Here is a 144,179-nt window from a genome sequence, read left to right on the forward strand (position 1 = left end):
AAAAGTATAATCTGGCTGCTTAGGCTGGAACATCATGCTATAAGATAAAGAGTTTTGCTTGCAATGCCTGTGGTTTGGCTTTTCCTTCATTAATATAAGCTGTTTTCACATTGCCAATTTTTCATATATATATAATTTTTTTTTTTTTTTTTTTTTTTTTTTTTTTTTTAGACTGAGTCTCACTCTGTCACCCAGGCTAGAGTGCAGTGGCGCTATCTCCACTTATTGCAACCTCCGCCTCCCAGGTTCAAGTGGTTCTCCTGCCTCAAGTCTCCTGAGAGTAGCTGGGATTAGAGGTGCACGCTACCACACCTGGTTAATTTTTGTATTTTTAGTAGAGATGGGGTTTTGCCACATTGGCCAGGCTGGTCTCTAACTCCTGACTTCAGGTGATCCACCCACCTCGGCCTCCCAAAGCAATTTGTTTTATAAGTTAATAGAATGACCTGAAAATTTCGTTGCCTCCTATCTGGGTTACTTGTCTTTTTTTTTTTTTTTTTTTTTTTTTGAGAAAAGGTCCTACTATGTGGCCCAGGCTGGCCTTAGACTCCTGGGATCAAGGGATCCTACTGCCTCAAGTCTCCCAAGTTGCTGGGACTATAGGCATTCACCACTACACCAGGCTTTGCCAATTTTAATCTATAGGAGTTTATGGGCCAAATTTTAACCAAATTCTTCACTGCAGTGTTAAAAATGTAAACACTTATTCCCATCCATTTCTAATATAATTTAATAAATACCAGTCAAGTGAAACAGCAGGAGGGGAGAAGGAACAAAGAAATCTGTAACTGGCTGTGATCAATTCGTTTTAAATACCACTGTACTTACTTAGACCAGCTCATTTTTAATTTAAAAATGTGATTTGATCATATATTTATATACTTGACTTTCTCAACCATTTATGAAAACTTAGAAGGGTGGGTGTTCTTTATCAAAACTGAGTTTTTTGAGGTAGAGAGAATAAAATGGTTTGTTGGGAGTTGAGGACAATATTTAGTTTCCTGTGTTGCAGACACTTCTGCTGAGTGAGATGTCAACTTTGTTTCTTGTCTAGCAGGGGGTCCTGGGAGAGATCAGAAATTCTGGGATATGTCATCTGCTTAGGCAAGTCATTCACAATTCTGAGCATGCATACATCTTAGCTGCTTTTGAGTCTCCTACAGAACGACGGTGTGGTAAGTATGGAGCAGAGCTCTTAACACTACCCTTCTAAGACTGGTGATGCTAGTCACTTCTTAACTTCCAGTTTGGAGAACAAAGTGAGAAGGGAGGTTTTTTTTTCTGTTTGTTTTGTTTTGTTTTGTTTTTTTTAAAGGCACTGTTGGCCGGGCGCGGTGGCTCACGCCTGTAATTCCAGCACTTTGGGAGGCCAAGGCGGGCGGATCACGAGGTCAGGAGAACGAAACCATCCTGGCTAACACGGTGAAATCCCGTCTCTACTAAAAATGCAAAACATTAGCCAGGCCTGGCGGCGGGCGCCTGTAGTCCCAGCTACTTGGGAGGCTGAGGCAGGAGAATGGCATGAACCCGGGAGGCGGAGCTTGCAGTGAGTCGAGATCGCGCCCTGCACTCCTGGGCGACTAAGCGAGAGACTCCGTCTCAAAAAAAAAAAAAAAAAAAAGGCACTGTTGTATTACAAACCAAAATCAAAAACAGATTTCCATACTAACTACTCCTCCAAAGGTAACGCATTAGCTATACCATTAATCTGGCAAAGTAGGGAGGAAAATGAAGGAGTGCATTTGTTTCATTAGAGGCATTTCGTTTTGAGAGGTGGACAGGAGAGCTATATACAAGACTCAAGTTTCTTGATACAGTAAGTACATCAAGAATATAAACGTGTTTGATAAAATGAACATTTTAAAAACATGGCACCAGGCTATGATTCTTCTTCCTGCACACCTTCATGCCTAACTTTTTGAAAGGACTTGAGACATATAAATCACAATTTTAAAAAATTATAGTTTCCATGCCTTCGTGGTGGATCAATTTCCGTAGAAGTCTACCAAAATGACTTATTTTCATCCCTGGGAACCAACTGCAAGAGAGAAAATGAAAGGAATATCATATTCTTTCTATGTAGGCAGAGTGGACTTGAGTGCGGGTCAGAAACACTGATTTCAGTTTGTGCACTACAACTTGATGACTTGGGTGATGTTTGGCTTCTCAGAACTTTGGGAGATGAATTTGAAAAACAGATAATACCACACTATATAATTCAGAGGATTACCTCAGCTTACAAACAGCAAATGAGATGCAAATGTGAGACATAATTCATATTTCTAAGCAGTTGGAGCCCTGATATAGCACTGGGGTTATAGAGAAGTTGGGGAAAATGTCAACCCAGTGATGTCATACTCCTAGGCCAGGCCCTAAGATTTTTTGGAACCTGGCAGGCTGAGCACAATAGGGAAAGCCTCAGCACCCTGACTTGGCACAATGGCACCCTGAAGGCTCTTTGCTCACTCAATTCTTAGTAGCTCTCCTAAAGCACAGGGGTGTTTTCTTCCAGTTCTCTGCGTAGACTTTGCTATGCCTCTCCGCCCACTGCCTCATCCAGAGAAACACTCGTATCCACCACCGCTCCTCACTTTCCCTCACGCACGGATCTAGAAAGACGAGGAGAAGGCGCGGCGTAGGCTTTATATACTTTGCCAGCCAATGACCGCGCCGTCTCCTTTCCGGTCGGCGATCCGACCAATCCAAGAAGGCTGGTGCAATCTTCGGCTCTACTCGGCTCTTTTCGCTGATGCGGGCAGCTTGGGGGCCGCGGCAGCTAGAGAGACGCTTTCCTTTTTAATTTTTTTTCCATGTGTTCACTTCCGGGTCCGGCGTCGATCCGGATGCCCGAGGCAGAAGGATGTTTGACCTCCGGATAAGCGAGGCGCCGCTGTGCATTCATTCCCAGCTGCATCGGTGGCGACAGCAGAGGCTCGGGCGGCGACTCTCCGGCCAGCGGCGGCGGTAGGAGACACCAGCGGCAGTGCAAGGACCGAATCCGAGCAGCGCTGCGTTACCTCGCTCGCTCCTTCCCCCCTACCTCGCTCGCTCGCTCCCTGCGTGCTCGCTTTCCTCCTCCGGCCGCCGGCGGGTGTGATGTGCCGCCGTCGCTGCCCCCGCCGGCGCTGACTGACTGACTGGGGGCGCCGCCCGCGCCCGGGACCGACCCCGCTGCTCGCGGCCGCGCCTCTGAGGTAAAGCCCCCTGCGCGTTGGTGCTCGGCCGCCAGCCCCGGCCCGGTGGCTGCCTCGGCGCGGCCGCGGCGTCCTCCCTCCCGGATGGGGCTGGGGTCTCGGGCGGGGTGGGGTGGGGTGCGGCGGGGGCGGCGCCGCCGGCGCGGGTGTCGGGGGAGGGGTGGGCGAAGACCCGGGCGGGCGGCCAGGAGGCGTGGGCCGGAGGGGGCCGCGGTCGGAGGCTGAGGGCGCGGAGGGCTAGGGGGCAGCGGGGGCCGCGGGTGGCGGGCCGGGCTGGGTGCAAAAGTTGCCGGAGTGGTGCGGCGCGACTGGGACGGCGAGGGAGGTGGGCCAGCTGGCCCGGCGGGGGCTTCCTTAGAAGAGATTGGGAGGTGGGGAGTGTCGCCCACGGTGCTCCTTGACTGTGTCCCGACAATTCCCTTTGGAGTAGGGGCTTTGGGCAGGAAGGAGGCATGTATCGGCTGGGAGGAGGCGACAGGGGCCAGCGTTCAGTTCAGGGATAAACTTCCCGTTGGAGTGTTTAAGGGGTTGGGTGGGGGGACACAGGGATTTACCTGTTTCTTAGAGCTTTGACTCAGCTCAAAACTTAACTAAGACATTAGTCAAAGGTTAACATAATTACTCGGATGGTTACTCTCATGGTGCCGGTTTGTTTGTTTATCCCACAAGCAGGGGAAGTGACTCTGAGAGGCGTCGGGTCTCTTGGTCCATAGCCTCCACATTTCTTTTCAGCAGGACGAGGAGGGAGATGTGTGTCTGTTCGTGGGGTGGGAGTAGTTAGGCCTGTGTCATGGTCATTCCCCTTCTCCCACCTCATGTTTCAGGGAGGAAAAGTTCAGATGGGGGAGAGAGAGAGTGTGCCTGTGTGTGTGGGAGACAGCTACTGTTGATACACTGTGTGAATTACTTTTAACTCTTTTGTGGTAATCACCCAGGCTGCTCAGTGGCCCCTTTTAAATCTTCTGCTAAAATATCTACTTTAAATTAGAGGATTATATAAGTACTTATTTTTAATGAATTAAGAAAGTAAGTCATTATTTTAACTTTTGTAATTCTTCCGATTCAAATGACATTTGCCCACAGATATAAGAGATAGCAAACTATATCTAAGATGGGATATAAAATTAAAACTGTATACATTTTAAAGATGTTTCTTTTTAAAGATGTTTCTTCGAGGAGTATTGGCTTTCCCCATACATTTAGAAGAAAAACATTACAGGAATTGTGAGAATAATGTGGAATTAGAAAGATGTGAAACTAGAAATCATTTTTCGTCAAAAAAATCAGATCTGGTGTGTGACATTCTTAATAGCTTTCTTTTTTTTTTTTTGGAGATGTACTTAGTGTATTTTGTAATTATTTACAAACTTTGCTCCAGTTGTATCTTAAGATAAAATTATCTTATTTTGTATAGTTAACCTTTATAGTTGCACAGAAGATAAAAGATAAAAATTACATTTATGGGCATTGGAAGAAAGATGTTATCAAATACATTGTATGGCTTTGAGATACATTCTTAGCAGAATGTACAGACACTTCTGCTTTATGTGAACTTGCATTTCTGAATATGTATTAAGTAGAAGTAATTATTAGAATGGGGGACAGAAAGGTTAATTTTAATGTTATGAATGACATTTTTTGGGGGATCTTGAGAAACGATTATCTTTACTGATGATTTATTGTAGTCATCCACCCCTTCTGCCATTCATCAGCTTAAACATTAGTGCATTATGTAATTATTGACATTTTCATCATTAGATTTTGCAAGCATTTACAATATATTGACAAAATCTTCTGTACGTGAAAGGCATTTATTACTTCCTTGAAAATAAAGGACTGGGATTAGTGGAATCAAGGAATTAATTCAACCAGGACCACCTTTACTGTGTGGCAAGGATGGAACAGTGGGTAGAATATGAAGATGAATGAGACTCAGTACTGCCTTCAAGGGAGAAGCAGACATACACAGAGGTAATTCACAGATTCCTGTGGGTTTTGTTGGAGGTGTATTGGACGCATGGGGTGTGTGTGAGACACTAATTTTTGACTGGGAAATTTTGAATGAATGTAGAGCTGGTAACACTCCATCTGGGCCTTAACATAGTTTAATAGGCAAAATGGGGGCGGAGGGAGTGACGGTGGGGGTAGTTTCCTGGGTGAAGGGAACAGCCTGAGCAAAGGCATGTGATTGTGTTACAGGGCTTGTTGAACTGGACATAAGGCTGTTTTGCCAGGAGGTCTTTGTGGGAGAAGCTATGAAAGTAGCTGGAGATCAGGCCATGGAAGTCCAACTTGTATTTAAAGATGAGTCAGTTGGAGGCATGAAGGTCCAAATGTACGGAACCTGTGCTACAGTAGATAGGCAAGTAAGGATAGTAAGTTTAAGGAAACAAGTTATAACAAAATAGTCAATTTTCTATCATTGGCACTACTGAAGGAAAGCAGAAAAGTATATAATCCAAAACAATCTATACATAGTTTCGTTATATTTATTTATTTGCATTTTAATATGAGTGTGTATGGTAATCTAGTAATTGGTTATACATGAAATCAATCCAGACTGTAAAAATGTGACTCAAGAAGAGAAGCTCTCCAGTTACTTCTCTGTGTCTCCTCTGATCCATCCTGTAATCCCTCTATGCTGGGAGTAGACTTATTCTGGTATAGTTTATTGGTTCAGATGTTTTTCAGAATGGAAGAAGTGGTGGTTTTGTTCCAAAGGGCTTCCCAAAAGGATGTATCAAACTAAATAGAAGGAATGCTGAAGTATTAAATAACAAAATATAGGTCATTGAATAGTTACATTATTGTTAATAGTGAGATTTACTGTGGATGAAGTGAAATGTAAAGAGTGTATGTTTTCACAGAAAGTGGTTTTAATGAAGTAATAATAAAGGAATCTGTACGTGAAGAAAATTGACAGTAACAGAGGGATGATAATATGAGACACTTTCACAGTTCCGGATAAATGTGTGTGAAGTTTTTAAGTCATCTTAAATATTAGATGACCCTAAAATAATGTAACCCCACACTTAATCATTATCAAAGGAGTGCTTAGAAAAAAAAGTCAGTTTATAAGTGCATGTAGAATCATGTTACAGGGAAAATTGAAGGTTTTTTTCCTCCTAAATATTTCCCTCTTAGCTTCCTTAATTATTCCCCTCTTAGTATTCAAAAAGGACTTATAACTGAATTTGTGTTCCCTTCAACCTCCCAGTAACAACAATACCTCCTATAATTTATTAAGTGCATACTTTGATAAAGGCCATAAATGATACTATTAAGACAACTCTATGAGTTAGGTGGTGTAACCTCATTTTTGAAAGCAGGAAACAGTCTTCTGGAGTTTAAATGATGTGTTGAAGATATATCTTGGAAGTAGCAGAGTGAATGTTTGAATCAGTTTTTTTTTTTTCTGACTTCAAAGTCTTAATCCACCAGTGATCTATTTTTTCTTATTTTCCGTCTTCATCCTTTTTCTGATCTTTTCTCAAGCAGTTGGCAATTAGTGGTATTAATTGATAGTATGTGTCTGAGTGTTGGTTCTTTATGATGTAATTTCTTCAGAAGTGGCAGTTTTGAGGTATCTGTCTTTAATTGTGGGATTCTGTAGGTGCAGACAGTATGGTTCCGGTAATTTAAGGTACCTCAGAGCATCACCTTTTGCTGATCTGCAGGACAGAACTATGCTTGGATTCTTAATGTATAGAAATCAAGTGTGCATTCTCAATTAATGTGAAATGATTTTCAGGAGCATCTGAACTGCTCAGGAAATATGGAAGGAGAGATAAATGTAGAAATGTATAATTTTTAGTGACATAGTGGAGGCTGCTGTTAGACATTTTTTGTTTCTTTTTTTTAAGCTCTCTCTGAAAGCTGAGATTTAGCAACTATAAATGTTTGGGCTTCCCTTTGAAACCTAAGGAAAATATGTATTGATTTGTTCTTAGACCATAGTGATTGGTTATACTCTCTCCTGCCACTTAGTGCTTATCATCTTAGTTATAAGAAATCATTTTTAACAATGAATTGAAGTATTGGGGAGATAAGACATACTTTTTTGGTTGCTTTGTTTACTAATGATATGTTACATAGTTATAATTTATTGAAAATTTATGAGTATGTCCACATGGCTAAATCATGTCCACATTTTTCATAACTTTTCAACGGAATGAGATAAGATCTGATGATACTCTTTTTCTTAAATGCAAAGTTTAATGTTTTTTTCTCTAGGGTAGTAATGTGAGGTTGAAGTTGTATTCAAATTTATTACATTTATTTAGATCACTTTGTGTTACCTGGAAGTACTTTCTTTAGCTGATAGCTACATTTGGAAAAAAAGGGAAGAGAGTTTACCCTGTTACTCCGCCATTGTGTTCTTCATCAAAATGGAGGAAATTCATATAAAGTGCCAAGGACTATGTGATGCCTGCCACATAGTAGGCACTGTGTAAATCTTCTGTCCTTCATTTCAGAAGTTGCTGATAAGAATTTTAGAGGGTGGATTGGTGGGTAGATAAGCAAAGACTCTCAGGAACACCCTGTTACAGGAAAATGTCTCTTACCTGACCTCTGCTTAAGCCACTCGTGAGATTAAATGATAGTTTTCATTCTCTCTGTAGAATTTGCTGACTGATGCTTATGCTACATTGAGTGTAGCCTATTCTTTAGTTTGATCTTGGACTTTTATTCCCCCCAATTACTGTATACTTACCAAGAGACATGTGTGTTTGTACCCAACACACTGTTATGGCACTTGATGATGTAATCGCATAGTTTAATGAATTATTATTCAGTGAACTCCAAAGATAAAAAGGTGTTTGTATGAGAACCAGTTGGCTGCTTTGAAATCAAGTGAGTAGCCAAAATCAATTATGGTTGAAATAGATCAGGGTGAAATAATTTTAAATGATCAGGGAAAAAAAAACCCTAATAATCTAAAAAAATCTGCAATAATATTAGTTTTCACATGTTTGTAAAATGTCTTTCTGTGTTTAAGAAACAGAAACTGGAAATCACAGGTGTTGTTTTATGGGGAGTGGTTTTTGCAAGAAAAATGAAATAGAACTCTCATCAATAGACCCACACTTGAAGAAAAGGCCATACCTCTGTATTATAAGATTGTCTTGTGAATGGACATTTTTGTTTTAGTTGTAATAAAATGTATAGAGTTTGTAGATGTTGAGAAATGATTTCCTTTTTAGGCTAACTTCAGAACCGTTGATTAATTGTAATGTATTAAAGAAGTTGTCTGCTTCTAAAACATCATCTTTCCTAGTTTACGCTACTGCTTAGAGATTTATTTAATAGCATCCTCTTTAAGGAAAAAAAAAAAAAAAAAAAGATGATTCTGGTTTTCCCAGAGGTTCATTCCTTAGAGTGAATTGTTTAATTGTCTAGTCAGGTGATCAATCTATGGTTCTCACATATTTCCCAATATGGTCCCTAATCTGATTTCATAAGCTACCTTTCAACTTTTATGTACGTCAGGGTTGGAGGGGTAAGCCTTCTTATAGTTCCAACATCTCCTCCATCCAAGTAGGAATGCGGAGGTAGAGGAGATTGTTCTTTGGAAGAGGAAATGTGTCACCCTTGATATATACGGGAGCACTTGAGCCTCCTGTCTCACCTAGCTCAGTCCAAGTGGAAAGGAGAACTTTCAGTTGAAGGAGCAGGAAGTCCAGGTTGGAGAAGGAGCGATATATGTGGTATGCTATGTATTTTGGTGTAACCACATTGCTTGCTGAATTACAGTAGATGCTGAAATGGCACATTGAAGTATGAAGGTAGGGTGGGTGGCTCCAAGCTAGTACTTGAGGGCTCTGGCCTTCCTCTCTGTGATATTCTTGGCTCTCTGTCTTCTGTGTGTTGGAGTCATCCTAAGGCCAGCAGCAAGATCACATCTAGACAGGCATTGGCCCGAGGAAGGAATGGATCTCTCTCTCTCTTTTTCTGTCTCTGTCTCTGGAAAAGCAAATAAATCTTTTGCATAAGCCTACCAACATACTTTTCTCTTCATATCTTATTGACCAGAATTAGGTCACATGTATGTCCTAACTAGTTATCTCAAGGAAAGTAAAGTTATCATGGTTGGTTTCTACTAATCAGGAGATACCTTCTGCAATTGGTGTTGGGATCACATTTTTCTGAGTTAGATGGAAGAGGGAGGATATTTTTAAAAAATTGTGGGAAGGAAGAATTTGGGGGATATGGATGTAAGAGAGATGATCAATAGTGACCGCTATATCTACCTGTTTTGAAGCGATTCTCATGCTTCAGTGTCCCAAGTAGCTGGGATTACAGGCGCATGCCACCGCACCCAGCTAATTTTTGTATTTTTAGTATAGATGGGGTTTCTCCATGCTGGCCAGTCTGGTCTCGAACTCCTGGCCTCAAGTGATCTGCCTGCCTTGGCCTCCCAATGTGCTGGGCTTATAGGCGTGAGTCACCGTGGCTGGCCAGTTACTTTTTTTTGTTGTTGTTGAGATGGAGTTTTACTCTTGTCTCCCGGGCTGGCATGCAATGGTGTGATCTCGGCTCATTGCAACCTCTGCCTCTTGGGTTCAAGTGATTCTCCTGCCTTAGCCTCCTGAGTAGCTGGGATTACAGGCACTCACCACCTTTCCTGGCTAATTGCTGTATTTTTAGTAGAGATGGGGTTTCACCATGTTGGCCAGGCTGGTCTTGAGCTCCTGACCTCAGGTGATCCTCCTGCCTCCGTCTCCCAAAGTGCTGGATTACAGGTGTGAGCCACCGCGCCTGGCTGGGTCTGAATATTTTAGGAGCTAAAAACCCTACTTTATTTTTTCATTGGCTAACTTTGAGTCAATAAAATAGGTGGTTAAGTTGAAAGATTATATTTTTTTCCATGAAACTCATGAAGCTATTTAATTTTAAATTAAAAATGTGTTCCTATAAACTCATTTAAAATTTTCTTCTGCATTGTTGCTTTCCTTCCTCACCATAAAGTTGCCCATAGCTTTGATTTCATTGATTACTTTGCTTGTCATGTCTGGGGAGAATAAGTGAATTGAGGAAATGGGAGTTTCTTGGTCAGAAGGATTTATTTTGAATCCTGGAATACCAGTGAGATTGGAGGAAAGGATGGTTTTTACGTATTTCGAGAGCAGCAAAGTTGGTGAGGGAGTGGGGAGAAGGAAAGAACCATAGAATTTTAGAATTAAAGTGAATCATAGGAAGATTGAAATGCTCAAGTCACACTCCTGGTTAGTAGAACTCTTATCCTAATTACTAGTGTAATACTGTTTCTAAGTAAGAATTAGGAGGCCATAATAATCTTGTCTGCTTTGCAGTTTTGCTCAGGACTATGGGCTACCACTGTAAATCAGTCAGCTAATCACCTTTAGTACAGATACCTGTGTTCTTAGGCTTTGGAAAAATTTAACCAGAAGTTTTCTTTCTTTTTTCCAGTAAAAGAAGTAAATAGACAAAGTTTTTCAGTTTGCCTCAAGCAGTCAACAACAATGACACCATCACACAGAAAGACAGACAGACAGACACACACCCACACACACCCACACACACACAATAATCTTAAACCTAGCCTGCTTAAATGAAAATACAAAAGCAGACTATTTGGGACAATTTATTATTTTATTTTCAAGAAAATGATCTTAAACATTTCTTTACTGTCAATATATGTAAATGAAAGGAATATATATGTGCATATATGCTATACATATATACATATGTACCTATATGTATGGGTTGTAAGTATGTGGAGTAAACCCATCCATCTTCTGGAAGAATATTTATGTTAATGACAGTTGCTTATATATGGTGAGATTTAGGATGATTTTTATTTTTATACTTCATATACTTCTCTATATTGTTTGGGTTTTCAGCTATCACTGTGCATTATTTCTACCATCAGAAAAAACAGTAATTTTTTTTTTTTTTTTTGAGGAGAGTAGAATCTTGGGGTGGGATGTGTTTACTACCAGTTTAGATTTTAAGATGTAACTTTGCTTTCCTTGTATATTACCATGAATAAAGTGTGCCTCAAATGTATTGATACTTTGCAGTTTTATGTTTAAAATTGGATTTATTAAAATTACTTATCTTAAAGTTTTAAGTTGAAATTGGCCATATAATATCTTCTGGTACAAATATATGTTATAAAATTAGTGGACTTCTGAATATTTTGAAATTATTGTGTTATCTATTTTTTAAATTTGTTTGGTTTGACTTCAGGTGGTATACTAGGCCGTGTATTAGACTGTGATTTATTAGAGTTAAAATTATATTCAGAATTTCCTTTAGTAAAAAGGGAAGTGAAAATGTTTTTTTTTCTTTACACCCAGTCTGTGTCATGTTTATTTTCTATTTCTGTAAAATACTTATTTTATATTCTAGCAATGAATACTTTCAAGTGGCAGGCAAATATATTAGGTAATCAGGACAGAAGAGAGAAAATTTCTGGTATTCTGTAAGTCTTAGTGTGTGCAAATTTATGACTATAGGACCTTTTAATAAAATTCTAATTTGGAGTACAACAATAGTCTAGTATCGTTTTGGAGATGAAACTAGTAGGTGTCAGTTGTAGATGACATTGAAAAAAAGTGTTTATAGATGCATAATTTTTACAAAACATTATTTTCTTTTCTACATTTATTTTAGGGAATCTGACAACAGTCCGACTTTCCCTACTTCAAAAATGTAAATCTTTAAGTCTTAAAGATGTGAAATCTTGTGATGCCAGTTTTTATTTAAAAAAAAGGATCTTTACTGAGCACTTTTTCTGTCATATGAGTATCAGGATATGTTGTAGCTGATGTGTCTTTATATAATTGAGATTCTGCAAATGTTTGTAGTTAATAAAGTATTGAAATATAATCAACTCCTTAAGATAATTGTTTTGAGTATTTTCTGATATCTGTTGAAAGTTGATAAGTAGAATAATGCATATTGTATATTTGCTTATTATTGTATGCTTTGCTGTTTACCTTAATACCCTGCTAATGAAGGTGGTTTTTTGAAGACTGAAAAGAAATCCTGAACATTTGGGAATGAGAATATCCAATAAGCTAAAATTAATTTTACTCTACACACTTGTTTACAAATTTCCAGTTGAAAATTAGTAATTTTTCTTCTGTGATAGAGTAAATGAAAGAAGTAAAATGGGCAATTTTAAAGAGAGTTCCTGCAGTCCTTGCTATGGGGCTGGGAATGCTAACATTTAACTAAATAGATGAGAGGAGGGAAGGGTTTGTGGAGAAAGTTTTTACTAGTGGTTCTTGGCCCGACTTCATATTACAGTTTTCTTGGCAGCTTAAAAAAAAAGACAGATGTTGGGATCCTACCCATGCTAATTTATATTCCATAAATAATCAGTAGGGCCCGGAAAGGGCTAGGGCATTGATATATTTTAGGATTTCTACAGACGATTCCAGTGTGTTGCAGGGTTGAAAAAAAACTAATTTCTCCTTCGTTTTACACTCTCCTCTTAGCCCTTTAAAAAAATGACTTCCTTTTATTTTCCCACTGTCTTTTTAAAATTTGGAAGGAGATATGAAGATGACACAGAAGAAAATGCAAAGAAAATATTAGCAAGAGAATCAAGTTAAAGTAGCTTCATACAGTTAGTTGTTCCTCAGTAATTGGTTCCAGGACCCCTCACGGCTACCAAAATCCAAGGATGAGCTGGGCGCTGTGGCTCACCCCAGCACTTTGGGAGGCAGAGGCAGGCGGATCACGAGGTCGTGATATTGAGACCATCTGGCTAACATGGTGAAACCTTTTCTCTACTAAAAGTATAGAAAATTAGCCGGGTGTAGTGGCACATGCCTGTAGTCCCAGCTACTTGGGAGGCTGAGGCAGGAGAATCGCTTGAACCTGGGAGGTAGAGGTTGCAGTGAGGCGAGATCGCACCATTGTACTCCAGCCTAGGTGACAGAGCAAGACTCTGTCTCAAAAACAAAACAAAACAAAAAATTTCCAAGGATGTGGTCAAGTACCTATATAAAATGGCACAGTATTTGCCTGTAACCTTTGACACTTTCCCCTGTACTTTAGGTTATTCCTAGATTACTTGTAATACCTAATACAATGTAAATGCTGTGTAAATAGTTGTTATGAAGTATTGTTTAGGGAATAATGGTTAAAAAAAAAGTCTGTACATGTTTAGTACAGATGCTTTTTTTTTCCTGAATATCTCAATCTGAGGTTGGTTGAATCCAAGGATGCATAGATAACAAGGGTCAATTGTACTTAGCATCCTTAGTAAGGCCCCTATATTCATTGCTCATTAGCAGTCTTTGATAAGTATAATGCCAAAGTTAGATAATTTCTAAAGCTTGGAAAGTTTGTTACGGGGAAATTTATCAAAAATAAATTAAGGCATCAATTCAGTTGTTTCTGGAAATCTTAGGAGACCTAAGTGATATCTTTAAAGTTATTACAAATTATAAGAGGGCAAGAAGTGTTACTAATAAAGTTATTCATTTTAGGTTATATTTACTATATTTACAATGTCATTGAGTTGTATTTTTTATGGAACATCAGGATAGAAGGGACTTCAAAGATTATTTAGTATAACTGTACTTCTACTGCTTTATTCTTTTTTATACCGCTGTTGATGAGGAACGGTCTCTGTTTTTTCCTGTTCAGTGAAAATATTTTACCTTAGTTATAGTATATTGTGTTTATTGCATATAGATTATATTGTTTATATTGCATATAGTTTGGAAATATATACACGTAAATACACTGTGATAATAGGGTTTTATAGGGTTATTGCATCTCGATATCTGGGACAAAATTAGGGTCCTTTCAGTGACTGACTTGATACTGCTTCCTGGGTCAGGAACACCCTCAGCAGTTACAGTGTTTTTTCTGTGACAAAATGAGAGCAAGCCATTTTAGGATGAGTTCAATATATTCAATTCAATGAACATTTTTTGTGTGGTGGCAAAATTGGATTTGGCAGTTCTATAAATTGCAAGGGTTAGATTTCTAAAAACTGCCCTGATAGGAAGGGGAATGTGGTACAGAAATTTAGCACTGGGTAGGGTTTAGAGGACATGTTGTGTGAACCAGTAGGAGACTTTTGGAATTATTCTGGATTCACCAAAATACCACAATAAAATTGGTACATGATAAAGAGTAATGAGTACCGTTCTATAGGACCATAATTCCTTTTCAACAGTTTTAACATCCACAGCATTCTGAAAACCAAAACTTTTTCTGTTTGGCACAAATTGATTTTTTCACAAAATCTGTTCGGAACTGTTCTCTTTATTTCATATATTTAAAGGTTTCATTGTGGAAATAGCAAATGTTTGATTATAGTGTGCTGTCCCAGGCTTCTCTGTACTATCCCAGCCTTCTCTAGAGGTGTTGTTAAATATATAGTGTATACCCACTGTATCACCTGTCAAAAATCTCCAGACATTCTGAATTCTAAGACATGTTTGACTGCCAGAATGTTGGAAAACGAGCTATGGACCTGCATCAGCCCCTTAATAGAAACTACTCCATATCTTACTTCTCTGAGGTGGAGTTTCAGTAAGATGCTAGTAAATTTCTTCTGCCTTTTTTCTTGTAAATATATAAATGCAAAATGGCATTTTATTTGAATCTGTGTTAGTTTCTTTAACAGTTGTTGAAAGCTCTCCTGGGTTTTTGACACTAAGTTATTAACTCTGGTCACTGTAGTCCCAGAAGCGTTGTGTAATTAGGATGCTTGAGATGGAAAATGTTTTGGGTAACTTTGGCATAACTGAGTATTCATCAAACACTCTTTTTAGTCCTTGGGGTTACATAATTTTACCTTTGCACATGATAACTTCATGCCAAAGCGCCTACAGGCAGCCCTCTCTTTTACATATCTTGGCTTCCTTTTTTAATAATAGAAAGAAGCAGGGGTGTGGTTGCAATGCCTCTGTTTTAGTTTCCTTAAACTTCCTTAATTTGTTTTTAAGACTTCATTTCAAATATATTTATATCTGCTTTGGCTTATTCTTATTTTTTGCCTCCAGTTCCTTTTCTCATACTTTCTGGTTCTTCTCGGTTCTTTTCCTCTTTCTCCTCCTCCCCCACTGTAATATAATATTCCTCAAGAAGAAAAACTTACAGTTATGGTATTCTGTATCAGAAAAATTTTCTGCCTCCCAGAAAGGTGACAAATAAATCTGCATATTTTAGTATTATAGTTCCCTAAAGAGGACTTTTGTTTTAAGGGAATGGTTATTGTACCTCTTGTGCAGAGGTAGTGTTCTGTGTACGTGGTCTCTTTGCTTTCTTTCCATCCTTAAACACTGAAGGATAATGGGAGGGGGAGCACTAGCGTTGTATGCATTTTAAGCTATGTTTTCAAGTTCAACAAGATAACAGGCACTCTCTAGATCCTAATGGGAGCATGTGAAACTTATAGGTAGCCATTCTTCTCCACCTCAAGAATAAGGTTTAAAATTTACACAGTTAGGTTATATGCACTGGCTTTGTGCTCGGAAAGCACTATAATTCTATTGTCGTTTGTATCATATTTCCTTTTGTTGCTTGCTTAAACTATGTGATGTCAGGTGGGTTGTCTTGTTTGCCATTTGTATTTCCTGCCTTTAGTACATAATAGGTCTTTAATGATCACTTATTTGTTGAATGGATTGTTTCTTTTTTTTTTTTTTTAAAATCAGGGAGAATGTTAACATGGGAGAACCTTGATTAAATGCCTTGCAAGGTACCAAGCTTATCCTACAGCAGTTGTTTGCATTTTTTTTTTTTTTTGAGACGAAGTCTTACTCTGTCACCCGGGTTGGAGTGCAGTGGTGCAATCTCGGCTCACTACGGCCTCGTCTCTGGGTTCAAGCACTTCTCCTGCCTCAGCCTCCCAAGTATCCGGGATTATAGGCTTGTTCCACCATGCCCAGCTAGTTTTTGTATTTTCACCATATTGACCAGGCTTGGTCTTAACTTCATGACCTGAAGCGATCTGCCCACCTCAGCCTCCCAAAGTGTTGGGATTACAGGCGTGAGCCGCCACGCCTGGCAGTTTGCATTGTTACAGTTGTATGAGACAATCTCAAACACATAAACTGTTTCCAATTTAAATAAAATAAACACAAGCATCTGACTTAGCTGCTCAAGCTTAAAAGTAGAAATACTGGCCGGGCGCGGTGGCTCACGCCTGTAATCCCAGCACTTTGGAAGGCTGAGGCGGGTGGATCATGAGGTCAGGAGATCGAGACCTCCTGGCTAACATGGTGAAACTCAGTCTCTACTAATAATACAAAAAAAAAATTAGTCGGGCGTGGTGGCGGGCGCCTGTAGTCCCAGCTACTCGGGAGGCTGAGGCAGGAGAATGGCGTGAACCCGGGAGTCGGAGCTTGCGGTGATCCAAGATCGTGCCACTGCACTATAGCCTGGGCGACAGAGCAAGACTCCGTCTCAAAAAAAAAAAAAAATGTAGAAATACTTTACAGAAATATTTTTAAATTTATTTTTAGAGATAGGGTCTCACTCCATTGCCAAGGCTGGAGTGCAGTGGGATAATCATGGCTCACTGCAGCCTCAAACTCCTGGGCTCAGGTGATACTCCCACCTCAGCCCCCAAAGTTGCCAGGACTACAAGCATACGCCACCATGCCTGACAATATTTTATTTATTTATTATTATTTTTTTGTAGACACAGGTTCTTGGTATATTGCCCAGGCTGGTCTTGAACTGGCCTCATGTGATCCTCCCACTCTGGCCTCCCAAGGTATTGGGATGACAGCCATGAGCCACCAGCCTAGAAATACATTTTTTTTTTTTTTAAATGGCAGAAGTTAAAATTAAATGTATTATTGGGTGGCCAGAACGTTTGGTTAGAGGAAATATTCTTTTTTTTTTTTTTTTTTTTTTTTTAGCATTTCAATTACTTATGATTTTAAGATATTTTTATATTAGTTTTTCTCTCTAAAATTCACTCTGCCAATATTCAAAACACAGAACAGTTCTATCACCCCTTAAAATTCCCCTTGCAGTCAACTTCTCCCACTCCTAGCAGCCACTGATTTGTTTTCTCTTTCTATGATTTTGCTTTTTCTAGAATATCATATAACTTGAATCATGTGTTATATAACCTTTTGATTCTGGCTTCTTTCACTTTGCAGAATGCATTTGAGAATCATCTATATTGTAGTGAGTGTCAGTGGTTTCTTTTTACTGCTGAGCAATATTCCATTGTATGGATATACCTCACCTCGTTTATCTATTTGCCCATTAAGAAATGTTTCATTCATGTACAGGATTGTGTGTGTGTGTGTCTATGAACATAATTTTTTTTTTCCTTGAGTAAGATGCTAAAGTTGGGATTGTTGGGTCATATGGCAAGTGTGTGTTTAACTTTATAAGAAACTGCCAAACTATTTTTCAAAGTGGCAGTACCATTTTCATTCCCACTGGTGATATAGAAGAGTTCTAGTAGTAAGCAGTTCTAAAATTTAAGTTGGCTGTATTGAATCACTTTGGTTTGTTAGCTTGATTGCACACCAGCAATACTGGTATAGTAATATCCTGAATGTGATATTTTTATTGCTGTAGATCTGTCATTTAGAAATACTGATTTACGGGAGCCTCATTTTTGAATGAATGCAATCTTCATTGTGTTCTGGAACTATTGTTTCTTGTTCAAGTAATATAGTCCTGATCTCTATAAGAAAAACTAGGCTTTTAAAGCCTTGTGTTCATATTGGGGTTTAAGGTACCTTTGGGTCAATTCTCTGTCTCTGTCTTAAGGCTTTCATAGTTTGGGGGAAGAAGTCTCTTGATTTAGCTGGGCAGAAGGAAATCCTGTCTTCAGAGAAGTAGTAGTACTTTCAGCTTGTTTCTATCATCTGTTGCACGTTTCATTCTAGAATTTTGAAGTTAACTTATTTATAATTTACAATCAGTTATACTAAGTCTGTTCTGTGAGGAGAGTTGACATATACTTACCCAAACATCATTACCCTTAAATGAGCCTTTTAAATTTGTAGCCTTTGCATATACTAGGCTGTGTATTAGTAGTTATATATTTTTATACTTTGGAAAATTATCACTGTAGTTGAGAAGAATGAATATAACTTTGTTATGAGAACCATGTGTGATACAACCACTGACTTTTCTGGATGTACTTTCTCATTTAGTTAGCATTATAGGGAATGATCTGATAGATAAATAGCATAGCCTTTTACCAAAATACATTTTATTTTAGTTTTTTTTTTTTTTTTTTTTTTAATGGCAAACTTTACAAAGTAGTACTGTTTTCTCTGTGTTTTCTGAACATATTCAAATCTTGTTAGTTTAGGGCTCTCATTCTGAACCTCAGCTATAAAGTGCTGTTTTGAAGAGATATCTATAAACCTATTGATGAGGATAAAGTTGGTTGTCTACCTTGTTCTCAGTCATAATTTTACTAGTCACTTCAGTTTTCTGTTTTAATTTGTATTCTATTATAAACTTATTAGAGTTACTTAAAAATGAAAGTATCTGACTCAAGTGGAATTTAGAGGCTTTTATTGTTTAATGAAGAGAATACGCATTTGTGACCTCCTTTAGTGAATTTCTTTTTCTTCTGGCTCATGGCTTTGTTTTGAAGAGTTGAAATTCCCGTGTAAATGACCTTTGATTTGTGGAGAGTTATTCCACCTGTAATATCTCTTAGAGCTATAAATTGCCTGCCTGCCCATAGCTTTCTCTTTCCTCCTTTATTTGAAAAAGTGATGATCGTATAAATTAACATTCTTAAATTTCTAAGAGGTTGTTCAGTCATTTATTCATTTATTCACTTATTTATTTAAGAAACTTTTAATCGGTGTTGACTAGTATGTGTTATAATAGATATTAGGGAGACAGAATTGAATAAAATGACTCTTTTCCTTGAGGACATCAGATTAACAAATGGAGTATCTTAATGTTAAAGAGTGAAAACGTCCCATATCTTTCCTCTAAATTGGTAGTGAGATGCGGAGGTTTGATCAGATTCAGTTTCAATTGTTTTTTCTTCCATTGGGAAGATCAAAGGTTGTCATTCTTTTTGGAACGTTAGCAGTCATTGATGATTCTTGCCTAGTCCATTAATTTACTAAGAGTTGTGTAATGGTTATAATTTAGTTGTCATTTCTTATTCATTTATTAGCTAGAGTACTTTTAAAGAGAAAATCCCCCTCACCAATTAGAATTTATTCTCATTATTCAGAGATTCCATATTTGTAAATTTACTTGCTTTAACCCTAAACTCAGTAGTCCCAGTCATTCACGGACATGTGCATACCCAGAGTGGCAAAAATTTTAAGTCACCCAATGCGCATGTTCCCAGTTGAGGTTGAATAAGGTGATTCTCCGCTTTCTGATGAAAAGCTTGCTTTTTGCAAGCTATTTATTACCTTTTTCCTGGTGATTTCACTGTTTAAAATGGCCCCCAAGCGTAGGGCTGATGTGCTGCTGCCTAGTGGTCCTAAGTGCAAGAGAGATGTGATAAGCCTTATGGAAAAAATTCCTGTGTTAAATAAGCTGAGTTCAGGCATGAGTATAATGCTGTTGGCTGTTAGTGCAATGTTAATGAATCAGAGATGTATATTAAATAAGGTGTCTTGAAAGAGAAACATACAAAAAACAAAACTATATATTGATTGGTTGATGAAAGTCTTGTGACCAGAGGCTGGCAGAACATAACTCTGTATTTATCTTGGAAGCAGTGGTTCAGTATTTGAAGTGACTTTATAAAACATAACTGCTGAAAAATCAGCTGTTTTTTGGTTTTCCTGAGATAAAAAAAATTCTTTTAAATCAGTATTAAAACTGTACTATAGAAAGTTATGGGTAATGGAATTAGATAGATGATTAAGAGTCCTGATGAGATCTTTTTGAGGGCAAGTTCATCACTGTATTTCTAGCACCTAGACCTGTACCTATGCTGTACCTATGTCTGGTACATGGTAAATACTCAGTAAATATTTATTGAATGAAAATAAGCATCCCAAAATTTCCTTAATGGCTTGCAGTTTAAATTTGATAGCATTGTTAGGATTAGGGTTTGCAGTGAAATTTCTGATTGTAGATAGTGCGATGACCTGCCCACAGAGGTTGGTGTGGTGAATATTTCGGTATTATAAATTTAGCATGACCTTGGCTTGATTTTTGATTCTTGTCATTCTTAAAGATGAAGGTGCTCTTTGCTTTTCTGGACTTATGTATAATAAATACTTAGGAGACCGTGTATTTTCAAATTAGATATTTCTGCTGGGTGCGGTAGCTCATACTTATATGAGCACATTGGGAGACGAAGGCAGGTGGATTGCATGAGCTCAGAAGTTTGAAACCAGCCTGGGCAACATGGCAAAACCCTGTCTCTACAAAAAATACAAAAATTAGCCTGGTGTGTGGCATGCACCTGTAGTCCCAGCTATTTTGAGATGTGTTCGAGCCACTTCACTCCAGCCTGGGTGACAAAGTGAGACCGTGTCTCAAAAAAAGAATAAATAAATAATAATTATAAATAATAATTATAAATAAATAAAAATTAAATATTTCCTCCCCTTCCAACTCTTGAGACATATGGGCTATGATAAAGGGTATTACAAATGGGAGTGTAAATTCACTTGTGAAATTGAGAATAGAAGGCATAAAAGACATTTTGAGGATCTATGAAATGGTCATATTGTAGTTACTGGAGAACAGTGAGATCTGAATAGACTATTAATTAGACTTCCAGTAATATTTATACCTAGGACACTTAAATTTTAATAAGGTTTCTCATTTAATAATTGACTTAATGGTAACTGATTATAATATAGTATGTTTTGATGATACTCCTGTGCCGTAATAACAGTAGCTTTTAAACTGTAGAAATACTTTTTGATTACTGACCCAATGATACATGTACATTCATTTAAAGCTTACAAATCTTGTTAAACACGACTTATCCTTATTACATATGTGCACTCCATTTTCTTTCCTCTTTGGTACTATTTTATTAAAAAAAACTGTTGTCTGAGACTCATTGTATTGATTAAGTGGCCCACTAATGGGCCCTGATCCACAGTTTGGAGAACATTGTTCAAACAAAACTAGGTGATAATTTTTGAAAGCTAGAAATTCCTGGGTCTTAATAGGAATGTACAAAGACATCACTGAAATCAAGTTTCAAAAATATAAAGTGTTGTAGATGATAGTTACTAAATCTTTCTGGGATAAAAAAAGTCTCTGTAGTATGTAATTATAGAAAGTGGTCTCCATTTTTGACATTACAGTTAATGATTTAGCTTTTAAAAATAAGTGTTTTTTCTTTTCTTAGACAACCACAGTTGAGCTAATGCCAGAAACCAGTAACTGGGACACTTGCTGCTAATAGAAGCATGTGATGTAACGGCTAGCCATCACATCACAAATATCTTTACTGATTTAAATTTTGGAGAAGGCTGAAGACATGTATTGTAATATAATTTTTATAAAGACTGAATAAAGCATTTGAAACACTGAGTCATTTCATATACTAAATTTGGAGTTTTTCATTTGAGATAACAAAGCTGTGGGAAATCAATGCTATGACAAGTAACATTTGACTATAAAATTTGATTTTTAAATTTCCATTTGTTGTAAATTTATACTTGTAAACAATATTGAATAACATGCTAAACATGAAAAGATACCTATAGGAACTTTCAGTGCTTCATATTGATATGTTCTTAGACTACTTTCTCTGTTTTATCTAGTTTGCAGTCTTAAGGAGGTCATTTGGCTTTGTCAAGTCCTAAATTATTGGGGCATGCGGATAAGAGAATCTGATTTTCTGTTCTATGTTTTGTAGATTCATCAGTGGTTATCAAATTAGAAGTATTCCAGCAACCTACATTTCTATTCATATAATCAGATTATGTCTAATGTTTTCTGTATTTAGCAGCTCATTTTTATCTTTGTTAGTAGATATTACTATATCAAAATTATAATTGTTTGTGAAAGCAAATAAATTATATTCATTTATGCTCAAAAATAATTTTAAAAAGCATTATTTTGAAGAATTCCTGTCTTTTTAATATAGATATTTAAATAAGTTAGTAAACTGAGAATAATTACAGTCTTGAATAGAAGCCATAAATATTTTATTACCATTTATTCACACATGTGGCTTTATGCTACATTAAATCTTTGTTATTTTTAGTAGTAGATGGATTAAGGTTTCAGTTAACGAGGCAAAATCTCTTGTAAAAATTAAAATATAAAGCAGTATAAGTAACTATGTTACAAAAAATTGTAAGCTGGATATTTCTGTGAATCTTCTCTCAGTAGTTTATATTTTAATGGGTGACTAATTTTTAAGTTTTCAAGATGCATTTTTCCATTCTCTTCCTTGTAATTTTTAAATCTAAAGCTTCTGTGAGGGAAATTTTCAGTTTTTGCCATTGACTGCATCTGCAGGTATAATACAATACTAAGATTATTCGTAGATCTTTTTAGTAACTGGTATAATTTTAATGTATGCTCTGAATTTTGTAGCTAATTCTATTTCTAATCATATTTTTGTTTTTGCCCGACTACTAGAAAGTGCAAAAAATACATTTGCTTTGAATGGGTAATGAAACTCATGGTATATTATTAGTATTATATAGTTTTATTTCTAAGATTTTACTTCTCTGCTGATTTCTTTATGTAAATCTTTTCTTCATCCTTTTTGTAGTGCATATATTACAAACTGCCCTAAATAAATTTTTATAACAAAGTTGGCTTTTAAATAAAGTGCCGATATTACTTAAGTTTTTAGGATAGATTGCTTCTAAGAATATATTTATAAAGCAATTCAGTGGGAAAATAACAGTATTCTCTTCAGTGGTTCTTAACTTTTTTTTTAAAGATCATATAATCTTTTGATATCAAATCTGTTGAAAACTATGGATTTTCTCTTTAGAAAATTCTCAGGAAGTCTATGGAATTCAGGTTAAGAACTCCGCAGCTGTCTCCACTATTATTGATGGAGTCTGTTTTCATTAAAAGTAAGCAAGCAAAACCAAAACTGATTTGTAGAGGCACTTAATACTTTGCACTGTTAATTTTTTTGAAATATTCTTTTCAAATTTGACAGTGCTTTTTAGCTATCTTTAGGATGCAAGTTACTCATTTGTTGATAGTAGAATTGATAGATTAAATTAATGCCCGTATATGGAAAAGAAATATAAGCAGTAGTCTCTTGCCTCTTATTTCTAGTCTTTGAATTTTTCAGTAGATAGAACCACTTTTAGTTATTTCAGTTTTAAATGCTTCAGGTGGTTACTTTTATGAATTTTAAATAATAAGCATATACTTTTCTCTTTCATACTATGGCAAATTTTTGTATTTTAATTCTCCACTAAGAATGAAATTTTAGCTCACATACTCCCACTTTCTCTTGTGTCTTTAAATGTTTGGGTAGTTATTAAGTTTACTTCATCTGTTACTTACCATTGATACTTGAAATAATGTTCTTACATCTCTATTTCTTGTTCTAGTAAATTTTTAGGTTATCTCTTAACTCCATACTTTGCAGGATGCGGACATTCTTGCCCTCTCCTTCCTTTTACCTTACCTGTTCCCCTTTAACAGCTGAGCTTCTGTCAGTTTCAATTGTAGCATTATTTAACACTGTCAAAGTTGGTTAAATTTATATTTTTATATGACTTTTATCTTGCATTTTTTCTTTTTGCTAAGGTTGAATTTAAAAGCTGAAAATCAGTTATCTATCTTGCAGTATTATGACAAGCTTTTGAATCAAGTAGTATGATAGAGTTGCTTTGCTTTCCTTTTTAACATTCTGCAGCCCCTTTTGGCCCCAGCTCAGGAAAATTTTCTTTTATGATTTCTTTTTTAAAATTTTCTCTGTCCTCCTTGTTAATTTTTATTATAAGTTGGAAGTTGGAGATATTGGATTGTTTCCATCTTTTTTTCTTTATTTTTTAATGTCTTTATATTTTTGTTTTAAATATTAGGATTATTCCCCCACTTTGTTCTTGTTTATTCCATTTAATGCAGCATTATTTTCTTATTATATTTGTGAGTTAATTGTACTTCTCAAAAGCTCTTAGGGGCTAATTGTTTCAATTTTTGCTGCTGTTTTTAAAGTTCTCCTCTGTTCTTCAAATGATCTGCTTCCCCAAGAGGTATTTTTCTTTTTTTTTTAATTTGTTTTTTTTTTTTTTTTTTTTTTTTTTTTGGAAAGCGTGTTTTTTGTACTGTTAGCTTTCCTGATGTATCTAGTGGTACTTGATTGTCAGTTTATATTTGTGATTGAGGGACTAGGCCAGTATTTCTGGGTAAATGGTTTAGGTTTCTTTTGCTGTTCTGTTTGCTCTGCTGTTTTTTTTCTTCATAAATTTCTTGGGATCCTGTACACGGATGGGACTTATTGACCAGAAATGTTTAGAGATAGAAAGAACTCATTTATTCATTTACAATATGAATTAACTGTCCTAGGTGCCAGGCAGTGTGCTAGGTTCAGGGATCATGAAGTTACATATACTAGAGCCCTTGTCATCAAATAACAACAGGCAATTATAAAACTGCATATAATATAAGAATATCCTTAGAAATTTCCAAGTCTAATCCTTCTATTTTATAATTATTAAAATGAGCTTAGACAGATTTAAGTGTCTTGCTCAATGCTATACAACTAAATAGGAGCTAAATGGGATTCTAGGAGTACTTTTGTTGAATTCTGTGCTCTTTATAATAGTACTTAGTCTAGCAAGCAGCATTAAAGAGGTCTGGAAGCAGCTATCAAGGATCCCAAGACTTGGGAGAATTGGTGTGTTGGAGCAGGATACAAAGCTTGGGACTTAGGTATAAGAGAAGGTTATGTATGCTACCTTATATAATACTCAATCTTAGAAAATCAGAGCTAGAGATTTTTCTTGAGGGCTTGAAGAAATAAGCAGCCATTTTGGAGAAGCCCACATGGCAAACTATAGGCAGCTTCTAGAAACTGTAGGTAACCTCTAGAAACTGAGGGTGGCCTCCATCTGACAGCCAGCAAAAAGCTGGGGGCTCTCAGTTATACACTGCAAGCATATGAATTCTGCCCACAGTCTGAAGGAGCTTGGAAGAGGATTTTTTCCCCACTTGAACCTCCAGATGAGAAAGTATCCTAGCCAATACCTTGAATACAGCCTGAGCAGATCACTTAGCTAAGCTGTGCCCAGGCTTTGATCCACAGAGACTGCAAGATAATAAGTTTGTGTTGTTTTAAACCTCTAAGTTTTTAATAAGTTGTAACACAGTAATAGAAAACTAATAAACTTGGTCATGTCCAAGTGTGTTGTGTTGTTCAGCATAGTACCATTATATAATAAACACAATGCTTTCTCATCTAATTTGAGAACAAATAACACTCCATTGTGCATTAAAAGCGCGACAGTGAAAGTCCACTTTCTCTATTGGTTTTGACATGATCCATATGCATTGGTAATAAAAAAAATAAGTACGATGTAGTGGTAGGTTATGTGTGTGGCACTACTGTCAAGTTATAACTATGCCACTGCTATCATTCTCTGAGCAGCAGTGCGAAGTGATAAGAGCACCACATTATAGTCTCTGTCACAACTATTCAGCTCTGCTCTTGTAGCACAAAAGCATCCATAACATGTAAAAAAATTAGCATGGATTCCTATACCATTTTATTTATGAAGACTAAACTTGGATTTCTTATCATTATCGCATGTTATAAAATATTATTCTTCTTATAATCCCCCCCACAACTATGTAAAAATGTAAAGACTATTCTTAGGTCCAAGGTTCTATAAAAATAGGGAAATAGCTTGCAGGCTGTAGTTTCATGACTCCTGGTATAGACAAACATGGAGGCAATTCTAATACTGCTTGAGGGGTGCTATCATAGGGAAAATACTATAACATACTAAGACTCTTACTAAGAAAATATTTTAATTAAAATTCTAATTTGTTAAAAGTATATTTGAAAAGTAAAAAAAATACGTTATTACAAGTTTATGAACACTTACCTGAATGTACTAAACTAGATGGAATAAAATAGGAAATGGCTTAGTTTCTCCCTAACCACTATTGTCATCTATATATTTTGATTATTTTCGCTTCCCGACTCATGAATGATATCCTAGTCCGTTTTCACTGATTTCTTGTTATGTATCTTTATAAGAATAGTTCTGTTTTCTCAATGGATTACTTTTCAGATATCAAAATGACCTGTTCAAATTTTGATGTTCAATTTTAAGCTAACTCATCACTCTGTCTGCCTCTCCCTTCCTCCTAGTTTCAGACTTGGCACTTGACTCTGGATCCTCTATCGAGGAAGGGAAGTAGGTGTTATTTCTTCATTCTTCTTTCTTCCATTCTCCTATTCATTAGCTGCCCCTTGCTCCTCTAAGGTTCTTGTAGGGTGAAGGAATAGGAAAGGGAAAAGGCAAAAGTCCTTTATGTGCTTTTAAATGCTTCTATTGTGGAACAGTTTTGGTTCTCCAGAGTCTTCATATGGACCTCTTATGTAAAATGAACCAACCCACCTACACATATTTCTATACATAAGTATTTATATGCATGCACAAGCATTAAAAGCTTTGGAGCATACACATTGAATGAAAAGTAATGATTCTCTCTGACAAGGGGAGGTGGGATGGAGGACAAGGGGTATGGATATCCCAAGGGATATTTTTACTTCATTGTAATATTGGAATTCTTATTACATGTAGCATGCATTTTTTTGGTATTTGATTAATTGAACATAAATGAAAAGCTTTATATTGAAAATAACATGAAAATTTGCCAAAAGAAAATTACTTCCTTCTAAATTGAAAAAGTACAGAAGGGATTGTTTTAAAAAAAACTTCTTAAAGCTAGATAGGAGGAATTAGTTCTAGTTTTCCGTTCCACTATAGGGTGACTATAGTTAACGGTAATGCGTAGTTTCAAATAGTTAGAAGGAGTATATTGAATGTTCCCAACACAAAGAAATCATAAATGTTTGAGATGATGCCTATGCTAATTACTCTGATGTGATCACTTTATAGTATGTGTATTGAAACATCACCATGTACCCCATAAATATGTACCATTATATGTCAAAACTTCTAAAATAAAATATTAAGTTCATCATCTATTTAAAAAGTGGCATAAAAAAAGAAATAATGGGCAAAGGACATGAATAGACATTTTTCAAAAGAAAATATACTTATGGCCAACGGCATATGAAAAAATATTCAGCATCACAAATCATCAGGGAAATGCAAATTAAAACCACAATGAGGTATCATCTTACTTCAGTTATAATGACTGTTACTAAAAAGACAAAAAAATCACAGATGTTGGTGAGGATGCAGAGAAAAGGGAATTCCTATACACTGTTGGTGGGAATGTAAATTAGTGCAACCTATGTGGAAAACAGTATGGAGACTTCTCAAATAACTGAAAATAGAACTACCACTGGATCCAGCAATCTCACTACTGGGTATCTACCCAAAGGAAGAGAAATCAACATATCAAAAAGATACTTGCACTCCTACATTTATGGCAACACTGTTCACAATAGCGAAGATATAGAATGAACCTAAGTGCCCATCAAAGGATGAATGTGTAAAGAAAATGTAGTGTATATATATAATAGAATACTATTCAGCCATAAAAAAGAATGAATCATGTCTTTTGCAGCAACATGGTTAGAACTGGAGGTCATTATCTTAAACAAGCTAGGAACAGAAAGTCAAATATCACGTGTTCTCACTTATAAGTGGGTACTAAAAATGTTTATACATGGACTTAGAGAGTGGAATGACACACAGTGGAGACTTGGAAGGGTGAGGGGATGGGAGGGAGTGGGATGATGAGAAACTAATTAGTGGGTACAATGTACATGTTTTGGATGATGGTAAAAGCCCTGAGGTTGACCATATGCAATCTGTGTTTGCAACAAAATTGTACATGTACCCCATAGATTTGTACAAAAACAAAAGCAGTATTTTAATGTAAGTTTTACAGTAATGGTATACTGGGGAAAACATACATGTTGAGATGAAACATGCAATTTTTTGTGTGTGTATGGGAGCAGTTTTTAAAAATCATGTTTTGAGATGCAATTTACATACAATGCATAGATTTTAAATACAGTTTGATGAGTTTTGGCAAATGTATATATCCATGTAATTTCCTTCCAATTAAGATGTAGAACATTTCTTTCCTCCAGAAAGTTTCCTCATGACATTGTACAGTCAAATTTCCCACCACCCTACTTAACCGCTGATAGGGTTTCTATCACCACAGCTTAGTTTTGCTGATTCTAGAGCTAAATATAACTAGAATCATATAATAGGTAATTGTTTATGCCTGACTTCTTTTACTCAGTCTAATATCTGAGAAATTCACCATATTGTTGCATGTATCAGCAGTTTGTTCCTTTTTAATGCTGAGTAGTCATCTATTATATGACTGTACCAATTTGTTGATTCCTCTGTTAATGCACATTTGGATTGTTTCCAGTTTTTGACTATTACTATAAGTGAGGCTGCTGTAAACATTAGTGTACAAGTCTTTTTCTAAACATGCATTTTTATTTCCGTGTGTAAACATCTAAGAGTGGCATTGCTAGATCATAGGATAGGTGTATATTTTACTTTGTCGGAAACTGTCAATCTTTTTTCCAAAGTCATACTATTTTTTACTCCCACCAGCACTTTTTTGAGAGTTCTAGTTCTTCATTCTTACCAACACTTGATATTGTCAGTCTTTTAAATGTTAGCTATTGTAATGGCTGTGAAATGATATTTCATTATGGTTTTAATTTATATTTGCATGACAAGTAATGATTTGAGCACTGCTTCATATGCTTTGTGGCAATTTGTATATATTCTTTGTGAAAAGAGTCTGCTCAAATGATTTCTGTATTTTAAAAAATGGAGTTGTTCAATGAGAACACATGGACACAGGGAGGGGAATATCACACACAGGTGCCTGTCAGGGAGTGGGGGGCTAGGAGAGGAATAGCATTAGGAGAAATGCCTAATGTAGATGACGGTTTGATGGGTGCAGCAAACCACCATGGCACATGTACCTATGTAACAAACCTGCATGTTCTGCACATGTATCCTAGAACTTAAAGTTTAATAATTTTTTTAAAAAGTTGTTTTTCTTATTCAGTTGCAGCGTATTTATACACACTCATATAAAATAATTTAGCCCATTGTGAAGTGTTTCTATTTGTTTTTTTAAAGCTGTCGTTTGATGAGAAATGATTGATTTTGATGACTCTGTAAGATTTTTAATGATTAGTGATTTTAGCACCTTCTAAGAAATTTTTACTTACCTTAAGATAGCAGAGATACCTCTCTGTGGTTCTGGTATTTGTATTTAGGTCTATGATCCATTTCAAATTACTATTTTTTAAAAATACATTTTTGTAGAAACAGGGTTTTGCTTTGTTTCTCAGCCTGGCCTGGCCTCAAGCAATCCTGCAGCCTTGGCCTTCCAAAATGCAGGAGTTATAGACATGAGCCACCACGCCTGGTTGTGGGTTGAATTTTGTCAAACATAATCTCTTGTCTGTAGAAATTATCCCATTGGGCTGTAATGCCAGCACTTTGAGAGGCTGAGGCGGGTATATTGCTTGAGCCTAAGGGTTTGAGACCAGCCTGGGCAATGTGGCAAAACCTTGTCTGTACAAAAAACAGAAGTAATTAGCTGAATGTGGTGGTGTGCGCCTGTGGTCTCAACTACTTGGGAAGCTGGGGTAGTAATATCACCAGAGCCTGAGCAAGTCAAAGCTGCAGTGAGCTGTGATTGTGTCACTGCACTCCAGCACTCAGCCTGGGTGACAGAGCAGGTAAAAAAAAAAAAAAAAAAGGTCCCTGTGGGTTTCTTTTTTCTGTTAGTTTGATGGTGCGTTGATTTCAAATGTTAAGTCAATCCTGCATTTCTAGTATTAAACCCTGTTTGCTTATTATTTGTTAAACTTTCTACATATTTGCTTATGTTGTGAAGAATTTTTGTATCTATGCTCATGAGAAATGCAGGTTTAATTTTCTTTGCTTGAATTGTTTTTGTCAGGCTTTTGTATTAGGAATGTGCTGATCTCACAAAGTAAATTGATAATTCTTGTGTCCTGAAAGAGCTTTAGAATAGTATTACTTTTTCCTAATATTTGATAAAATTCACCAGTGAAATCATCTTTATGGGAATACTTTTTTTTAATAGATTAAGTTTTAAAAATAGATATGGAACTTTTGATATTTTGTTTCACCTTGTATCCCTATATTACATTTTTCAAAGAATTTGTCCATTTCATCAGTATTAAATTTATTGACCTAAAGTTACTCATAGTCCTTTGTCCTCCAGTATTTATAGGATCATTTTGATATCCCTTCTTTCATTGTTCTTATTGGTAATTTGTATATTCTCTTTTGTTCTTGATCATTTTTGCTAAGAGGTAGAAATTTCGTTGACCTTTTTCAAAGAAACAGTTTTTGTCTTTACTTTTTCTACTGTGGTCTATTTTCTGTTTTGTTGATTTTCCTATCTGGATAATTTCTTTGGAAATTATTGACACTTTCTTCTGCTTTATCCAGTTTGCCATTGAGTGTATCTAGTGAAGTTTTTCATTTCAGATATGACAGTTTTTATTCGAGGTTCTCTTTTTTTTTTCTCTTTGTTTTGGTATTTTTCTGTTTATCAGCTGAGAATTCCTGTTTTTGCTCATTAAGACTATATTTTCCTATAAGTCTATGTTAGTAGTAACTCTACTGAAGTACTTCCTCAACTCTTGTCTGATTTGCTCTTTTCTTTAGCTGTTTTAAGAAGGAAGTCCAGATAACCAATTAAAAACTTCTTTTCTAATATAGGCATTTAAAGCTTCTAGTTTTCTGCTAAGTATTAGAATTACAAATTAGATTTTTTTCTAATTTCTGTTGTGATTTTTTATCAACTCATGAATTTAAATGTGCGTTTAATTTTCAAATTTTGGGACTTTTGTAGCTGCTATACAGCTATTGATTTCTAATTTAATTATTATTTTTTAAAATTTTTTTGAGATAGTATCTCGCTCTGTTGCCCAGGCTGGAGTGCAGTGACATGATCTTTGCTCACTGCAACCTCCACCTCCCAGGTTCAAGTGATTTTCCTGCCTTAGCCTCCTGAGCAGCTGGGGCTACAGACATGCGCCACCATGTCTGGCTAATTTTTGTATTTTTGTAGAGATGGGGTTTAACCATGTTGGCCAGACTGGTCTCGAACTCTTGACCTCAAGTGATATACCCACCTTGGCCTCCCAAAGTGCTGGGATTATAGACATGAGCCACCAAGTCTGGTGATTTCTAATTTAATTCTATTTTGACCAAATATACTCTGTAATATTTTAGTTACTTGAGATTTAAATTATAGCACAGCGTATGATTTTTCTTGGTGAGCATCGAAAGGGAATTTTATTTTGCGGTATTTTATGAATGTTAGTTAGCTCAAGGTAGTTGATGGTATTATCTAGATCTACCATATACATACTGATCTTTTGTCTTATACCTTGTTGTCTTATACCTTGTTGATTATTGAAAGCATGGTATTAAAATTTTTTTAACAATGATTGCCTTTTTTCTTTTTAGTTTTGTTTTGCCTCATTTTGCTCATATATATTTATGGTTTTTATGTCTTTCTGTTGAATTGATATTTTTATCATTATGAAATGCACCTCTGTAAATTTGGAGATAATCCTTTGTTTTGATGTCCAGTTTGTATGATAATATTATAGCCTCACAAGCTTCGTATATGTGCTATTTACACAGTATATCTTTTTCTATTATTTAACTTTCAGTCTATCTTATATTTGTATTTGTTTGTTTATTTTGAGACAGGGTCTCACTCTGCTGCCCAGGCTGGAGTGCAGTGACTCAATCTCAGCTTTCTACAACCTCTGCCTCACAACTTCAAGCCGTTCTCCCACCTCAGCCCCCCAAGTAGCTGGGACTACAGGTGTGCACCACCACTCCTGGCTTTTTATTTTTGTATTTTTAGTAGAGACAGGCTCTCACCATGTTGCCCAGGCTGGTCTTGAACTCCTGAGCTCAAGAGAATCATCTACCTCTGCCTCCCAAAGTGCTGGGATTACAGTTGTGAGCCACTGCTTGTCTTTGTATTTAAAATAGTTTCTTGTAAACAGTTTGTAGTTGAGTCTTGCTTTTTTATATAGTCTGACAATTTTTGCCTTTTTGGGGGAAAATCTGGTCTATTTCATTTTATGTATGTTTTAAAGTCCACTGTCTTGCTATTTGTTTTATTTTATCTCGTATGTCTTTTGTTTCTCTTCTGTTGTTTCAACCAAGTAGTGTTTAATCTTCCATTTTATTTCTTGTCCTGGCGTTTTAGCTATTCCTATTGTAACTAATTTTTTATTGTTTGAACTAGGTATTAAAATGTGCGTTTTAACTTATCATTGGCTACCTGGAATTAATATGGAACCACATAATTCTTCACAAATATAATATTTTCCCCATCTGTTTTATTTTTAATTTGTATATTTAACAAAAGTTATATATATATTTATTGTGTAGAACATGATATTTTGAAATAAGTATACATTGTGGAATAGCTAAATAGAGCTAATTAACATATACATTACCTCACATTTTTTTGTGTGTGGTGAGAAGACTTAAAATCTTCTCTCAATAATTTTCAAGAAGGAATCTTAAAACAGTGTAATTCCATTTACAACTCCCCCTCATTGCCATTTATGTTGTCATATATTTTACTTTTACCTGTTGTATATGATACTAAGAAATTGTGTATGCTTTAAATAGTAATTTATCTTTAAAGGAAAAGAATAACCATGCATTTCCTAGTTTCAGTGCTCTTGATTTCTTCTTAAAGTTTCAAATTTCTGTCTGGTATTATGTGATTTACTTCAGCTTAAAGGACTATTTTAAAAGCATTTCTGTTGTGCAGGTCTGCTGGCAACTAATTCTCAGCTTCCCTTCATCTAAAAATGGCTTTTTTTCCTCCTTGTTTTAAAGAATAATATTACTGGATGTAGAATTCTGAATTCATCAACACCTGTGGCAAAAAGAGGGGAAAAATAATTCTAGGTTGAAAGTTTTTATTCCCCCTTTCATTGCTTTGAAAATATCCTTCCATTTTCTTTTGGGCCTCCGTTGTTTTTGATAAGAAGTTAGTTCCCCTGTATGTCACGTGTATTTTTTTCTCTCTTGGCTTTCAAGATTTTTAAAATTTTTGGATTTTAGTAGCTTGACTGTGGTATGCCTAGATTTAGTATTTTTGTTTGTTTGTTTTACCAAATTTGGGGAGTTTTTAGCTGTTTATTTGATTTCTTCTTTTTCTCCAGTTAAATAGGATTCTAACAGCTATTTATTAGTGTTAAAGTCGTGTCTTCTAATTCAAACATCATGGTCATCTTGGGGTCTGTCTCCTTTGACAACTTTGTTTCTTGGCCATGGGTTACATTTGATGCTGCTTTACATGTTTGGTAATTTTTAGTTGTGTCATGGACATTGGAAATTCAGTATTGTTGGGAGTCTGGCTTTTTGTCTTTTTGAGACTTGAGTTTTGTTCTGGAATGCAGTTAATGTGCTCAGAGCTACTCTGAATCCTATCTAGGTTTATTTTTAGACTTTAGTTGGGACAGTCTAGAGTAGGCCTTATGTTGGGTATGGTCCTTACTTTTAAGAGTTTTTATGGCGTCTGAGCTGAATGCCTCAGTTCAGCTGGGATATTAGTGAGTTTCTTCTACTATGACTGAGTAGGAACTTTAAGGTCTCTCAGTTCTGTGCAGCTTCCAGTGTCTCCATTCTTCATTTAACACTGTAGTAACTATTTTCTGCTACGTTTTTTAAGACTATTCCCTTGCACACATGTAGCGTAGCCTTCTGCCCTGCCGCCACCTTACCTCACCACACCACTGCAAAACTCCTTCATTTTTGATACTGTGTACTGCGAATTTCATTTACTTCAACAGCTGCAAATTCTGATCTGTGATCACTGGTGTGTTGCCTGAGCCTCACCTCCTTGTGCTGTGGTCAGGAAATTGCTCCTAGCCAGAGAGCTTGGATGAAGGTGAGACTCACCTTTTGTGTTTTTTTCTCAGGGATCACAGTCTGTACTGCCTATTATTTGATGCTTAAAAACAGGTGCTTCATATGTTTTGTCCAGCTTTGTACTTGTTTACAACAAGCAGAGATGTTCAGTATAGTTACTCTGTCATGGCTGGAAGCAGAGTGAACAGGAGCTCACAGTTTCATCTGCAAATAAGAGTATGGCAAATAAAACAAGAAACCTCATAAATAGACTGGATGTTAGGACTGATTGTGGAATCCTAATTAGGGAAAAGGAGTCAGGCTGGTGGGAGCAGGGGAGCGTAAAAAGAAAAAGCAGATAAGCTGTAAGTCCGCCTTTCTTCATAGTCCAGGACACGTAGCCCTCCTGCCCAAAAAACTCACCGTCTTCCTGTGCCCAACTTAACACCAGATCTTCTGCTGATAGAAAAATGCAGGTTAGCTCACTGCAACCTTGGCATTATCAGTGCTGCACATAGCCCTCTCCAGCACAAGAACGATCCTATAAAATCCCCACCAAGCCTTGGTGTCTTTTCAGTCAGCTCCTCTCTCGCTAATCTGCCCATTGCTTTCTTGCAAAGTGTTTTCCTACTTTTTCTAATAAGTCTGCCTTTCTTTACCATCTGTCTTGGTAAATTCCCTTATTGCCTACACCACAGGCCCCAGTTAGTCACTACTTGTAACAGTAATTGCATATTTGGGGAGTTGCTGAAAATTACCAGAAAATACTATTTGTTTCAACACTTGTTGTGGTTGCATTATATAATTAGAAAATTTCTGTAATAGGAATAACTATTTGATATCAATCCTTGTTTCTTCATTAGTGACTGTATTTTGAAGTTACAGCTTCTTTAACAGCAAAGAATGAGAACCCACTCAAATTGTTCAAACAAAAGTAGGGAAATCCTATAAGGGTGCAGAATTACCACAGAATTGAGGTACATTTGATCACTGCAATTTCCAGAGAATATGAATGGGGCAGACTCTTCCAAAAGCCTTGAAAAATATTTTGAGCTTTAATGTTGTTATCTGTGTGTTAGAAATTTAATACCTAATTTCTGCATCTGATAAGGTTGATGCCTGTCAACATTTCATAGTCTTGCAAAATTACATTTATGTTTTTAAGGCCCAGGTTAAATGTTATATAAGAATTAATTGTTTTCCTTGAGGGATAGGAAGAATGTTCTTGATGTTGTCAGTTCTGTGCTCCAATCCCATGTTTAATTATAGGGTAATATTTGAATAAATGAAAATCATATGAGAATATATATTTAAAAAAGACTGAAAATTATTAAGTAGATGAACATGGGGAATATATATTTTTATTAAGGTATTTTATTTTTATAATTCATTCTCTTTCTGCTTCTAAATTGAAAATCTTATATTGACTTACTGGAATTTTTTGAGTACTTTTTGTCTAATTGAGGTAATTTTAAGTTGGGAGGTTTATATTAGTGAATGTATGTTGATTTATGAAACAATATAATTTTGTTCTTTAATTTTTAAGAAGTAATTGAATCCCTGATATCTTTGTTTCATATCTTTGGTATTAAGGTATATAAATAAAAAAGTGTACTGTGGTTTGATTTCAATGGGCATCAATAGATAGCAGTAATTCTTGCCTAAACTTATGTTATCTAATTTCCCAGACACGTATTTTAAAATTCTTAGTTGACTAATTTCATTTTCTTAATATTCTAGCTCTCTATCAATATCAGCTCACATCATTGAAAAGATAATTTTGAAGACATGTTTTGCTGAAAAGACAACTGAGAAAAATTTTACGAATGGGATGAGCATGCTGCAGTTAATTGACTACCTACTGCAATTTGAATGTTAACATTACCCATCTGGTACAGTTACCTAGTGATGTACCTATTTTCACAATACCCTATTTCAGTGTGCTTGTCTTGATTAAAGAATTCAAAGTGGAGTACCGCAAACTTGATATGGAAAATAAAAAGAAAGACAAGGACAAATCAGATGATAGAATGGCACGACCTAGTGGTCGATCAGGACACAACACTCGAGGAACTGGGTCTTCATCGTCTGGAGTTTTAATGGTTGGACCTAACTTTAGAGTTGGAAAAAAAATTGGATGTGGCAATTTTGGAGAATTACGATTAGGTAAGACTATTTTTTTTTATTCCATTATGTTATAAACATTTTAAAAATTGGAAGATACTTTCTAATGAAAATGATTTAGTTATTTAATTGTTTAGTTGTTTAATGGTTGTGGTAATTTTAAAGAATACGTATGTTGGAAATTTCTTTTGTACTTGTATTTTCATGTGTAAGAAATTCCCTAGTACAGGAATGTCTACTTTAACCACCCGGAGATTGACCATCCAGATTATGAGAAAACAATTAAATTAAAATAGCCCAGTAGGCTGAAATAGCTGCCAGTAAAGCCTTTGCAGTGTTCTTTAGGAATGATCTGTAGGCTACTTTTTCAGATTCAAAAATGATTAGTAACTGATAACTTTTGGGGCATAGGGATGGCTTAAAGTCAAGTTAATATACTGAAACTGCATAGAATTAATGAAATTTACATCACTGTAATTTAATTTTTTCTTTTCTACCCTTCCTTCTGCCCCAAGTATGTCTGGGGTGGAGCTCAGGAGTCTATATTCTTAACAAGGGGCTCAGAGTATTGATTCAGGTTATTATAATTAGGCAAGTTTGGGAAACACTGGACTAATTAAGCTTCCTAACTCTATATTCAAGGCAACTGGAACTCAGTGAGGGAAAGTTAATTGTCAGATGTTCACAACAATTGAATAACAAGCTCAGGATCAAAATCTAGGTGTTTTAACTTCTAATACAGTAGTGATGTAGCTTTTCCATTGCAGAAAACTAAGAAGGAGGGTGGTATGGTTTTATAGAAGTCAGTATTTAGGTACCCTGAGGGCTCTGGTCAGTGGACCACCAGTAGTGAACTTTAGATGTAAAAAGAAAATTTGACTTCACAGTTTCTTTTCGATTCAGTCCTGCTGCTAGAAATAAATCCAATTTTATGTTTACCTATTCAACTACTTCTCCTTTTCGTCTTGTAAAGTACCCTAATTTGTAGTGACTCCTTCATCTTACTAGTTTTGTGTAGTTGATACACGTTAAATATTTGAATGAAGCAAGCCAATAAAAGGCAGTAATATAGTTTATACATAGTTGTTACATGTTGTGGCTGGCAGGCTCACATTTAGTAGGGACTCAAATATTTGAAAGGGTGAATGTTTTATGTTTTATTATTTGAAGGATATTGAATTAGATACTTTGACATTCTTAAATTGTTTCAGACTTTGGAGTTAGAGAAAACATTATTTATGTGTTTATAATCTGTTGTTATTGTATATAATTCTCAGGAACATCCATCCAGTACTTATTACATATTTATCATGTACCAGGCATGATTAGTCATTGATAATATGCTGGAAAAATATAAAAATAGTGCCTTATGGAGCAGATAAGTCATTTAACCACTCAGGGCCTCACATTTTTTTTTTATATCAGGATTATTTCCACTTCCTAGGTTATTGTTATAGTATTAAATTTAGATGATAATGTAAAAAGACCAACACTATACTTGCATATACTTTGGCCATTTTTATTCAGAATCTGATTCATATAATTTATTTCAAAATAACTACACATACACATATATGTATTTGTGTGAATACACACATATATACACACACATGGCACATGTATATAGGGGTGTGTGTGTGTGTGTGTGTGTGTATTCACACAAAGCTAGTTGACCATTTTAACAAGGGCAATATGAGAAGTATGAGAAACTATATGTACCATATACTGAGGCTATATATGTCATGTACTGAAAAAGAAGTAAAACACCCCTTTCTTTTGTAGTCTGTGAATAGGCAGGAATAGGAGTATGATGGCTTCTTATTACATCTATCTGTCTATTCTATCTATCTGATTTATGTATGGGTCTTTGATATGTGTGTGTGTGTGTATATATATATCTGTATATTTATGTAAATTTATTTAAATGTATTATCTCTATATCTCTGTGTTTTATGTATACTTTTAATATGTACATGTAGAGCTAGTTTAATCATTTATTCTTCCTTTTTCATAGACTTCTAAAAGGGTATTTTACTGCTTTTTCAAAAAGCCTCAGATGGTTTCTTTGTTAAGAAAACGTTATTACAAGCATTAGTCTTTCTATACCTGGATAAACACTAATGTTAAAAGCTGGTTTATATTCTTAAAGTACTTTCTTTAAAACCTCATTAATAGATACATCTTTAACATTTGATTACTGGTACTGAAATTTTATATGGTTAGTATTGGGTAAGAAAGACTATAAGGTATACTATAGGTAAGTGATTTTCAAAAAGGTGCTGTTGGTATTTGGGCCTGGGCAGTTCTTTTTTGGGGTAGAAGACTGTCCCAGACATTGCAGGGCATTTAAAAGTTGAGACCTGTGGTGCTTGGCATGGTGGCTCACATCTATCATCCCAGAACTTTGGGAGACCAAGGCAGGAGGGTGGCTTGAGGCCAGGAGTTCAAGACCAGCCTCTGCAACATAGCGAGAGTCTATCTCTACAGAAAATAAAAAATTAGCCAGGTATGATGGTTTATGCCTATAGTCCTAGCTATTCAGGAGCCTGAGGCAGAAAGATCACTTGAGCTGAGGAGTTTAAGGTTGCAGTGAGCTATGATTGTGCCACTGCATTCTAGCCTGGGTGACAGAGTGAGACTCTGTTTCAAAAAAAAAAAAAAAGTCCATGAGATTAAAAAAAATAAGTAAACATTTAAAATAATAATTTTAAATTATATTTATTTGCTTTTAAATTTAAATATGTGTTTATCATTTTTATCTGGATTCTGTTTTTATTTTAAAATGAACAGTCAAGTGTGGTGGGGCATATCTGTAGTTCCAGTTACTGGAGTGGAGTGGCTGAGCTAGGAGGATCACTTGATTCTAGGAGGTTGAGTCTAGCATGGACAGTATAGTGAGATCCTGTCTCTAAAAAAAATAAAAATAAATAAGGATGGTGATTTGGTGTGCAGATGCTCCTTAACTTAAGATGGGTTTACATCCTGATAAACCCATCTTAAGTTGAAATATCATAAGTTGAAAACGGGCGTTTTATAGACATAATGACATTGGAAACCCCAAAACACAATATCCAGAAAATGCTGGCCACGCAGTACGGTGTAGAATATTGGTTGTTTACCCTCGTGGTTGTGTGGCTGACTGAGAGCGGCAGCTCACTGCATCTGCCCAGCATAGTGAGATAGTATCCTGCTTCATATTGCTAGTTCAGGAAAAGATCAAAATTCAAAGTATGGTTTCTATTGAATACGTGTTGTTTTTACATCATTATATAAAGTTGAAATATCTCAAATTGAACCATCATAGTTGAGAACCATCTGTGTTTGTAGTTGTCTTTTATGTGTTGGTAGTAAGGTTTGCATTCTGCATTGGTAGATGTATCTAGTTCAGGCAGTCAAACTCCTAGGAATGTTTTTGACAGGCACTGAATAAGACCAAACATAGCTAGCTAAAATATAGGGTCGTATTATATATGTATTTTTATTTTTCTGTATATTATGATGTTTTGACTTCTTAAAAAACCTTTCTGGCTGGGAAGAGATTGCCCCTCCAGAGGTTAGCCAATTCTTAGAAGTAGCCAAAAACTGAGCTGGGAGCATGCCTATGATATGCGCACTAACCAATCCCCACCCTTTTTCTATCTGGCCCATACACCTAGGAGGCAATATCCTCTACCTTATCATCCCCAGGGCCAGGTACCTGGAAGCTAGAGACCCATTCTTATAGCCCAGAAGTCACTGGAATTATTCAAACTAAGTAATCCTTAACTATTTACCCTGCCCTGCCTTGCCTTTCCCTGGGAAACCCCAGTAAATGCTTTGGCCTAGGCATTTCCCTTGCTCGTTTTTCTGACACCTAACCAAAACCTAGCGTTTCCCCTGTGATCCTGTGTGGCATGTGATGTGACTTCCTGTCCAGAATTTGTAAGTATAATAACCTTTGTTTTCATGAGGGACTTCCCTTTGTACTCTGTGGCCACATCTGTCTATCATATAAAAGAGCACAGAAGAGAATATTATGTATTGCTTTATGAATAACCATGTCTGAAATAAGACATTGTAACTTTTGACATAATTAAGTATGCCACAGGAGCTTCCATAACATCTCTTATTTTTGTTCTTTTCTTATTCCTACATAGCTAGTAACTCCTTATTTTATTGTTTATATTTGATAATTGCTTTGTTGAAAATTCTGCAGGCCTTACAATATATTATCAAATGAATATATAGATTTGAATGGGTTCATCATTTTCATGTTTATTGATTTTTCTGCTGTTTCTAACCAAAGCTACCATAAAACTTACCTGAAAAATATAATAACTAAGGAATAGACTGTAAGACAGTAACAAAAAAATTCAGTATATAGTGGTTCCAAGCAAATGGTTTATTTTCATTTCACACCACACAGACCAGAGGGAGAAACCTCAAGGCTGTCAGGGTACCTCTGCATCCTTAATATGTGACTTCAGTCTCTGTGCACAAATTGCTTTAGCTGTTTCCATCTCCCAGCCAGCAAGAATACAGAAAAAAAGGGGCAGGAGCATATACATTCCTTTCTGGAAGTGAGGAGGAACATACTTAATGTCCATTGATATTTAGAACTTAAGTCACATGGCCACACTAAGCTGAAAGAGAGGCGGGCAGTGTAGTCTTTAGCTGGGCAGCCATTTTCAAGCTTGGGCATTCTGTAGGGGGAGAATGGCTATTGGTGGGTAAATAGTTGTTTCTGCTGTAAACATATATAGTTTTTGAAGAAAATAGTTTTTGATAATTACCACCCCAAAGCCACAAAATTGGTAAAACTATATTTTCAAGTTTAATATGGCACAATGCTTTACTGGAAATGTCTTTTAAAATTGGATTAAAACATCACTTAACTGGCACCAGTTTACTTGGATTTTTCTTTTGATGGGATTCTCACTACATGCACATTCCTTCCCTTTTATTCACACCTTACTCACACCATCCATAAACACATACTTTGCATCATTTGTTTGTTTACGTGTATAACAAATACTGTTTAAAAGTGAGGCTGTGGCTATGCTAGGTGACAAAAATGCACTTGTGTTATTGTTTAATCTTTGTTCATCATTGTGACTTCAAGTTTCAGCAAAATCTCTAGTATTCAAAAAAAGATGATCCTTTTAGGATTTAGTGCTTTCTGCTGTGACCTCAAAGGTAGACATTGGAGTACAAAAATAGTACTTTTAGAGGCATTTGGTGTATTTTGATTCTTTGAGATCTGTAGTTAACCTAACTTCTTGTCCTGTGAAGTTTTTTCCTTGTGTACTTATGAATAAACATCATATACAAAATAGTTATGAAAAGATGATAATATGTTTGGGAAATACAAATTCTGTCTTGGAACTCAAAACCAGAATTGTCTTTTGTTAATGTTCTTTGACATTAAGTTCTTCATTGTGAATATCATTAAATTATTTACTGCCAAGTTTAATAGAGGAAACCTAACTTTTCATACATAATGCATTTTTGAAAATATATATGAAGGTATATCTAAATGTTGAACTAATTGACTAAAAATATGAAAATATTCTGTAATTTTTGAAAATATGTATATAAGTTCAATGAGTATATGAAAAGAGCTTAAAGTTGACCACTTTTGGAACTTCTGTTGCGTTCCATCCTTTTTGCCAACTGTATTGAGTTTATGACACCTATGTTACTTAGTGTTAATATGAATACTTCTTTTTGTCCTTTATTTTCACTCAATTTTGTACAATAAGGACAAAATTCAGAAAAGTATTATAATATTTGTATAAATAAACACTACTGTACAAAGGTGGCAACACAACTAAAGCTAAAATTTTGCCTAGAAGTTTTACTACTGTTCATCAGCTGCTGTATGGAAGGAGGTTCAGGCTATTATGCTGGAAAATCACATGTGTCAAAGTTGTTGATTGTTGCTTCTGTGTTCAGTAGCCAATGTGACCAGGGCCAGTTACTCTCACTGTTAAAAAAAAAAAACAAACCAAAAAACTGTTATTGTTCTATTTTCCTCACTATGAAAGTAATATATGCTAATTGAAAAAATACTGGAAATTCAGAAATCATGTACTGTTTTTTAATTCTTTTTAATGTTCTTACACGTTAATCAAATTATTTTCATATACTTAGTGCTTCCAAAATTCTCCATAGTACTCTACTTTGACTACAGATGCTGACCAGTTGGAATTTTCTAGATTATTTTTGATTTGCCAGTGCTAAAGATTACTGTAATTCATTTGAATTCTTTACATGTTAGTGATATTAAATCTCTAGTGATATTAAATATTTTAAATATTTTATGTAATCAAATTTGTATAAAACATTATGATCCTAATTTTTATTTTTTAATTTTTTTGATGGAGTCTCGCTCTGTTGCCCAGGCTGGAGTGCAGTGGTGCGATCTTGGCTCACTGCAACCTCCGCCTCCTGGGTTCAAGCAATTCTCCTGCCTCAACCTCCTGAGTAGCTGGGATTACAGGTGTGCGCCACCATGCCTGGCTAATTTTTGTATTTTTAGTAGAGACAGGATTTCACCATGTTGGTCAGTCTGGTCTTGAACTCCTGACTTCGTGATCCGCCTGCCTCGGCCTCCCAACGTGTTGGGATTACAGATGTGAGCCACTGCGCCAGCCATGATCTTCTTATGCTCAGAAAATCCTTAATGTATGGATGTGATAAATATTCTTGTTTTTAGCTTGTATTTAACTCTTAAGAATTTTGGAATTAATTTGGTTGTAAGGTGAGGTGCCAGTAACTATTTTTCTCCTCAAAGTGGTTAGTTTATCACAGCCAATTATCGAATGTTTTAAAATTTTATTTCAGATATTTTAAGTTTATTTAATATATTTACTGGATTAAATATGAGTCCTAGTAAGATTACATCTCATAATAGCGATGGATTTAAAATGAAATGGTGGTTGGGAGAGGAATTTGGTATTCTTATATAGGAGTTCTGGTTTTGAAATTTTTTAAGCATGCATTTGACTATTGATTACTTTTAAATTGTATACAATATTCCAACAAAGTCAGAATTTTTCCGTTTTTATAAGTGGGCTATTAGTATCTGTAGTGTTTGTATCACTTTCTAGTCTGAATCTAGGTGAAATACTAAATACATCATTGAGTTGATAATAAGTTTAAATATTTCCTTGTTAAGTTTTTTTGCCAAGTAGAAGCAAAAACCTATGCTTTAATTAAATGTATTATGTGTTTTTTTTTCAGAGTACAGTTTTATATAATGTATCTTTAAAATCAGTTACTTGCAGAATCTGATTTTTTTTTCTTTTTCAAGGGAAAAATTTATACACAAATGAATATGTGGCAATTAAGTTGGTAAGTTCCTGTTTCTTAATTTTTCTTAATTATTTCTTTGTTACTTTTTAAGTGATTAACTTACATATTTTAATTACTTTTTGTTTGCATGTCATTTGTAATTTGGATGTTTATTTGACAGTTATATGCATAGCTAATCTTTTGTTGTTAAGCTCCTAACATCATCCTGCTCTTAAAGTATATGGTAATGTGTAGGACATTTTTGTTTGTCTGTGCCACAAAAACTCAATCCCTTTACTTTGGCAGCATTATAGAACTGAATTTCTGGATCATGGCCCTATTTTTAATTTAGGGAAGGATTTTTAATTAGATAAAAATTAACAAGATTTTGCCTTCTGATTCAAACATTTTGATAAAACAAAAGTGTTCTTAGTATTCAGGATTATATTCTCTGACAACATACTTCCAGGTAGCTTCTGAAGTTTCTTTTTAAATTGTTACTTCATATATATGGCAAAGCTGGATATTGCTTGACTTTCAGGGATCCAGAAATGCTTGATGTGGTAGGTGATAGATAACAGGGAAAGCAAACTCCCGTGAAATTATTCTGAAGTCTTCAATATGCCCAGTATTACAGCTGCAAAGCAGAGAGAGATCTCTTTTGGAAAAATTGGGATCTAGGAATTATTTTTATACAACATACTTTTTCTGGTACAACTTTTCTGTCTGGTTTGCCAGCCAGGTTTCCCTGAAGTTTAGCATGGCTTGGTTTTCTCTGCCTTTCTCAACCTTGTCTGTCAATATAACCTCTGTTATTAGGATAATGTGAAATGAATATATAAAAGAGAGACTATTAGGAGAAGAGGCAAATGGGAGGAAATAGAAAAACTCTAATATTTAATATTAAGTATCTTTTGAGTATAGATCAAGTTTTAGTGTAACAAATGTTTATTTTCACTCAAAATAAAGATGTACAGTAGGGTTGCAGTGCCATGAAGGAGACTGGTTGGCTGACATGTGGCTTTAGACTGGGTTTTAGCTAGATGAGTCCATCTTGGTAGTAAGATCTGGTCCGTGGCTTATGAAACAAAACCTGATAAGGTTATCTCACCAATTGTCAGCGTTTCTTAGAGGTGGATTCACAGTAATCAATTCACACTATCAAGCTCTCAGATTCAGGAAAGAGTGAATTTCTAACTAATAATGAGGTATTTTACAGGTCTAGAAAGCCCAAATTTCTTTCTATAGGCCAATGTACATAGAAAGCCAAGTTAAAATTATAGGATCCCCTCATGAGCATAAAATCAGAACAAGAGGTTGGTGAATATTAATCACAGTGGGGAGGCCTACTGTGGGATCCGCTTGCCTCGGCCTCCGAAAGTGCTGGGATTACAGGCTTGAGCCACTGTGCCCAGCCTGGACATTGTTTGAACAGGCATTGCCGACTTTCATTTCTTTGAAATTCTTCCTTTTCTCATGTTGTAGGCCAGTGGTCCTGAACCTACAACAATTCTTGTGGTGTGCAAGGATAAAAGTGTGGCAGTATTTACAGTCTGTGCTATTGATGCAACAGCCTGTAGAGAGCAACTCTACTCACGGGAGCGTGTTTTGTTTGTGAATGATATTTATCTGATATGTTAAGGCAGATAAACCATCGTGTCAAAGCGGAAACCCCTGCTCTAGACTGACTTTTCGTTATCTGTTACATTCATTAAGTGGTGATCCTTAGGTCCTATTATTTATAGATTTGGAACTTGTTCAGACCATTGATGCCTTACTAAACATTTATTATGTCATCTTTCAGCCTTCTTACATACATACCCATATATCACTTTTTAAAGTTTATTTTTGTGCTGTATCTCTGTCCTCTTAATTACTTTTCTCCCCTTTTTTAGAGAGAAAAAGCACAATGATCAGCTTTAAATGATCGTTTAAAGCACAATGATCAGCATTACATGTAATAATTATGGTTATTCATTGTTCTTTGGGGGAACTAGGAATGGTTTTGGATCTATGTTTCTAGTATTTTGAGGTTGTAGAGTGGTATCTAGTCATGTTCACCTCACGTTCATCCAAAATATTGGAAGGACAGAAAACTTCTCACATATACCATTAAACGATAGTTTGTTACTTAGTTCGTGATTTCTTTATATGTTTTTTCATTTGTATCTGTTATATCTATTTGTGCCAGATAACGTGATTTTGTTTAGACCTGCCATAAAAGTAATCACTTGAAAATCTTATGTCTGTATACCTCAGTGCTATCTGGCTTTTATACTTTGCTTGGTACAAATAAAGGCATAATTTGATAACCTGAGTTCGGAGAGCAGATTTCTGTGACTGCTTTCAGCTTCGTCATCTCTTATGAAGATTTTTTTCGTTTGTCTAATATTACCCTAGTTCAGATCAAAAGTTTGTTTCAAGATAATTTGTTAATATTACCTCAGCTACCATCCTTATATCTTGTTGTACATGAATAATGAAAATATCATCCTGGGGAAGGTGACTTTTATTATATAGTGTTAAGACTTTGCTACTTAAGTACTGGAATCTAGTTGAAATGACTCAACTAAGTGAGATTTGGGTCTCTATTTTTATCTAAGGGGTATTAGTGATTGAATAAGTTATGTATTTAATTTCATTTGTGATTGTTTACATGGACACCTTTTTATTGCATCTTAAGGTTATGTACTTCTAGGTAGTTAACTGAATAATTATAGGTAATATAGTGCTTATGTATAGAAGGCACCGTTTTAAGTACTTTATAGAAAGGTTAAGTTTTAACCCAATTTTACAGATGAGGGAACTGGAAAGTACAGAAAAGTTAAATAATTTGCTGAAAGTTACACAGTTAGAAGTAGAGGATTTAGGATTCAAACCTAGTACAATTTAGTTTCAGTGTCTATGCTCTTAACTACTGTACTATCCTGCCTCTCAAGAACTAAGCTGATTGTTTTTCTCCTGTAATAAAATTTCTAAATTTTGCAGTGGGATATTAATGTTGTTTATGTGAATTCTTTTGTTGTTGCTCATAGTTTCGTTATGATGTGTTGGTATAAAATTCTTTTTAGTTACCCTGTTTGGGATTCACATTCCTCTTGAATTGGTGGTTTGTTATCCTCATGAATTCTTGAATATTCATAGCAATAATTTATCCAGTTGTTGCCTCTGCTGACTTTTCTGTCTCCTTTCCTCCTGGTACTCTTATCAAATCCATACTAAACCTCACTGGATTGTCCAGGTCTCTAATCTTTTCTTCTGTTTTCCAGTATTTCTTCCTTCATGATACATTCTGTATAGTTTTTCTGTCTGCCTTACAGTTTCCAAATTCTCTCTTCTGTTATGCTAATCTGCTGGCAAAATGAGTTTTAAATTTAGTTATTGTATTCTCTTATTTTTCAAAGTTCTATTGATTCTTTTTGAAATTTTCTCTTACCTTTATACTTTTCTGTTGGTTCTTTTTAAAATTTCCTGTTACCCTGATACAGTTTTCTGCTTCTTGTATTTTCATATTTAATATTATTTCTAATGTCTAAAACCTATGTTTCCTCTGTACATGTTGTGTGTGTGTGTACGTGGTGTGTGTGTGTGTGTGTGTGTGTGTGTGTATGAATCTCAAAAACATTTTATGTCGAATGATAAAAGCTGGACACAACAGAAAGCATACACTGTATATCATTTAGGTGAAATCCAGCAACAGGCAAAACTAATCCAAAGGTGGTAAGTAAAAAAGGGATGATGGAAATGCTCTATAGATTGGTGTGGTGGTTATAGGGATACATGGAGTCGATATGGATTTAACACTTATGAACTGTGTGTTTTATTGCATATGAGTTATACCTTAGGGAAAAAAATTTAAGACATTGTTGCTACTATCAACATTTCCATATTCCCATTTTTGTTCTTTCTTACTATCCTATGGCTTAACTTTAATCTAGAACCTTTATGGAAGAAATATACAGTTCAGAGGTGAATTTGGGGAACCGGAGAAATAGTAAAAGGGCCATCATTTCTCTAGAGATGAATGTTCAGAACATATTTTTCTCAGGGTCAGAGTCAAACTTAAGGGATTTTTCTGCTGCCTGATCTAATGGCTACTTAGTTTATGTACATTTGTAGCATCATTTTATTTTACATTGAACAGAAAGTTGATTTTTATATGAATCTAATCTTAGACAAAGATGCCTAGTAGACTATTACGTAATATATGGCATTGACACCAAAATTTGTAACATTTGTGTTGGGGCCTAGTGCCCTTTTAATAACTTAAATGTCTTTTTTTGTTTTTCAATTAGGAGCCCATGAAATCAAGAGCACCACAGCTACATTTGGAATACAGATTCTATAAGCAGTTAGGATCTGGAGGTAAAGTCTTGTATTAATTTTTAAATTTGAAATAAAGTGGATTGTCATGACTTTTTAGTTTCAAGGAATGTTTTTTTAAGTTTGGTTAAGAAAATCACTTCATACGGCTATGTTTATTATACGTTTTCTTACTGTTGTCTTAGGATCCCTTTTTAATTTTATGACAAATTTGGAGCTTTTTATGTTTCTGCTGATACAAGTAGAGAACATTGTGAAAAAATTTAATTTGGGTATATAAAATGCATACTTCTTCCATATTCTTAGTCTTTTTGGCACTATTATAGCTGTTGAAGTGGCTTATAATATAGTGGTAGGCTGAAAAATGGCCACATAGAAGATATCCGTATCATAATCCCTAGAACCTCTACATGTTACTGTATGAGAAAGACTTTGCAGGTATAATAAATTAAGGATTTTGAGATGGAGAGATTATTCTGGATTATCTAGTGGGCATTAAATGCAATTACAAGTCTTTGTAAGAGAGGCAGAGGGACATTTACGCATGCAGAAAAGGAGTAGGCATTGTGACTGGAGCAGAGCAGCCATAAGAATCTGGGAGAGGCTTCTAGTACTTTTGCCTAGAGTCTCTAGAGGGAGTGTGGCCTTGCAAACACCTTGATTTTTTGGCCCAGCGAAACTGATTTCAGACTCTCACCTCTATAACTGAAAAAATAAATTTCTGTTGTTTTAAGCCACCAAATTTGTAGTAATTTGTTACAGCAACCCTAGGCAACTAATGTGGGTATTTTTTTATATAAACTCTAAATTTAAGTGAGATTATTTCATGCCACTAGAGATAATTCATGGAAAAACTTTCTATTGTATGTTACATTTTCTTTATGTTAAAAAGGTTCTCACAGCACTTTTCTGTATACTTCTATTCAATAAAGGATTTTACTTGTATAGCTTCTTGTATGATACAGGTAGGGGAATTTTGTTTCTCCAGATTTGATGAAATGGAATTTCTTCATGTATCTTTTCGTAAGCATGTTTACATTCTAGTGGATAGAGCTGTCCATTTAATACTGATACCAAATTTACATTCTGTTTTTCTAAGAGCACACTTTGCAAATGAATAGTCATTGCAGGGACAATAAGTTTTAAATTTTGTAGTAATGTGTTCATCACTATAGACTTCTTATAATACGTATTTAAGTCTGATACAGACAGGCCTCAGGGAGTTATCAGAATTATCACTGACAACTGGGATTTAAAGGCTATTGGGATAAAACTAATTATGTGTGAAACTATACATAATAGTTAAGACTAGCAAATAAGAAGTTAAGTGGGAATAAAATGAATTTATTGACTCATGTACTTGGAAATTCAAGGAAATGACTTGATATATAAGACATTGTTCTATCCAGTGCTTCAAATACTGTCATCAGCATCTCAAGTCTCTGTGATACGCCTTTTGAGTATGTGTAGGCTTCACTCTCTGGTTGGCCCTTCTTAAGAGATGCTGGAGGTGGCCACCAATAACCTAGGCTTAGCAATTATGAAAACATCTCTTTCCTAAAACTTTCAGCAAAAGTTGTAGGACTAAATCTTACTGCCTTATGTCATGCTTATCCCTGATTTAATTACTATGAATTTGATTGCCTCAAGTTAGATCAAATGCTTATCCGAACTTTAGGGAAATCGAGGTGTTATATAAGGGGGATTGGATGCCAGGGTGATTAAAAAAAAAACAACACACATCTATCTAGTACAGTAGTAAAACTGTCATTTGAAGGAATAGGATTGAGTGGTTTAATTAGAAATGAGTAAGTCAGTTTAGAGTTTAGCAAGTCATTGAATTGAATAACAAATGTGTACTTTTATTATTTTAACTTTTTTCTGTTTTATATTTAAAAACTATGTCAGAAATAGACTAAAAAAGAAACATCTTTTAGGACCTGAATGCCATAGGACTGCAGTGTTGCACAACTGCAGGGACCACCATTTACAGGGTAGTCTCTATTTACTAAGGGTGCTATGCTCCTCTGTGCTCTATGGGTGTCATTTACATAGATTGAAATACAAATGGTCTTACTGAAGGTGTGCATCATGTGGCTCTGAGCTCTGACATGTGTGGGTATTTTAGAGTATTTTGTACGAGTCGTGAATTTGAGCGTGTTTTTTGTGGTTTTTTTCGGTCATTCGTGAATTTTATGAAAGCATTTTTAAGTACCTTTGTGAGCTTTGTAGAACATCAAGAGTGCTTAATTGTTTTGGAAGAACTGATGACTTTTAAACAGTTTGATTTTGGAATTCATATCTGAAAAGATTATATTTTCAGACTGCTCTTAATTATAAACGGGCTATTTAGAGTAACTCAGCCTGTAATTTTCCTATGGTTTGCTGAATTTCATTTATATAGCAATTTGTTTGTTAATATTCTCTTTAAAAATAGATTTAAGTAACATCTAGCATATATAAAGAACTTCTAAAACTCACCAACAAAAATAGACAAATAAAGGACAAATAAATTCCGCTTACATGAGGCACCTAGAATAGTCTAATTCATAGAGGCAGAAAGTAGAATTGTGTTTTCTGGGGGCTTGGGGAGAGGGCAGAAATGGGGAATTATTGTTCACTGGGTAAGAGTTTCAATATGGGATGATGAACACATTTTGGAGATGGATGGATAGTGGTGATGGTTGTATAATAATGTAAATGTACTTAATACCACTGAACTGTACACTTAAAGATGGTTTAAATGATAAGTTCTATGTGTATTTTACCACAAAGAAATTGAAAATGGATTTATTTAGAATTATTTAGTGAGGTATCTGTGAAAAAATACACAATTTGGTTTTGCCTGTTTAGGTTTTGGTCCTCCTGTAAATCCATGCTTTCTTTCTTTCTCTTTATGTAGCTTCTCTGATAATATCTCTCTTTACATTATTTAGCTTTGCATAGGATTAGAATATTGTTTTATACCATTATCACTCTCTGTGATAGCAAAAATTTAATGTATTGAATAGTCTTGTTTTGTCACATCTACTCAGTATTCATTGAGTCAAATGAAGACCTAGATTTGGGAGTCATCAGCACATAGATGGTTTTTAAAGCTAAAGAAATGGATGAGATCTCCCTGAGGAGAGTATAGAGGTTGACAAGAAAAGAATAGCAAGAACAAAGTTGTGTGGACCACTCCGTTGGTTATAAATAGATTTGACTCTTAATAACAAAAATTGTGGCTGCCGTAGCTTAAACAAGTAAAGGTATGTAATGTGAGACAAATGAGTTCAGAGGTGGGCAATTGTAGGGTTGGTACAGCTGCTCAAAAGTAAGGAACCAGGCTCCTAACCTTAGTGTGTGGCTTCATCCTGCAATCCTGGATTTTTTGTAACAGTAGGGAAGGAGGAAGAAATGAAGTTACTATTTGTGTAAAGGTAGCTTCCAGTTCTTTATCTCCTGCTTCCATTCTTTAAGTCTAGCTGTATATGAATATCCCTACTGAAATCAGAAATTCATATAGCTGGAATGAGTTCCCTACCTTCTTTTGCCCTTATTTTCTCAACAATTCTCTCTCTCTCAAAAGACCTTCCTGCTTGGTCTTTTGGATTACCTGGTTCCATTAGTTCCACATCTGTTCAAGCTGAAATGTTAGTCTCCTCTGATTTTGGTGTATTGGTGTAGTAAAGTTCTGTCAATTTTGTCTCTTAAAATCTCTCTCGACTTCATTCTCTTCCAGTCCCCATTGTCACTTTTCTTCGAATTGGGCTTCCTCTTGAATATCTCAACACCCTTTTTACCTCTACCTGCACATAGGGGCACATCATTTGGTATAAAGTCCGAATTTCTTTCTCTTTCTACTGACCTACTTTTCAGTTGCACTACACTTACTATTCCTTGAGTAGATCTTACTATTTTCACATGTCTGTATTCTTTCTGGAATATCTTTCTTTTCTAATTAATTGCTTTTTTCTTTAAGCCTTAGCTAAATGTCACCTGCTTAGCAATGCGTTTTCTGACATCTTTTCCTCTCCAGAAAAGCGTCTTATTTGATCTGATATTATTTTGAATATGAAAACCTTTGAAACCTTTATTTTTCTTTTATCATATGGTAATTATTATTTGTCTATGTCTTCTCCACTGAGTTTTGAACTCTTTGAGGGCAGTGATAATGATATGTTCATCTTTTTCTTCTTGGTAGCAGAATGATTGGCAGTTGTAGGTTCTTGGTAAATGGTTGAAAGAATAAATTCTTAAATAACAATAATAGACTGTTTTCTTTCATTAGATGTGAAGTTGGGATATATAATCTTCAAATTTCCTATAGTTTTCTAACTTCTGTGATCCTGTGATATTTTAATATTACACAAAATCATTGTATTATTAATTTTGAGTTTATTTTATTTCTGGACAAATAATACAATTTCAAATTTTTAAATTTTTAAAATTAATTTCATTTGTGTTATCCTATGATTAGGTAAATTTATTTTCTCATTTTAGACAACTAGAGATCAAAGGAAAAAATTATTGATGAGAATTTTCTAATTAATGGAAGTGGTAACCAAGGAGATATGCAGAAATTTTTATATTAAAACTTACTGAACTGTACAACTCAGCCATCTAAAATTAATCACTTTCTTGAGAAGGGTGGGCTTTAATTATTAGAATTAACTCAGTTTCTTCATTTACTTGAAAATAAAGTATATTTGAATTGTTGATATTTCATGAAAATGCATAGAACATATTTGAAATTTATGGGAAAATTGTTTTTGAAGATCTGTGATTCTGGTAACACTTCTTAATTTTTTTTGACATTAGTTTAAATAGGCTACATTAGGAGAAACTGCAATTAATGTATTCCTTGGAACATCTTAATTAGCTGATATTTTTAATCATAGGAAATAAAACCTTTTTTCTGTCATAAATTACTACTTATCAGGGGAAGTTAATGAACTTTTTCTCTGTCATAAATTACTATTCTTGGCAAATTTCTAACTATGGAAATGATATTAAAAATACTGTTTTGACACCATGCATATGTTAAATCATCATTTCTCAAGTGGCTTGACTTGTTGAGATTCCTTGTACTATGTAGTTTTAAGCAATAATTTGATGGTAGGCACAGGTGCTGTTACTAAAATTATAACTCTTTATAAAAATGTTGCCTTTTGAAAGGTGTTTGAAAAGCCCCCTCGTTCTTCTTTATGCTGATCCTTCTGCCTTCTTGATTTGTGCCTTGTTATAAAGTCTGGATTTATGTACTCCCTACATTTTTTACTCTGGTTTATAGATACCTACATTTTCACTTTCAAGACAATTTAGTTCCATCTGCTGGTTAAATGAACGTTGGTGATTTTGTAATGCATGGAAATTTTATTGTACTGTTCACTTTTGAGAAGTATTATGGGTAATAGTATAAACTTTGTTAAAAGTTGTGGGTGTAAACCATTCAGTAGTATCTAAAACTGATTTAATTCACAGTCACCAGATCAAGTTTCTCAGACCATGTTTTAGGTAAGACATTCAAAAAATTCTGCTCTATGTATATTATAAGCTGTTGTTTGGTAAAATTGAAAAGAAGTACTGTAAAAAGCATGAAAGTTCAGTGAATAAATACTTAGAATATTACTGTATTTTGATATTAACAAAAGTAATGAAAATATGATATGAGTGGGTTAGTAGTGTAAACTTAATCTCAGCCCAGATAACCAATAGTTTATGTAGCATATTCTTAGAATTCCTTTTTCTATCATAGCTAAATTGCTTTTAGAAGAAGTCTTTAAAAATATGTCATACTTCTGATTCTTTAAAGAGGTCTCTCTGTATGGAAATTTCTACAGGTTTTGCATTGCTAAACATTTATTTATATGTGAATATATACTTACATTGGTACTACTATCATAGTAGATGGACGTGTACATTTTTTTTCTGTTAAAGTTGTAGTTTATGGAGAATGGGTACATTTGAAGAATGTTATGCATTATCAGTAAGAAAGAGGTGTTACCTGATAGTGGTTTTAGTTTGGTTTATATGGTGCAGGTGTTGGTGTGGTTGTGTGTGGTGTGAATACTATAGTATTTTCAGTGATTAAGCACATAGGAATCTTAAACAAAAAGCAAACCATACTTTTGAATAGGGTATTACTAAATATACATAATTTTTGTAATTCCTCCTGCAGTAGTAAAAAGATAGAAAGTATAAAACCATGAAAAATTATGAAAATTTCATATTTAGTTTTGCTTTAAGTGTTATATAACGCATTGTAAGAATAAAAGATTTGTAAGCTTGTAGCTTAGGGACTGGTGGGGGGAAGAATCATAGAGTCCATTTTTTCCTTAAATTTTATAGGCCCAAATTGGATAACAACTTAAATTCTTTTCAGTTTTTGCAACGGATAAATTTTTGTTTGTCGCTGATGTTATTTTTTTAATGTTGTTTGAATGTTAGAATATTTTCTACATGTGTAAATTAAATCATCACAGAAAGGACTGTTGCTCTTTTTTACAGTGGGCTAACTTGATTCCTTTTATTTGGGGTTAACTGATAGAATTTTACTACTACAGGCAGATATTGTGGTCTTTTAACGGAAGGACTGTTACCAAGTCTATAACTCAGTACACCTGTTGGTTCATAGTAGCGCTTACTATTCAGCTAAGACAGCACTTCTTAAACTTCTGGGTCTTGGGATTCTTTTATGCTCTTACCCTTTTTGAGTATGTCAGAGCACTTTTGTTGTTGTGGGTCTTAGCTATTGATATTTACCATATTAGAAATTAACACAGAAATATAAAAATGTTGCTATATTTGTTTAAAATAAAAATAATAATTGAGACATTTTAAAATCAAGGCAATTTTGTTGATATACTTTCCAAAATAAAAACAGTGAGAAAAGTAACATCGTTTTACAGATTTTGCAAATCTCTTTTAATGTCTGGCTTAATAGTAAACAGCTAGATTCCCATATCTTCTGCATTTAGTATATTGTGATAACACAAGTCCCATAGTCTCTGGAATGAGAGTGAAAAAAAATATTTGTGTTATTACAAAATAATTCTGATATTTCTGACTTCCTGCAAGGGTCTCACGGACCACCCCTGTCCTCAGGAGCTTCAGGCCACATGTTGAAAACTGTTGACCTAGGAGTATAAGCATTTGTGCTAAAGGTTAAGAATGCCTTAATGCAAAATTACCTTAAAAAAAGATAGGGTAATACTGTGTGATAATTCTGTACTTAGCATTTCTAGCCACGATTTAGGTTTTCTTAATCAGAGCTGTTTAAATTAAATCAGGAAGTTTAAATTTCCTAGTAAGTTTGTTAGTACTTTTGTTCTAATTCTTCCTATTTGTGTTAGGCTGTTCTTGTGTTGCTATAAAGAAATGCTGGAGTCTGGGTAATTTATAAGAAAAGAGGTTTAATTGGCTTATGGTTCTGTAGGCTGTATAGGAAGCATGGTGCCAGGCATCTGTTCAGGTAAGGCCTCAGGAAGCTTACAGTCATGGCAGAAGGCAAAGGGGAAGCCAGCTTATCACGTGGAGAGAGTGGGAGCAAGAGAGAGAGAGAGAAAGTGAGGGGGAGGTACCACACACTTTTAAACCAAATCTCATAAGAACTCACAATCATGAGAACAGCACAAACCCATGAGGGATCTGCCCCACTAACCCAGTTAACTCCCATCAGGCCGCACCTTTAACTCTGAGGGTTATAACTCAACGTAAGATTTAGAGGGTACAACATCCAAACTGTATCAGTATTTTACATTTTACATGAAGAATTCTAGACCTGAAAATGGATCATGATACTACTGTGAAATGGATCATATTATTTCCTTTAATGGTCTACTTAACTTACCTGTTAGGAGCTGAAGTATTTAAAAACTTGACACAAAGTACCAAGCAGTCTTTAATAGTTCCTATGTATTACTGTTGTGTGACTTAATTTTGTTTTGTCACTTAAAAGGAACACTAACATATTAAATGAGATATTTAATGAAGTGAATTTTTGGGGAGTGAAGGTGAGATTATATTTTCAGATATGTGAATTTTGTATTCATACTCCTTGAGCTTTTGGGAAAAATAAACTTCTCTTGAAAAGTAAAGATACTGGAAATTATCAGACCTAACTTTCATGAATTCACAGCAGATAGCTTTTTATATTAGTCTGAAATAAAAATAATTTTAGAACCACTGGAATGGGTGGAGTAAGATTTTATAATTGAAAATTCGCTAGGTATAAGAACAAACCTTCTTTCTGAGCCTCTCGTGCCCTCTTTTTCCTTACCTCTCTCATTTCTAAAAAATCTCTACCTTGTGATACAACCTACCATTTACGTTGCCGTGGTGGTTTTGGTTTATTTTTGCTTAGGGTGTACCCTGCCTCAACCTCTATTTGTTAGTTGCAGTTCTTCTTAACTCTTAAAAATTTAAGTTGTTTGCTCAGTGTTTTAAAAAAAAAAAAAAAAAAAAACTGTCCAGACTTGTTCTGGGAAATAAAATTATAGTTTGATGTAAATATCATTTTAAGTCTTTCTTTGTGGTCCTAGAAAAAAGAAAGCATTTTTTTTTTCCTGATTGCAAAAATAGCATACATTCATAATAAAAATTAGGAAAACTTTTTTTTAAAAAAAGTGAAAGTAGAAATCACCAGTGCTTCCAGTAATCTGTTAGCTTTCTGCTTTTTTCTTGTATTATGTTTTCTATTCATATGTATGTTTAATGACTGTATTAGTACGTTTTCTTGCTGCTGATAAAGACATACCCAAGATGGGGCAATTTACAAAAGAAAGAGGTTTATTAGACTTACAGTTCCATGTGGCTGGGGAGGCCTCACAATCATGGCGGAAGGTGAAAGGCACATCTCACTGGCAGACAAGAGCTTGTGCAGGTAAACTCCCGTTTTTAAAGCCTTCAGATCTTGTGAGACTCATTTACTATTACAAGACCGGTACAGGAAAGACCCAATCCCATAATTCAGTCACCTCCCACTGGGTTCCCACAACATGTGGAATTGTGGGAGTTACGATTCCAGATGAGACTTGGGTGGGGTCACAGCCAACCATATCAATGACTCATTAGAAATATTTTAAGGCCAGGCATGGTGATTCACGCCTGTAATCCCAGCACTTTGGGAGGCCGAGGTGGGTGGATCACTTGAGGTTTGGAGTTTGAGACCATCCTGGCCAACATAGGGAAACCCTGTCTCTACTAAAAATACAGTAAAAATGTTAGCTGGGCGTGGTGGCAGGTGCTTACAATCCCAGCTATTTTTGGGAGGCTGAGGCAGGAGAATCCCTTGAACTCGGAAGCGGAGGTTGTGGTGAGCTGAGATTGCACCACTGTATTCCAGTCTGGGCAATACAGTGAGACTCCATTTAAAAAAAAATTTTTTTTAAAGTAATACATGGTTTGAAACAACAAAAATTTTAATCAGTATTATAAGAAGTAATAAAAGTTTGTCTTTTACAGTTATCTCCAAAGATAGTTGAAGGCTGTATTATATTCCATAGAATGGGTATGACATATTAGGTTGGTGCAAACATAATTGCAGTTTCGGGCTAAGAATTTTAAGTCATTATGACTGGTCTCAAGCACATCTTTATTAATCAAAATAGGAACCATTACAGTCAACACATTTTTTTGCCAACAAGAAATAAGTTTGTTTGTTCATGTAGCGTAAAAATTGGTGCTTTGGGATTTGATGAACTCTTAGAAAGCATTTTTACTGCATCTTGCTGGTTGTGGAAATGTTTTCCCTGCAAAAAGTTGTCAAGATGCTTGAAGAAGTAGTAGTTGGTTGGCGAGAGGTCAGGTGAATATGGCAGTTGAGGCAAAACTTCATAGCCCATTGAAGCATTTGTTGTGCAGTATGTGGTTGGTGTTGTGATGGAGAAGAATTGCGTCCTTTCTGTTGTCCAATGCCAGCTGCAGGCATTGCAGTTTTCGGTGCATCTCATTGATTTGCTGAGCATACTTCTCAGATGTAATGGTTTCGCTGGGATTCAGAAAGCTGTAGTGGATCAGTCCAGCAGCCGACCACCAAACGCGACTATGACCTTTTTTCGGTGCAAGTTTGGCTCTGGGAAGTGCTTTGGAGCTTCTTCTCGGTCCATCCACTGGGCTGGTTGTCACTGGTTGTCATATAAAATCCATTCTTTGTCTCACGTCACAATACGATTGAGAAATGGTTCATTGTTGTGTGAAGTAAGAGAAGATGACACTTCAAAACGATGTTTTCAAAAAAAATTCTTGCTCAGCTCATGAGGCACCCACTAATTCAGCTTTTTCACCTTTCCAACTTGCTTCAAATGCTGAACAACCATAGAAAGGTCGACGATGAGTTCTTTGGCAACTTCTTATATAGTTGTAAGAGGATCAGCTTTGATGATTGCCCTCAGTTGGTCATTGTCAGCTTCTGATGGCCAACCACTATGCTCCTCATCTTCAAGGCTCTTGTCTCCTTTGTAAAACTTCTTGAACCATCACTATACTGTATGTTTGTTAGCAGTTCGTGGGGCAAATGCATTGTTGATGTTGCATGTTGTTTCCACTGCCTTACGACCCATTTTTGAACTCAAATAAGAAAATCACTCAAATTTGCTTTTTGTCTAACATTTCCATAGTCTAAAATAAATTTTAAGCAAACAACAAGTAATGTCATTAGCAAAAATAATAAAATGAGAAACACACATTAAAATGATGTATAACATGACCACATTTAATAATGTATTTCAATATCAAACGGCAAATTCCAACAATGTAAAAACTGCAATTACATTTGCACCAAGCTAATACTTTGTTTAATTAGCATAGAATTGGTGGATTTTTAGGTAGCTGCCAATTCTTTTTGTAACTGTAACAAACAGTGAAGCTTGAACATCATTATATGCATACTTATGCTTACTTTGAAAAGGATAGGGTAATTTTCCGCCAAAAGCAAAAGGATAGGGTAATTTACCTCCAAAAATGTACTACTTTCTCTTCTCATCAATGTTTTAACCCACAGCTGTCAGTCTTGACTAATTAATTTTTAAATTATGAATATGCCTTTGAAACTAAACCAAAATTTGACAAGTAGTCATTTCTTAAAGGTCAGTTACAACGTAGAGTATAGAAATCATACCAAAAAACCTTTTCTGCTCTCATTCATTAAAATCCATTGTAGTTTGAATGAACCATTTACCCATGTGTGATTTTGTAACTACATGCATTATCTTTTGGAGGACACTAGTTCATTGAGTTATGCATGTATTTCAAATACTAACACATTTCACTACCCAACATTAAATCATAATAGCTAATATCACCATAGTTCTATCAGAACAAGTTTTTAAGTATTGGAAAACTGTCAAGTTCATCATAGCATATAAAAATTTTTACAAAATTCGAATTGCTTGAAAGCTTTAATTTTATTATTGGTAATAAATGTCAGGTTTTCTTGAAGTAAGAGTCTCTTCATTCATTCTTGAGAATGCTTTTTATTTATTTATTTTGCTTCATTGTACTCTTGAATAGCAAAGTTAAAAGTGAATGTTCTTGATTTGCTCTCAGTCGTTAATGGAAAGCATTCCGTCTTTCACCATTAAATGTGATGTTAGCTGGTAGTTTTTCCTGTATTCCCTTTATCAGATTTAGAAACCTTCTATTCCAAATTTTTGAGTGTTATATCAAATGCTTTCTTAGCACCCATTAAGATGGTCTTATGGTTTTTGCCATTTCTTCTGTTATTATGGTGAATTATATTGATGGATTTTTAAATATTAACCCAACTTTGTATTCCTGGATTAAAGCATTCTTAGCATGGTCTCTCATTCACTTACATATCTGTAATGCCCAACCCAGTCCCATAAAGTTATAGCATATGTTCAGTAAGTATTTGTTCAATTAATTAAGACAGTGAAATTCCTTAAATGGTTTTCCTGTTTTGGAAACTGTTGAAAACTTTTGAAAAAGACAGTCATTTTATAAACCAAAATACACTGCTGTCTGTCGTACTCAGAAGTCATTTCTCAACAACGTTAGCTATTGGGAATATAGATGGTGATTCAGAAGGAAGTAGAGAACCTTTTGACAGTCCTTTTTTTTTTCTTTTTGAGATGGAGTCTTGCTGTGTCAGCCAGGCTGGAGTGCAGTGGAGCAATCTTGACTCATTGCAACCTCCACCTCCTGGGTTCAAGCAGTTCTCCTGCCTCAGCCTCCCAAGTAGCTGGCATTACAGACGCGTGCCACCATGCCCAGCTGTTTTGTATTTTTAGTAGAGACAGGGTTTCACCACGTGGGCCAGGCTGGTTTCAAACTTCTGACCTCAAATGATCTACCCACCTCAGCCTCCCAAAGTGCTGGGATTACAGGCATGAGCCACCGCGCCCAGCCGACAGTCCTTTCATTGAAGAAGTTCAAAACCTTTTTATTTTTACATTTTGTATATAGTTCTACCAAGTTTTGATCTAGTTTCCATGCACCCTGCATATCAGAAGTAACAAACTGGAGTGGAATAAGTTATTAGACATTGTTAAATTGAGAGGATGTAAATTAATAACTTTCAGTGGCAGAGAGGGGGAAAAAGCATTATGGAAAGAATTTTAAAAGCTTAGTAGCTGAGAGCCATTTGTAAATCTTAATTGCATCTCCAGCCTCTTAATGTATATAGCATTGTAAAAGCAGGATTTTAGAGTTGGAATAAACTTAACAAGCCTCTCATTCCCTGTTTCTGAACCTTTTCTCTGCCTTTACACATGTGAGGGGTAGATATGACAAATACATATAAGAGTGGCTGTGGTAGGAGTGGCTTTGATTCCTAGTAGCAGGAGGAGATGGGACAAGCATGTGTGATATGTGTGTGTTTGCAGGGGGTCCTGATATATACATATTGGGGTGTACAGAATCTCCGTTTCTGGGGAGGGCACCATGTATGCAGTTTGAATTTGTATCCATTCCTGCTATGATTACACTATCTCTTTTTTTTTTTTTTTTTTTGAGAAAGAATCTTGCTCTGTCACCCAGGCTGGAGTGCAGTGGCGTGATCTTGGCTCACTGCAACCTCCACCTCCTGGGTTCAAGCGATCCTCCTGCTTCAGCCTCCCGAGAAGCTGGGACTACAGTGATTACACTAGCTTACATTCCCACCTGTAGATGTTCTGCTGCCTCACTCATATTCATATCCAAGAAATACTTGTCTTATCCAAATCACTAATATTATTATAGATTAGTAAACTGAGGCCCACTTGAGAGACTGAATGACAAGCTAGCCACACAGCTGATGAATATTAGGTTAGACACTAAGAATGTAGTTGTCTTGATTTTTAGTTCATTGTTTTCTGTTCTGTCCTGCAATAATTTATATTCAAAATAATAGGGTAAATAATAAGAATGTTATATTTAAAAAAACTTTTTATTAAAAAGAATGAGAAGTTTTCATTAGATTTGTTTTCTCTTTCAATATATTGAAAAAAATCACTTGGAAGTAAAACTGAGACTTTTTTTCATGCTAATAGATAAATGCAGTGTTAAGTTTCAAACTAAATAATAGAGAGGGAGACTGTCTAAAAGAAAATGATAGTTATTTAGGAGTGGGCATTACAGTAGGAATATACGTGAGTATATTCAGGGAGGTAAAGGAAGACAAAAATTTTTAAAGGAAAAATGAGGAGGGTCACCTAAGTTGTTTTGAGAGATTATCCTTGGCTACAAGGATCATTAACAAGAATGGCATCAGTCCATGGTTGGACAGGCAGTTCCTGGGCAGATGTCCTCGCAGAGTAATTTTTTGTAAGGTTGTGGTAGCTTTTGTTCCAGGTTGTGGTTTTTGCAGTCTTTTGTGATAGTTCTTGTTATCAGGCCTATATATGTGTGAGAACCCTCCCTTCATCTCCTTCCCTAGCTCTGTTTGTCAGGGTTTTAATACAAGTGACTCCGTTTTGATTCTGACAACTTCCATATAAAGTAAATTGATCACTTATATTTCAGTTTATTGGGAATCTGTTAGTTCTGAAAATACAGATGACTTCTGGGCATTCAGACTTCATATTTGGAGTTTGTATTATTCTATATAGCTTCATAATGAATTATTACTAGCTCTTACTGGCTTAAAATGAAAGACTTTACTATCTCACAATTTCTGTGGGTCAGGAATACACGCATGGCTTAGCTGGGTCTTCTGTTTAGAGTCTTACCATGTGGAAATTAAGGTGTAAGCCTGGACTACAATCTTACATGAGCCTCAGTACTCTCTTCCAAGTTCACTGGTTCTTTCAGAATTCAGTTCCTCATGGCAATAGAACTGTGGCCCTTACTTCCTCGAGGATTCCTATCTGGCATGTGGCTCGCTCCACAGCATGGTGGTTTGCTACTTTAAGGCCAGCAGGAGAGTTTCTCTGCTGTTTCCAATATCTCTGACTTCTAGACCATCTTTTTAAAGGCTCACCTGAATAGGTCAGGTCCACCAGGATTCTCTTCCTTTTGATCAACTTACAGTCAACTGATAGGAGCCTTGATTACATCTGCCATATAAGTTAGCCTGGTCACAATAGTGAGATCCTAGGAATCCTGCCCACTTTCAAGGGGAGGCGTTTATACAAGGTGTATAAACCAGAGGATGGGAATCTTGACAGTGGTGATCTTAGCAGTATGCCTACCACAGGGTTATTAAAGCCAGTAGCGACTCTCTTGTTCAATAGAACTGGAATCTTTTAACTGTATGCTAAGCGTTTCTCCAGGCTATGGAAATATAAAGCTAAAAAGCCCAGCTTTTGTCCAGTAGTAAGGTGGTAGAGAGAAAGAATGAAGTACTGTTTATGATGTAATTCAGTCACGCAGCTGCAATAGAGGTGTATCCAGGCTACAGTGTGAACATCAAAGAGAAGGTATTGGGAGGTGGGGAGGTTTGGTCAGGAAAAGTTATGTATTTGGAAAAAGTGATAGTACTGCTTTAGTTCTTGAAACTAAATTTTAAAACCAGTTTTTAAGAGGAAAACCTTAGTATTTAAGATGATGAAATTATTAAATGAGTATTTCTTTTCCCCCAGATGGTATACCTCAAGTTTACTATTTCGGCCCTTGTGGTAAATACAATGCTATGGTGCTGGAACTACTGGGACCTAGTTTGGAAGACTTGTTTGACTTGTGTGACAGAACATTTTCTCTTAAAACAGTTCTCATGATAGCTATACAACTGGTAAGTAAAATAGGGTATTTGAAGTTGTTTGAACGATTACATGGTTGTTGGTCACAAATTCATATTAAAAGTTTAAAGTTCTGTGATATTGTCTTACAGAGCATTTGACCTAATACAAATGTTTCTACTTTTCATACTGTCTTTCTGGGATCCATGTAACTTAAAATAACTGAGTCAAGTATATTTTATTTGTATGAAAACTAATATAATAATTGCTTTAAGATCAAAATGCTCAGTTTGATAATTGTCACTAGCCATTTCTTCATATAAAAGATGAATACTTCAAAAGAGAACCTCAGAAACATAGATTTTTTTTTCTTTTTTTTTTTTTTTGAGATAGAGTCTTGCTTTGTTGCCCAGGCTGGAGAGCAGTGGTGAGATCTCAGCTTACTGTAACCTCTGCCTCCCAGGTTCAAGCTATTCTCCCGCCTCAGCCTCCCGAGGCTGTAGTCCCGAGTAGCTGGGACTACAGGTGCGTGCCACCACACCCAGCCAATTTTTTTGTATTTTTTGTAGAGATGGGGTTTCACCATGTTAGTCAGGATGGTCTCGATCTGACCTTGTAATCCACCTGCCTTGGCCTTCCAAAGTGCTGGGATTATAGGCGTGAGCCACCATGCCCGGCCAGAAACATGGATTCTTAATTTTGGTAATAGACTTTATGACCTGGAAAAACAAGCGGCAAACTAATGAATTAGAGAGTCTTGATAAACTACTTAGACTTCAGGGAATCCATTGGATAACAATTAGAGAATGTTTTAGGGCAGTTTTGAAATAAATGCCAACAGAAGTGTGCTGCAGAAGTCTTAAAATTATTTTTATTCATTGACTCATTAATTCTACTTCTACAAATTTGTCCTGTGGATGTTTTCACAGGTGCTTAAAGCTTTATATGAAAGGATGTTTATAACAAAAAAATGAGAAGCAACCCAAATGTGCAGAAATAACAGGGTTAGTTGAATAAATTAATAGCCAGAGGAAAATATGCAGCTATTAAAAAGTGCGCATTAAAGATTGTTTCATAGGCTAAGTGTGGTGGCTTGTGCCTATAATTCCAGTGCTTTGGGAGGCTGAGGCTAGAGGATCACTTGAGCCCAGGAGTTCAAGATCAATCTGGGCAACTTAGTGTGACTCCATCTCTACAAAAAATTAAAAAAAAAAAAAAAAAAGCCGAGTGTGGTGGTGTGCTTGTGTAGTCCCAGCTGCTGAGGAGGTTGAGGCAGGAGGATTGCTTGAACCCAGAGGTTGAAGGTTGAAGCTGCAGCGAGCTATGCATTCCAGCCTGGGTGGCAGAGTGTGGGATCCTGTCCTCTCCTCCCCCCACCCCGCCCCGCCCACCACACACCAAACACCAAAAAACCAAACAACTCCCCCAAACAAAACAAAGAATATTTCATGACCTTGAAAATGCTCATATCATTAAGAATCTATAGACATAGAATACTGTATATTGTATGCTGCAAAGTTTGTTAAGCAAACGAAAATGACCTATGTAACCATATGTTTACATTGCATTGTTAACCATGATTATCACTAAGTGAAGCAGTTTTATTTTCTTATTTGTAATACTCTGTTTTATGACAGTTTGTCCAATGAACATTGAGAATTTGTAAAATAATTAATAAAAATGAGCTATATAATATTAGAGTTGGATTCCAGACTTTTCTAGCTTTAAGATCTTTCTAACTTTAAGATTAATCATTTTTAAATGTTTAATACCTAGGAAAAAGTAAGGGAAACATGTTATGAAAAAGAAAAAGATACTGAATAGTGCTGTTGTTTTTATACTTGTAAAAGTTGCTTGGTTATTGAGTTGATAAGGAAGACTATATTGCAACGTTTTGCATATGTCTGCTTATACTTTTGAGTTCAAGGTCTTGTATCAATATGACTTTTTGATTTTATGAAGTAGCATCCTCTGAAAGTGTTGATTGAATCAGACTTACTGATATGAAAGGAATTCATAAAATTCAAATACTTTTGTTTAGCAGTGACCATAATAGTAAAGGCAAAGATTTTAAATTGTAATTTGCTATATGTATTTGAAGAACGATGGGCTGATATCATTTTACTTTTAAAGGGTTGAAACAATTTCTGATTTATTCCTTTTGTATGTTTTCATTCTGTCTTGCCTTTATCATACTTGCTTAGGCTAGTCAAAGCCCAAAATAAAACTGCTCTTCTTTTTTTCTTAAACTAAGATTTCTCGCATGGAATATGTCCATTCAAAGAACTTGATATACAGAGATGTAAAACCTGAGAACTTCTTAATAGGACGACCAGGAAACAAAACCCAGCAAGTTATTCACATTATAGATTTTGGTTTGGCAAAGGAATATATTGATCCAGAGACAAAGAAACACATACCATACAGAGAACACAAGAGCCTTACAGGAACAGCTAGATATATGAGCATAAACACACATTTAGGAAAAGGTATGTGTACCTTTCGTAAGTATGGAAGTTTGAATTCAGCAGCTATGCTAACACTGTGCGTTTTTATTTGTTATGGTTCAGTTTTTGAGATTACAATAGCTTTTATTATAATTTTCACTTATCAGATCTACCTAGAGTTTACTTTCACTTATATTTTAATAAAACGCTTAGAAAGTAAGTTACTATAGAGTAAATGATTGACAGCTATCTTTACATTCACTGTATTTTTTGTATTTATATAACTTGAAGTGTGCATCTTTGATACAGTTATGGGGATTCTTTTAATTATTTCTCTTACAAAATATGAGAGAATACCAAATTTTAACTGAATTTAATGCATGTGGAAATATTGGATTGAGACTATAGCTCTCCAGTATGGCTAGCCACAGAAATAGCAACTAGCCTAATAAGTACATGACCTTAGAGGTGGGCAGAGCTGGCTTACCTGTATGCTAACTGTGACTTCAGACAAGTTTAACCGTTTTAAGGGGTTTCTTATTGGTAAAAAGAGTAAAACAATATCAACTTCGCAGGATTTTTTTATAGCATTCCTCCTTCACCCAGGTTCATATTTATCATATCCCTTAAATCATTTTCATCTGAAACAGTTCCTCAGTCGTTCTTTATGGCTCATGACCTTAATATTTTTTAGGAGCTCAGGCTATTTTATAGGATATCTCCAATTTGGGTCTGTTATTTCTTTTTGACTAGATTTGGGTAGGCATTTTGAGCACAAATATCACAGAAGTAATGTGTTCTTAGTGCATCAGTTTGGGATTGCTTGCTTGGGTGATATCTGCCAAATTTCTCTACTGAAAAGTTTCTTGTAGTTAGATTTTGGGATTATGTAAACATGTTCCTCATCAGATTTTTACCCTCTAGATTTAGCATCCATTGATGATTTTCTAACTCTATTATTTCTAATGTTTATATTTCCTTATTTGTCAGTTGATATTCTAATGTAAGCAGAAGCCTTCCCTTGTCCCCCAGTTATTGACTTACGTCTATATGAACTTACTAATTCTTACCTTATTTAATGTAATGTATTGAATGCATTATTATTTATTTTGATAGCCAAAGGGTTCCAGATGTGGCCACTGGTTGCCCCTTCAAGCTGGCTTCTCTGTCCTTTTGACATGTTCTCATGAATCTTTGAGTTCTTTCTTTCTGGTACAGCAAGTTCTTATAAATAAACTCATCTTGCAGTTTCTCTTCTGCAGCCCCATAATCAGTCCTTTTCTCCAAGAAGTTCTGAATCCTTTTATTGGATAATGGTATTTAGAAACCAAGATTTGGCCACTGGATATGCTCATTACTGTGGTATGTTGTTACTGCCAGGCCCTTTCTGCAGCAGAACTAGGAAATGTTTGTGCGTGTATGTATATACATACACACATAGAAATATGCCTATATATGTGTGTGTGTGACACACATACATTAATATCTGTTAAAAACTTTGAGTTTACACTGATACACTTTTAATTTCAGTCTGTCAGTACAAAATAGTATTTCCTTTTTCTATATTTGTAATTCCCATCCCTTTTCCATATTTGTATCTTTTTTTTTAACCAACAGTGAGAAATCTGGCTATCACTACTCATAATATATTTACTTGTTTTTAAAAGCTGAGGATACTCAGAAAGTAGTTTCAGATTGCCAAGTGATACCACTTTATATAGCAAGTCTAATAGAATTATAGCATTTGTAATTCTTATTTTATTGAAGAGTTTTTATTTGAAGTAAAATTTACATTGGGTAAAGTATACATTTGATTATATAAATTTGTGAGTATTAATGAATGTGCACACTATGTAATCCACAGCACTATCGAGATTTAGAACACTTTCATTATCCTATAGACTTCCATTTTACCCATCTTAGTCATTCCCCTCCTTTTCTAGAAGCAATCACCAATCTGATTTGTATCACAACAGTTGAGTTTTGCTGATTCTATTACTTCATGTAAATAGAATCATCCAACTTATTTTGGTTGGTATAATGTCTTTAAGATTCATCTATGTTTTTGCAAATATCAGTAGTTTATTCTTTTTTAATGCTAAGTAATATTCCATTGCATAAACATAGCACCGACTGCTTATCCATTTGAATGTTGATGGATATTTGGGTTAAGTTTTTGACTTATAAATAAAACTTGTATAATATTCTTACAAATCTTTTTGTGGGCATATTTTTCAGTTTGGTCCTATGGCAGGTATTATTTAACTTTATAAGAAACTGCCTGTCTGTTCTGGGGAGTGTTCATACCTTTTTTTATTTCCACGAATAATGAATGAGAATTTTGTTTGTTTCATATTCTTGACAACGTTTAGAGTTTGTCAGTCTTTTTCATTGTAGCTATTCTAGTGGCCAAGGGGTGGTCTTTTAATTCCTTGTGATTATTGTTTCTGAGATCTGTTTCATGTATTTATTGGCTATTTGTATATCTTCTTTTGAGAAGTGTGTGTCATTTCATTGTTAATTTATAGAGTTCTTTATATATTCTGGGTATGATTATTTTGTCATATATATACATTGTGAATAATTTCTTCCACTCTTGGCTTGCTCCTATTCATTTTCTTAATGGTATCTTTTGATGAGCAGAACTGTTAAGTATTTATGAAGTCTAGTTTATCCATTTTTTTGTTTATGGTTATTGCCTTTTGAATTCTAACAAATCTTTACCTTCATGTGATAAAGTGAACAAATCTTTACCTTCATTACATTTTTTTTTTTTTTTTTTTGAGACGGAGTCTTGCTCTGTCACCCAGGCTGGAGTGCAGTGGCCGGATCTCAGCTCACTGCAAGCTCCGCCTCCCGGGTTTACGCCGTTCTCCTGCCTCAGTCTCCCGAGTAGCTGGGACTACAGGCGCCCGCCACCTCGCCCGGCTAGTTTTTTTTTTTTTTTTTTTTTTTTTGTATTTTTTAGTAGAGACGGGGTTTCACCGTGTTAGCCGGGATCGTCTCTCGATCTCCTGGCCTCGTGATCCGCCCGTCTCGGCCTCCCAAAGTGCTGGGATTACAGGCTTGAGCCACCGCGCCCGGCCTACCTTCATTACATTTTATGCTTTCTTCTAGAAGCTTTATAGTTTTAGCTTTTTATATCTGTGATCCATCAGAATTGATTTTTTATATCGTGTGAGATAGGGGATGCGGTTCTTTCTATGATATATTCTTTCCTATTGAATTACTTTTGTTTCTTAAAAAGTCACTTCTAGATTATATTTGCCACATTCAGTATTCATATCAGAGAAAGTACAAACTTAATTATCTGCTTTTAGATATTGTTCTGCTTTCAGTTACTGTTAAACATCTCACAACAGATAGACAGAAATGTGAACCAATCAATATATATCCATCACTGCTGCTCAAAAGGACCTTCAGATATGCTATCACAGATTTGGACAGGATCTTGGAAGTCGTCTAATCCAACTTTCAGATCCCGATCTTAGCTTTTTCTCTAACCATTCTCCTCAGCCTTAGCTACTCTATAGAGCATGTCCCTGCTCTGTCTCTCAATCATAGCTCAATAGGATGTGACATCTTTCCTGACAGCGGACCTGACTGTAGGCTTATGGTATTTTTTGTTTTCAGACATCTGAAATGCCTGAGAAATGTAAATTTACTGTTTTTTTTTTTTTTTAAGAAAAGTAAGTTTCAAATATTTAAAATTTAAAAACACGAGTTTTATTCAGTTAATATGTTCAGGGAGTAGCTTTCAATAGCTGACTTTCCTGATAGATTTAAAAATATGATTGGGTAGCTATACAACTTTTGGGATTGTGACTTCTATTAAAACCAGGCACACTTTATTTACATGTGCAGTGACTGTGAGAAATTTTCATTTTACGGGAGTTGTTAGCAGACTATAACAACTAACAAAGGTTCACCACTATTTTATTGTGAGACATGAAGTCACAACTTCCTTAGGGCCTAATGTTCCTTATCTGAACAATGGTAAATGTAACAGCATTCTATTTGTAGAAATGGCAAAGTGAGTGTGATTTGTTTGTCATTGTTAGGAAAAGTCATCAGTACCTGGGAAATGAGATTTAACTATTATAATAATCTCTCTTTACTCCTCTTTCAGGAATAAAACAAAAATTTATTTATTTAGCAAACAGTGAATGTTTAATGTTTACTTTTCCCCATTTATAAACACCCTCAGTTTTCATGTAAAACTCAGGAGTAGGTGGGTAATATTAACAGATAAAAAATTTTGTGTCTAAAATTACACGAATTCCTATTTAAAAATTAAGAGTAAGCTAAGGTAATACGAATTTGGATGCTGAGGAATTAAAACATTTGGTAAATTGTGATGCCTTTGGACATGGAATACATAGTGGTGTTTTCAGTTTAGAGTACTTGGTTTTGTGAGGAGTCAGGAAGAGATAAAGAAGGAAAAGGAGCAGAGAAAACATGACTTTTTAATGTGATTTTAATTTGTGCATATCTTATTTCTGCCCTCCCTGCTTTGCCTGGATCTTGGTGATTACTTTTAAAGCCTTATTCATTCACCCATCTTTCCATCCATTCATTCATTCTTAGGCACTCAAGGACTTCTTGCTCACATGAACTTTTCAAAATAGAGAGTTTGGTCAAAGGAACATTATATGGGTTTGTAAGTATTTTTCCTTTTTGGAGACTGACACTATCTTAGACTTAAAAAGGAAAAAGATGTTCCTAATAGAATAATATAGAAGAATAGTGTAAAATCACATAATAGGAATTAACATTTTATTCTTGTAGTATCTGTTGATCTTAACTAGGTGATTTATGTTCAGAAGGCAGACATTGCAGTTCACATTTATACCTTTCTTATATCTGCTTAAGTCTCTGTCCAAGATGCAGTCTTGATAATGCTTTGTGTTACAGATGTGGATTTCCATGGTGTCCTTGCATGAAAACTTTCTTTAGTGTTGTCATATTGAATTATTTTTGTGTTACATCTGATCATGTGTCTACTTTTTAATGTCTTTTTAAAGACTTTTGTCAGCTGCCTTGAACCTCATAATCTTCCTTTGGATGACTGTTTTTCCCTTTTATGTCTTCTCTTGTTGAAGTCATTTGATATTAAGTAAATAATGTCTATTTCTCTTTGATGAGTAGTCTTGAGATAAAAATCAAGTCTTTTATTTTTAAATTTTTATTTATTATTCAAGAATAAAAAAACTAGCATTTGAGGGATAAGTTGGGAGTTGCTTCGTAAGTGTTAGTAAAAACCTGTGTTCATAGAAGAATGATGTTTCAAGCTTCTAAGTGGTAAGTTCTCTGAATAGGAGAGAAGGAACCACATAATTACGGTGTTCCAAAAATGCCTTCTTTCTGTGCTGTCATTCTGTGGTGTGATTAATATAATTTAATTTCTGGGTTAATTGTCTCAATTTCTGAGGCCTGTTCTTTAAGCTGCTCACACAGCTTTTCTGCAGTTTAAAAACATGTATTTACATTTTGTAATTATATTTTAACAGTTTAAAATGTATTGTATAATTTCTTGTTAGAGTATAATGAACATAATTGATATTTTCTTGATGTTTCAGGGTATAGTTTTTTAATATGATTGCTATTATATAGCAATATTTTCAAAATCAGTTGGAGAAGGTTAGGATGGATATCTGTATTTAAATAAATTTGGAGACAATTTTATTTATACTTTTTTTTTTTTTCCTCTTGAGATGGAGTCTTGCTCTGTCGCCCAGGCTGGAGTGCAGTGGCGCGATCTCTACTCACTGCAAGTTGCGCCACCTCCCAGGGTAACGCCATTCTCCTGCCTCAGCCTCCCTAGAAGCTGGGACTACAGGCGCCCACCACCACACCCGGCTAATTTTTTTGTATTTTTAGTAGAGACAGCGGTTTCACCGTGTTTGCCAGGATGGTCTCGATCTCCTGACCTCGTGATCCGCCCGCCTCGGACTCCCAAAGTGCTGGGATTACAGGCATGAGCCACCGCGCCCGGCCTTATTTATACTTTTTAATAGATTCTCTCTCTCTCTCTGTTTTTTTTTTTTTTTTTTTTTTTGACTTTCACCTGTGTTTTCCCTTAATTTTTGGTATTGTATGTAGTATAGCTACTGCTGACAATACTTCGCTTTTCTCTACCTTTGGTTTACTTCTTTTGGCCTTGTCACCAAACTTACTAGAATTATGTCTAAATTAAGAGAACTAGATTTCGGAAGAACTTTAGGAATTAAGTGAATGCATGTACTGGGTTCAGTTGCACAGAAAACTTTTATTTCTAAGTTTTGTTTGTATTACTAGATTCAGTGTTTAGTGAACTGTTGCTGTGTATTGTCTTGCATGATTGTGTTTTGTTCTTTTCCTTTTTAGGTTTGTGTTCTCCCTCTTTTTTTTTTTTTTTTTCAAAATCCTTATTATATAATTTTGAAAACAGAGCTCAATGAATCTTGAGGAAGATGTATTTTTGTTTTTTTTTTTAGGGTAGTGCCAACTAAAGTAACTTTTAATATTTAAGAAGGAAATATGAAGTGAACCTTTTACTTCCTTGTAGTAGATAATGTGTATCTTTTTTTTTTTACTTATAAGAAATGATTTAAACTTTCTTCAGGGATAATTTTTGTTGTTTGAGCTGTCTTTTTTGTCTTCTCATGTCCCTACTTAGCTTAGCCAACATGTCTTTTGGCCTCATTGTTTTTCATTATGTTAGAAAATGCAGTAGTAAGTTTATTTTTGCAAATATATGCATGTGTCATAGAAAATTTCCTGTTTCTATGTGAAGCGTCGATAAATTTGAGTTAACGAAATAGAGAATATTTTTCTGTTGAAAATTGAATTGAAATTTCAATTGAAATGGAAACAGTGCTAGGCAAGTGAGTAATGAAATCAGATTTAAAAAAAGAAAAATAAATAATGTTGAGATATTAAGGGTAGAATTTTTAAATAGAAAAACATTGCAGAAGGTTTCCAGCCAACATTTGATTAAGTGATGAAATGCTTTCCAAAATGAAAGAAATGTAGACAACTGGGCTGAAATCTTGCCCTTCACTTATTAGGTACCTAGTTTTGAAGTAGTCACTTAATCTTTCTGAGCTTTACTTTCCTTATTTGGGATTACAAATAACTGTTTTCAGTGTAGCTGTAATTTTAAAAGATAGTGTATATAAAGCATGGACACGGACTCTTAATACGTGTTGATTATTTTGTATGGTACATATATTCCTGAAGAGGAAAATTTTAATTGACTGTGTACCTTTTTAAATTGGTTTCAAGACCTTTTTAAAAGAATCTTTAATGAAACCTATTGTAAAGAAAAATAATGACTTTCTGGTTTCTTTAGGTGCTCATGGCAAGAGTTCTTATAATGATTCTTGGCCTTGTGGAAAAACATTCGTTTTCAAACAGGCCTTTGTAGTTAAGTGCTTTAAAAAATATGAACAGGGTTTAATAAGGGCCAGATTACTGTTGGGAGATTTTTTTCATGTAAAAGAACTACTAAAGACCCTAGGGGGTGTTCTTGAGTTACTGTGTTTCAAAATGAAAGCCTTCCTGTGATTTCTATAACTTACTACATGGTAATATTTATTTCCAGATATGTCATTTGGTGAAAGAACACAAAGAGAGGAATTACGAGGGTAAAGAGCATTTCAGACTGAGTTTCAGTAGTAGAGTTATTTTACTAGCTAATATTTATGGCTTGAATTTTGAAATGCTTTGTGGGTTATGAGACTAATACTGTTCTCTGATAGAACCATGTAGGCGAGATCACCTTATGACCATGGCTTATTAGCACTATGTGACTAAAGCTCCTCTTGGATAGAATTCAAAGAGGACTTGCCTTTTATATTGAGTTTCTCTCCTTAACAAAGTCTTACTGTAGGGCTCAGCATACTTTTACTTGTACTGTATTTTAAGTTTCTTAAACTATATGCATATAATATATGTCTTGCATATACACTGATAAATGTATCCCTACTGTACTGTATTTTAAGTTCTTTAAACTATATGCATATATAGTATATATATTATATGCATATAATATATGTCTTGCCATATACATTGATAAATGTATCCCTACATATTTCGTGTTTTTTGATGCTGTTGTAAAGGTATTGGTTTTAAAATTCAATTTTCACTTACTCATTGTGAGTATAGAAATCCAGTTGATTTTTATTTTTATTTTGTAGAGACAGGGTCTTGCTCTGTTGCCCAGGCTGGAATGCAATGGTGCAACCATGGCTCCCTGCAGCCTCATCCTCCTAGGCTCAAAAAATCCTCCCACCTCAGCCTCCCTAGTAGCTGGGACTATAGGTGCATGCCAACACACCCAGTCACCAGCTAATTAAAAAAAAATTTTTTTTCGTAAAGTTGAGGTTTCTCTGTGTTGCTCAAGCTAGTGTTGAACTCCTGGTCTCAGGCTATCCTCCTGCCTCGACCTCCCCAAAGTGCTGAAATTACAGGTGTGAGCCACCGAGCCTGGCCCCAGTTGATTTTTATATATTAACCTTATATCCTGTAACCTTGCTAAAACTCACCTACTAGTTGTAATAGACCTTTTGTAGATTATTTAGATTTTTCTACATATACAATCCTGTTGTCTGCAGAGAGCAATAGTTTTATTTCTTCATTTCCAATCTGAATATCTGTTAATTTTGTTTTCTTTGCTTCTTTGTACTGGCAAGAACTTCCAGTACAATACTGAATAGAAAGGGTAAGAGTGGATATCTTTGTTCGTTCCCGATCTTAGGAGTGACTTTTATCATTTAAGAATTATGTTAGTTGACATTTTTCATAGTTGTTGTCAGGATGAAGTTGCCCTGTAGTTCCTAGTTTGCTGAGAGTTTTTAAAAATCATTAATACATGTTGAATTTTGTCAAGTGCTTTTTCTGTATCTGAGATGATGACATGATTTATATTTTATTCTATTAATTTGGTGAATTATATTGATTGATTTTTAAAAGTTAAACCAAACCTACATTCCTAGGATGAGCCTTACTTAGTCATGAGGTATTATCTTTTTAAGGATTTTGTGTCTGTGTTTATGAGGAATATTTCTTGTAGTTTCCTTTAATTGTAATGTCTTTATCTGTTGTTGGTAACAGGGTAATGCAGTGAGTTGGGAACTCTTCTAATCCCGAGTTTGTGTAGAATTGGTATTATTCTTTAACTGTTTAATAGGATTCAGTAGCGATGCTATCTGGATTGTATTTTGGGAAGTTTTTAAATAATAAATTTAATTTCTTTAATTGATGCAGAGCTATTTACATTTTCTTCTTGAGGCAGTTTTAGTTATTAGTAGCTTTCAAGATATTTGTCCATTTCATATAAGTTGTTTAATTTATTGTATTGTTTCGTAGTACCCTTTTATCATTCTTTTAATATCTGTGGGATCTGTTCTGATGCCTCCTCTGTTTCTTCTGTTATTGGAAATTTGTGTTTCTTTCTTTTAGCCTGCTAAGAAGATTAATGATTTTATTGAGCTTTTGTTTTCATCGGTTTTCATTACTGATTGTCCATTGGTCATTGTCTGGTCATTGATTTCCTCATTTGTCATTATTTTGTCTTTCTGTTTATTTGGGGTGGTACTGATATGAAGGCAGATAAAGATAAGTTGGTCAGAATACAGAGTCTGAAATAGACTTATACATAGATGGTTGATTGAATTTTGAGAATGGTGCAAAAGCAACTTGAGGGGAAAGGATAGTTTTGCCGAGAAACTATACGAGAGTAGCTAGATATCAATTTGAAAAAAATAAATCTAAATCCTTACTCCACACGAAAAGCAAAAAAAAAAATTACTTCAAAATGAATAATAGGTTAAAATGTAGGAACCATAACTATAAAATTTCTAGAAGAAAAAACAGGAGAAGATCTTTGTGGTCCTGTGAGTAGAGATTTCCTAGATTGGACATCAAAAAGTATAAAAAATAAGAGGAAAAAAACCCTGATAAATTGGACTTCATCAAAATGTAAAATTTCTTTTAAACCTACTTTTAAGGAAACAAAAAAATAGCAAACTGTTTTCTTGAAGGGAAAAGGCATTGGCAAAACATATCTGAAAATAACTTGTATCCAGAATATACAAGGAGCTATTACAACTGTTTAATAAGACAACCCAATTTATTAAATGGGCAAACGCATGAAATAAAGTTCAACTTTAGTCACCAGTGAAATGCAAGTTCAGTCAGTTAATCCATACTTTGAAGTTTGCTTTTCTGAAAGGATTTATTACTGCTTATACTTCATAGCCACTAGCATGGCTAAAATTTAGAAGACCATACTAAAGGTTGGACAGGTTATGAAACAACTGAAACTCTCATACATTGCTGGTAGAAATGTGAAATGACACAATCCCTTTGGAAAACGGTATAGAAGGTTTTTATAAAGTTAAACCTATACTTACAACATCATGTTGCAATCCGCTTTCTAGATATTAACCCAACATAAATGAAAACCTATGTCAACATAGACTAGTACAAGAAGAATGTTCATAACAGCTTTATTCACAATAGCCCCGAACTGGAACCTACTCAAATGTCCGTCAACAGATGAATAAACACATTTTAATGTACTACTCAGCATTAAAAAGTAATGAGGTATAATTGTACATAACAACATGGATAAATCCTGAAAACTTAGTAGGTGAAAGAATTTGGACACAAATCTATACTGTATGATTCCATTCATGTGCACCTGTCTAATCTGTAGTGATGAAGGCAGATAAGTGGTTGCCTGAGGCTGATGGTATTGTGGGAGTTGGAGGAGAGTAATAGGCAAGAGACTTTAGGAAACCTTTTGGAGCATTAGAAATGCCTCTTGATTGTGGTGGTAGTTATGCAGGTGTGTGTGTTGTTAAAACTTATCAAACTATACCCTTAAGACTACCAGAATCTAATGAAGTAAAGTTTTTGTTATAAAAGTTGTAACATTTTTTTTCATATTCTCATCCCCACTTTCATTAGTGGATGTAGGGACTTGAAGGCCACTACTTATTTTGGAAAATTTGCTATTTTTAATAACATATACTTATATTTTATAACAAAAAGTGCAAGAAATAAAAAAAAAAAAACTCTCCATTATATTACATTTTTAGCTTGTGAAATGGCAAGTTGAAATCTTTTCTTTAGTCTTCCAGTCTCGTAGCCTTAATGACTACCAATTTTGATGTATACTTCTTCAACTTGCAGTCTGGTGGAAGTATATATATGGATTAAATAAAAGCAAACATAGTATCTTTAAATCATAACAAGTGTTATTAAAAACAAGTGTATTCATCTGTTTTCATGCTGCTGCTGCTGCTGATAAAGATATAGCTGAGACTGGGCAATTTACAAAAGAAAGAGGTTTAATGGACTTACAGTTCCACATGGCTGGGGAGGCCTCACAGTCATGGCAGAAGGCAAGGAGGAGCAAGTCACATCTCATGTGGCTGGCAGCAGACAAAGAGAGAGCTTGTGCAGGAAAACTCCTTATAAAACCATCAGGTCTCATAAGACTTATTCACTGTCATGAGAACAGCATGGGAAAAACCTGGCCCCATGATTCAGTTACCTCCCACTGCGTCCCTCTCACAACACATGGGAATTCAAGATGAGATTTGGGTGTAAACACAGCCAAACCATATCAACAAGTATAGAATGTTTACACAGTAAAAATCAGAACCTTTTCTGACCCTTCATCCTAGTTCAGATCCATACTTTCAAAAGTTTGCTTTTCTGAAAGCATTGAGTACTGCCTAAATAGTATGGTTGTTGATGTGGATACAACATCTTGCACATAAACAAACATCCTCTTATTAAAGTATTTTCTCATTGATAGTTAGCATTTTGGTATTATTTTAAAATATTGAGAAATCTTAAGTATTTAACGTCAGTGACAGAAAAATTGAAATATCATTCAGTCAACAAATATTTATAAGCATCTCCCTGAGCCTTTGTCTGTGATCTTTATTCACGTATATGCTAAATGACATTTTGTTACAACAACTTGAAAATGACAGTTGGTCAAGCAGTATTTTTGGTGATAGTGAAGGGGTTATTAAGGTTGGTATGTGTCAAACACAAGTTTTTCTTAAAATATATTAAACACAATACCCCATAATCATGTTTAATTTAATGGAGAATATTTATCATGGAAGTTTTGTGCTCATATAACTTTAGGAAATGCAGGGTTGAAAAAGTTAAACATTTTAAACTCTAGACTTCTCAGAAGTTTTAATATGTTACCTTCTGAATCTTTAAGACAGAGCTATAGTATATAGTGACTCTGATTAACCATGGAACTCTTTTCCCCTTGACCTGTACTTCCATGAATAGATATCTAAGCAGAAAAATAAATCTCTAACAGCATCTAAAAATTATAAAGGAATATTTTAAAGATGCACAATAATCTTAATGTAAAAACATTATATAGATATAATTTATCACTTATAGGTACTATATCTGTATTTTGTATTTATATGTTGAACTTTTGAAAATTAATTTATACATAATGAAAGAACAAACTCTCCATTCTTCCATCCTTAACTGTTAGAGAAAAGTGAAATTTATATTTCTTTTGTATTTCAGAACAAAGTAGAAGAGATGATTTAGAAGCTTTAGGTCATATGTTCATGTACTTTCTGAGAGGCAGTCTTCCTTGGCAAGGCTTAAAGGTAATTGTTTTTGTGTTTCTTTATTGAATTTCACGAAATATGAAGATATTAAGGTCCTCTCTTCCAAGTAAACAGTTTTCATATTTTAACATTTTATTTTGTAAGTAGGCATCAGGGCTCACTGTGTTGCCCAGGCTGGTCTCAAACTCCTGGGCTCAATCATTCCTTCTGCCTTGGCCTTCCAAAGCTCTGGGATTACAGGCTACCCCAGCTAAATAATTTTTAAATTACCACAGTCTCAAGATTTTTTTTTTTCTGTTTTAGGCTGACACATTAAAAGAGAGGTATCAGAAAATTGGAGATACAAAACGGGCTACACCAATAGAAGTATTATGTGAAAATTTTCCAGGTAATGAATAATGTGAGGTTGATGCATTATATACAGAAAACAAGAAATGCTAATTTTTATTGCTTAAGTTTATAAATTTTTTTTCTATGCCTTAAAAAAAAAAGAGCTAAAAATATGATTTAAAGGATGTCAGCATTTGATGCCGAACCCACAGGAACACTTTGTACCTTTGCTTTGCAAATGGTATTAATAGAAGAAAATCCTATCTGTTAATAGTGTTGATCAGTACCAGCTGAAGTAATATTTTCTTTAGTGATATACTTTTAATAAGTTAAAATTTTTGCTAAGAAATGCCAGTTACAAAGTTTTGGTATACAGTGTTAGTCATTTGGGTCTCAATGTCAAGCTCAAAGGAGGTATATGAAGTATGATTTGGTTTAGTTTTCAAATTAAACTTACTTAAATTAAGTAAGGCCAGTAAAACCTTACTGACCTCACTAGTTTTGTGCTAATTTTTTTTTTTTTTTTTTGAGACGGAGTCTCGCTCTATCGCCCAGACTGGAGTGCAGTGGCCGGATCTCACCTCACTGCAAGCTCCACCTCCCAGGTTTACGCCATTCTCCTGTCTCAGCCACCCGAGTAGCTGGGACTACAGGCGCCCGCCACCTCGCCCGGCTGGGTGTTTTTTTTTTTTTTTTTTTGTATTTTTTAGTAAAGACGGGGTTTCACCGTGTTAGCCAGGATGGTCTCGATCTCCTGACCTCGTGATCCGCCCGTCTCGGCCTCCCAAAGTGCTGGGATTACAGGCTTGAGCCACCGCACCCGGCCTTGTGCTAATTTTTTATTGGGGAGCTGTATGCATTTATGAAAATAATTTTGCTTTCAAGTAGATTTATGGCAACTCAAATTAAGCCAACAAAAATTTACTTAAGGTTTCTAAATCAATTAAGGAATAAGAATAACTTGTTAGTATATTAAAATAATGACTGTGATTTATTTGTGCAGCCACATTAAGTGAAAAGAGAACTAAATTTGAAGATAAAATACTGAATTCCTATCTCACTTTAGTATTCCCTGGTTCTCCTGTATAATGCTGGCATTATTAATGTAATAATGATATTATCATCAACATAACGAAAGTAGCTCTTTCTCAAGCTTGTTTATATTATTCATTGACAGCAAACTTTATATATTTTCCTTTCTTGCTGTAATATCTAGAAGTAGATTTTTTAAAATATCGGTTAATAGTACTAGCAGTTTAGGTGTAGGCAGATAGGATAGTTGTCATTAAGGAAGCCTATATAAAAGTGGGAAAATGGGGTTGCCAAATTAAATTGGCCAGGTATTTAGCTAGAAAGTGGAATAGTGGGAGAGTCACTACATAAAGAAGGCCACTGCATACCACTTTTATTGCCTCATTGTGCTGGGTGTGATCTTTTTCCTACTGTCTGGGGCTGCCTGTGAATGCTAGGTGTAACTTACCATCTCTTACTGTAGTGATTTTCTGTGCCCTGTCGTGATGGTGAAATGCCCTGCTTTACTAATTGCTCACCATTTTGCCTATTTTATATATATATATATATATTTTTGTTTTGTTTTGTTTTTCTTTTCCTTCTGAAAAGTATTACCCTTAAAAATACTTATATCTAATACATTTGGGAATTACAATAGCATGCAGAGATTTGTATATTGCCAAATAATTGTTAAATATCTGACTGGAAATTAAGAGAAGACTTACACTGTGCTCTTGTGTTATGTTTTTGAGATTTGTTTTAGCTTTCCTTTGTTAGCTTGATTGGTTAGAATACTGCTCAAAACCAAGGTTAGGAATTTGAATTCTCTGTTAGTTAGTTGGTATATGTCACTGATTTTAAAGGAAATCCAGCAGGCCAATACAGACGCTTTCATATAAATCAGTTCTCACCAGTATTTTAAAAAAAATTTTAAATTTGTAAACTGAATATGATGCTTTGTGATTAATCATGCATTATTAAACTGCTTATTCAACTTCTCATACTGCCAAATATTAAAAATAATCTTATAAAAATAAAAATTTTAGCTTTTCCTAATGAAATGAAGCAAAAATAGTGGTTGTTAAACTAAACCTCTCATTTTTCTTGTGTCTATATACCCTTCTTTCTTTTCCTCTTTTTTTATTTTGTTGTAATTTAACTTAGAAAAATTTAAATTGAAATATAATTTTGTTACTTTTCAAGTGTTTTTATATAATACAATGTGCTTTTAGATACTTAATTTTATTATTGAGTATTAAAGAAAAGAATAGTCCAAATAATTTTTATATTATTTCTAGAAGAAATGGCAACATATCTTCGTTATGTAAGAAGGCTAGATTTTTTTGAAAAACCAGACTATGACTACTTAAGAAAGCTTTTTACTGACTTGTTTGATCGAAAAGGATATATGTTTGATTATGAATATGACTGGATTGGTAAACAGTTGGTGAGTATTCTACGTAATAAAATATTATTTATAGTATCTGTTGTCTTTTTAATAGTACAGTATCTTCAGTTGAAAAGAGTGGAGAACAAATAGTTGTTTTAAAGGATTCATTTTATTGTTTTTTAAAGAACGTTTCTGCAGGTAGCGCTGTACTAGCATTCTTTGAGTTTCTCAAAAGCCCTACATCTGGATTCTTTGCATTTTAGCATGAAGAGTTATTTTTAACTTCCGTCCTGATTTAGTTCTTAATAACTTTTTGTGTAATATTCTCATGATTAATTTAATACTTTAATACCTTGATGAAAATTAAAATTTGTATAAGTCTCTTCAAGTCAAAATATTGGAAATAAGCAATTTTAATAGTTTTTAAAAATTCTTCAAATTTTCTTGAAAATTTATTCTATTTATACATTTGCTTTGGAAATGAGAGGCATAAACATACACATTTTTATCATTTTGATATGAAAATGTAACCTAAAAGTGATGGCAGCATTAGAAGATCTTTTGTAGATGTAAAAATAAGTACTTTATAAAGAATTTAAATATTTTAAAAACACTTTAAAAACTAGGTATATTCTCTTTGCTTTATCTTCTTAGCTTTAACAACCTATTTTGAGAATGATGCCTTTACTTAAAGCCTTAGTTTATTTAACAGTCTTTTGTTTTTTCCTTAATTCTTTTAAGCAGATAAATAAATGATTTTAAATAAGATTTCTGAAATAGAATGTATTGATACCAATTGTTATTGTATTGTAGCCTACTCCAGTGGGTGCAGTTCAGCAAGATCCTGCTCTGTCATCAAACAGAGAAGCACATCAACACAGAGATAAGATGCAACAATCCAAAAACCAGGTTTGCTGCCCTTTAGATATGAAATATCTTCCTTTCATGATTGAAACATACACTTTTTTCTTCAATAGATAAAACATACTGAAGGATTGAAAATACATATTTTTAATAGATAAACTATTTTCTCTTAATTTTCACTGTTTATTAGTTTAATAATAGCATTAAAATGTTTAATCATAAATCCCTAATTAATGGTACAAATTAGTGTAAACTGAGCAACATTTGATATTCTGTTAGAATGGGAGTATTTGGATACCCTATTGGAATGAATTGTAATAGCACTTGATCTTTCTAACTGTAGTTTAGTTCAGTAAATTATTTATTGAATTTCTGCTATTGTAAAGCTACTATTCTACACATTATAGAAATTCAGAAGTAAAGAAGAATGTATAACCTTTAAGAATGATTTTGTCACCAGTGACTAAAAGCAGTATTGTAGCTACGAGCTCACTGAGTTCTCTAGAATCAGGCATACATGGATATGGTTTGACCCTGGGCAAATAAGTTAATCTCTCAAAGCCTCAGTTTCCTCATCTATAAAATGGAAATAATACGTGTTAATTTATAGCATACAGTAAGCTTTCATTCAATCAAAACTCTGTGTCTGCTGTTACTGTTATTATTATAATAAATACAGAAATAACTATATTTAAAAAGAGAATAAGTTATATTATACAAAGCACTAATAAAGTGCCATGGAGGAGATCATATGTGGGGCTCTATGAAGATTTTATGGAAAAGGTAACTTTTGACACAAACCCAGAGAATGAATGGAATTTTTAAAGGGAAATGAAGAAATAAGGGCATTTTGGGGAGAGTGAATAATATAAAATATGAAGCAGAAGTTTAAAAATAGAGAATTTGAGGAATAGCAAGCGGTTCAATTTGTTTGGAGCAGAGAGTAGGTAGAGATGGATTAGAGAGGGAGTAGAGAGTCAGTCTGAGATAAGGCATAGAAGTTGATCAAGTAGAGAGTTCATGTTTCCTGGCCAGGTAAAGGAATGGAAAGCTGTTGAAATTTTGGGCAGTGTTTTAATTTCTCTCTCTCTCTCTCTCTCTCTCTCTCTTTTTTTTTGGTAAGAAAGTTTTATTGAAGACATCTTTGACTTAAAAATTTTGCTATCACGCTGAGTTAAGGAGTGGCTAGAAATTTTCTGTTACAATCCTTTCTGGAGAAGGATAGCGTGCCATCCTTTTTTACTTTTATATTGTTTATCCCATCAAAGTTTAATTGAAGATTAAAGATAAAAACAGGATGAAAATCAAAAGAAAGAACACCACTTGTTAAAAATCATAGCAAAATAAAATGCTACATTTTAGGGAGTGTTTAACAATATTATGCTGTAAATCATGGCCAATTTTAAAAGATTAATATTACATTTTTGACTTAGAAAAATTGGTACTATAAAGCATCTCATACATAAATTACTTCATATATAAATTAAAATTAGTTGACAGCTGGAGTGCTGTGAAAAGATTCTGTATAAAGAAAGAAATGGCTCAGAAGTTGAGACTTAGTATGTGTTTTATAAACCAGAGTTAATTCCTTGAATGTACTTGGAAGAAGATTAATATGGTATTCCTAGAAATTCTCTACTTGAGCTGTTAGGTATTATAATAAGTGAAATTCCTCTATTGTTGAATTAAATTACAAATCTAATATTTTAGACTTTTAGTTTTCTACATGTTTCAGACATGTCTTGCTAACTAGATTGTAAGCTCACTGAGAGTGGGAACCATGTTTCATTTGTCCAGTTTTTGTTGCACTAAATGTAGGGTGTATATATGTGTGTGTGTGTGTATATATGTATATGTATGTGTATATATGTATATGTATGTATATATGTATATATATGTGTATATATAATTTGTAGGCAATTCTTTAGGATAGCCTTATATATTGAATTTGGGATGTGAATATACAGATTTTCATCATGATAGAAAAGTTGTATATCTAAAAATAACTCTTCTTAAATATCTCTAGACCACTAAGCAGCTTAAGTTCTACGAGAAACCCACAGTTCACAATCCCAGAGGAAGAAAGATTATTTCAAATGACTTAAACCTCGTAATTCCCCTAGACAAATGATAAATTTAAGTTGAGGGGATCCTGAAATTGTGGGGTACCTGTAATTATTTTCAGGAGAGAATGTGTAGCTCTTACTATATTCTTAGAGAGTTCCACGACCCCAAAATATTGCTGATTGCCCTAGATATTTGTCTCAATTTTAGCATCATTTTTATTCTTTAATCTTTTCTAGACTTGACTTCATCTGATTGATTTTAACTTAAGCTACAAATCTGCTTAATTCTGGTTATGAATTTGGAGGGTTTAATGAAAAGACATTATAGAACTATCATTGTTTTAATGACATACTTTATGCCACAGAGTATGTAATTTTGCAGTGTACAATTTAGGAAGCTTAGTGCCAGAACATTTATTCATGTGTCTACTTGAATTTTACATCTCTCCCCTTAAGGTTGCTCTGGCCAACAATATGCTGGAGGGTCCCTATACTCCAATATGCTTGGCACTTTGTGGCAAGATTTTCATGACTTTGTTTGAAAAAGAAAGAAAGAAAAGAGTACTGAAGGCTTTAGAATGTATTTAATTTTGGTAAGGAGCTGGGTAGTATTACTGGAAGAGCATTAGGCTCTGAGTTGGAATTCCTCTTGTACTCCTTGCTAGGTCTGTGACTGTAGGGAAGTGCTTAATGTCTCACTGTCTTCATCAGTAGAAGGGGATGATAATATTTACCTCAAAATACGATAAAATATAAAGCAGCTAATTCAGAACCACACATGTAATAAAGCTTAAGTAGTATATTCTTCTCCCTACTTTTTATTAGTGTTGTCCACATTTTCCTGAAACAGAAGTTGACCCCTATTAAGAAACTAGTCTTAATTTTACTGGTAGATTATGAATTTTACTGGTTTGTTATTGCCATGCAGATTTGCCAAGGGATCTAAAAACATCAAGAGTTTTCAGATTATTTCATAGATATGGATTCCTTAATTTGAACCAGATAAAAGGAGATCAAGGAAGCAAAGAGATTCATATGTATAGGATTATCACTTAGAAAAAAAAATGTTTGTTTTGTCATATTCTGATAGTATTCTGTATAGTGCTTCTCCCTTTTCAAAGAACTTTTCTGTTTTCTCATATTATTCTCACAATCAGAAATGGGGGACTAAGCAAGAGAGAAAATATTTTTAGAATCTCAGGTACAGTTATTTAAGGGCTATCATTTGTACCTTGCTAGAAATAGCTCCTCATCAGAAAACCAGTGATGACCTCTACTGTGTAAAAATATAGTGGGTGGGCTTCTAGCGTGCCCATGATTTATTTGGAGTTCTGTCTTGGTCATGGCATTTTTACCTTTTTGGTTCTTTGTTAGTTCATTTATAAAGCCAGAGGGTAGAGTCTGTGATTTCTAAGGTATTTTTACTTCTAAAATTTTATGGTTCTATTTTATTTTTATTGTTGATCATTACACAATTTGACAACTTAGCTAAAATCACTCCACATTCTGTATACAAAGATAACTGCACCGTGATTCAGAATAGTAAGGGTATTTTAAATTTCCTTTTATACATTTGTTTTATATATTATGAGGATAAGATGTTTAACATATTGGGTTTTTCTTCTTCCATGCATGCCATATGCATTTAATAAATGGCAGTCGGCAGACCACAGGGCAGCTTGGGACTCCCAGCAGGCAAATCCCCACCATTTGAGAGCTCACCTTGCAGCAGACAGACATGGTGGCTCGGTACAGGTATTTTCTGATTTTTGCATGAGTGATTATTACCCAGATTTATACAACTAACCCTTTTTTTTGGAACTCATGGCATGATTTCATATCTTAATGGAAAATTTGTTGCTGAACTTCTCTAGCCATAATTCTATTCCTTTGTTATTTAACCAGAAAAGCCAAAATTAACGTGGTCTAGAAAGACCATCAGGAATACCAAGATTTTTCCTTTATTCATTTTTGCAACTATATGCAACAGTATTTAAGTCATACAGGAGATTAGAAAAACAAACAGTATTATGCTTGAAATAGGTATTAAACTTGACTTTCCAATAATAAGATCAGTCTTTTTAATGCTTTAATTAATGGAACATTTTTGTATTTTTTCCCATTCATTGACTTTGCCTCCTTTAAACTTAATCAGTTAAATATCTTTTTTCATCCTTAGTACTCAGAATATACTTTCTGATTAATTGTTCAAATAAACATGACCCTAATTTTTATAATAGCATGTTTTGTTTGTACTTATAAAAAATATGAGATGGAAATTTTGATGACAAATGTTTAATACTCCCGTCAATAAATTGTGTGCCTTTTTAGATAAATTTAAAGCACTCCCTTATTTATGATTTCTTTTCAACTTTTTTATACACTTAGAGACAGCTACTTATATGTACTCAGCCCTCCATTGCCCCGTAAATTTTAATCATTTATGTATATTGTAGAAATAGGGAAAGATTGCTGCGTCTCGTATTGTCTTTTAAAATGTTAGTTTTAGGTAATCTAAAAGCTTAAAGTAAGTGAGATAACAAATGTTATCTCAGTACATTTCTATTTAGAATTTTTTTTATATTTTTATTTTTTCTTTACATATTTTCACCTGAATAATTTGCAATTTTATCAAATTTGCATTTTTCTTAATGTATATATTTAATCAACTGATTCTGTACTCTGGATTCTATTCTTTCTTGATTTGAATTCTAAAAATTAAATCTTATGAGCTCTCAAGTCTTTCTCACCATTAAATTTTAGAGGTAATTTAAATTATATAATCAAGTACTTTTGTAGACTTTTGTAGTTTATGGAATTTTCAGTAATGTGTGGTAGACTTATTTGAGTAGATCTATAAAAGTCTAGGGTGAAAGACTTAGAGGTAAGGGTATCTAAATTGTAAAAATTTTTATGACCTCAATTCATATAGTTAGAAAAGCTAACCAAGCAAATTATGTTCTATTTGCATAACACAAACTATATTTTGTACATATCTATATATGTTCATATGTTTTTAAGTTTGTGTGTATGTGTGCAAGTGTTTTGCTCAGTGCAACAATTAAGGCACTATTAGAAAATTGTCCTACCATTTCTGTACCATTACCAGATTTATTTTCTTAGCCTCTTCTTACTCGTATGTGATTCCCTGAGGTGGCTCAAAGGGTCAATGAATTTCATTATTCACTCATTATTTCACTACTTCATGTTTATTGTTTCACATGTTTTCACAGAGGTGTTTGAACATTGCTCATTTCTCATTATTTCTAAGAGTTTTCAGCCTACTGAGACTACATTGGACTTCATCCTAATATTCAATAAGTGATCAACTTAATAGATTTCTAGTAATACATAAATACATAGGTAAAACAAAGAATAGTATTTTCATTGACTTCATGTATTTTATAATATTAACTGACACATGATATGATGGACTAATATGACAGCCTAAGTAGGATCATGCCTGAATCCTTCCCACTCCAAAATAAAGACTGAATTCATTTATAATTTATGTCCTGTACACTTCAAAATTATTTGAAAATTTATGGTATGACCCTTGTGTAATTGGACTAATGAAATTATAAATTAAAACATAATAAGACCAAAGAAAAGTACCTGAAATTTGAACTAATATTATTATAATTGAATACTATGTTTGATTCTAAATGAAGGCAGAAAGGGAAACAATATGTTCTATTAATATTCCTCTCGTTGTCTGATGGAGGAGAAATAGAGAAAAAAACTTTTTAGTAATACAAAAGTATGAGAAGAATTTGCCTTGGGCTTCTTTGTGCAATGATCATTAAATCACCTGTTGAACAAACTTTCAAGCATTGGCTTTGTAGGAGAGGCAAAGACTTTATATGGCAATTATTCATAACAAACATACTAAGAGTATATCATCAGATAGATATTTTAGGAAAGACATTTCCATCATTATAGGTAGCTGTCTGGTGTTGAAATGTGATACAGATTTAAGATATCCAGAAACAGAATCAACAGTTACTTAAAATGACTTGGTAAAACTATGGCTTTCACTCCTCATCAGTGCAGTCTTTTCCTTGGAACTGATCTTTGCTGTCAGTGCAGCACTGAAAATCATTCCAAGCTGTTTAGAGTTGACATATAAGATGAAATCTCTTGCCATTTTTGACCTATGGAAAGATCCTCAGATATTTATTTCACATGTACTTTTAGTGGAAATTACCAGCAGAGTCTACATTTGAACTCCCCACCTTTCCAGAATTACTGTATAGCAGACCAGACATAGAGTTACCAAGTTGATGATGTTGCAGTTAAGATCCCAAGCTCTGCAGTCAGATTTGAGTTCAAATTCTGTGCCAAGTTTATTTATTAGTAAATGAGGATTTTAACAATTCCTCTACCTTATGGTTTTGTTGTGAAAATTTTAAAGAGTAATTAGCATAGAGCTTGAGGCTTAGGAAATGTTAGATAAGTAGAATCTGTTGTTTTTGCAAATTAAGAAACTTGAGTAGTAGTTTTATTTTATTGATCTCTGGGAAGTGAAGTATTAGAGGTATAGTCAAAAGAAAGCATTGATGAATGGGATTTTTCTAATTTTATCTCTTTAGTTCAATCATATTAAGTCAGTAGCTAAAAAGATACAGCTGTACATTCGATAAACTTTTTCCATTCACGAGAATAAGAATAATATTCAAATATCTAAAAACTTTATTTTGTATCAGCCTGTGTTCTGGAAAACCCCTAGGGGAATCAAGTGTGCCCCTCTTGGTTCTCTCTTAGAATCATTGGTAATAATAAATATGGCTGAGAAACTCAGACTTAACCACATTCAGTGTCTTGGCCATTCATTACTCAGCAAATAGCTAAGTGTTCGTTATATGCTAGGCTCTTCTAGGTTTTTTTGAATGAAAAGAAGTGTATAAAGACATGGTGCCTGTGTCCATAAAGAAGTCAGTGGAGAAGGCTGATGAACACGCAGGGTGATACGTGGAGATAGCACAGGGTACTAGGAGAATTGATAGGAAAAGCACCTAACCTGGATGAGTCAAGACTTTCTGGGGAAAGTGACATCTAAACTGAGACATAAAGAATCAGTGGGAGTTAATCAACTGAAGAAGATAGAAGGGGTCAAGAGAGGAGTATACCAGGCAGTGAAGACAGTATGAATAAGGTTGTGGCGAGAGAGACATATTGAGAAGCTGATTTAGTTAAGCTGGTGTGTGTTGAGAAATGAGACTGAGAAGGTATGCTGGAGGTAAATCACAAAGCATCTACCGGGTCTTGTTACTAAATTTGGCTTTATTCTGAGGATAATGGGTAGCCATAAGGGGATTGGGAGACCAAGTTTGATTAGTGTTTTCTAAAGATTGCTTTTGCTGGAGACTAGATTGAAAGGAGACAAGTCTAAATAAGGGATACAGCTGTCAAAAGTCTGTAGTTGAGGAAAAATATTGAGTAGTGGGGATAACAAGAAATGAAAGACTTTGAAAAGAATTAGAAGGTTGAGTTTAGTTGGGTATGGGCCTGAGGAAAAGTTCCGTTGTTACCCCTTTTTGATGTGTTTCTACATGGCAAATCAAGATCCCCAAAATTAGGTTTTAAAATATACCACTGACAACAGATAGTAGTAATCTCTAATTCCATTTTAGCTGTGCTTTTCACTGTAGCACAAATCCATTGAGCTCAGTGCCAACTGAAAATCTGATCCTGTATAGAGGCAACTGTAAGCAAAGGTAAAAAGACAAATATTAAGGACACTGCTGAAAAATTGTTTACATGCTTGTACTATGTACATGTACTATGAATACCTCCTGATTGTTTGGAAATCTCTTATAGTTGTACAGTCTTTGGTTTGAATCTAACGAATAGTGTGACTCTGAGCCCTTGGGAGAAAAAGGGGCAGAATTACAAATGGTGCATATATGTTGTGCAACCAGGCATTGTTGAGGAAAACGAAAGAATAACATTCATTGTTGTAATAAGCAGTCTGATCTTTCAGCCGATAAAGCATCAGAACAAATAAAAATACAGCTGGTGATAACGGAAAAGGATTAGGCAAATGTATCTTGAGATGATAATAAAACATACGTGATTAAAAGTCAAGAGGAATAGTAGATACCATTATCTCAATTACATTAATTGTGAATACTGACCTTTATAAAACATTTCTAATACTAGTTTTAGTCTATAAAATATTTGAAAATGCAGTTATTAACAAGGAACAAAATCTAGTGACTATTACAATCACATCTTTCTATTCGTAGTTTTCTGGGGTACTGAAATCTGCAAAAGAGGTTGTGGAAGGAGTATAGTTATATGCCTTTATTACATAAATTGTAGTTCATCTCCTTTGATCTAGTTTAGGAAATTCCTTATCTATTGTCATTGGGGTAAATCAGTATTATGATTTTTTTTTTTTTTTTGCATTAACATTTACAGTAACATCTCTGAAGACTGGGATGATCAAGGAAAATAATTATCCTGAGTGGGAGTTAACTGAAAATCCATTTTGGCTTATCTTTGTTGAAAGTTTGTGAGCATGTCACTGTGCTTTAGGGTCATCTTTTGCAATACCAAGAATACCAATTATGCCTTTAGTCTTTAGGATATGTAAAGAAGTTGGTTTCATATAGTATATGTATACTGTAACACAGGTTCAGGAAATTATTTGAAGTCACTCTTTTAACTATTAATATATCTCATTAGTGTGCTTTCTTATAGATGCCTTTTAAAAAAGCTGAATACATAAATATGTTTTAGAATTTCTAATAGATGATTGGATAGATGAGAATTTGGCTAATTAATATATTTGGTAAATTCATACATTGTATCAAGGCTCTACTTGGTAATCTTGCTTACAGGATATCAAATAGGAAGACAGGCGGGGCGTGGTGGCTTATGCCTGTAATCCCAGCACTTTGGGAGGCTGAGGCAGGTGATCACTTGAGGTCAGGAGTTCAAGATCAGCCTGGCCAACATGATGAAACCCCATTTCTACTAAAAATACAAAAATTAGCCGGGCATGGTGGTGCACACCTGTAATCCCTGCTACTTGGGAGGCTGAGGTAGGCGAATCGCTTGAACCCGGGAGGCGGAGGTTGCAATGAGCCAAGATTGTGCCACTGCACTTCAGCCTGGGTGACAGAATGAGACGCCATCTCAAAAAAAAAAAAAAAAAAAAGGCAATTAGGAAGACAGTAGTATAACTAATGTGTATGAATTCATTATATTTGGAAAGTACATTAATTGGCTTTTAAAAATCATTGACAATAAAGATACTACGTGTTATGTCTGTACTCTATAAAGTCTATAAGAATAACATCTTTTGGAATTGGATTTGTCAGGCATCTGTTAAGTTTATGATTATGTCCCAGACTTGCTTGTGAGCTCTTTCTCCAATATCCCTCTTAAATTCTGACAGTAAAACTGGAGTCTAGTTGCCTTTTTTTTTTTTTTAATCTTCTTAAAATAAGAACCGTAGTAAGTTTCTTGTCAAATTGGGAATGTCAGAGGAAATTTTTTTTTAAGAACAACAACAATCCTGTATAATGCCTGAATTATTTTTTGAAATGTCAAACCTCAGAATATCTGCCATTTTTATATACTTTTAAGAAATCAGCCTGATGTACACTAGTATTTCAGAGACTCATCTTCTAGTTCAAGTTATAATTCTAGAAATGTCACTTAAATAGAATTGTTCTTTAGAATTTGGCTTATAAAAAAATTTGTACATATTTGATTGTTTTAGCCTTCCAGGAATATAATGATATATTATTTACAGTATTATATCTTCATTACTTCTTTGTAAAACCCTTTTGCAAAAAGGCACAAATTTTAAGTGAAAATACTTTTAATGCCATGATACAGTCTCAAGTCACTGGTGTTAAATAGGCCAGTTTTATGAAGGTCAACAACAATATCCTATCTTAACTCTGTTACCACAGTGATTCTATTCTGAGCTTGGGATACTAGTCTCTACTCAGAGGATTGGGGAATCTGGGAAACCCTGGAATATTTACATTAAAGGAAGATGTTGCTTCTTTCTGGTCTGGTTCTGGTCAACCAGGTAAAATGGGATTTGAAACATTTCAATAAAATAAAGTTTACCAAAGTCAGGTATAAAAAGTCTTCCTCTGTGAACTGAAGTAAATCAGATTATATAATTGCAGTGTATATATAGTCACTGTTGCTAGAAAATGTGTTGTAATTAATGTTGCTAGAATTTAGACTACCTGGGTTTTAAAATTTTCAGTTATGTTGCTTAAAATAAGGGAAGACGTGTCAGAGGAGCTGCCTGTAAGTTGAGGTGGCATCCCTCTACCTTTCTAGGGCCATTGAACAAAAGGGAGACTAAGAAACCTGTTGAATAGTATGTTGAGAAAAGAGCAGTGGAAATTGTTCAGTGAACTGTTTGATTATGTACTGGATACATGTACTCTGTTCAAGGTAGTGGAGAATATGTGAGATAAGAATACTGCTTTCTATCTCCTTTCCAATTTAGTGCAGAGGCTCTGACATTTTCAAAATTAAGAATAAAGAACCAAATTATGTTCAATAGTTAGAACAGATAATTATTTTTAAATGTTTTCAGAGAGAGAGAAATAAAGAGAAAAAATTTACAACTCAATAGAATGACAGAAAGGAGGAAGCAAGTACCCCAGAAAAGGAGAGGCATGCTTAGATGTAAGAGTATTCTTTTCTGTAGATAGCCTTTGAAGATTATCAAGGCAGTTTTGTGTGTTTTCAGCTGTAGGCACAAATGCAGTGTTCATTTCTAAGTACTTACTCCATATAGGATATAGGAAACTGAATTTCTACTATTCCTAAGTTAACTCAAATATGTTGGTTGATTTGTAGTTATTAATACTTTCCTTGGAAATGGAGAGGGTCTTGTTTCTCTACACTAAAGTGTCAGGTCTACAAGGACAGGGATGTTTATCTTGCTTACTTTGATATTCCAAATACCTAGAACAGTGCCTAGCATGTTGTAGACTAAAGTAAGAACTTAATTAAGTTTTAAAAATATAATGTACTATAAATACTACTTTTAAGTCTAATAGTCAGTTGTCAACTCTGTAGCCCATGCCAGTGTTGCTAACCTTTTATTTCATTTAAAGAGATTAGGTAGTGAGTAGGAGGGGCATCAAAGAGAATTCTTAGATTTTTGAGTCTGGAAGTCTAGAAGATGGGAGGGCTTTAACTGAAATGGGAGCCATGGGAAGAGCAATACATTTCAGAGGGAGTAGGATAAATTTTCCTTCAGAAATGCAGAGTTTGAGGTGCCAAACTTGGCTTAGCAAACTGAGGATATGGGTGAGTCGTTAGGCCTAGGGAGTCCTTTACCTAGAGGTGATAGTTGAAGCCATGATTATAGATGAAACATAGTGATAATGATGGCGACCATTTATTGAGCTCTTCCCATATGCCAGGCACTGTGCTTTGTATGTTGACATTTATATATTGATCTCATCTCACCCTCGTGTCAGCTTTGTTAATTAGATGCTACTGTTCACCATTGCATACTTGAGAACACTAAGGTTTAGCAAGGTAAGGTATCTTTCCCAGAGTCTCATAGCTGGTAAGTGGTAGAGCTAGGCTTTGAGTCTAGACCCAACTTACTTCAGAATTTTCAGCGATTGCCAAGTGAGTTGATGTGATGTACAAGAAAATGAGGCACTGAGCAGAGTATCCTGAGTACATTTTCTAGGAATCTTTGGTAACCTTTAAGATAACTCTTATTAGGGTTCTTATGTAGGGTTGGAGAACTGATTGCAAGGAGTAAAGGAATAAACACATGGAAAATTTTATAAAAATGGAAGTGGTGAGTTATATACTTTTTTTCCAAAAAGTTTAGTGATGAGGGAAAAGGAAGAAATGGGACAATAAGGTGAATTTGCGGTAACAAGAGAATTTGGGAGAATTTGGGAATTTCCGCATGATTTTTATCTTGTTTCAGGATTTCATTCATGCGTACATGCATTCATTTATTTCAACAAATATTTATTGAGTGCCTATTCTGTGCCAGGCGTAGCAGGAAACAATACAAGGTCTCTGTTGCCCTGGAGCTTAATTTTAATGGAGGTAGGGACGGATGTCAAGAAGTACAACAAATAAATGAGCAAGCGGATAAGAAAAACACAAACACTGATAAATACTGTACAGATAATTTAAAATAGGGTGTAACATAAAAGACTGTGTCAGCATAGACGTTTTTAGCTGTGTGATAGAAAAGGCCTGTCTCAGAGATGCTCTTTGAGAATCTGAAAGATGAGAAGTCAGCTAATAAGTAGGAAGAGAATTCTAGGCAGTGACAATAGATAATGCCAAGGCCTGTAAGTGGGAAGAATCTTGACATACTGGATGGAGGCTAGTGAGCTTCAGAGAAGGTGATGTGAGATCAGAGAGGTAGGCAGGCATCACATCATGTGGGACTTTGTCAATTTGTGTAAGGAGTATAGATTTTTTATTCTAAGTGAAACGGGAAGCCAACAGTTGGAGAGTTTTAAGCAGGGAGCTATATGTGATGTGATTTGCATGTTAAAAGGAGCACCCTGATTGCTGTGTGGACAATACTTTTGAGTGGGGGACAAAGCAGAAGACTAGATAATAGGTTTTTGCTCTTAATCACATAAGGTATCATAGTGGCTTGGACTGGAGTCCTTGTATTAACAGAGATGGTAAGAACTGATTAGGTATGGGATATGTTTAGAGAAGGATTTAACAGGATCTGCCATTGATGGATTAGATGTGGGTTTTAAGTTAAAGAGGAATCACAGTGACCCCTACATTTGAACAACTGGGTGAATGATGGTGTTGTCTATTTAAACGGGCGGTTTGAAATGGAGACTTGAGCATAATTGCAGATTGAAGTGAAGGGTCCATTAGAAGGAGTAATATTGAAGTTTTTCAATATTCAAGGAAAGTAATTCATGATATAGCAAGGTGCCAAAGGACATAGGCACACAAGAGGAAACTGATTGAGACATACATGTAGGAGTTAGCCTTAAAAACCAGAGGGAAGGAGACAGAAGACAGAGATTTCGAAAAGGAAAGGAAGTAAGTTGAAAAGCACGTATTAGATGACCTTGATCTTTAATACAATGCTAGACCTATTACTGTATTTAGTTATGAACACGTTGCTACCTATTGTTTTGTTCCTCACATTAACTTTCTAATTGAAATACTTTAACCTTAATTATGTTTATCCTTGTATAACCTATTTAGTATGTATGTATATTTATGAGTGTGTGTACATATGTATATATATAAAAAATTTTTTTAAACAGGTTGTAAGTTCTACAAATGGAGAGTTAAACACAGATGACCCCACCGCAGGACGTTCAAATGCACCCATCACAGCCCCTACTGAAGTAGAAGTGATGGATGAAACCAAGTATGTGTTTATTTTACTTGTTTTAGTAACTCTCTGTTTTTAAATTATGCATGTTTGAGATTTATAGTTACATTCAATTATTTCAGGAAATTTTTTTTAGGTAATAGGTGCATGTAAAACAAGTGGTATACTTAATTATTTTAATCACTAGAATAAGTTTAAAACAGTTCTATTCCAGTAAATATTTTAATAATACAAAATATTTAAGAACTGTGTTCAAATTCTTATAATTGACAGCGTTATTTTTAGCTTTTGAATTTTAGGAGTGTTGATGCATGGAAGTTATTGATGTACTATCAGTCTTTTTTCTGTAAGCATAAGAGTAAATATTAACTTTATAAAATGCATGTTTTAATATTTTGAATTGGTTTTTCAAAACATAAATTATAACAACATTGCTTGGAAAAAAGTATGAAAAACAATGTGATAATTTCAATGTGGGCTGTTTCTGATTCTCTCTCTCTGTCTCTCTTTTTTTTCCTTGTATTTTTTTTTTGTGTGTGTATAGCTGCCAGAAAGTGTTGAACATGTGGTGAGTCTCAAGTGTAGGCAGGCAGAAATAGCTCCGTTGACTGTAATTTCAAATATTTAGCATCATTTTGTGTATTTTGAAAACAAAACTCTCAACACAGCAATTATAATTGGTAAAAGTTATTCAAAAGTATTTGATATCATTAAGATAGCTCAGAAAAAGCAAGAAATAATTGTTTGAGGAGCTCTTTTGCCTGCTGCAACTTTTTTACTTTAAGTGACATAGATTTGGGGCCACTTTTTAATTGCATAGATGATACACCAACCCTGCTTGTGCTTGTGCATTTGTTTTATAATAGTTTTTATTTGCTGTTTAAATAGATAGATTTTTGCATTAAGCTTTCTTTTTTCTGTTTGCAATTGTTAAATACATGTAGCAGATCTCATCCCCCACAGTAGTATCACTAAAACAGTATTTCATTTACTAACCAGTTATCATTGCCCTTGAATACAATATTGATAAATTTCATGATAACCTTGTAGTGAGAAAGCCATTTTAAAAATCCTCATCTAAATAGTTACTAATAATTGCAGATATTATGGAAAGTAGTATTAATAGAAATAATTGGGGATTTAAATTATTTTCTGACATTTGCCTTTAGTTGTAATACTGTGCTTAAAATGCTTCTGTCAGTTTCAGGACAAATTTTGAGTCAGACTGGGAGTGAATAAAGGAAGTTGCTTAGTTTAGTAAATTTTGAAATATTTTACTTATATCCAAAGACACCTTATATAATTTTCAAAATAATGCTCATTTGCTGGCTGCAAAATTAGGAAACTTTCGTGGATTTTTTTCTTAAAGAGCAGTGATTAAGAATCCATTTTAATCACTTTTGACTATAGAATGTATTGACAGTGTGACTAAGACTAGTGTATTTCAAGATATAATTAGCTGTATACTTGTATATTTTTATGAACCGCAGAAATAAATCCCTGAAAGTATAGTCTTACTTGTGTGTTTTTAAATCAGAGATAAAAACAACAGCTTATCTTTGTGAATTTTAGGTACAATCATAAGACAGGAAAGTAGGGTGGTGGTGTGACAGATTCGACTGCACATGTCCTTTGCAGTTAAACATAGTTTGTAGAATCCTGTTTCTGCCACTGATTTGTTACCTTCAAGAAAGCTTGTTTCTTTTTCTGTAAAATGAAGCTAATAATACCTACTTCATAGGTTGAGAAAATTAAATGTGATAAAGCCCTGGTGTTTTGTCTGGCACACGGCAGGTACTCAATAGCTATTATTACCCCTGTTTATTTCTTCTCTTCCAGCTGCCAGTGACATTTCTCATCTCTGTTTTTGGGCTTGTGCCTCTTTTATCTGTGTTCTATATTTTTACTTCCATACCCACACTCTTCACTGAAACTAGCGGTTCTGTGTTTACATCCTCCTGGAGACTTGCTTTTAATCAAATTTATTAAATTTATCCATTTATTCATTTAGCAGTTACACTGCTGAGGTTTCCGAAATACCTAATACTGTCCTTGTTCTTAAGTACAAGCCAGCAGGAAGATTGCAGTTGTACTAGTATATGTCAGTATATGATTAATATGATGAAAAAGGTATTTTTAAAAATGGTTAGAGGTTGTAAAGATAAAAATTACTTGCTGACATGGATGATCGGAGAATACTTGATGGAAAGTGGCTCTGAAGAATGGCATAGTAATTTATGCAGTTGGGATGAGTGTGGGTGTGTGTTTGGGTCCCTATCTGTAGACACTGGAGGATGTGAAAAAAGGAAGTGGTGGGAAGGCTGTTCCTATAGGAAGCGTTCTCCATTGCCTGCCATATTTCTTGGCATGGCATCAAGGCCTCTCGTACCTGTCATAGTCTGGCCCCTGCCTATCTTTGCAACTCCGTTTTCCATTCTGAACTTTATATAGCATTGGTTCCTTAAATCTGCCTTTGCTATGTTATCCTCTTTATATACTTCCCACTTCTTGAAACTTACTGAATTTCTTGAAAACAAGGATTTTTTTCATCCTCAGATTCCTAGTGGCTGTATGTCCTAATAAATCATTACTAAATAATTAACAATGTGGTATACCCATACAATGGACTGCCATTTGACAATATAAAGAAATGAAATTGAAAACATTGTGCTAAATGAAAGAAGCCAGATACAAAAGGCCACATGTTATGTGAATCCATTTAAATGAAATGTCCAGAATAGGCAAATATATAGGCACCAAAAGATTGGTGATTGCCCAGGGCAGGGAAGAGGAGGATGGGATATCTTTATAGAGTGATAGAAATGTTCTGAAATTAGATAGTGGTGATAGCTGCTCAGTTGTGAATACTAAAACACACTGAATTATATACTTTGAAAGGATAAATTTTATAACGTGAAAAATATCTTAATAAAATGGTTGTTTTAAAAAAAGTATAGCAACTCATGATATCAGTGAAGCCTTACATCAGGTGGGTTAGGTAGGTTACAGAAATCCTCAGAACTTTCCTACCTCTTTGCTGGATAAACATTCTATTTAAACAAGATTTTTTTCTTTAGGTTTATTCTAACATTTCTACAAGTTTATTATTGTGTTCCTCATCTCCTCTTAATCTGTGACTAAGAAATTTGGGCATGACTTTTTTTCTTTTTTAAGAGATAGGAATCTTGCTATATTGCCAAGGCTGGCCTTGAACTACTGGGCTCAAGTGATTTTCCTGCCTCAGACTCCCCAGTAGGTGAGACTATAGGTGCACACCACCATACCCAGCTCCTTTTCTAAATTGCATCTTACATTTCTCTCTGCCACCATTTGACACATAACTAGGGACATGCTTAGAATTCTTTCAGAATTTCTTTTTCATCTTTCGTCTTACCTATAATTAGCAGAGATCCTTCTCACCCCACCCCATTAAGTAGAATGTATTCTATAATGCACATTTTAGCATCCTCATGTTTCCTGAGAATAGTACCTCATTGGGGTAAATATTTGATTTCCAAATGATGGAAAATACTCTTTCTCCCATATGGAAAATGATGGGAAAGCTAATTAGCTTCATTAGTAATGAGGTTTTGTCTTTCTTGTTTACTGTAGTTGAGAATTTTAAGACAGGTGATACAAATGATAGCACCTTCATCATTCATTCCAGGTATTTAGGAGAACAAAATAGTTTAAGTATTTACTTTTTAAGTAGTATGAAACCGTCTTTTATTCTTTTTCTTTCTTTCCGTCTTCCAACATTTACTGAACAGATTATCGTGTGTTTGATAATATGATGATTATTAAGGTATGTCAAAGTTTGTATACCATTAGGTTGGATGGAACGTATACCAACAACTTTTATACAATGGTTCTCAACCTTGATTTCACATTATAGTTACCTAGGGAGTTTTAAAAATGTGCTAATATTTGGGCTGTATTTTCAAGGTTTCTGATTTTACTAGTTGGTCTATGGTGGGGCTTGGTTATCAGTATTTTTAAAAAACTTCTCAGGTGACTCTAAGGAGCAGCCAGTGTTAAGGATCATTGGTCTAATACAAAGTATTACACGATTGCTAATCATGTAGGAGAGGGATAATTGTTACTGGAGTTCAGAAAATGGAGTATGTCCTCCTAGTTGGGAAGATCAGAGAAGTCCTCATGGGTAAGGATGCATTTACACTAGTTCTGAAAGATGAGAATGATTTGGCAACGGAAATGGGTGGAAGGAGTCAGGGAGAAGAGGTTGGAGCAAGGAAAGAATTGAACCAGTCCAAGGAGTAACTCATGCAGGCAGAGAATATATGAACACATTAATGAAAATTGAGATAGGCTAATTTCCCAAATCTCAAAGGGCCTTGGTAGCCAGTAAACAAATTTGGACATTATCTTTCTCAGCAAAAGAAAGGAAGCCAAGAAATGACATGTGGTTTTAAGCCAAGAAACTATGATCAGGTTGATCCTTAGGAAAATTAATTTGGCTGCAGTTATGAGGCTTATGTCACTTCCTGGGGTTCAACAGATTGCAGAAAATGGTTTAAGAATATAAATTAAGTTTTCATATGAAACTAGATGGAGAATTTATATTTTGGGTTAGTAGTCTCTAGTAAACAAACTGTTCCTTAAAAAATGTTTTAAGATTACAGTATGGGACCATTTGTTTAGTTTCTATAATACTGAGTGTTCAGGAGTTTGATAGTCTCTAGAACTGTAAAGATAAGTAAAGAATAATATGTTTCCTCAAGAGATCAGTTCAGTGAGGAAGAGAGAGGTATAAAAATTATAATACAAAGTGACAGAGACTGTGTCACTCTTTTGGGAGAGAGCAAATGGATTTTAAGTGGAAAGAAGAGCATATGCAAAGATACAGAGGTAAGAAATCCCACTTGGCGTATTCTGGGAGTGGCAAGGAGATTTTTTGCTTCTTCTTACTTTTCCCTTCCTTCCATCCATAGTATAGGCCACCTGGGAAGGAAGCCTAATGGAGGATGAGACTAAGAGGAGGGTGGAAATAAGTTGGGAACCAAATTCCGAAGAGCTGTGTGAACCTAATGCTTTAGTCAATGTAGAATCATTGATGAGATTTAAGAGGAAAAGGGCATGGCCTTATTTATGATGGGGGCAATTTGGATGACAGATTGGAGAGAGGAGAGACTTAGACTGGGAAGTCCTTTAAAAGGCACTTAGCAGTGGTGGCGGCAAGTTGAAAAGTTCTGAACTAAGCCAACATGAGAAGATGGGAAAATTTTGAAAGTCATTTCAGACTTAAGGGACTAATTGCAAGTGGACAGGCAGGAAGAAGTTGGAGATGAAAATGGGCCTGCAGGCTTTTGGGTGGAGTAATTTTGTAGATGATCTTGTTCTCTGATCTAAACTCTTTTTGCTTAGCTAAACGGTTCCTTGTTTTTTCTGTAAATCAAGAGATCCAGAGATACGAAATTACACTTCAGGTTTAAACCTTAAGGGGAAATATTCTTTGTGAAATAATTAAAGATTAGATGCCATAAAATATACTTTCTGTACACTCATCAACCCAGGTCAGGAGAAGCTAGGTCCTGGAGTGCTACGTGGGTAGGTCTAGGAGGTACCAACAGTCTCTCAACCAAAGGGTGAGCAATGAGTCATCTTAGAAGGGATAAATAAGAACATCATATCCAGATAGGAAAACATGCTTCAGTTTCTGGGTGGATTTGAGAGAAGAAAGTATATGACATATATCCAGGAAGAAAAGGCAAATAGATGAAGAAAAAGGCAATGAACAAAGGAGAAATGGTGGTGCGGTGTCAATAGCAAAAGCCTTTGTGTGTTTTCGGACTTTGATCCGTTTTGATTGCCTGTTTGTTGCCTAATAGTATTTAAAGAAACTAAAGTTGTTTCTAAAGTTCATCTTAGGACTTAACATTTATTCCCAAATAATTTTAGAGTAGAGATGTAGCTTCACATTTTGAGAGGCTGATGTGGAAGGATTACTTGAGCTCAGGAGTTTGATACCAGCCTGGGCAACATAGTGAGATCTTGTCTCCGCTAAAAATAATTTTTAAAAAATTGCCAGCTGGGTGCCTGTAGTCCCATCTACTCAGGAGGCTGAAGTGAGAGGACCACTATTAAATAAGTACTAACTTTGTGCCAGTTTGTTGGGCTATAACTGAGCAGTCCTTTATGAAGCTTAAATTCTAGTGCAAAGGCAGATAATAAATAAAATAATTTCAAAGTAAGAGTAAGTTATTACAGAAAAATAAAACAATAGTGTGATCAAGTGGCTACATGGGAGCAGCACTGTTTCAGATTAAGTGCTGGGGAAGAAGAAGCAATTGAGATGAGACCTGATTTCTTAATTTCTAAGGCTATAAATTAGCTATTTCGGTAATTGCTTTTATCTTAAGAAATAAGCCATAAGGTTAAAACATCAATTTATTTCCTAACTTCTGTAAGTATATCATATTTTTTGCACCTCTCTCTTATCTATGTGTTTGGATGTATTTGTATCACATAAGGCAATGCTGTCCTCTGGTGGTAGTAACTTTAATAGCATGCCAGCTGTACTTTTGCAAATCTGTTATAAGGATGTGTTCTTTATTTAGTGGGATTTATTTAAAATAGATATCCTTTTTAGATTGTGTTTGAATTTAAGGGCCATTAGAATTTATTTGAAAATCTTATTTAGTTTCAAATAAGTGCTTGTCATAGTTCAGTAAAACACTGTTGAAGGAAAGATTACTTAAGTGTGAAGATCTCAACTCTCAGAACTCTCAGTACTGGAAATACAAACTAAGCAAAGTAAATTGCTGATACAAGTGTAGAAAATCTAGGACTTGGTCTTGTTCATCAAAATCTGTATTACATTAAATTACCCATTTCAAAGGGCTAATACAACTTTAGAAAACTTTGAAAGAATCTATTTGGAATTTGAAAGGACAGTGTTTAAGAATAGTGAGCATTATTAAAGGAATTTTATATCAAACAATAAATTTCAATTGAAATATGGCTATATACTTAAATTTAATATTCTAAGTATTTGTTCTGTCACTTCTAAATACCTATTTTATGTCTTGCTTTCTGCCATTTGGACATTTTTCTTCTCTTTTCTAAGTCTTAAATTTAAAGGTTCATTTGGAGTAAAGGATTTTATTTTTTAGAAAGTAATTGAGATTTGAGAAATATTAGGTAGCTGACAGGTAAAAATAAATTTGGCTTTTTTTTTTAAATCCAGAACAAATCTATTACATCTGTAGTCTTGTACTGTGGCAGCTCTTCTCGAGGCTCTTGACTGGGTAATCCATTTCCGTTCTTTCTGCTAGTCATCTCCATGAGAGTAAAGTTGATAAACATTCATCATTACATATATTTCTAGTTGAATCTTTATTTACATTCCATGGTCTAGTCGATGTGTACTGTTTGGTTTACTTAAAAAATGCAGTTGTGTAATTTGGTTTTCAGTACCCTCATAGTCGTTTCATAATTATGGCAGAAATCACAATAAATAATTTAAAATTATTTTTGACTAAAGATAACGTGGGTAGAGAGATTATGTAATTTAACTGGACAATGTAGATTTCTGTTTACATTTATTTCACGGAAGTATATAAAACATATCTAGAAGTTATGTTATTTTCTGTAATCTTTTGCTGGATGGGACACCTGAAGCTATTTTTTTTTTTTTTTTTTTTTGAGACAGAGTCTCACTCTGTTGTCCAGGCTGGAGTGCGATGGTGCAATCTTGGCTCACTGCAACCTCCACCTCCTGGGTTCAAGTGATTCTTCTGCCTCAGCCTCCTGAGTAGCTGGGATTACAGGTGCCCACCACCACGCCCAGCTAATTTTTGTATTTTTAGTAGAGACAAGGTTTCACCATGTTGGTCAGGCTGGTCTTGAACTCCTGACCTTGTGATCCACCCACCTTGACCTCCCAAAGTGCTGGGATTACAGGCATGAGCCACCGCACCGGGCCAAAGCTATTCTTTTATGAATATAGATTGGTAAGAATTATAGAAACATCTTTATAAGGTCATATTACACACAGTCTGAATTGGGAGCTCTCGGTGATGAAATCACCATGTGTATAAATATACTTTGCTTTTATTACAAAATGTGATTTATAAACATGCCCACACACCCACAGAGGTTTCAGTGGAAATCAGGGATACCCAACCATGCTTGTCTGTGCCAAAAGTAAACTCAATGTTAGGAAGGGGTTGACTGTTTAAAGGTTAAAAGAAAAGGTGCCTAACTATATGTAGTGTTGTCATGTTGTATATTCTAATAGACTGACTCAGACTGTGAGGCTTTTAAGATAGGTGTGTATGTAATTTTTTTTCTTTTTTTTTTTGGTGGGAGCAGATCAGTGATTCTCATTTTTCATTTCATACCAGACCACAGCATTTTCCCACAGCAGCCTGATGTGTTGCATCTCCTCATGACTAGAAGAATTTACTGTGAGAGAAACTAGTTCTCTTAAGGATTACATCTAGATTTTTTTTTTTTTTTTAACTTTTTCTTTTAGAGGCAGGGTCTTGTTCTGTTACACAGACTGGGATTCAGTGGCACAATCATAGTTCAAACATTCCTCCCGCCTCCGCCTCTCAAGGAGCTGGGACAACAGGCGGGTGCCACCATGTCCAGCATGTGTGTGTGTGTGTATATATATTTAGAGATACTTGTGTATGTGTATATATAGTTAAAGAGAGAGAGAGATTTAGAGATGGGGTCTTGCTGTATTGCCCAGGCTAGTCTTGAATTCTTAAACTCCTGAGCTCAAGCAGTCCTCCTGCCTTGGCCTCCCAAAGTGCTGGGATTACAGGCATGAGCCACTGTGCCCAGCCAAGATTTTTTTTCACCTAGAAATAAAAGTCAGGATTATATTGTTTTGCATATGCAGTTTTGACTTGTATAATGGAATCACCTCAGTTGTGCTACTTTAAATATTAAGCATAGTTTTTACCTTAACTAAACTTTCAATAAACTTGACCTTCTTTAACTCTTAAAGAATTTAAAATTGCCAGTCTTGACATTCTATAAAATGTGTTTTCTGTTTTTCACTTTTTTAATATGATGGAAAATGTTGACTAGTGTATATTGGAGTATCTTTTTATTTTTGGAGTCTAAACTGATTATTGGTAAGAATAAGCTCCCCAGTGTTAGGATCATTATTGCCTTCCTTATGGCTTCAACAATCACATATAAATATCCGGGAGAAAGGGTGAGAATGCATAGAATGAAATTCTCAGTTAGTCTTAGTGAAAAACCTTTTGAATTTAATGGCTCCTTTTTATGTTGCATAGAATGTCTTGCTATTCTTAAAAGGCATGTGGATGAAACATAATAGTAATAACTCTGCCATATTTTCACTAATACATACGCTTCATTGGTGTAATCACTGTTTATCTTGCACTAGACTGTTGCTTTTTATGATCATTTAAGTTAATATGATACAGTCAACTTTGTGACATTTTAGTGCTTTTAAACTAAAAAGAGTGTTTCCCTCATCTGCAGGTGCTGCTGTTTTTTCAAACGAAGGAAAAGGAAAACCATACAGCGCCACAAATGACTCTGGACACAGACAGATCCTGGGGAGTTACTTACATGTTCATCTGCTGTCTTGTGATTAAAATCATCTCTGTAGTGACCACATATATTTTCAAGGACTCACTCTTAGAAACAAAAATGTCATACTTTCATACTTCATTTTGTGGTTGTCTTACATTCTTTTTTTTTTTTTCTAATTGAACTTTTATGGAAGCTTTAAAGTTTTGTCAAAACATGAGTGCTCTGCCCATCAATGAATGGAATGGACCAATGAGGTGGTATCGATGAATATAGTTCTATAGAACATTTTTCAGAAGTTCTTCTGTTGCAGAAAGCATACAGTATCTTAAGTGTCAACCAGTTGTATACCTAATCTGGTTTTTTATAACTTCTGTAAGGGCATAATCAAACAGGAATTTTCTTTCTCAGTGGATAATACAACAGAGAAAACAGAGTTGCCCAAATGTTTAAAAGAAGTTATTCCTTGAGAAGTTCATATTTTGTGACATCTGCATTGATTTCAGTGTTACTGATGGTACTGTTATTCATAAGTCATATTAACATTCTCTCTGTGAAATCATGGTACAGTCACTGCCCAGAGGTACTGAGGAAAAAGCAATATGGGTTCCGCAGATGGTAGTGGTAAAATGAATCTTAAGTAGTGCGGTAAATATGTGCTCTGCTTTTGTTGCACCACCATGTGAAGTACTGTGTTGCAGAAGTGGCAAAAGCGCTTATTTTTTAAAATGCAAAATATTTGTACAATGTAACTTTATGCTTCCAAATAATAATGTATGTTAGACATCAAGAAATGAATACTTTAAACAGTGATATATGTTGGAGTTACAAAGAAATACACTAAGGAGAGGTAGTAAATGTGAACCTTGTTGCAATGTGTAAGGTGGAAGCCTAAAGAAATCTCACTGAAACTTACTGCTGAATGATTACATTCTCCCCCAAGCAGAAAACTTTGGATGTGCCATGCAATGGTGTCTGTGTAATTATTTTGCTCTTTGATAAAAAAAAAGACCCCCAGCAATAAAAAGTGGGTCACTCTATGCCCTCTGTGCACATTAGTCTCTTGTATTCAACTTTGCTGATTCTCTGGAATTTTCCTACTCTTTAGCATAATTTTGATGATTGAAAAATATTTTGGAAAGGATGGGTCAGGTGCTTTGCCTCCATAGTCTTTTGAAGTGCCTGCATATGAACAAAAAAAAAACAAACTAATTCTGTAAAAAAGGAAGCCCATTCCACTTTTCAAGTATGCTTTGTTTTAAGCCATAAAGACACACATGTAGTTTTCTCACATTCTGCTAGCCAGAATTTTCAAGAAGGGTTAAAACAAAGCCTGGCTAGAAGGATAATTATTTTGAACAAATCTCATATTCATCTTTCATTTATAAAATTGTTACTTACTCCTTCCATGCAGTCTCTTCGTTGTCTTTAAGTGTGTGCCTTCAGGCATGCTTATTTATTTTTATTGTCTCAAGGTAACATTTAAGATTTATATTAAAGTAAATCTACATTTTTTTACTTCATTATTGCATTTACAGGGATTTAATTATACTTTGTAATTTATTTTTCTTATTAGCCAAAAGTTTAATGCATTTTTTTGATGAATTAGGCACCCACATGAACACCACAAATCAGGACATTGTTTTTCATTGTTGCTATGAATCCTGTGAATGATCTCTTTTTATTTTAAAGACCTACACTTAACCTAGAAAACATTTGCTGTATAATTTGGTCAACAGTTTCCATTCTATCTATCTGTATACTGTCATGATGTCTTAAACTGCAGGAGTTACATACTGAGTTTATATTTTTATTTGCTTTGAGCAAGGTAGATGGATGTTTTGGCAATTATAATGTGAAACCATTTCTTTCTTTACAGTATTTGACCAAATTTGTGTGTCTATGATATTTGTAAATACATGCGAATATCTGTATTTCTTATCATAAGCCTATTTAGTTTTATTCTCAGTAGGGTTTTTTGGATTGTACAGTGTTTATATGATCTGAACTCCTTATACATAAGAAGGTGTGTATATTAATCCAATTATGGACTTAAAATATTTTAAAAGTATAAATACCCTTATTTGCTGCAAAGACCAGTGTGTAGACATTTGCTTTTTAGCAATATTTTTAAGTGCTCCATTTTAATGCCAAGGAATAAGTCTTTTGGCAACACAAACTGGTCAATAATAGGTAATGCAGGTATGTTCAGGTTAAGCCAACAATGTTTTGCAGTTTTATGCTTATTTTCTGTCAACACTAATGAAGTCAACATTGCCTGAATGTCTGAATAATGAAACACATCCCTGTTTAAAAGTATGTAACTGAAAAAGAAATAAAAAAAAAAAATAAAAGTAGTTTTTTTAAACTTGCTCTTTCCCATTTCCTCTAATGATGGGTAAAATAATGTCACTCCCTAATTTAAGATAGGAATTTTAAAATTTTGCTTTATTTAGTTGGTTATATATGAGAAGCAGAGCTAAAGGAATATGCTTTTGTTATTTTGTTTATGTTTTGTTTTGCTTTCTTGAAATCCAGTGGTAAAGAGCACACACTAGAAAGGATCTAAGCTTTCTTTAATATTGAAAAAAAAAATTATACTTCTCTGAACTGTTTAATAGAGCAATAGTTAAATACATCTTCTGATAAATTAAGGGAAATAGAATCATTTTTCCTCTTTGAGAATGGAATCATACTATTATGTTCACAGAAATTAAGCATTATTCCAGTTTTAAGTGAATGACTTTAAAATCATTGCAGATGGGGAGCCCATATTTCTAACAGTATCTCATAGTTTATCATTGTGCTAGGTGCTTTACGGGAGTTTACAAAATGGCATTAATGGTATGCTACTTACTGAGGGATGCTACAGGTAAGATAAGGCAAAGCAGCCCTCTCTCAGCCTATGAATATTGTGTCCATTAAGCAGCAGAGACCTTCAGAAGCAGGAGAAAGATCTGGAGATGACACATAACTGTAAAGGTTCTATTTAGAAAAATTTGACTTAAGATGGGGATTTCAATCTGAATGAATATATAGTTGCATTAGTCAGAACTCTTTGAATTGAAAGTGACAGAAATTTAACCTGGCTTGAGCAATAAGAGTGTGCATTATCTCATTTAACTGAAAAGTCGAGTGGTAGGACTGCCTTCAGACATGCTTAATCCTGGAGTTAAGACAGGAATCTTCTCCATATCTTTTGGTTTTGCTTTCCTACCCTGCTGTTTTCACTATCAGGAAGACTTTCTATGTGTCATGGTAAAGTGGCCATCCACCATCTTAGTATTCTCAGCAAAACAAAAAACAAAGGGCCATTTTTCTCAATAGCTCCAACAGAAGCCTAAGACTGACATTCCCTTATTGGTTGATGTGCCCACCCCTGAGCCAATTACTATGGACAAGGGAATATTGTTCTCCCAGTGGCTGAGCCTGAGTCATGGTTTGACCTTGAGGAGACACATTGGTGATGGAACTGGTTGAGAAGAGTTAAGAACATTTTTTTCTACTAGAGTGCAAATACAATTATAAAGATTTGCTGATATTCAGGATAACTAATTTCTTCTCTGCCTAGCTATAATACAGACCCACATAAATTATTTTCTTAGGACATTTACTTGTTCATAAGACTACATGGATCATAACCAAAGAAAGGACTATATATAGAAGGATGATCAGGTAATATTACTGGGATATAAAAATGGTTTTGTTAGACCAGTTGTTTATTGGGATACTTATACTTTGATTTCACTTAAATGGACAGACGCTCTGGCACTTCTGCAGACTAGGGGTTGGAAACTTCTTCGGCAAAGTTTAGCTTTGTGAGCCAAAAGGCAAAATTGAGGCTTTTATATATTTAAGTAATGAGAAAGAAAACTTTTCGCATATATTTTATTGATAAAATTCAAAATATATTAATACTTGAATTTTTTTTGTGATACAGGGCTACTAATGATAAGAATCGAGTGATTTTGAGGGGATAATATCTCACTAAATTGGGGTTCAAAATTAATTGCAAGTATTCATTTGTTAATGCTGGCCTATAATGTGATTTTTTGTATTTCATCTTTGAAAAGTCTTCTCACTCAAATAGATACATCCGTGTACTGTTATCAGTTGTGATTGAGTGTGTAATTTTAATTGATCATATTCATCATTTGGAAGGTATTTATAGAATTCTATTAGATTCTGCTATTATTTGCCTTTTAGCTGTCATTACATTGCATATTAATCACTTCCTATTGAAGGTTAGGTGGATGCTCAATTGTATATTTAAATGATATTGAAATAGAAAAATTTCCTTTGCACTTGCATTAAGGTCCAGTAGTGCAGCTTGAACAATAGTGGAACTTGGAAAATATGTTCACTACAGGTTTGTGTGGGAATGGAGATCTTGCTTCTTATCTTGATAGCATGGGAAATATATAAAGCCAGCTTGATAATACTTGTGATTTAAACAACATTAGTTGCCATCAAAATGACCTTGTCACAGTATGTTTCACATATAAGTGCCATTTTGCCTTGTAATTGTAGGTTGAATTTATTAAAAAGCATTATTCAGTTTGCAGCAAAAGTAATTTCCAAAGCTATTCAGTGTTTGAAAATAGTTTGAGGGTGGTTCTCCTCATTCATAACAATTTCAGTCTTGGTTCTGAGCTAAAAAAGTTACAATAAAACTACCGTTCCAACCTGGGCAACATGGCAAAACCCCATCTCTAAACAAAATTAGTGAGGCATGGTGGCATACACCCACAGTCCCAGCTACCCAGGAGGCTGAGGTGGGAGGATGTCCTCAGTCCAGGAGTCGAGGCTGCAGTGAGCCATGATTATGATGCTGCACTCTAGCATGGGCGACAGAGTGAGATCCTGTGTCTAACAAACAAAACCAAAAAACTTTACTGCTGCCATCAAACCGCTATGTAATTGGGCAAGTCAGAATACTGAACTTCTATTTCTGACAAAACCAAATGGAACCAATGATGATTAAGATCACAAGTGAATAAAATTTACCATTGACTTTACTAGTTTGATGACATGATATATTTAAATATTTCCCACAAATACCTGCTGATGAATAATGCAGCATGTAACCATTGACTAATTTATTCAACTATGCATTTGTTTGCCACTTCACACATTTTTACCACCATGAATTGCAACACATCTTAGCAGATTCTACTTCAGGTTGTACTAAATTGGTGTTTTCTCGACTTCTTTGAAATATTCTTTCCTATAGTTATTGTATGCAGACTATTCATAAAGGCTAGTTCTTGAGTCACTTCAAACTCAGCATTGACTTCTCAAGTATACAGCTGGGCAGTATTGGTAACATCTGTTGACTCACCAAAAGCAAAGCAAAGCAAAGCTACTTGAAATCATTTGCCTTGTTTTTTAATTGACTGTTGGTGTTGCCACAGTGTCCTCATGTCTCCAAGCAAGTATTCTTGGTGAAAAGCTGGTACTGTTGAAGAAGTTTTTCTCTGGGCCCACTCTCTGGTTGCTACAATCAAACACAATTGAATTAACTCTAACTCACCATCAGTATATAGCTGTCTTTGCTTGGCTAACAAATGAGTCACTCAGAAAGTTACTTTGGTTACACCCTTATTCTAATTTTTTAAATTAGTAGATTATGCTGTGATAAGATACTACATTTTAAGTTTTCTGATTGTTCTAACTGTTGATTTCCTGTGGGTTGGGAATATTGTGATGAGTGCTTAGTCTGCAAATATATTTTTTTAGCACAGTGAAAGTGTCATTGCATAATAAACACAATGCTTTGCGATATAGTTGTACGACAATTCACACTCCACTGTGCCTTAAAAGTGCAACACTCAAAGTCCACTTTTTAAAACTTTTTTTGACATGATGTATATACACTGGTAATAAAAAATAAAATGTCTGTATGACAATATGTATGACACTTGAAATGCTGTTGAGTTTTATAGCCATCACTGAGATTTGTAGCATGTTGAATAGCAGTGCAAAACAATGAAAGCATCACATATGGTTACTGTCACAATTAATTCAACTCTGCCTTTGTAGCATGAAAGCAGCCATAGTCAATATGTAAATGAATGAACATGGCTGTGTTCTAATAAAATTTTATTTATGGACACTAAAATTTGAATTTCATATAATTTTTATGTGTCATAAAATTCCCTCTCGATTTTTTTCAACCATTTAGAAATGTTAAGTGTCATTCTTAGTTTGTGAACTGAGCAAAAATAGGAGGTGGGCTGGACTCGGCCTGCAGACCATAGTTTGCCAACGTTTGCTTTATGCCACACTGGAAAGATTTGAATGTTTGAAGTAAATTAGTTTTTACTTAATTGCATGTAACTGCTTACCAAAAGAGATGACATTTTCTCCTCCGTTTATAAAAGAAAATTTCATTTTGAAATAGCACCAAGAATTAAAATATTACGGAAAATGCAACCACAGTACATAGGGAGTTAGTAATCAAATGAGCTCACATATTAACTTAGATGTTGAAGCAGTGTGCAGCCTTAGCCCATGAATGTCAGGATTAGACAAATTTAATTTTAGTTTAAACTTCTTGTGAGAACTGTGGCAAGTTAACTCACCCTGTTTCTTCACCTTAAACTGGAGATAATGCCTACTTTGAAGTGTGATTCTGAGGATTAGTGAATGATCTTTATAATAGCTCAATGCATTTACCATTACCTTCATTAAAAGTACGATTTTAAACTGAGCAACACCTTAATTTCTCATACAGTGTGTACACTTCTGCTCTTTAAGGGTAAGGTCTGGTATTAGACTTTGTCTTCCTAGACTGACACCATTATTCCTATCTGTTTAAAAATATTGGGCCCTAATTCTATCACATTGTACAGTTGCCATTCTGCCTCACTTAATGACATCAACAAGTTCAAAATATTTAATTTTATACCCTTATTGATAAAAATGACAACAGGAGAGGGCCAGGGCAAAGTCCTCTCTGAAGCTGCTGTAGTCCATGTTAGGGTCAATATCAATCCATTGAACCAATAACATGTCTAAATGTTCTCTGTAATGTATGAATCCTTCAACACCACTTAATTACTATTAGCTAATAGTAATTTATCAGAAGCTTTGCTGAAATCCAAGTAAACCATTTGGTCTGTTTCCATGCCCTGTCATTCTCATTATGCCATCAAAAAGGGAATTGAATTTAGTTTTAGATTTTATTTCCTTCTTGCCATTTCCCCCCCACCCCCTTAACTTTTAAGGCTAAAAATTATTCTTAATTTTAAAAAAGCTGAGCCTTACATTCTCTTCCTCATTCCTCTGCCTTTCCTTTACATATGGCTCCACATACAGATTATAAACTCTTTTTTTGTTGGCTTTAGCATTAAAAAGAATCTCCAGCTAATACAAAACCTTAAAGATGTTATTTATTTATTTTTTTACATTTATTTCCTATACTCTTTTAAAAGCTGGGCTTGTTAGAAAGGAGACTGTTTTCTCAAAACGTTTTTTCTTTTTAGGATCACTTTTCATTGCAGAAATGAAATCAGAGTCTTGAGTTCTTTTCACAAGGTTATCATAAACCTAAGATGAGATGCTCACATTCTCTTAAGGTGGCCGACCATTCTGCTTTATGAACACATTCCTCTTGCTAGTCATTTTTGTGGTCCAGAATAGTAGCTCCAATTTTGCTTTCTCTGTTTCCTGGAAGATTAGATTTTAGGCATATAAAGAATTTACAGAGTTTCTGGGTTTAAAGTGTTTTTGTTTTTGTTTGTAGTTATTACAAGTACATGATAGGTATCTATATGGGGTACCTGTGATGTTTTGATAGAGGCATATGATGTGTAATAATGAAGTCAGGGTCATTAAGGTATCCAGCACTTCAAGCATTTATCATTTCTTTGTGTTAGGAACATTCCGATTCCACTCTTAGTTATTTTAAAATATGTAATAAATTATTGTTGACTATAGTCACCTTGTGCTACCAAAAGCTAGATCTTACTCATTTGATCTAACTATGTGTATGTGTGTGTGTGTGTATATATATATATATATTTGAGACGGAGTCTAGCTCTGTCTCCCAGGCTGGAGTGCAGTGGCGTGATCTCAGCTAACCTCTGGTTTAACTGATTGTCCTGTCTCAGCCTCCCGATAGCTGAGACTACAGGTGTGTGCCACCACCACGCTGGGCTAATTTTTGTATTTTTCATAGAGATGGGGTTTCACCATGTTGGCCAGGCTGGTCTCGAACTCTTGATCTTAAGTGATCTGCCCACCTTAGCCTCCCAAAGTTCTGGGATTACAGGTGTGAGCCACCATACCCACCTCGATCTAACTATATTTTGTGCCCATTAATACCATCCCCAGTTTATCCTACCCCATTCCCTCCCCACTACCCTTTGAAGCCTCATAACAATCCTTCAACTCTCTATCTCCATGAGATACATTGTATTGATTTTTAGCTCCCACAAAGGAGTGAGAACATCAGAAACTCTAGCTGAAGTAAAATAAGAACTAGAAATTTCCAGACAATCGGGGGTCTCTATCACTACTCAATTTTATGTTTAGTGTTTATGCTCCTCTTGAACACCTCGTGTCAGGCAGTGGCTTGTGTGCTTAAATACTGATTTTCTTTAACTGGCCTGGCATTTTGTAATGTACTTTCATAATACTATCTTAATTTCCCCTCTCTTTGCCCAAATATTTTCCACAGTGCATTTACCTTGGGTGTACTAAATTTCATTGCAAGTATACGTCTTTTCAGTATACTCCTCTGCCCCTTCCTTCTCATAAGTGTGTATTCCAGTCAGAAACCTCATCATACCATGTCAATGATTTCTATGTCTTACTTGCACTACCCTGATATGTATGTAAGTTTTCTTGATCATAGTCTTGTATGTGCATTAGTGTGAAGACTTCTTGTTATTGTTTTCAGACTTCCTGCTCAGTTCTCTGGAGTGAATCATTTGGTCATCTCTAACCAGATGGTATATATAACAATCCCTTTTGTGATTTTTATCTTCTTTTTTCACCCTCATCCTCCTCCTTGCAAAAAAAAAAAAAATCATTTTAACATGTCAATTATGCTTATACCGTTACATTCTAGCCATCTTAAGTTAAGTCTTGGAAATGAACATCTCATTTTAAATGTCATATAGGTAGAAAATCAATCATGTCTTTCTCGTACAGTATTTTGTCCTGAATCCTGTATTGACTTTGTCAGGGTGCCCTAAATGTCCTGTATTTATTAGGCCTTTTTAAAATATATAAATTACAAGAATATTGGCAATTAGAGCCATTTTTACTCCACAGTAATGTGGAAACAGCAGCTGAAAATTATTCCTCCACAAGTAAACATCTGAACAATCCCTTATCTCTCCTGCAGGTTTGAATGAATACCAAAAGTGGGGAGTAAAACTTGAAAGTACTTATGTTTCATATTTGAGAAAGAAAAAGGCTATTTGAATTTTAGCCAAAGCCCCAAGTTGTGAACAAGTAACCGCTGTTAATTTAAGATAACTTTAGTAAATACACAAAAAAATCAATCAATGACATCCATTGGCCATGCTTCTGGAAATAAGCTAGTCAACAACAGCTTCACTCTAGTCTTCTGAAAGAAAGCAAGTTAATGACAGCCCCATGCTTCTAGACAATAGCTGATCAGCAAGTGCCTTGCTTCAGTAACCAGGGTGTAGAAAGTCTGTTGGTCAACAGCAGCTTCTTCCAGTGAAATACCACACCCAGGAATATTATCAGCCTTTTTGACTTCTTTTAACCCTGCTGCACCTTTCTAAAGAGTCAATTTGTTACACTTTTCTCAGCTACTCTATTACTGTTACCCTCTCTTTCCTTCTGTTACACTAAGATTCCAGGAAAAATGTTTCAAAAATGGGTTCTTCTTTTAAAAAATGCTTGAAAAGTACTGCCCTAACTAATGTGAACTATTAAACTTATTATGCAGTGCTTAGGAAATCAGAAAACTATGCACTCTGTATTTTGTATGCTATGTACTAAAGATGTAGAGAGATCTCCATCCAAATGTATTAAACAAGTTCTGGCATCTGGACTGGTAAGCTTTCATGGCCAAGACTATCCTTCTGCTGAGTCTTTATTCTGCAAGAGGACCAGTTTGGCAGAGTAGATTATGTCTCCTTTATTCACATTTAAAAAAAGAAATGGAGAAGAAGGGAAGAAGGCAAAGCAAGATGGCAGAACAGGACTTTTTAGTGCTTTCCCCTTGCAGAAACATCAGTTTGAACAACTATCCATGCACAAAAATATCTTCACAGGAGCTAAGTGAGTTGGGTGAACAATCATGGTACTTGGTAATAGCACAATTTTTTTTCTTTTTTTGAGACAGAGTCTTGCTCTGTCACCCAGGCTGGAGTGCAGTGGTGCAATCTCAGTTCACTGCAACCTCTGCCTCCTGGGTTCAAGCAATTCTTCTGCCTCAGCCTCCCAAGTAACGGACTACAGGCACATACCACCACGCCCGGCTAATTTTTTGTATTTTTTAGTAGAGACAGGGTTTCACCATGTTGCCCAGGCTGGTCTTGAACTCCTGAGCTCAGGCCATCTGCCTGCCACAATCTCCCACAGTGCTAGGATTACAGGTGTGAGCCACCATGCCCGGCCGGTAATAGCACAATTATTAAAAATATGCATTGAAGGGAGTAGAAAGGACAGTTTCACGTTACCCATGTCACTCCTTTCCCAACCCTAGGCAGCAAAGTGAAAAGATATCATGAAATTGGAGGGAAGAGAAGTGAGCATAGGATTTTGTCTTCAAACCTAAAGTTAGGTAGCACCAGGCAGACCTCCCACAACCCCTGACTTTAGGGGAGTACCTGCAGACCGAGCCTCCAGACATTCCCTGGCATCAGCAGAAACCCATAGCTTCTATGAGGTGAACTCAGTCTGCTGTATGCATCACTGACAGCTTACTACAGTGACCTTGGGCTCTGGACAACCCCCAGTGGAAGGTAAACCTCAGCAGCTGTGAGTTTCAGTCACATCCCAGCTCCATGATATCCTCAGCAGACATAAGATTCCAGCCTGGCATCATATGGCTGCAGTGATCCCAGGATCAGGGCATCCCTCAGTGTCTCAATGGTACTTCAGTGGTACCAGCTTTAGAGAGCATGCCAGATGATTTACCTAGAATCTCTGCTCAGACATCAATGAACAGCAAAGATCAAGAATAATCAGGGAAATATGTTACCACCAAATGGACAAAATAAAGTGCCAGTGACCAACCCTAAGGAAATGGAGATGAATGAATGTGCTGCCTGATAAAGAAGTGAAAGTAACCATTTTCAGTGAACTTCAAGAAAACACAGAGAAACAATTTAATAAAAGGAAGACCATAAGTGATCAGAACAAGAAATTTAACAGAATGAAATAATAATAAAAATCAAATAGAAATCCTGGAACTGAGAAATACAATGAACGAAATAAAAAATGCCATAGAGAACATAAACAGAAGAACTGATCAAGCAAAATTGTGAACTCAAAGGCAGGTTATTTCAAAATAAATAGAGGGGAAAAAAGGAAAAATAATGAAAAGAAATGAGGAAAGCTTATGGGATTTGTGAGAACGTATCAAAAGAGAAAATATTTGAGTTATAGGAGTTAGAGAAGCAGAGGAGAAAAATAAAGGGACAAAAAGTGTGTTTAAAGAAATGATAGCCAAAAAGCTTTCCCAACCTGGAGAAAGATATAAATATCTAATTATAGGAAGGTCAAAGATCTTCAGTCAGATTCAGTCCAAATAGGGCTACTTCAAGACATATTATTATCAAAATGTCAAATATCTAAGATAGGGAATCCTGAAAGCAGCAAGAGAAAAGAAGCAAATAACATATAAAGGAATTCCAGTACACATAGCAGCAGACTTCTCACTAGAAATCTTATAGGCCAGGAGACTGAGATGATATACTCAAAGTGGTGAAGGGAAGAAACAACAACAACAACTACTACCAATTTAAATACTGTACTCAGAAAATCTGTTCTTTATAAATGAAGGGTCAGGCATGGCAACTCATACCTATAATCCTAGCACTTTGGGAGGACAAGGTAGATGGATCACTTGAGGCCAGGAGTTTGAGACCAGACTGGCTAACATGGCAAAACCCCATCTCTACTAAAAACACAAAAAATTAGCAGGGTGTGGTGGCATACACCTGTAATCCCAGCTACTTGGGTGGCTGAGGCAGGAGAATCACTTGAACCCGGGAAGCGGAGGCTGCAGTGAGCCATGATCATGCCACTGTACTCCAGCCTTGGTGACAGCATGAGACCCTGTCTCAAAATGAAAAAAAAAAAAAAAAAAAAAAAAAGAAGGAGAAAAGGATAAATACTTTCCCACACAAACAAATGCTGAAGAAGTTTATCATCATCAGACCTATCTTACAAGAAATGCTAAAGACAGTTCTTCAAGCTGAAAGAAAAGGATGCTAATGAGTAACATGAAAACATCTGAGAGTATAAAACTCACTAGTAAAAGTAGGGATACAATCAAATTCGGAATACTCTAATACGGTAATCGTGGTAAAAAAAAAAAAAGATCACTTGTACCTTTAGTGTGACAATTAAAAGACAAACTATTGAAAATAATCATAATAATTTGTTAAGGGATATTCAATACAAAAAGATGTAAATTATGATAAAAATTCAAAGTCAGGGGCAGTGGAGTAAAAGTGTAAAGTTTTTTTTTTTTAATTGAAGTTAATTTATCACCTTAAAATAACTTGTTTTCATTATAAGATTTTTTTTTTGGTAAGCCTCATTGTCATCACAAAGCAAAAACCTATAGTAGATGCGCACAAAAAAGGAATAAAAACATACTACTAGAGAAAAACAATCATAAAGGAAGACAGCAAAAGAGAATGAAAGGAGCAAATAATCTACAGAACAACTAGAAAACAAGTGAAAGGGCAGTGGTTAAGTCCTCATCTAGCGATAATTACTTTTAATGTAAATACGTTAAATTATCCAATCAGAAGACACAGAATGGCTAAAGGGATTTTTAAAAAGATGAGATCTAAGTATATGCTGCAAATGAGAGACTCACTTCAGCTGTAAGGACACACATAGACTGAAAGAAGGGATGAAAAAAGATACTACATGCACGTGGAAATTAAAAGTATTAGATGCATATTAGGTGCATATTAGATGAGTATTAGACAAAATAGACTTTAAATAAAAAACTGTGAAATAAGATGAAAAAGGGCATTATATAATGATAAAGGGGTTAATCTGCAGGAGGACATGATATGACAATTACAAATACATATACATCCAACATTAGAGCACCTAAACATACAATACATATATTAACAGATTTAAAGGGAGAGATAGACAATAATAGTATGTACAGTAACAGTACAGGACGTTAACACCCCACTTTCAGCAATGAAAAAATCATCCAGACAGAAAATTAGCATTGAGACTTTGGACTCAAACTCCACTTTAGACCAAATAGACCTAACAGATTTATACAGAGCATTTCATTCAAGAGTTGCAGAATTTACATTCTTACATTCAAGAGTTGCAGAAATTACATGCTTCTTAAGTGCAGATGGAACATTATCTAGGCTAGATCATGCATGAAGTCACAAAACAAATCTTAACAAGTTTAAGAAGATTGAAATCACATCAAGTATGTTTTCTGACCACAAGAGTACAAAACTAAAAATAAAAGGAAGAACTTTGAAAAATTCACAAATACATGGAAAACGAACATCTTGAACAACCAATAGGTCAATGAAGAAATTACAAGTAAAATTAAAAAATGTCTTGAGCAAATGAAAATGGAAACACAACATATCAAAACTTCTGGGATGCAGCAAAAGCATTTCTTTATATATATATATATATATATATATATATATTTTTTTTTTTTTTTTAAGTTCTAGGGTACATGTGCACAGTGTGCAGGTTTGTTACATATGTATACATGTGCCATGTTGGTGTGCTGCACCCGTTAACTAGTCATTTATATTAGGTGTATCTCCTAATGCTATCCCTCCCCCCACTCCCCACAATAGGACCTGGTGTGTGATGATCCCCTTCCTGTGTCCAAGTGATCTCATTGTTCAATTCCCACCCATGAGTGAGAACATGCAGTATTTGGTTTTCTGTTCTTGCAATAGTTTGCTGAGAATGATGGTTTCCAGCTGCATCCACGTCCCTACAAAGGACACGAACTCATCCTTTTTTATGGCTGCATAGTATTCCATGGTGTATATGTGCCACATTTCCTTAATCCAGTCTGTCACTGATGGACATTTGGGTTGATTCCAAGTCTTTGCTATTGTGAATAGTGCCACAATAAACATACGTTGTGCATGCGTCTTTATAGCAGCATGACTTATAATCCTTTGGGTATATCCCCAGTACTGGGATGGCTGGGTCAAATGGTATTTCTAGTTCTAGATCCTTGAGGAATCGCCACACTGTTTTCCAAATTGGTTGAACTAGTTTACAGTCCCACCAACAGTGTAAAAGTGTTCCTATTTCTCCACATCCTCTCCAGCACCTGTTGTTTCCTGATTTTTTAATGATTGCCATTCTAACTGGTGTGAGATGGTATCTCATTGTGGTTTTGATTTGCATTTCTTTGATGGCAAGTGATGATGAGCATTTTTTCATGTGTCTGTTGGCTGTATGAATGTCTTCTTTTGAGAAGTGTCTGTTCATATCCTTTGCCCACTTTTTGATGGGGTTGTTTTTTTCTTGTAAATTTGATTGAGTTCTTTATAGGTTCTGGATATTAGCCCTTTGTCAGATGAGTAGGTTGCAAAAATTTTCTCCTATTCTGTAGGTTGTCTGTTCACTCTGATGGTAGTTTCTTTTGCTGCAGCAAAAGCATTTCTAAGATGGAAGTTTATAGCAATAAACACCTACATCAAAAAAGAAGATATCAAGTAAACAACCTAATATTTTATTTCAAGGACTTGAAAAAAGAATAAACTAAGCCCCAAATTAGTAGAAGGAAGGAAATAATAAACATCAGAGCAGAAACAAATAAAATAGAGACTAGAAAAACAATAGAAAGGATCAACAGAACAAAGAGTTGTGTTTTTGTTTTTGAAAAAAGATAAAATTAATAAACCTGCCAGTTGGACTAAGAAAAAAAGAAGACTCAAATAAAATCAGAGAGGAAAAAGGGACATTAAAACTGATAACACAGAAATATAAAGGATTATGAGACTATTATGGACAATTATACACCCAACAATTATACACCCAACTTCTGAAAAACCAAGAAGAAATGCCAGCATGAGTACACTCTATCCCCTGGCTCCCTGCCACCCCAACCCCCTGCCAAATCTCCATTGCAGTTAAAGCCTTGGCAGGCACACAGCCTGCCAGCCGACCCCCTGCACCCCACCCCTGTGACAACACTGCCATGGGAGTGAAACTAGGCACAGAGAAGCATGGGCCCTTCCCCACCTTGAGCAGCCATCTCCACCTGTGTGAATGCTTATAGAGCGCATGCTCAGTCCTATGCCCACCAGCACCCTGCCTGCTGTGCTAACACCATCACCAGCACCACTGTGCACATAATTGCCAGAGGCCCCCTCAGCCATGCTGCCTCCTCTGCTACTGTGAATGCCTTCTCAGAGGCCAGCACCCCAGAACCTGCCAGCACCCTGCCACAGCAGAGAAGTCCACCCTGCTCTGCTGCTGCTGCCACTGCCACTGGCACATGCAAATGAGGACAGATCCTGCTGCTGCCACCATACAAAAAGCTTTGAGTGTCACCATCCATCAGAGTGCTATGACACCCTGGTCCTGGAGCACTGTGGCACTGCCAGTGCAGTGGGTTCCTAATCTCAAGTTACCAGAGAACAAATTCTGGGGACTGATACCAGTTCCCCAGAGTTAGAGCATGCAGTCCAGGAGTTGTGAGCTGAACCATGGCTCTCTCAAATCTTCCATAAACGAAACCACCTGATACCACAGTCAAATTCTCAAGGTCACCAAATAGGATAAAAGGGCAGCAACTTCAAAGACTGAAGGAACATCAGCCCAGGAAGATAAGAAAGAACCAGTGCAAGAACTCTGAAAACTCAAGAAGCCAGAGTGCTGTCTTTCCTCCAAACAACCACACTAGGTCTCCAGTAAAGATTCAGAACTGAACTGAGATGGCTGAAATGACAGACATAGAATTCAAATAAACATAGGAATAAAGATCAGTGAGATGCAGGAGCATGTTGAAACCCAATCCAAGGAAGCTAAAAATCACAATAAAATGATACAGGAGCTGATAAACAAAATAGCCAGTATAGAAAAGAATGTAATTGACTTGTTAGAGCTGAAAAACACACTACAAGAATTTTATGCAATTGCAAGTACTAGTGGCAGAATAGACTAAGATAAAGAAAGAATCTCAGAGCTTGAAGATAGGCTTTCTGAAATAAGACAGTTAGACAAAAACAGAGAAAAAGAATAAAAAGGAATGAACATTACCTTTAAGAAATATGGGATTATGTAAAGAGATCAAATCTATAAATCACTGGTGTGCCTGAAAGAAATGGGGAGACTGGAAGCAACTTGAAAAATGTATTTCAGGAAATCATCCATGAGGGCTTCCCCAAACTAGCTAGAGAGGCCAAACTTCAAATTCAGGAAATGCAGATAAACCCAGTAAGATAAGTCACAAGAAGATCATCCTCAAGACACCTAATCCTCAGATTCTCCAATGTCAAAATGAAAGAAAAAGTGTTACAGGCAGCTAGAGAGAAAGGTCATGCCACCTAGAAAAGGAAGCCCATAAGACTAACAGCAGATCTCTCAGCAGCAACCCTACAACCCAAAAGAGATTGGAGGCCAATATTCAACATTGTTAAAGAAAAGAAATTCCAGCCAAGAATTTTACATTGGCCAAACTAAATTTTGTAAGCAAAGGAGAAATAAGATTCTTTTCAGACAAGCAAATGCTGAGGGAATTTTTACCACCAAACCTGCCTTACAAGAGCTCCTAAAGGAAGCAATAAATATGGAAAGGAAAGACTGTTATCAACCAGTACAAAAACACACTTAAATACACAGACCAGTGACACAATAAAGCAATCACAAACAAACCAGTATAATAACCAGCTAACAATACAATGACAGGGTCAAATCTACACATATCAATACTAACCTTGAAGGTAAATGGGCTAAATGCCCCAATTAAAAGACACAGAGTGGCAAGCTGGATTCAAAAAGGCAATACCCAATGATATGCTGTCTTCAACAGACCCATCTCACACATAATGACACCCATAGGTTCAAAATAAAGTATGGAGGAAAATATACCAAGCAAATGGAAATCAGAAAAAAGCAGGGGTTGCAATCCTAGTTTCTGATAAAGGAGACTTTAAACCAGCAAAGATAAAAAAAGACAAAGAAGGGCATTACATAATGGCAAAATGTTCAATTCAACAAGGAGAGCTAACTATCCTAAATATATATGCACTCAACACAGGAGCACCCGAATTCATAAAGCAAGTTCTTAGAGACCTACAGAGACCTAGCCTCCCACACAATAAATCGTTGAAGATTTCAACACCCTACTAAAAGTAATGGACAAATCATTGAGGCAGAAAATTAAGAAAGATCTTCAGGACCTGAACTCAGCACTGGATCAAATGGATGTGATAAATGAGTTCAACAGAACTCTCCACCCCAAAACAGCAGAATATACATTCTTCTCATCACTACATGGCACATATTCTAAAACTGACCACACAATCAGACACAAAACACTCTACAGCAAGGGCAAAAGAACTGAAATAATAAAAAAACAAACACTCTTTTGGACCACAGCACAATAAAATTAGATATCAAGACGAAGAAAATCACTCAAAACTATACAATTACATGAACATCAAATAACCTGCTCCTGAATGACTTTTGGGTAAATACTGAAATTAAGGCAGAAATCTAAAAGTCCTTTGAAACTAATGAGAACAAACATACAACATACCAGAATCTCTGGAACACAGCTAAAGCAGTGTTAAGCAGAAAATTTATAGCATTAAAGGCCCACAGCAAAAAGTTAGAAAGATCTTAAATTAACAACCTAACATCACTTAAAAAAAAAAAAACCAGAAAAGCAAGAACAAACCAACCCCAAAGCTAATAGAAAACAAGGAATAACCAAAATCAGAGTTGAACTGAAGAAGATTGAGACATGAAGAAACATTCATAAGATAAACAAATCTAGGAGTCTGTTTTTTGAAAAAATTAACAAAAATATATAGATCACTAGCTAGATTAATAAAGAAGAGAGAAGATCCAAATAAACACAATTAGAAATGACAAAGGGGATATTACCACTGACCCCACAGAAATACAAATAATCACCACAGAATATTATGAACAGGTCTATGCCCAGAAACTAGTAAATCAGTAAGAAATGGATAAATTCCTGGATACATACACCTTCCCGAGACTGAACCAGGAAGAAATTGAATCCCTGAACCGATCAGTAATGAGCTCCAAATTGAATCAGTAATAAATGGCCTACCAACCAAAAAAAGCCCAGGACCAGATGATCCACAGCTGAATTCTACCAGATGTACAAAGAAGAGCTGGTATGATTCCTACTAAACTGTTCCAAAAGATTGAGGAGGACAGACTCTTCCTTAACTTATTCTATGAGGCCAGCATCATCCTGATTCCAAAACCTGTCAGAGACACAACAACAAAAAAAGGAAACTTTAGGCCAATATCCTTGGTGACCATTGATGTAAAAATCCTCAACAAAATACTGGAAAACCAAATCCAGCAGCATATCAAAAAGCTTATCCAGCATGATCAAGTAGGCTTTATCCCTGGGAGCAAGGTTGGTTCAACATAAGCAAATCAATAAATGTGATTCATTACTTAAACATAACTAAAGACAAAAACCACATACTTATTTGAATAGATGCAGAAAATATTTTCAATAAAATTCAACACCCTTTATATTAAAAACTCTCAGTAAGCTAGGTTTTGCAGGAACATACTTCAAAATAATAACAGCCATCTATGACAAATCCACAGCAACATCATACTGAATGAGCAAAAGCTGGAAGCATTCCCCTTAAAAACTGGCACAAGACAAGGATGCTGTCTCTTACCATTCCTATTTAATATAGTATTGGAAGTCCTAGCCAGAGCAATTAGGCAAGTGAATGAAATAAAGGGCATCCACATAGGAAGAGAGGAAGTCAAACTATCCCTATTTGTAGATGACATGATTCTAGATCTAGAAAACCCCATAGTATTGGCCAAATGGTTCCTTAAGCTCACAGGATAGAAAGTCAAAAGAAAAAACCACTATCATTCCTACACCAACAATGGCTAACCCAAAAGCCAAATCAGGAATGTGTTCCCATTCTCAATTGCCTCAGAAAGAGTAAAATACCTAGGAATTCAGCTAACAAGATCTCTATAATAAGAACTACAATACACGGTTCAAAGAAATCAGAGATGACACAAACAATGGGGAAACATTTCATACAAATTGATAGGAAAAATCAGTATCATTAAAGTGGCTATACTGCCCAAAGCAATATAAAGACTCAGTGCTATTCATACTAAACTACTGATGACGTTCTTCACGGGACTAGAAAAAAATTATTTCAAAATTCATATTAAAACAAAAAAGAGCCCAAATAGCCAAGGCAATCCTAACTAAAAAGAAGAAAGCTGGAGGCATCACGCTACCTGACTTCAAACTATACTACAGGGCCATAGTAACCAAAACAGCATGGTACTGGCACAAAAACAGACACATCGACCAATGGAACAGAATAGAGAACCCAGATATAAAGCTACACACCTACAACCATCTGATATTCAACAAAACTGACAATAGCAAGCAATGGGGAAAGGGCTCACTATTCAATAAATGGTGCTGGAATAACTGGCTTATGCAGAAGATCAAAATTGAACCCATTCCTTATACCATATACAAAAATCAACTCAATATGGATTAAAGAATTAAATGTAAACCCCAAAACTGTAAACATCATGGAAGACAACCTAGACAACACTATTCTGAATGCAAGAATAGGCAACAATTTCATGATAAAGATGCCAAAAGCAATTGCAATAAAAGCAAAAATTGACAAATGTGATCTAATTACACTAAAGAGCTTCTGCACAGCCAAGGAAACTATCAACAGAGTTAACAGACAACCTACAGAATGGGAGAAAATGTTTGCAAACTGTCATCTGACAAAGGTCTAATATCCAACATCTGTAAGGAATGAAACAAATTTACAAGCAAAAAATAAACAACCCCATTAAAAAGTGGGCAAAGGGCATAAACACACACTTTTCAAAAGAAGACACACATGTGGCCAACAAAAAACTCAATCATTAGAGAAAGGTAAACCAAAACCACAATGAGATACCACCTCACACCAGTCAGAATGGCCAGTATTAAAAAGTCAAAAAATAGTAGGTGCCAGCTAGGTTGCAGAGAAAAGGGAACACTTATACACTGTTGGTAGGAGTGTAAATTAGTTCAACCATTGTGGAAAGCAGTGTGACAATTCTTCAAAAAGCTAAAAACAGAACTACCATTTGACCCAGCAATCCCATTACTGTGTATATACCCAAAGGAATATAAATTATTCTGTCATAAAGACACATGCACGTGTATGTTCATTGCAGCACTATTCATAATAGTGAAGACATGGAATCAACTTAAAAGCCCTTCAGTGATAGACTAGATAAAGAAAATGTGTTACATATATACCACGGAATACTACGCAGCCATAAAAAAGAATGAGATCATGTTCTTTGCAGGAACATGGATGAGCTGGAGGCCATTATCCTTAGCAAACTAATGCAGTAACAGAAAACCAAATACTGTATGTTCTCAGTTATAATTGGGAGCTAAATGATGGGAACACATGGACACATAGAGGGGAACAACACACACTGGGGCTTATTGGAGGGTGGAGGGTGTGAGGAGGGATAACACCAGGAAAAATAACTAATGGGTACTAGGCTTAATACCTGGGTGATGAAATTATCTGTACAACAAACCCCCATGACACAAGTGTAGGTATATAACAAACATGCACATGTACCCTTGAACTTAAAAGTAAAAAAAAAAAAAAAAAAAAGAAAAGCCTAGTTCCAGATTGTTTTATGGTTGAATTCTACCAAACATTTAAAGAAGAACAAACACAAATTCTTCTCAAACTCTTTTCAAAAAACGAAGAGAAAGAAATACATCCAAACTCATTTTGAGGACACTTTGATCTGATACCAAAGCCAGACAAGAGCTCTACAAAAAGTAAAAAACGACAGGACAATGTGCCTGATGCAAAAATTTCCAGCAAAATACTAGCAAATGAAATTTAATAGTGCATTAAAAATATTATTCACCATGATCAAGTGGGATACATCCCAGGGATTCAAGGATAATTCACTATAAGCAAATCCAATAAAGATAATACATCACATTCATAAAATCAAGGACAAAAATCATCTGATAATTTCAGTAGGTGCAGAAAAAGCATCTGACAAAATTCAACATCCTTTCTTCATAAAAAATCTCAACAAATTAAGTATAGGAGAAACATACCTCAAAATAATAAAGGTCATATATGGCTAACCCACGTCTAAAGTCATACCAAATAGGGAAAAGTTGAAAGTTTTCTTCTAAGATCCAGCCTCTTGGCACTTTTATTAAACATATTACTGGAAATCCTAGGCAGAGCAATCAGGCAAAAGGAGAAACAGAAGGCATCCAAATTAGAAAGGAAGAAGTTAAATTTTCCTCACTTGCAGACAACATGATCTTATATATGGAAAACTCTAGGGACTCCACTGAAAAACTGTTAGAACCAATAAGTGAATTCAGAAACGTTGCATGATACAAAATCAACATACAAACATCAGTAGTGTTTCTATATACTAACAGTAAACTATCTGAAAAAGATATAAAAAACATTTATAAGAGCTACAAAAAAGATAAAAAAAAAATACTTAAAAACGAATTTAACCAAGGAGGTACACTGAAAACTATAAAGCATTGATGAAGGAAATTGAGGAAGACAGAATTAAATGGAAAGACAGCCCACATTCACGAATTGGAAAAATTAACATTGTTAAAATGTTCATACTACCCAAAGTGATCTACAGATTCAATTCAATCCCTGCCAAAATACCAATCACATTCTTCACAGAAATAGAAAGAACAATCCAAAATTTTGTATGGAACCACAAAAGACCTTGAATAACCAAATAAATCTAGAGCAGAAAGAACAAAACTAAAAGCATCATACGACCTGACTTCAAAATATATAAAGCTATGGTAATCAAAAAAAGCATAGTAGTGGCATAAAAATGGACACATAGGGTCGGCAAAGCCTGAGTCCTGTCCTGTCGCCCTCCTCCCGGGACAGCATGAACTTCACCACTCACTCCACCTTCTCCACCAACTACCGGTCCCTGGGCGATGTCCAGGCGCCTAGCTAGGGCGCCTGGCCAGTCAGCAGAGCAGGCAGCGTCTATGCAGGCGCCGGGCGCTCTGGTTCCCGGATCTCCGTGTCCCGCTCCACCAGCTTCCGGGGAGGCATGGGGTCCAGGAGCCTGGCTGCCGGGATGGCCGGGGGTCTGGCAGGGATGGGAGGCATCCAGCAAGAGAAGGAGACCGTGCAAAGCCTGAGCGACCGCCTGGCCTCCTACCTGGACAGCGTGAGGAGCCTGGAGACCGAGAACCCGAGGCTGGAGAGCAAAATCTGGGAGCACTTGGAGAAGAAGGGACCCCAGGTCAGAGACTGATGCCATTACTTCAAGACCATGGAGAACCTGAGGACTCAGATCTTCGCAAATACTGTGGACAATGCTCACATAATTCTGCAGATTGACAATGCCCGCCTTGCTGCTGATGACTTTAGAGTCAAGAATGAGACAGAGCTGGCCATGCACCAGTCTGTGGAGAACGACATCCATGGGCTCTGCAAGGTCATTGATGACACTAATGTCACTCGGCTGCAGGTGGAGACAGAGATAGAGGCTCTCAAGGAGATCTGCTCGTCATGAAGAACCACAAAGAGGGCCTGCTGAACCTCAAGGTCAAGCTGGAGGCCCGGATTGCCACCTACCGCTGCCTGCTGGAAGATGGTGAGGACTTCAATCTTGGTGATACCCTGGATAGCAGTAACTCCACGCAAACCATCCAAAAGACTACCACCCGCCAGACAGTGGGTGGCAAAGTGGTGTCTGAGACCAAGGACACCAAAGTTGTGAGGCATTAAGCCAGCAGAAGCAGGGTACCCTTTGGGGAGCAGGAAGCCAATAAAAAGTTCAAAGGTCATTGGATGTCAAAAAAGAAAGAAAGAAAGAAAAAGACCCATAGACCAACTGAACACAGTAGAAATCCCAGAAATAAATCCACACATTTACAGCCAACTGACTTTTGACAAAGGTGCCAAGAACATACAATGGAGAAAGGACATTGTCTTCAATAAATTGTGTTGGGAAAACTAGATATTCACGTGCAGAAGAATAAAATTAGACCTTTATCTTACACCATTTGCAAAAATCAACTCAAAATAGATAAAAGACTTAAATATAAGAGCCAAAGCAATGAAACTGTCTGAAGAGAACACTGGGCAAAGTCTCCATTATATTGATCTGGACAATAATTTTTTGACTTAAAAAGCACAGGCAACAAAAGCAAAAATAGGCAAATGGGATTCCATTAAACTAAAGTGCTTCTTCACAGTATAGGAAATGATAAACAGAGTGAAGAGATAACCTACAGAGTTGGAGAAAGTATTGGCAAACTATATATCTGATAAGGGTTAATACCCAAAGTGTATAAGGAATTCAATTAAATAAAAAGAAAGTAATCCAATTTAAAAAATGGACAAAGAACCTAAACTGACATTTCTGAAAAGAAGACGTACAAATGTTCAATGGGCATATGAAAATATGCTCAATGTCACTAGTCATCAGGGAAATGCAAATTAAAACCACAATGAGATATCACTTCACTCCTGTAAGAATGCCTATTATCAAAAACACAAATGAGAACAAATATTGGTGAGGATATAGAGAAAAGGGAATTCTTTTACATCGTTGGTGAGAATGTAAATTAATACAGCCACTATAGAAAATAGCACGGATGTCCCTCAAACAATAAAAATAGAACTACCATACGATTCAGCAATCCTACTAGTAGGTGTATAAACCAAAGAAATGAAATCAATATGTCGAAGAGATATCTATACTCCCATGTTTATTCACAATAGCCAAGATATGGAATCAATCTAAGTGTTTATCCATGAATGAATGGGTGAAGAAAATGTGATATATATAAATATATACTATGGAATACTATTCAGCCATAAAAAGAAGGAAATTCTGTTATTTATGACAACATGAATAAACCTCTATGACATTCTGATAAGTGACATAAGCCAGGCACAGGAAAACAAATACCATAGGATCTCACTCATATATGGAATCTAAAATTGTTGATCTCATAGAAGCAGAAAAGAATCTTGTTTACCAGAGGCTGGGCTGGTTGGCAGGGAGTGGGCGAGGGGGCGATTCGGAGAGATGTTGGTCAAAGGATACAAAATTACAATTAGAAGGAATAAGTTCAAGAGATCTGTAGCATGATGACCATAGTTAATGACCATATATTGTATTTTTGAACAATGCTCTCCATAAAATAACTACGTGAAGTAACTTATATTTTAGTTAGACTTAGTCATTTCACAATGTTTATATACTTCAAAGTATCATGTCGTACCTAATAAGTACATACAATTTTATTTGTTAGTTTAAAATACATAAATAAATTTGAAAAAATAACCAAATACTATCAATCTGAGAAAAGAAAAGAAATAACTCAGTTTGAGCTCTCTCACAAAAAGATGAATTATTATCAGTGATTTTGGACAATTGTGACTCTCAGATATGAGGGTAACATGGGGCTCTGAAGAGAAGATGGCAGTTAGGATTAAGACAGAGTGGTGGTATGGCTGAAGATTTGAATTCTACAGTTGGGTAAACCATTTATATCATGGTCCAATACTTCCTGACTATGTGACCTTGGGAAACTTATTTAACTTCCTAAGCCTTGATTTCCTCATTTCAAGAAGGAAATCAATAAATCTCATTTTATGGAGTTTTAGTGAGGAAGATGTGATATGTTAATTGTAACAAAATCCTTAGTTCACAGTAGGTATTTAACGAATGGTAGTATTATTGGCTATTATCATTTAAGTCATACAGAGAGTAGAGATGTCAAGCAAAAGATGATGTGTGAAAACCCTGACTGCACATTTACTCAGCATGAAACTGGGGCACATGTTTGTAGTAATTCAAATCTCTGCAAGTAAGGTATTTGTGGCAACAAATCAATGAGGAAATTGAATTTATTTTGTAGAAAATAGAAAAGACTGCTGAGAGATGGTAATAATCCCATGTTAAGTAGGTGTCAACCTACTTTCTCTTCTTCTTCTCTTCCACCTCAGCAGTGGCACAGTGGCCTCAGAAAGGGAACTGGATCCCTCATGCAACAGATCAGCCACTAACTAGTTAGTTGTGTCACTCAGTCCTTCTGGTCTTCAATTTTGTATCTATAAGGGAATATGTGGTCTAGGTGTCTTTGCCAAAACTCATGTTGGAACCTTAATTCCCAGTACAACCATATTGGGAGGTCATGTCTTTAAGAGATCATTAGGTCGTTAAAATAGATTAATATTTTTTTCAAGAAACTGAAATAGTTCTTATGGAAATGGATTAGTTTTTCTAGGAATGAATTTGTTTCTGCCAGAACGGGTTGTTACAAAGTGAGGTTGACTCTCATGTTTGACCTCTTTGCACATGCTCACTTCTTCTACTTCTTCACCATGTTGTAACACAACATGATACCCTTCCCAGAAGCCAAGCAGATGCAGTTGCCATGCTTCTTGGACTTCCCAGCTTCCAGAATTGTGAGCAAAAAAAGTCTTTTCTTTATAAATTACCCAGTCTCAGGTATTCTGTTATAGCAACACAAGACAGACTAAGACACCTTCCTTCAAGAAAACAAACTAAAAGATTCTGTGGAGAAGATTCTCTTAGCCTTTGGCATTTTCATATAATGTGTTGATCACATGAAATAATGGATATAGAAGACTTGCTTTTCTGACGCTGCGCAACGGTCTTAATATTCACTATTTTAGCTTCTGACTGGCCTTCCTTCTCAGATCTAGGCCAATACTGCCCAATCCCTAGTAAATACATACATCCAGTCCCCTCCAATCCTAAAAACACAAGGAAAACACCCTCTCTTGATCCCGATCTCCCATCTAGTTATTCCTCTGTTTTCTCCTTTCTTTCCAGTCAGCCTTCTTGAAACAAGAGATATAGTATTTTCCTTTAATATTCCGGGGACTGAATCAGTGATTACTTGACCACTGCCTGGCTTTCTTAGGGCTAGCCTACTCTTGCTGCTTTGGGAGCCAGAACTGTAAAAGTAAATCCTATAGCATTTGAATTTGTTTGAAATGCAATTCTTGTTTTATTCTGTGTTTTGTGAACATCCATAGATAAGTACAGATAAATGCAAGAAAAAAATGGAAAATCTTAGAAGTCAGTTGGTGTGGTGTTTAAGGAAATTATTGGCTAAAACTCTTCTTCTGACCAAATCCCAAGTTAATTAATGAGTTCTTCCTATAAGACAGTGAGTGAAAAGTTCAGAACACCAAGGGACAGATTCAGCTAGAAAGGCTCTTCAACAAAACCCCTTCTATTTCTACTTAAGATTATATAAAGTGATTATTACATATTATTCCCATTAGTTTCTCCGTTCTTGCTTGTGTGGCTTCTTTCCTCGAATTACTTAAGAAACTTAAAGAATGAAGACAGCCCTATGTATTAGTCCATTCTTGCCTTGCTATAAAGAACTACCTGAGATTGGGCAACTTATAAAGGAAAAAGTTTAGTTGACTCATATGTCTGCAGGCTGTACAAGCAGCATGGCTAAAGAGGCCTCAGGAAATATACAATCATGGTGGAAGGCCAAGGGGAAGCAGGCACGACTTACATGGCTGGAGCAGGAGGAAGAGAGAGCAAAGTGGGAGGTGTCACACACTTTTAAACAACCAGATTGCCTGAGAACTCACTCCTTGTCACAGGAACAACAAGGGGCAAATCCACCTCCATGATCCAATCACCTCCCACGAGGCCCCTCCTCCAACACTGGGATTACAATTCGACATGAGATTTGGGCAGGGACACAAATCCAAACCATATCACCCTATAAGAGGTTTATCTGTGATTAAGCTCCATGATGCAATCTAGTCCAATGCTCCTTTTTTTGTGTACCAAATACCAACAATGATATTACCTTTCCTTTCACATTTAGGACGCTGAGAAGTATATTTCCTTTCTTCTCTCATAGAAATATTCAAAGCTGTAAGCATGTAAAAGTTCTCACGACATTGAGGGAGATAAAATGATTGAAAACTATTGCATGATTTTGCTTCCTTCTGATAGTAAGGTATATAAATTACTTCAGAGGAATAAAAGAGCAAGTTTTATGTTTTAGTGCTACCCTGCAGATGGCTCATCTTTATCCCAGAGAAGGCCTTGGCATAGTTTTCTAGGAGCCTGACAAAGAGAGACACAAATGGAGAAGGTAAACTTTCATGTTTTAACATATTTTTCTTAAGAAGTGGTGAGATCATGAGGAAATTACACATATAGACACACACGCGCGTGCACATATACATACACACACGCGCGCACATATACGTACACACACACGCGCGCGTATATATACGTATACACATGTGCGTGTGTGTACATATACATAATTTTCAAATGAAAATTTAAAACCAGTGAAGTACGTGAATGAAGAGGTGAGGAAACGGAGACTTTGAATTGCTTAAATTCTCTATTCAAGAAGCTTGGCTGAGAGGAAAGGAGATAGCAAAATAATGAGGGAGGAGCAGAAAATCAAGGGAGAGTGTTTTGCTTGTGTTTTTAGGATTGGAGAAGCTTGACTTTGCTTACTGAGGGAAGAATCTATCAGTGAGGATAGACTAAGCTACTGGGGAGAGAGAGAATGTGGAGGAAACTAAAACCTTGGGAAGGTGAGCTAGGATTCCAAAGAAAGGGGAAAGTGAAAAGAAGGGGCTACCTAGATTTAGGCTTTGTAGAGATGGTGTGTATGAGGGAGGTGAGACAGGGATTGGCTATAGTGTTTTTGTTTGATTGAGATGTAAGTGAGTCTGAGAGAAGGCTGCCCACAAGTTGCTGTTTATCTGAGAGAAAATGGAACCATGAAGAGACTAAGGGTGGTTCTCAAAAATTTCAAAGAGCAAGCATAATTATTTCAAACTTAATTTTGTTATAATATTTGTTACTCATGGCCTTCAGTCTTCCTTTGGGCAATGTATAAAGTTACTGACATAAAAATGATTGAATTATAAACTTGTGTTAAAATGAAGAACTCTTTTCTCCTCTGTCATGTTAAGAAATAATTTTTAAAAGTATCTTTATATATAAGAAATATTTCATAAGCAAATTGCTCTTTTAAAGAGTTCTTGGCCATATTAGACGTATTATGCATGTACTGACTTTTCATGAATGTTCCATATTCATCATCTTACATTTTTTTGTATAGATGTAGAAATCTAATTAGTTCAAGATCTAAAAATTCAGTATCAATGCAACTCATCAGTTTGCTTTCAGATATGTATAGAGCACATGTACCCCTAAACTGAAAATAAAAGTTAAAAAAACAAGGGACAAAAACAAAAACTCCCACTAGTTTTATATATATACATTATGAAGATTATACACAAAGGACAAGGCTTTCCTAAATCAGGTGTTAGCCAAAATAAAAACAAAGAAAATACACAAAATTATATTGCTTCTAATTGATTTCATTAATGGAAATAAATAAGGAATGTAATTAAGCAGAACAGGAAAATGATCTTAGATTTCTTTGTTGTACATTCATCAGTTAAAAAACTAAATTAAAATTTTCATTTTATTTTAGAACATAACACATTTTATGTTTTAACCAGCTAAGGTCTGAGTCTATTTGCTGGTTTAGACACAGATGTATAAGTTTCTATTTGCAATATATTTGTGTATCAGTGCAAATAGAAATTTCTTCTTCCAGAGGGGAAATCAGATTTCATTTTTTTTTTCCTCCTTTGTGCTTTCACAGTATACTTACAGTAAATAAAATGTTTGTGACATGAAAGGGAGATAATACTTTTAGGAGGTAAAAAGAATATGAATGCAGACCAGCAACACTTCTCAATTGCTCACTTAAAAGGGCTCTTCCTTCTAGACATTTTATCATTGGAAAAATATTGTTCTGTAATTAAAAAAATCTTAAAACAGGCAAAGTCTTGTACATTTCTCTATCTTCGAACACAGGTATACATTAGGCAACATCCAACCTCTTCTCATACACTATCATCTATTTATTTATTGAGATCAAATTCATATAAAAATTCACCATTTACAATGAACAATGTAGTGGCATTAAATACATTTACGTGTTGTACAACTAGCACCACTATCTAATTCCAGAACATTTTCAACAATTAATCTACTTCCAGTCTCTATTGCTTTGTCTGTTCTGAACATTTCATATAAATGAAACTACATAAGATGTGGCCTTTAAAACTGGCTTCTTTCAATTAGCATGTTTTCAAGTTTCATCTATGTTGCATCACTTATCAATACTTCATTTCTCTTTATGGCTGAATAGAATTCCATTTTATAGATATACCACATTTTGTTTATCCATTTAGTTAAAGGACATTTGAGTTGTTTCCACCTTTTTCTTACTATGAATAGGGGTGCTATTAACAATTATGTGAACCTATGTTCTCAATTCTCTGAGTAGAATGCTAGGCTATATGGTGACTCTGTTTTTAATAATTTATGGAACTGCCAAACTTTTCCACAGTAACTGCACTCTTACATTTCCATCAGCAATATATGAGTGTTCCAATTTCTCCACATCCTTGTTAATACTTATTATTCATTAAAAATTAAAAAAAAATTATAGACATCCTAGTGCATGTAGAGTCTTCCTTTTAATTAAAAAGATTTTTTTGTCTCAAAATATATTTTGTCTGGCATTGGTATACCCACTGCAGATCCCTTTTGGTTACTGTTTGCACAGGATATCTTTTTCCCTATCTTTTTACTTTTAATCTATTTGTGTATTGTGCATAGTCTTTTTCTTGGAGTGGCCAAACAGGAGTCCATTTTTCCTAGAGCATCCTTATTTATTGACATGTGAGTGTCTTTCATCTGAGATTGTTTAATATCTATAGGGAACATTGCGTGTCTCTCATTGAAGGGTGTGTGCGTAGCCTTTGGTGTGCTATATTTGGTGTTAAAAAGGGAGCATAGGCCGGGCGCGGTGGCTCAAGCCTGTAATCCCAGCACTTTGGGAGGCCGAGACGGGCGGATCACGAGGTCAGGAGATCGAGACCATCCTGGCTAACACGGTGAAACCCCGTCTCTACTAAAAAATACAAAAAATTAGCCGGGCGAGGTGGCGGGCGCCTGTAGTCCCAGCTACTCGGGAGGCTGAGGCAGGAGAATGGCGGGAACCCGGGAGGCGGAGCTTGCAGTGAGCTGAGATCCGGCCACTGCACTCCAGCCTGGGCAACAGAGCAAGACTCTGTCTCAAAAAAACAAAAACAAGAACAAAACAACAAAAAAAGGGAGCATCTTCTTTTTCTATTAACATATAAACCATCTTCCTATTTTTAATCTGTGTCTCACCCATAACACCTTCTTGCTTTGTTTCTTCAAGACCCTAGCCTCTTAAGGGTTCTGCAGGATAAAAATGGCTCTCATGTCATCTATATCTCTTTATTTGTCTACTTTACACTAAAAAACACTCTGCTAAATCTACTTCTTATATCTTTTCCGTAGTGGTCTCTTTCTCTCTCTCTGTGTGTGTGCATGTATGTGTGTGTGCGCTTGTGTGTGTGTGCGCCGTCTTCTATGCTTGTGGCTATTTTACTATCTCTGGGAGTCATCAATGATTGAAGTACATATGTTCAAAACTGAATAGAAGTTGTTCTCTACAACTTCAACAAATCCTAACTAAGTTTCCACCATCTGCTACTGCTTTCAGATTTGAGGGGTGTCCAAACTTTTCTCCATAGTTTTGAAGAAAAGGATAACCACTATTATAATCATTAAAAGAAGAATAGTTGGGTTGATTACTCGTGTTCTTTTCCACTTCAAAACTCTGCCTAAAAGAAGAGAAATGAAGTAGTGTTGCCTTTAATGAGCAATGTTAAACTCCTTTTAGGTGTCAATTTTATGTTAAGATGTGAAGTCTCAAAGAAGGGAGAGTATGATTTTATGAAAGCTCTCAAACCAGGAAGGAAAAGTTTTTATGAGCCATTGGGAAAAGTTAAGGGTCGCCAGAAATAGTTGGTTAATTGATGTACCATAACAAGAGCAGAGGAAGGCCTGCACCTGAGAAGGTTAATCTCATTTATTTTTATATGCATTTATTTACCTGTCATTTCAGGTTTTCTGCTTTCTACTTCTTTGCTTTGAACCTGAAGATCTCAGTTTCAATCACAGGAAGAAAAGTGATTCATACTTTAGTTTCCTTTATTCAGCTAACTAGCGATCCAGACCCATGAATATACATCTAGTTTATTGCTAGAAAATAGCAAAATTGGTTCTTAGAAATTCATGTGGCACCTCTGTTTTTCATTCTCCTCCTCCTTGAGATGTGAAAATGTAGGAAAGATAAGGTTAGAAAAAGTATCTAAATAAAACAGATACTTTTGTCATCTTATCCTTCCTACTTATATGGTGGTCTTCCAAGGCCATTGTACTTACATTTTTATTATATTTTCTCTGTTGTTGGCAGAACATTTTACAACAAATTATGAAGTTTTAAATATAGCCAAAGTATGAGCATTTTTAAAAGAAATAAAACTAAGCCTCAGGTTGTTTGACTATCTGAATGTAGCAGCTATATACAATTGGACATATTTACTTCTAGTGATATCCCTTGTCCCTCAGTCCTTAGGGACTTTTAAAAAACATAATATACTCTAAGTATTCTTCTATGTTATTACTCATTTTGTAAATGACCATTTAAAATGCAGTATAATTCTACCAAACTGTTATACTATAGTCTCTTTAATCTATTTTTTATTGTTTGATGTGTAAGGTTTTAATTATCTCCTATAAAAAGTGCTGTGATGAACATCTTCCTCCATAATCACTTGTTCATATTTAGAACTACTTTCTCAGGATAAATCTTAGAAGCAGAGTTATTGAGAAAAAGGAAGGTACACTTCAAAGTCTCTTGATGAATAAACCAAGATGCAAAGTATTTTATCAGTTTCACATCGATCAGGAATATTGAGTGCCTTCATATCAACACTTTGCCCTATGAACTGATGCTATTATCCCACCCCTGCCAATTAACCAACACAGCTATTTTCTAAATGCCAGAATCCCTCTAGAGCCTGCCATGTTCTGAACTCAGATTCCCTCTTCTCCTTTCACTATCCAAACCAGCATCCAGAGAACTGGCTGCTCAATTAATCCAGAGAAAGATGAATTAGATAGATTGGATTGGTCTTAATACTAACCCTGGGCTTTAGTTACTAGTCTAATTCAGTGTCCTTTTCTAGCTAGAGTCTTATTTATTTTTTTCCCCAGTCGCCCAGTTTCTTAAAGAGTTGTGTATGCCTTATGTCTCCACTTACCTCCTCCACTGTGATTTGGCTACAGCCCACTCAGTCTTCCCTTCATTCTAACAAAACTGCTTCCACTAAGGTTGCCAGTGACTGTCCTGTTACTACATTTTATAGTTATTCTTTTACATGTCTTTTAATCACTTCTGCCTTAAAAGACATGACCATGTACCCAATTTGTTAAGCCAGAAGTCTAGGAGTCATTCCTGGCTTTTCTCTTTCCCTCCTTATCCAACTTGTTACCAATTCTTGTTTATTATACTTCCTAAGTATCTAACATATCTGCCCACTTACTTCTATTCTCAATGCCACTTTTTTAGATCAGGGCCCCTGGATTCTTATAATAGCCTTCAACAGGTCCCTTGCTTGCCCTCCTCCCCCATTATTTTTTCCATATGTAACCAGAGTCATGTTCTAAAACAGTGGTTCACAAAGTGTGACCCCCGAGACCAGCATCATCAATATCACATAAGGGGAGGATGGGACTCAGCAATCTATAGTTCTACAAATGCTCTGGGTAATTCTGATGCTTGCTTAAGTTTGAGAACCACTATTCTAAAATACTATATTTTCATTGTTTGAAGTCTTTTGATGGAATCTAGACAGAATTTAACTAGGTCCTCTATTTTAGGGCCTCTTACAAGCTGCAGTCGAAGTGTTGACTGGGCTGCGGTCATCTTAAGGGCTGATTAGGGAAGTTTAGGCTCATGTGGTTCTTTGCAGGATGTGGTTCCTCGTGAGCTGTTAGACTGAAGTCCTTAGCTCCTCAATGGATGTTGGCTGAACGTCACCCTCAGCTCATTGCCATGTGAGCCTCTCCAATGTGGCAGTTTGCTTCATCAAACTACAAGCTGAGGAGGAAGTAGAGAGAGTCTGCTAGCAGGACAAAGTCACAATAATCTGTAACCTGATCACAGAACTGACATTTCCAAATTTTGCAGTGTTATATTCATTAGAAGCAAGTCCCTAGCTATAGCTCACACTTAGAGGATGGAATTACACAAGGGCATGAATACCGGGAGGCAGGGACCTCTAGGTTTCATATCAGAAGCAGTACCACACCATAGCAGAAGATGTTGGACAGCAGGGAAGACCAGAGAGGAAATAACAAAATCAAAGTATGTGAGAGATGGGAGAGACCAAATATAAGCTTTTGACATAGAAGAAGGATCCTAACCAAAAAGTGGGGCTGATTCAGGAACTGGATTAAAGAGCGGATTGAGAACAGACCTGAAGTCTAAAATACTACTGTTCTGAGTTCTGAGGATTCCCAATTGCCATCATAAATGGCAATGCTTAGGTATGTGAGATGGACCTGAAGGTACAGAAACTACTCCTTAACTGAGGATAATTAATGCTGGAAAGAAAGCTATGTAAAGTAAATTTGAATAAAATTTAAAGTATAGTTTATAGTAAACAGCAACTTTTTAAAAGTGTGATAGGTTTCATGGTCTTGCTTTTAAAAAGGGAAACTGAAAAAATTTAAAAATAACAAATTTAATTTGAGCAAATGTAAGTTAGAATATAAATCAAAGAAGGAATTAATATTTTTTGAAGCAACATTTCTAACAAAATTGTATGCTATCGAGATATGACATTTCACTTTGGTTTTGTAGTATGCTCATACAATAAGTCAGTTTTGTAAAATTATTAGACAAATTTATTATTTTAACTTTTTGACATTTAATTTAACCTTTTTATTTGAAGCATGAATCTTCAGCTTCTATTTCTGATATGGCCAAATGAGCTCTTACTAGACCTGATCAGGTTATAGATAACCACAATAAACTCTGGAACTAGCGTGTGAACAAAAACAGGAAGACAATGTACGGTTGTCAATACTTGGAAGAAGGGATGGCACAGGGTAACTTACCCATTTTCATGGCTTTAAGACTGAAGAGGGCAGCGGTTGGTTTATGGTGCAGCTAAAATTCAAATGTAAAATCTGCACTATTTCTGCGCTGCATTACCAGACAGTAGACTTCAGAGAATCCACAGAGAATGTAAAGTGAGGAGGGAATTCCAGAGAGGAAATTCTTTGCGTAATCTTTGACAAAATCTCTAGGTAAGCCCTGCAAACTGCACATGCGAAGAGCAAGTTTTAGTTAAGGATAAAATAAATGAAATGAAAGTTGAGCTATCACACAAAATACACAATTTGAAGTTTGAAAACAACCTAATTGATAGTGTATTAAAACAAACAAGTGGCCGGGAGCAATGGTTCACGCCTGTATTCCTGACACTTTGGGAGGACGAGGCGGGCAGATCACTTGAGGTCAGGAGTTCGAGACCAGCCTGGCCAAAATGGTGAAACCCCGTCTCTACTAAAAATACAAAAAAAGTAGCTGGGCATGGTGGCAGGCACCTGTAATCCCAGCTACTTGGGAGGCTGAGGCAGGAGAATCCCTGGAACCTGGGAGGTGCAGATTGCAGTGAGCCACATTCATGCCACTGTATTCCAGCCTGTGCAACAGAGCAGGACTCCAGCTCAAACAAACAAACAAACAAACAAAGCAAAAAACAAGCAAACAAATGCAATCATCTTCATCTTTGGAGGAATACAATGTAATAGAGAGTCTCCATAACCTAACATTCATTGACAATGCCAAGATACCATCCAAAGTTATTAAGAAACAGGAGGCCAGGCGCGGTGGCTCAAGCCTGTAATCCCAGCACTTTGGGAGGCCGGGACGGGCGGATCACGAGGTCAGGAGATCGAGACCATCCTGGCGAACATGGTGAAACCCCGTCTCTACTAAAAAATACAAAAAACTAGCCGGGCGAGGTGGCGGGCGCCTGTAGTCCCAGCTACTCGGGGGGTTGAGGCAGGAGAATGGCGGGAACCCGGGAGGCGGAGCTTGCAGTGAGCTGAGACCCGGCCACTGCACTCCAGCCTGGGCGACAGAGCGAGACTCCGTCTCAAAAAAAAAAAAAAAAAGAAACAGGAAAATGTAACTCATTCTTAAGAGTCAATCAGTAGAAACCAGACCCACAGTGGCACAAGTTTAAAATTAGCAAACAAGAATTTTAGAGTGACTATTAAAAGTATCCTCAAAGATGTAAAGACAAATATTCTTACAGAGAATAAAAAGGAAGGAAACCTCATAAAAAAATATAAACTACTTTTTAAAAACCAGATGGAAATTTTAGAACTGAAAAATAAAATATCTAAAATAAAAAATTCATTGGATGGGCATAACAACAGAAAGGAGATGACACATGAGAGTTATTAAACCTGAAGGTAAAGAAATTGAAATTAATCTGAAGAACACTAGAAAAAAAATTTACAAATAATAAATAGAGCCTCAGGCATCTGTGAGACAAAAGCAAAAGGATTAATACGGGTGTGATTGGTGTTCAAGAAGGTAAGAAGATAACATGGGGCTTAGAAATTGTTTGAAAAAACAGTGACTGAAAATTTCCCTAATTTGGTTCAAGTCACGACTTCTCATATTCAAGAATTTTAACAAACCCAAACATGATTAAAGATGTGTAATTATTCCCCCCCCTCCTTTTTTTGTTAACTGGTCCAACTCTAGAAAATCCTTATTTGTTAACAGCTTTGGATGTGATCTGAACAGTTGTAAACATCACTTTCAATGACATCATGATATCTTTTATTTGCAAAATTTGAAACTTTGATTTGCAATTAAAGGCACTTTATACTATATTGTAGAATATTATATATATCCAGTGAAAAAATGATCTACAATATATTAGTATGATATGAGATATATATTAGTGGCAAGTAGAGGGAAATGTTTGTGTAGGCTCAAATTTTTTGAAGGAAATTTAAGTGGTTGCATTTATTTTATAAAGACTCTTGCTTACCTATGTCACCTAGAATCTGCTGGGAGGCTTAAATGCTCAGTTAACAAGGACTGACTAACAAGACTGAGATGGATTTTCTCTAGCATCCTTCCATCAGAGGCCTTGTTATTCAAAAATATGCTGGCATCTCAAAGTGCCCAGTATAGTGCTTTACAGATAAACAATACATTATTGTTTGCAGATTGGTTTTATCATTGAAGCCTAACGAAAAAGAATTTTTCAATTTATATAGGGGTCTACGCTGATGCATTTCCAGACTGCAGCTAGTTTTCTCCAACACTCCTATTGACCAGGAGATCTCTCAACACTGCTTCAGAAAAATAGCTTTTATCATATAATAAAGTCCCATGTGTACATATTATTGGAATGTATTCTGTTCAATCAACTTGTTTACTCAGCTTTTAAAATTACCACAGCTTTATCATATATCTTAATATATGATTAAGCTAGTCATTTATGTTTGCATGTTAATTTTCTGACCTAATTCTTAAAATTTAATTTTTTTAGTTAAAGAATAGCCTGGAACAGTTTTCTTTTTTCTGGTATCACAATTTATATGATTTATGGAGATGTAAAGTCATTACAACCTACTGTCTCATAGAATAGCAGGATATGCTATTATTTTAATTTGCCTGGGTATATTATTTGTGTATCTTTAAGTGTTCCCTTTTATATCCTAAACTATTTCCCATTGCTTGATTTATTAGCTTTAAACAATCCAGTAATAATATGCCTTACAAAATTAAAAAAATTCAACATGCTTACATTCTTATACCAAACTGTTTCTTTCGTTCTCTCAATATTTCTTAGATTGTGAAAAATGTAATCATGATTTTTAATGTTTATATTTTTATTATGTCACAGATATTTAAAATTTGAAAAAGAGTGTCACTCTGTAGTGCAGGCTGGAGTGCAGTGGCACGATCATAACTCACTGCAGCCTCAACCTCCCCGGCTCAAGTGATCCTCCCACCTCAGCCCCTCTGTAGCTGGGACGACAGGTGCCTGCTACCATGCCTGGCTGATTTTTGTATTTTTTGTAGAGACGGGGTTTTGCCATGTTGTCCAGGCTGGTCTTGAACTCATGGACTCAAGTGATCTGCCCTCCTTGGCCTCCCAAAGCGCTGGGATTACAGGTGTGAGCCACCGTGCATGGCAGCTTTTATATGTGAGTGTAATCAATTTATTCCACCAAGCCTTTAACTATTATTTCTTCAATTATTTTTTAGTCTCCTTGTGTTTAATAATTTATGTTATTTGCCTTTATTTATAAAACTAGCTTGGCTGGGAATAAATATCTACCCTTTTACTTCTGGGGCTCAGTAGACTTGCTTTAGTCTTCTGGCAACAAAGGTTTCGCGTGGCCAATGGAGTAGTTCCTTGCACATCCCACCCCATAGGTGAGATGATTGATTGATTGATTGGTTGATTTTTGCCTGGGTGCTTATAGTATCTTTTAGGTTCATCTTTGAAATTTTGGAGTTGATTGTTATATATCAATTTCAGAGGGCCACAGTATGCCTCTTCAATCTTTTATAGAAGGTTTTTTCCTATTGTCCTTTTTTGCAAACCTTTCTCTTATTTCTTTTGTTTCCTTTTTTAGCGATACCAATTATTCCTATTTTGGAGCCCTTTTGTCTTTCATTTTCTTTCATTTTCTCTCTGCTATTTGTGCAGTATTTTCTCTTTTTCATGTCATTTTGCTCAGTTTCCTCAATGTGATTCTTCATATTTATGACTTTATTTTCACTAGTGTCTATGTCCTCTTTTGGTATGTCAAATGTTTCCTTCATTTAAATCATGGTTTTATTTTTTCTACTTATTTTATTTTATTAATTTTATGGAAAAGCTATTTTCACCTTGACCTTCATTTGCTTTTTAAAAATATGCTTTATAATGTAGTTTTCTGTCATATTTGGCTATCTTTTTGTTTTTTTCTTGAAGTGTTTCTTTATATATACATTTCTTTTATATATGTGTATTTATATAGACAATATAATATATTCCATTACATGTATTATGTATGTAGTACATTCCATGCTTTATACATTTCATGCTGGTTCATTTCTAGTTACTATTCATCTTAGAGTTAAGGCTTTTGGGGAAAAAAAAAAGTGAGGTAGGAGAAGATGGACCATTTAACAAAATAAAAGAAAACATAGTCCTTCGATGTAAGAGCATTGAGAAGAGATGAAAAAGCCTTAAGAAAAAAAAAATGATACAACAGCAAAAAGAGATAAATAGTGAAATGGTAGAGCTCAAAAAGAAATGAGAGAGAAAAATAAAAACCCAACAGAAATCAAGACAACATTAGATGCTGCAAAGAATAGAGTAGATGGCACAGAAACACAGTCAATGATGAAGAGAGTAGGCTTGAAAAGCTATTTTTTAGTGGGCTGGTTATTTCTCTTAAAGATAAAATATAACAGAAAGGCTGCAAGAGTGAGCTGTGTTAATTAATTGTCTTTGTAGGCTTTACAAAATAAAGAAAAAAAACCCTTTGTGGGTTAGATTCTGCTATTATCTAGTAGAATATCTTTTTTGGTCACATTGAAAGTTCCCATGTCACAAGATTTCTTATGAATTGATGTTCCTTTTATCTTACCAAGAACAGGTCACTATTCTCCATCTCATTTCTTTCCTCTCACCCCAGCCGGTGGGTTTTTCTTTCAGTTTATCAGATTTTTCCCTTACTTATCTTGATTTCCTTTGCCACAGTGTGTTGTCAAACAGTTATAAGGAGTCTCAAGTGCTTTGCCATGTATCCAGACCTTGCCTTTGCAAGTAAGGAGTTATTGATTTCCCTCCTCATCTGGTGATCTCCCCATAATACTGAAGATCTGCATTATCCCACTATCAGCTTCCTCTCTCAATGAGCTCTAACACTCACTGCCTTTGGTCGACTTCTTGAAGTTTGGTTCATCAATGTGGCTGCATACACATTTTATAAGTCTGTTTTCACACTGCTTTAAAGAACTACCCTGAGACTAGGCAATTTACAAGGAAAAGAGGTTCAATTTTCTCACAGTTCCACATGGCTGGGGAGGCCTCAGGAAACTTATAATCATGATGAAAGGCG

At 35.3% G+C, this 144,179-nt stretch overlaps 1 protein-coding gene and 1 pseudogene across 44 annotated transcripts; both read left to right on the forward strand.

Annotated features, from left to right (window-relative positions):
• Positions 1-2,818: 2,818 nt before the first annotated feature.
• On the forward strand, positions 2,819-106,414 carry CSNK1G3 (casein kinase 1 gamma 3). 44 transcript variants are annotated; one of them, XM_078003888.1, is made up of 15 exons: positions 2,819-3,194; positions 4,953-5,165; positions 35,909-36,334; positions 43,587-43,627; positions 47,863-47,932; positions 62,893-63,041; positions 65,243-65,477; positions 77,997-78,082; positions 78,347-78,431; positions 80,683-80,831; positions 81,588-81,683; positions 85,364-85,459; positions 94,975-95,081; positions 95,590-95,613; positions 104,532-105,790. In XM_078003888.1, exons 3-15 carry the CDS (start codon positions 36,157-36,159, stop codon positions 104,584-104,586), a joined length of 1,371 nt encoding a protein of 456 aa, XP_077860014.1. In that variant the 5' UTR covers positions 2,819-3,194; positions 4,953-5,165; positions 35,909-36,156; the 3' UTR covers positions 104,587-105,790.
• Positions 106,415-126,956: 20,542 nt separating this feature from the next.
• LOC144341289 (keratin, type I cytoskeletal 18 pseudogene) lies at positions 126,957-127,810 on the forward strand (annotated as a pseudogene).
• Positions 127,811-144,179: the final 16,369 nt, after the last annotated feature.

The sequence above is a fragment of the Macaca mulatta genome, chromosome 6, assembly GCF_049350105.2.
Source record: "Macaca mulatta isolate MMU2019108-1 chromosome 6, T2T-MMU8v2.0, whole genome shotgun sequence".
In the NCBI taxonomy this organism is placed as follows: Eukaryota; Metazoa; Chordata; class Mammalia; order Primates; family Cercopithecidae; genus Macaca; species Macaca mulatta.

Bases quoted from the DNA above. Each gene is read 5' to 3' on its own strand.
- CSNK1G3 (XM_078003888.1), top strand. From the start codon at position 36,157: ATGGAAAATAAAAAGAAAGACAAGGACAAATCAGATGATAGAATGGCA. The intron at 47,933-62,892 runs GTAAAGTCTTGT...CTTTTCCCCCAG, and splicing joins TAAGCAGTTAGGATCTGGAG to ATGGTATACCTCAAGTTTAC. The intron at 95,082-95,589 runs GTATGTGTTTAT...GTGTGTGTATAG, and splicing joins GAAGTGATGGATGAAACCAA to CTGCCAGAAAGTGTTGAACA.